The 129,458-nt window shown below is 38.6% G+C and overlaps 4 protein-coding genes across 12 annotated transcripts; 3 read left to right on the forward strand and 1 right to left on the reverse strand.

Moving 5' to 3' along the window:
* Positions 1-1,931: 1,931 nt before the first annotated feature.
* Positions 1,932-8,663, forward strand: cldn2 (claudin 2). Its single transcript, XM_042499531.2, has 3 exons — positions 1,932-2,085; positions 3,458-4,130; positions 6,174-8,663. Exon 3 carries the CDS (start codon positions 6,198-6,200, stop codon positions 7,017-7,019), a length of 822 nt encoding a protein of 273 aa, XP_042355465.1. The 5' UTR covers positions 1,932-2,085; positions 3,458-4,130; positions 6,174-6,197; the 3' UTR covers positions 7,020-8,663.
* A 3,694-nt stretch (positions 8,664-12,357) lies between these two features.
* On the forward strand, positions 12,358-59,297 carry clip2 (CAP-GLY domain containing linker protein 2). 5 transcript variants are annotated; one of them, XM_042498818.2, is made up of 18 exons: positions 12,358-13,503; positions 17,159-17,385; positions 26,900-27,405; positions 32,284-32,408; positions 34,159-34,372; positions 36,757-36,954; positions 37,105-37,208; positions 38,534-38,594; positions 39,970-40,074; positions 43,722-44,105; positions 44,858-45,433; positions 45,550-45,607; positions 47,438-47,521; positions 49,074-49,230; positions 53,301-53,460; positions 54,783-54,971; positions 55,927-55,990; positions 56,085-59,297. In XM_042498818.2, the coding sequence occupies exons 2-18, from the start codon at positions 17,271-17,273 to the stop codon at positions 56,099-56,101; spliced, it is 3,117 nt and encodes a 1,038-aa protein (XP_042354752.2). In that variant the 5' UTR covers positions 12,358-13,503; positions 17,159-17,270; the 3' UTR covers positions 56,102-59,297. The 5 variants fall into 5 exon arrangements, with proteins under 5 accessions (XP_042354752.2, XP_042354755.2, XP_042354753.2 ...); XM_042498821.2 differs by lacking the exon at positions 39,970-40,074 and adding an exon at positions 42,297-42,347; XM_042498819.2 differs by having other exon boundaries at positions 17,162-17,385.
* A 1,101-nt stretch (positions 59,298-60,398) lies between these two features.
* gtf2ird1 (GTF2I repeat domain containing 1) lies at positions 60,399-96,579 on the forward strand. 4 transcript variants are annotated; one of them, XM_042499028.2, is made up of 27 exons: positions 60,399-60,717; positions 67,189-67,318; positions 67,681-67,822; positions 69,644-69,820; positions 70,911-71,094; positions 72,966-73,285; positions 75,290-75,385; positions 76,724-76,807; positions 77,851-78,034; positions 80,606-80,631; positions 81,225-81,351; positions 81,542-81,585; positions 81,854-81,934; positions 83,216-83,368; positions 86,454-86,507; positions 87,609-87,689; positions 88,185-88,368; positions 88,837-88,898; positions 90,294-90,365; positions 90,535-90,802; positions 91,775-91,803; positions 91,924-91,971; positions 92,072-92,149; positions 93,447-93,639; positions 94,022-94,059; positions 94,148-94,254; positions 95,574-96,579. In XM_042499028.2, the coding sequence occupies exons 2-27, from the start codon at positions 67,193-67,195 to the stop codon at positions 95,640-95,642; spliced, it is 3,027 nt and encodes a 1,008-aa protein (XP_042354962.2). In that variant the 5' UTR covers positions 60,399-60,717; positions 67,189-67,192; the 3' UTR covers positions 95,643-96,579. The 4 variants fall into 4 exon arrangements, with proteins under 4 accessions (XP_042354962.2, XP_087944570.1, XP_087944567.1 ...); XM_088088444.1 differs by having other exon boundaries at positions 60,400-60,717; positions 87,612-87,689; positions 94,145-94,254; XM_088088441.1 differs by having other exon boundaries at positions 60,402-60,717; positions 94,145-94,254.
* A 3,913-nt stretch (positions 96,580-100,492) lies between these two features.
* dtx2 (deltex 2, E3 ubiquitin ligase) lies at positions 100,493-120,644 on the reverse strand. Of its 2 annotated transcripts, XM_042499116.2 has the most exons (9): positions 120,037-120,644; positions 117,530-118,118; positions 114,593-114,651; positions 110,380-110,610; positions 108,159-108,226; positions 107,785-107,952; positions 105,386-105,547; positions 103,684-103,773; positions 100,493-102,008 (listed from the first exon to the last, which is right to left on the reverse strand). In XM_042499116.2, exons 1-9 carry the CDS (start codon positions 120,344-120,346, stop codon positions 101,754-101,756), a joined length of 1,932 nt encoding a protein of 643 aa, XP_042355050.2. In that variant the 5' UTR covers positions 120,347-120,644; the 3' UTR covers positions 100,493-101,753. The 2 variants fall into 2 exon arrangements, with proteins under 2 accessions (XP_042355050.2, XP_042355051.2); XM_042499117.2 differs by lacking the exon at positions 110,380-110,610 and having other exon boundaries at positions 120,037-120,643.
* Positions 120,645-129,458: the final 8,814 nt, after the last annotated feature.

Here is a 129,458-nt window from a genome sequence, read left to right on the forward strand (position 1 = left end):
GACCAAACTTTGGGAAATTTGTCATTTTTTGGGAGTAATTTGACAGTTTAATTTCTCAGATTGTCAAAATGGTTCTGAATTCAGATTCAGATATAAAATATTAAGTTTGTTTTTAAAAGTCCAGCATGCGGTACTCAGTAGTATAACTGGAAAATAAATAAGAAAATATCTAAAACACAATACAGTAATTAAGTCCTGTTGATTTATTGTGTATATTTTTGGGGGGATTTTGTCCTTTTTTCCCCCCTCAGATAGCATTTCTCCACATAACTGTTTCACCTTAAGGCATTTAACATTTGACCTCTAACATAACACAGCCATGTAAAGTCCCCTAACCGTCCACCCAGCACTCTCAAACTGACTCTTCATCGCTCTCTAGTGGCATGAGCCACAAACTACATCCTCCTCCTCAGGAAGAATCAGAGCTGTTCAAACTTTTCAAGATCCCTCTTTTTTTTTCTGAGCCCACATTTATTGCATTCAATGAGAGGACGAAGTTAAAACAATATCGGAAACTTTGAACATCCTACTGAGCACCATAAAATCCTTTATTACAAAAAGAGAAAAAAATGCAACATCACAACAACAGACAAGGAGAGAAGGGAGAGAGACAACAAAGACACCAAAGATCCCCCTGAAGGAGTCTGACAGCTCCACAGTGGAGACTGGAGCGCCTGTGGCCAGAAAGTTAAATTTTAGTTCCATATGACCAGAGTGCCTTCTTCAATAAAGCTGGAAAGTCTCCTACAGGCTTTCCAGTGAAGTCCAAACATGTTCTTATTGTTTTCTTTAAGTTTTTTGGGGTTTTTTTTGGCCACTCGTCTACAAAGCCAAGCTCTGTGGAGTGTACAGTTTAAAGATGTTCTATGGACAGATAATCCAGTCTCAGTTGTGGAGTGGAGCATGTTTTTATTATTATTATTATTATTATTATTATTATTAATTGTATGGTTTACTTTTTGTAGTTAGAGAGTCTGGTGTGTAAAATTTGATACCAGAAAATGTTCAGTAAATTTCTATTAAACTTCCAAAACATTTTTTTCTCAGATCTTTTTATTGATTTTAAACAAGTATTGTGGACATCGAGCAAAGACATATCTGACATGGCAAAATAAGCTGGTCAAGGCATACAACAAGAACATGAGCTGAACCAATTCTATTGATTTGTACCTGAATTTTCACATACCCCACACTTACTCTAAATCCCTCTGGCTGTTTACAGACTTAAACAAATGAAATTGCAAAAACAAAACAAAACAAAAAAAAAAAAACAGAAATTAATTCAATTTTTAATAAAATGTAAAATAAATGAACAAAAAAATAAAAAAATGAATAAATAAAATAAATGAATATACTGCATCTACATCTATCACCTTTGGTGAGAACTGACACGCTGCTGCTGAGTCAGATCTGATCATTTAACATCAGTGCATGACTGCACTAATGTTCTTGCAGCTGAATGGAAGCAAATCCCTGCAGGTTTGGAAATCTTGTAGTAAGCTTTCCCGGAGGAGTAGATGTTATGTCAGCAAATCATTGCCCATGACTTTGGAATGACATGTTTAACAATTACATAGAGGATTCATGTGATGGTGTCAGCACATTTTTGGCCATACATTGCATGTTTTGGAGTACTTTACAAAGTTAGACCACCCAAAGTTTGCCGGATTTCGATGTGTTTTAGCTTGCTGTGATTGGCCCAGCAGCCAGTCACAACAGTGTGTAACAAAGAGTCACAGGCCAACCTGAGCTGCTCATTAGTATGCACTGTGTCCAGATAATGCCCCTCTGTGATTTATAATAATGGCTCAGTGTTTCTGAGTGTGTGGACGTTGCCCTCTCATTCTGCTTCTTAGGGGAAGTGACTGGATTACATGCTAATCCCATTATGATGCTGCTGCTGCAATGTGAGGGCCGGTTGGAAGGATTACAAGCCAAAGGCTCGAGCTTCAGGACAGGATCAGCAGCAAACTGGGCGACCGTAACCGCTGACACCGATAGAGACACTGATGGCACATGTAAACAGTTTAGATGGCACTGCCAATGAGCGACTGGGGAGGGCACATCAGGAGACACACTGACATGGTATGTATTATTTGTTGTTTTATAGCTCTCAGCATCAGCAGTGTTTCAAAAGGACAGCCCAGCAAACAGTTGATGGATGATGACGTGCAGCAGGCGGCCAAGTTTGGCGTCAGCTTAAATGAGCAGTAAATTCACAAGATGTTCTGGCAAGTTTTTGTATGGAGTCTGAAATGTGCCCAAAAAATAATATATATATATATATATATTCAATGACAATAAAATACTAATGATTAAAAAAAAAAAAGTCTAGTAAAAATTGATCAGAAATTAAATGTGCAAAAGCAAAGAATATTTTTTAAAAGTTTTAAAATGTTATTTATTTAATTTAGAAATTCTGCTGTCCTTCATATTCCATTTTGCACCTTATTTGTTGCTCACTTTAACATTCACACTTTACATTTTGTTATTGCTGAAATTAAAACAGCCCTTCTCTCCTTTCTAAACTGGTCACTTTGTATATCTGTTATTTTCATTTTTAAAATAATGCTAGTTTTCATTGATATTTTGTTAACATCCATATGATATTTTCTCATATTTACAATGATGCTCATTTTCTTTTAATATTTTGATAACATCAATAAAATGTACATTCTTTTTTAAAATAAAACTAATTTTCATTTAATGTTTTTGTTAACGTCAATAGATTATTTTCTCATTGAAAAAAATACCAATTGTTATTGTGGTAAGTTCAAGCGTTAACATGGGGGGGGGGGTCATCTCGTGTCAGTTGGATGAGTTGGTATAAAAACAACACTGATTATAAAAAGAAAATCTGTTTTTGAGTTCTGTATAATGCCAAAAACATACTGAGTCATCAGAACTGTACTAATTAACAACTTTACTCAATTATTTCAAATAAAACAACAATTAGTGAAAATGAACTGAATCTATGAACAAAGTAATAATTTCACTTAGTGGGTGAATAATAAGAGAGAATGAAGTAATAAAAGAAGGGAACAACAAATGAAAATTACAGTAACACATTGTTTACATTTCGCCAATTGTCTTTCTTCACCATTATGTGTCACACAGAGGTCTCTATCGAAAATCCCAAAATTAAAAAAAACAAAGTAAAATAAAACGCAAAACTAGATTAAATTAAATTATGATTCAAACAAATTATTTCAGAAGCATTATAATCACTCCCCATTTTCTTGCTTCGGGCTGGTTTATTCCTTTGCTGACTTTAATTAAAAGTAAAATGCTCACAAGCAATTTTTGGGGTTTCTGCAGACTGAACAGAGACATGAAAGGATAACAGTTTTTGAGCTCTTTTCATTGAAGTAATATGACACTTAAATCTTTTGCTGAATTAAACATTTTTCACTCAACTACAGAGAACTGATATTCTGAAATATTCATACTCTTACAGGCTGGACGGACCGAGCTGCTGCCGTCTGTGTACCACCTGTTTTGGAGAAATGACGGATGAGCGAATGATTAACCTGCCTGGCAGTGATGATGTATGTGTGTGTGTGTGTGTTTTTGTCAGTGTGTACATGACAGGAGGTGAAGGTCTGGATGAGGGACAGAGATCACACACTTCAACAGAGACCAGAGACGGTGACAGAGAGATAATGTGCAGGAGCTCACTCTAAAAGTGTCTGTTGTCCTGCATATTGGTATTTTAAGAGGAAAGATTTTTTGTGACGGGCATATGTTGAACTCAAAAGATTTTTTAAAAAGTGTAAAAGTGTTTTCTGGCTCTTTCGGTCCAATGCAGCCAGCAGAGTAAGTGCTCATTAAAAGTACAGCAGCGGCACAACAGCTGCGACGATGTCAAGGTCTGAGGAGGCAGTCAGAGTCTGATACAGCAAGCAAAAAAGAAAAAGACTTTTTTTTTTGGACTGGAGAAGCAGGGGCAGGTTCAACAGAATTAGCAGCAGTGGTGAACACAATCTGTAAAGGCTGCAGGCTCTGTTGTGTCTTCATCCTCTACCTCCTCATCCTCTGCTCCAGCTGCAACTTCAGCTCCTGCAGCAAACCAACATAATCAGATCCTCAAATTGTCCAGCGTCTGGCTCTCCCATCTGCAGCAGTATCAGGTATTGCATGAAAGTGTGTGTGTGTGTGTGTGTTGTGTGTGTGAGGTGTATATTATTGTATTTTCAGGTGTTAAGATGTTTTAAGCATACAAACAGTAGACGTAAGGACCTGAACTTTGAAATGATACATTTATACCATTAAAAAAAGAGGAATGTTTTTGGCTTAAATGCCAATTAGCATAATTTAAGGATGTCTGGCAATCAGCACTTGAGTTTTGAAATCAACATGAGACTTTTGGCAGTGATTTGAAGGAGCCAAATCATCAGCTGTATCTGTGTTTGTCCAAAACAAGGTATAATTCAGGGAACAAATCGTAAAATAATGTCATCTTGCACATCTTTGTGTGTGTTTGTGTGTGTGGTGTAAATTACTGTATTATGTAATTACATGTTAGGATGTTTTGACCGTACAAACAGTAGACGTTAAAATAATACATTTATACCATTAAAAAAGATGGATTTTTTTTTGTTTTTAAAAGCACTACTAGCAGAGTTTTTAAGAGGCTATACCATGGACTGCAGCTGCATTTGTCTAAAATGATGCATAATTTGGGGAACATATCATAAAATAATGTGATTTTACACATCTCTGTGTTTGTGTGTGTGGTTTATATTACTGTATTTTCAGGTGTCAGGATGTTTTGAGCATACAAAGTGTAGACATAAGGACTTTGAAATAATACAGTTTTACCATTAAAAAAAAAAAAAAGAAAAATCTGTGTTTTTCGATTGAATGCCAATTAGCAGCATTTAAATAATTTCTGGCATCAGCACTTGAGTTTTCAAATCAACTTTGGACTACCAGCACATTTTCCAAAAAGCCAAATCATCAGCTGCAGCTGCACTGGTCCATTACAAAGATAATTAGCGGAATCAATCAGAAAAAAATTACATAAACTTACATCAAACACAAACTGTCAAAAAGTTAAGCTCACTGATGTGATATTTCACAACACATAGTGTGTATGCTGTACAAACAGAAGTGTTTTTCAGTGTTGCAAAGTTGAATTTGTTAATCACAGTTAGTTTTTCATTAAGTATTTATGTGAATTTGTCTACCCAGTCTCATTTACAAGTAATAACTGGTTTGATTTGCAACGTATTGTTGTCCTATCACTGTTTGTTGGAGTTGTTTTTAGCTTATTGTTAACTAGGTCAGTGCCAGTATCTGGACTTTGCTACATAGAAGTTTTTCAGAGTTTCCCAGACACACAGGTAATGCCACCTTAACGTCATATCCCGCAGACTGTCATCACGGATAGCCATGCAAAGACCTTTCAAATTAACTTCTTCATTGTAAACAGTAATTTTGAGTCAGAGATAATAGGGATTTCTAACGGCTCACGCTATCTACCGCTTGGCTCTTTTATAAGTATCAACAAACCAGACGGGCAAAATGGCCACTTAGGTGTAACTGCCACCTTGGCCGGCAGTAACACCTAAAACTTCACATCAACACTAATACAGCTGATTCAGCTGATTTAAAAGGAGCTACAGGTTATACTGTTTGTATGTGATTTCACTTGTTAACAGTTATCAGTGGAATATGCCAACGTAATTTTACTACGTACTGATAACTGTAGTTAGTTATGGCTAAATTAAAGGGACACTCCATCTCTAAATCAAAAAATACATATTTTTATTCTTACCTGCAGTGCTGTTTGTCTTGTTTTGGTGTGAGCTGCCGAGTGTTGGAGATATCGGCCACAGAGATGTCGGCCTTCTGTCCATGGCACTCAGCTTTCGGTGCTCAAAGCACTAAAAATGAATTTGTTCTTAATATTTTATAACTATATTTTCTCTTTAGTTGTCTGTCACCGGACAATATGGCCCATTAAATTTGGGTTTAATTACCTTGAACAACTGACTTTGGCTAATGTGAGGCATCCATATTTGTTTTTCTTCTTGTGGTAATTTTGATGTGGATGTTGAAACTCTAGAAACTCAAAGAAACAAACATAGCCTCTGCTACAGACAAAGTATTATTTTCGGGTTGCTCTCACTGGATCAGTTTATTCACCTCTTCTTTGTCTTTGCTTTTAGGTCTCCTCCATCACAGTTGTTGGGATGGCGTCAGCAGCTCTGGAGCTGATGGGCTTCTTCCTGGGCCTGCTGGGGATGCTGGGCACCATGGTTGCCACAGTGCTACCATACTGGCAGATTTCTGCCCACATCGGCTCCAACATAGTCACAGCTGTGGCCAACATGAGGGGCCTGTGGATGGAGTGTGTCTACCAGAGCACAGGGGCCTTCCAGTGCGAGACCTACAACTCCATGCTGGCCCTGCCCTCCGACCTGCAGGCCTCTCGTGCTCTCATGGTCATCTCCATTGTACTGTCTATCCTCGCCATAGCCATGGCAGCCCTGGGAATGCAGTGCACTCTCTGCTTGGAGGGCTCGGGTACAGTTAAAAGTCGTGTGGCAGGTGCCAGTGGGGGTTTATTTCTCGCTGCAGGCTTCCTGTCACTCATACCGGTGTCATGGACCACACACGAGGTCGTGCAGACCTTCTACCAACCCAGTGTACCTACCAGCATGAAGTTTGAGCTCGGGGAGTGTCTGTATGTCGGTCTGGCCTCTGCGCTTATCACCATGATGGGTGGAGCGATGCTGTGTGTGTCATGCTGCGATGAGCAGAACGGCGGCCGCGGGAGACGGCACGGCGGAGGGTATCCATACCCAGTAGGAGGCGGCATGCCAGGAACAGGGGTACGGACAACCTCACAGACCTACCACAACCCCACAATGCAGGTGGGGGGCATCAACGCAGCCAGCAGGAGGCAGACGCTGGTCCGCAGTACCAGTCACAGCTCCCAGTCCAGTGCACATGGAGTCCAGGGGCCCAAAAAGCCCACTGCGGCAGGATATGACATCACAGGATATGTCTGAGGTGACTGTCACTCCATCACACCTTTATATGACAACTTACTTTCAGTTACATGTATTTATGTAGTATATTTAATCAAATGTTGTCACTGTGTGCTTGACGGAGCAACAGGACAAATTAAATACACAACATAAAAAATGAGTCAAGAACCCAGCTTTTCACAGTGTGATTGATGGCCTTTGTGTAGCCTGAGGTGGGTCATTTTTTTATGGAAAGGTTGTCGATTTAAGTGGAACTGTGGCGTTTCAGTGGAGGACAGTTTCAGTAAACTATGACAACCAAAAACACAATTAGACTGTTGCAGTTTTACAGTTTTACTTTTCTCCGTAAAAGTCTGATCTTCTTGTAGGATGTTGCACATTACCTTGATGCAACTCTTGTTATGCAGAAAAGTCACATTAAGTAAAAAGCTACACACATGCACACTGATGAAAAATTAAACTACCCTTTGATCATATTGTTTTATTGTTTTCATAAAGCATGGCTGGCTCTGTCTGTGATAACCGGGAGTTTTGTGTGCGTGCAGGACTGAAACTGTTGCAGCAAAGTGTGAAAAATGAAACTCATTTGAGGGTGCTCACAGCCTCACTGCTGCATATTCCAACTTTAAATGTTCATAATAGTTTAGTAGCACTTGGTCTCTATTTGCAAAGTAAACAATGTTTTAATGTAAAGAATACAGTTCTACATTACACAAATACATTTCCAAAGATTTATATAGCGCTGCAGAAATTTGCTGCAACATGAATCTCCGCCCGCTGTTTTTTCTATATGTCAAGCCAACAAATGTAGTTATTGTTTTTTGCTGCATGATGGCAATTAGTATTTTAAGAAAATACAAATAATTAGCAAAAATTTTGAAACTATTGTGTGTTTAAAATCAATCATAAGCATGTCAAAATTCTTTTCAATTTGGTCTCATGGATTTTTGGGTAGCCTAAACATGTTAGTATATCTAAGAACCATTTTGACTTTCAATTGATTTTTATTAAGTTTTCATTATTTGAACAGTTCAATGTTGATACTCAACTATTTGTTGCATTTGTGAATATTCGTCCTCGTTTTTCAGTGTAAAACCTGAACCGAACATTTCTCACCGTACTGTACCACCTAAAACGCAGACACTGGACAAAATTTAATTGTCCTCCTAATTACAATTCAGAAACAATAAGTTTTAATGCTGTTTTCATACCAAATTATATTGTGCCTTATTGTAGTGTGAAGATGTTGTGTGTGTTTGGGTTGATGTGCAGTTTAGCATTTGCAGGCTGAAATATGAATAATGTTTTCTGGGTGTTGGTGCTCAGCAGTGGGGGTTTTGCCTGAACTTGGCATGTTTTGGACGTATATTTATATATATATTGTCAGAAGTGTGAAAATCCATTTGAAATTTTTTTTTTTTTAACCAGTCTGAGGATCTGTGTGCACCTGCAAAGTTGCCTGCAAACACTTCATATGTTCACAGTGCAAAATGCATTTCACTATATTGAATACATTGCTAAAAAATCAAAATCATTGTGGTGTGTTTGATGTTTTCTGCTGATTATCAGGGATATATTCACAGAACATAAAGCATTTTTTTGTAAACAAAGCACCACAAAAATTAATTTTTAATTGGAAATAAATTGTAACTTTTGTTATTGTCATTTATTGTCATTTTTTACATTATGTCACACCTTGAAGGGTTATAAATATACTTGGAAATAGCTGCATTAAAAAGTGTGACCCATATATTAAAAGTAGAGCAGAGAATAATCAGTTTCTGCAGCATATACCTGATGTAGGATTTGCATGTACTGGAAACGTAACAAAATGATGATTTTTGAGTTTGATATATTGACAGAAACTATTGTCGCAACAGAGAAACTGCTCGCAGACTTTTAAACTGCAGATTTTGGCAAGATAGCTGCAGGAATATATAAAAACAGGACGTGCTTCAGTATAGACATTTTTGTTTTTGTATTTTATAAAATGATGACCTTATGAACCAAAAAAGCACTTTTATAGAGCAACTGTTAAATATAGAGTGTTGGTGTTAGAGTTGAGTCTCTGCTGGTGTTTATAATGGGGAAAAGATCACAGCCCTGAACTGAGGGCAAACAGAGGATCGACACAAACAAACCTAAACAAACAAAGCCACAAGTTTAGTCTAATCAATACACAGTTTCAGGAAGATCGTGAGACCAAAATGCACGTCTTCTGGGTTAGTTTACAGTCCGAAACTGTGATAACGCATTTGAGATTTGTGGCTTGAAAGGCCATTCTCATAAGATAATCATTCCTCTTTTAACTTACAATCTGTGGCACAGGCTCTATTTGAAACTGTGCAGTTCCTGAGTGAAATTTTTTATTGGGTCTTAAGAGGACTTGAGAACAGTGATCACATGAGCCGCAGATTATGTACTGTTTTAAGCTTCGTCATATCAGAGTATAGCATTGCAGAACTCCATATAGGCCTATATGAATATATCTGTGTAGTCTTTATGTGCATTACTGTCAGGAAAAAAAAACAATAAATGAGACTAAGTTTTGATTTATTTGATACAGAAATTGAAATTTTAAAGTACCTACCAGTTAATTTTAAACTTCTGATTTTCCCCAACTGCAAGTACAATGCAGTCCGCATGAGCTTTGATAAATTAGAGGCACTACAATATTTAATGGCTGTTAGATTTGTTAAAGTCGACTCAGTGAACGGGCCAATAGTGGAGGAATAGTTAAGGTGCAGTTTGACAGAGCCCAGAGGGCAACTGGAATCCTGTCAGGAGCTGAACCGGTTCAGCTAACACATATTGACCAAAAGAACACAAGCGATAAGTGGACTAAGGACACACACACACACACACACACACACACACACACACACACACACACACACACACACACACACTAAAGACTGTGGGAAAGACAAACACAATCTCAAAAACATACAGTCTGATCCAGAGCATCTTTTAGGACACATACAGTCTGTGCAACTTCGACAAATTAGGTTAGACAAATAAGTACATATACAGTGTGTACTTACTTGTACATACAGTATGCCTATACAGCAGGCCTATATTTAGCATCTTATTAATTTCTGTGAAGAAAACTTAATGAAATTGTTATTTTTAAAGTTGCTGTGTTTTTTTTTTATTATGTATTGAATAATAATTTAATGTCATGGGGCAGAGTGAAGACCTGAAGCATCGAGTCTTATAATAACCAAAGAGCAAATAGAACAATGGACCAAGCAAAAGGAAGAAGATACATTAACTTTCTCAAAATAAAATAAGCCTTTTAAGTATGTTTGATTGCTAAAAATTAAAAATGAATACATACCACAGAGATTCCTACAAATAGCAGGAAAACTCATCAGTGATGCAATATTTGTTCTGCTTATAATTATTATAAATTCATAATTGCTCATTTTACACAAACGTCCTGCAGTGGTTTGGATTAATTGCACAGTTTATCAGGTGTTCTGCTCTGTTATTGTTATGCACTGAATATAATATTAATAAAATATGTCACTAAGTCAGGGGTCCTCAGCCTATTCAATGAGAGAAAAAGGGTGCCTTAGTGATGTGAAATGTTTTGTCATTTGAAAAGCCAGGAAAAGGAATCACAGTTATTGATATTTTGTTGTATTAATGGCAAAATACAGAGATGATTTTATTTACCTTGTGTGTCTGTGACAGAAGTTGAGCATAAATAATATACTGTTATTAATTTATATTCAGAACTTGAGTGACCTCTAGTGGTCAACACAAAAGCTGCAACATTTCACAGCTGTTTGACAGTTATTGTGGACAGACTCAAATTTGGTTTACAAACCCATTCACTCTTTTTAATCTTTCAACAAACTGCTTAACATTTATTTTTAGATTGTGTCCAAAATATCATCTGTTGTCATTCCTGCCACATTTGAGAGTGAGAGTATGTTGCCACTACCTGTAAAGATATAGGCTGTGGGAACGATGTTAAAAGACTTCTTTGTTCCCTCCAAATTTATGCACATCAGTGTTAATTTTGGCAGCAATCTCAGATTTAGTCTTTGGATCGAAATAAAAATCCTTATTAGTTTTAGTCATATTTTAGTCATTTTTATTCTTTATAGTTTTAGTTGACGAAAATTCATGACATTTTCGTCAAGATGTTTTTTTCTGTTTTTAACTAATCCCATTAGGTTAATACAGGTCCCAGAAATTAGAATCAGTGTGACATTCAGAAGTAATGTGGCAAAAATGGGTCTGAAATTTAATATGAAAAGCTCAAAATCTCTCTATTTATGGTCCAAACACCACAAATAACAAATTTGATTGTGCCTATTCACTGTAAACTCTGACTTATTGATCTCACTGTGAAGAAGCAGAAAAAACAATTTAATTTCAGCCTGACTTCTTTCCGAAACTGCAACATGTTAATCTGGAAGTTGAAACTGAGGTCCTCTCACAGAGTTTGTGTTTCAATCTAAACTTTCGGCTGTCAGTGCATGACCACGAAGGCTCGGCTGATATGATAAAGGTCACAAACACATCTAGCACACAAACATTAGTTATCGTGTCTGTGGTTACCTGATCAATGAACAGCTAACTTTGTCTGTCTTCTTTATTGTACTGGATGGGTAGCATACAAAGGGATTATCAAAGCTTTTTCACTGAAAACAGCAACCTCATGTGGCTGGAAATGGAGCTGACGGGAGCAGTGAACAGTATGCTTACATGCTGGAAACTGCAGAGTTTATGACAATTCTCTGTGGTTGCCCACCTTTAATAATAGAATAGGGTAATAACATAATAGTATTGATTAGTGCAACTTTAAGATCCCCATGATCAAAACACGTTTACAGGAGCAGTTGCCAGACAACCATCAACCCCGACTCCAAGGAAAACTCCAGGAAGCTGCCAGGAAAAGTTGCATTGCAGTGTAAGACATTAATTAACTCTTAGCAAGAACAGAGTAACGGTATTTCCCAAAACTGTGGAACTGGTCCCTAAATTTCACACTAGTACATGAAGCCTATGAAACGTGTATAGGCTACAAAGCTACCAGAAAATGTGCAAAGCACATTGCAAGGTAAAGAATCAAAACAAATGGTGTTATTTTGGAACAAATAACATTTTTTAAAATCAATCAGTGAATCCAGTGCAGCTCTAGAGGTCTCTATTTCGCGGCACAGCTGTCAAACTGGGGCACTCCCAGTAGCAGACAATCTGACCAATCACAGTGTTCTCCAGTGTGGACTTTTTGGGGTGACCAATCCGAACGTTTCAAATCGATCCGGAAAAGGCGAGGTGATCCATATACACGGCTTTGACCCCACCCACAGTATCAGAGAAAACGAGAATGAATCGCCCACGCGTTTAAAAGGGTTCACGTGCTGGCAACTGAGTGTTAGCTGTTAAATTGGCCCTATCATTCTTCCATATACACCTTTTGTTTCTGTCTCAAATCTGTCTGTAACCAATCTACAATTTGCCTGTGTTCGGTATCAAAGAGAGTCTCAAACCAAACTCCAGTCAGAATTTTCGCTATTTAATGTTTCCTTACTTATTACTGTATATGCATGAGCAGTTTTGTAAAGTATAATGGTATTATGGGATATTAGAATTTATATTTAAATTCGGCATGCCTAGAATTTTTATATTGCGCTGCTTTTGTTTAAAAATGTGACTTTAATCATTAGGACGTCAGATGTTTTCCGATTAAGGACGCGCTGTCGAAGGCGGATAAAGAACAGAGGGAGCCTATCATAAGTGTGGCATGTTTTTGCAAAAACAATGTTGTTTTTTCGATTTTACTAAAGCCGAACTAAGATATAGCACCAATGATTTGACATGGCGTTGAGTCATGCTCTATGAGTCATGTATTTTGACCGATAATAACACGCGAGTTAAAAACCCCGTATTTCCAAACGGAGTACGTCACTGCGAGGAGCTAGACTGTAGTTGACTCTCATCTTTCCCCCAGGAGGCTCTGCTTCCCCAGCCCCTTTGTTCAGTCTAGCCGGTGGGTTGAGTCACAGGGAGGCTGTGCTAACCCAACAAACCCAAACCACCGTGGGAACACCAAGAGACAAGAGTGAGAAGAGGCCGAAAAAATAGTGAGCCGGGAGTCCAGACTGGAGCTGTTTAATCAGAGCCAGACAACAAAAAAGTTGTTTTTGAGTGTTGCTGATGCTGCGTGTCGTTTCGGGGGGAAACCGTCAAGACCCGTGTGCCAGTTTTCGGCTACTAAAACAGCGATATATGTCGACTATCTCCGCTCTTTGGCTTTAGCTGAAAAAATGAACCGGCAGGCTAACTGCTAAAGCCATCACCGGTCTGTTGCTGACACCGTGCAGTTGTTGCCATCATCCACGCTGACTCTCCCTTTCAGTTTCTGCTCAGCATCCATATTTGCATCCCAGGGAGTGGCAACCACTAATCCCCCTCTCCTGGCAAGAAAATTGAAAGTTGGCCGGTGGTCGGACACCCCTCGGACGCTCTAATTTCACACAGAAAGGTGAGTATTTTCCTGCATGAATGTGCTTTTGTGTCATTTTTGTTGCTGGGGGGGACTGTAAGTGAAGGGCAGTCTGGACCACGTTGCCGCAGTAGCTACAACAATGGATCAAACTGGCGTTGTGTTACATTTTGTGGAGGTGCGCATTATCATCCCATCGCTTTCATCTCGCTTTCACCAAAATCAGGTTAGAAAATGAATTCAAGCCTATATGAATAGCTTAGCCTTTATTAAAACCACAGCAGTCGATACTCCAGGGCCTTATTGTAGACTTCACTTATACCAAAAGCATCATTCTCGACACCTTTAATAGCACTGATTGCTCTAAAATGGAAATACCTCTCCTTTTTTATTATCTAAATGAGGCTAAATATTATAGAAAATGATTAAAAAAGCCTAAAATCTGCTTGCTGTCTTTCCTAATAAACAGTATTCAGCTAAAAGCCTCAACCAGATGTGTTGTTTATTGTAGGCTATAACAGCATTATATCTTCTCAATGGCCTTTGGGCCATGATTTGTAGGCCATGCTCCACTTGGGCACCGGCCTACATTAACTCTCAGTCTTATCATTAAATTTATTAGTTGATCATTAAAGAATATAAAGGAATGAGGTGTTATTAGCAGTGATCAATTTACTGTGACAAATGTAATCATAATCACAATAGTAATAGGCCTATCGTGATAAGATGTTATCATTGGATTTCCAGGTGTTAAATAGTTAACCTGGATATATAAAAACTGTCAAAAATAGATTTTAAAGGTGCAGTGTGAAGGATTTAGGTGAATATATTGGCAGAAATGGAATATGATGTAATACTTTTTTTTAGTGTATAATCACCTGAAAATAAGAGTAGTTTTGTTTTCGTAACTGTAGAATGAGCCGTTTATATTTAAACATGGAGCAGGTAACTCGTCTACGGTCTGCCATATTGCCATCTTTCTACAGTAGCCCAGAATGGACAAAACAAGCATTGGCTTTAGACAATCGACAGCCACCGTGCAGCCCCTTCACACAAGCCGACAATGTTGGAATAACACGGATTGTTACTGTAAAAGTACTGTAAAAGTAAAAGTTACTGTATTCGTTGTTTTTAATGGTTTTAGTCACCTGGTCTGTTTGTTCTGCGGGTAATTAAGCTCCAGGTAAAAACTTCCTGGACGTCTGGATCTTAAGTTATTCGAGAAAAACGGGGAGCAGACATTAGCAGGTGCTGGACCGGCGGTCCATCTGCAATGTACCAAACAACATTAGAGAAACACAGATTTGTAATGTGAAACTGATTTATTCGGTGCTCACCGTGTCTGCTTGTTTTGGAGAGGACGAGACCTCTGTGGATAATTCGGCTCCTGGTAAAAACCTCCTGAACACTGAAGAAAATCTAACCAGGAGACGTTTTGACTGGTTGCATTCTGCAGATCTCACTCCTAAATCCTCCTGAATCTGACACTCTGTTCCTTTAACGTAGGTAACATATAAATAGAAAAACTTAAAACACACCAGCTTTGATGTGTAGGAGTTTCTTTGTGCTACTACAGCGTTTGGTTGTTCATTAATGAGATGCTCCAGCTGAGGACTCCTTGCCTTGCTCAGGGGCATTACAGTGGTACTTAAATATTTTGGAATAGAGCCTACATCTCATTAATTTCAACTTTTAGCTTTGCTATAAGGATCAACAAGAGTGTGAATATATATGCAGCCAGAAATAATCTGCTTAGATATTATTCTGACTCAACAGTGACAGTGAAACCGAACACAACTTGTCAAATACTGATGTGTGTCCCATAGGTACTCCTCCTGTGTCAATTTTGGATGTTCAGGGACGGTGTGTCAATGTCCGATTGTTACGTGCATCATCTTTTTTTCAAAATAAGCTTTAAAAGCATAGTCTTTTTGACTGCCTTAGGTTTAGCCAAGAAAAGAAAATTGTTAGGCTTTTACTAAAGTAAGGTAACCTCATGTGACATACGTCACTTGCATAATATGCTAAAAATATTAGCACGCCACATTGTTATTAAAACAACTCATTTAGCTTTTGCTTTTACACAGGAAACTGCGGCCTCCTGAGTGAAAGTGCAGAGGTTTTGCAGAGATATTTGCCCTGAGCATAAACAAATGCCGCCTGGCTTATCTCACACTGATGTTAAAGGGTGCATCTGTGCGTCTGTGTCTGATGCCGACGGGCTGCTGACCAAGTGTCGGTATTTGACGAGTTCGCTTGAGACCAGATCATGAAGCCTTTTACATTATTGGTGCCAGCTGAGCATGGTCTGGAGGAGTATTTTTAGACTCCTAAATGGAAACAAATTTCATAATAATTCCTATTTTTTTGTCATTTATGTTTTAGAGTAAAGTAGAAATAAAAATATAAATGAAACTGTAAAAACCAAAGAGGACCATGGTTTCTTTAACTGGAGACCCCTTATCATGATTTATGGCCTATAGTGTGCAAAGTTTCCTTATCAAGCTGTGTCATTTGAAGGATTTCAGAAGCCTGAAAAGAAAAATGAGTGCACTTTTCTTTCCATCTTATCGATCATGAGCCCTCAGATTTATGTACTGACTCCTCAGTTGGCCCTGACCCCCATTTTGCTCCCCAAAAGTGATCCTCAAGGCAGTAAACCATGTGTCCCTGCACAGATCTGAGGTATGCACAAAATAGTCAAGTCATGATAAGAGTAGAAATTGTGCAATTTTTAAAAAACATTTTGAAAAAGACCCTTTCATTGTTCATTGTCACATTTTATGCACCTTGATATCTCACATGCTGTAGTTGACAACCAGCTTTAACCCTTTAAAACCTAGTTCAACATCAGTTTTCATGTGCTGTGTTTAGACGCCTCTCACAAGCTGTTAAACTTTTGAAACCTGAACTCATTGGTTGGACTTCTTTCAAAAACATGGGGAAAAACCGCAATGACCAACATGGCAAAAGATGTCCCACTTATTGCCATAAACTGGCAAAAGGCGATGAAGGAAATTACCTAAAAAAATGTTTTTAATAGGGGCCAATTTTTCGAATATTATCAAAAACTAGGGAAAATCTTAAAATTATCTTACAGAAAAAAGGAATATATTTTTTAAATTTTCTGCATTTCTTGCTATTTTTAACCATGTGTTGATAAGTTTCTCATTGCCTTTTCACCATGTTTTTGAAAGAAAACAAACCGATTTGCTTATGTTTGACCTAGAATTAGATTTCTTTTAAAGGGGGAAAATTATTAGAAAATTCCAGAAAAGTATATTTTAATCATTCTAATTCTGTTTTTTAAAATTATGTGACAGAAAAAACATGCATTTTTGGGGGATTTTCTGCATTTTTTGGGTCATTTTTTGCTTGTTTTTTATTACTTTTCTTTTGTGGCTTATTTCCAGGCAATTTTCTTGAAACCTTTTAAATAATCTCTTGCTATATTTTCTTGTTAAGTTTCTCATTGCCCTCTCACCTTTTTTTTAAAGAAAACAAACAAATAAGCTCAGGTTTGAAAGGGTTACGTTGTTCGACTTTAACAGTCTGGTCCGTTCCTACAGGTTTGGAGGTTAGAGGACACATGAGTTTACACTTAAAGCATGCATCTTCTAGATCACCCCTCAATCTGCCCATTTACCTGTTATATCATTTACCTGTTCCTATAATTATGGCTGTCTTATCCCAGCAGCTAACATGGAGAGCGACAGCCACCACTCCCACATCTAGTGCCTGAGCCACAAGCCTTCATCACCCAGGGAGGAGCTCTCAGGTCCCGGCCGTCTCCCTGCTTCTGTAGAATGAATATGCTCAAGTCCAGTGGACTGAAAATCCCTGGCCGGGGGCCCAAGCATTCCAGCCCAGTGGGAAGGACCTCAGCGGGTGGAACCTCCAGCCCTGTCGTCCCTAAAGACAGTAAGTTACTTCCTGCTTCTGACATGTGGAAAGTATAATAATTTCTTTCTCCCAGCTATTCCCTCCCATCACCGGAAATGGCTTAGATCATTTATTTGTGTTAATGACTCAGTAAAGTGCAGCTGCATTAGATTTCACACACACAGAAGCTGTTTTCTTAAACTTAATCATCCAGTGGATCCCAAGTGCAACTTTTTTTCTTGTTAGCTTTCAGCAGTTTGAGTAGGTGCCATATATATTCAGCCAGAGAGACTATACACTCAGTCTCAGTCCAACTTGGCCAAAAATGCGTCTCGCTGTTTTGTGTGGGGACTGTTCTTTTCATACTTTGTGGTTTTATGCAGCTTTTCTTTTATGTGGTGATTTTTTTCAAAGCTGCTCTAGATTTTGGTTTTTTTTTTTTTGGTTAAATAGATTTGAAATAAGTTGTTATTTCACTGTGATTAACCCCCACTGAATTGTCACATTACTCTGCCGTTGCCTTCACCTCTATGGAGCGCTAATGTGTCTTTCAGGGTGTTTTTTGTACTTCTGTACCTCATATATCCAGCACAATTCATTTCTGCGTTGGGTCGCACACATAACTCAGCATCAAAACATCACACCCGTCCAGCCCGTGTCACGTCCTGCTGGCTGCCCCTTTTACCCAGAAATAGTTTGGACATTGTTACTACCTCCACAGGTGAGACAACTCCCCATCCTGCAGTTATGTCGGTTATACATAGAGAGGCAAGACATGCGATATTCCCGCCTTGAGCAGGCAGTGTAAAAGGGACAATTGAAAACAACAGATTTGAAGGCGTAAAAAATGTGGCATGTGTATAAGCCACTTTGTGCTAATACGTTGGAATTAACTTATTTATGAGATCAATATCACTGTTTACTGCTTGTTTTTGCTTTAAACTCAATAAGAATTTCGCTTATTTATATTCAGACAGCATTTTTTTGTGTGGAAGGGAAAAGAATATAAAAAAATACCTTTTCAATTTTAAGTAATTTGTAATTTATTTATTTAAGAGGGGAGAATAAACATGAAGCCACATTTAAACAAACTGATATGTACCCGAGTAAGCTGGGGAGCTACTTTTCATTGGTTGTCCCTTGCCTGATGTTAATAGGCATCTTAAAATAATACAAAAAAACAAAACAATGTGAAGATAAAATATGCACACAAGTAAAGACAAACATTGCATTCAGATACAATTTGACAATATGAGTGGAAAATATCCAAAAAGCAGTATGAGGATTGTTAATAAGATGCCTTTTAGGGAAATATGTTTTATGACCCAAAGTACCAAAACAGAAGACTTGATTTTATGTGTTTCCAAAGCATACTGCAGCTTCTTCTTCTGTGCTACAGAGCTCAATTGTTGTCCAAAAAACTATTAAAAACACATAAACAAGGCACACAGTTGCACTGGGTGACATGTTCCTTCACTGAGAAAGTCATAAAGTATTGAAAGACAGACTCTCTTTGTTTCTTTTGGTCTCTTTATGGTGTTTGTTAACAATAATGAAAATATAAATCGTCACCTCTCAAGCCATATTCTTAATCAGAAATGAAAAGGTGAATTGTTGACACTTGACTTTTGCACAACTTTGACCTTACAGCCACGGAAAAACTGAGTACTAACAAAAAATTGTCCTTCTCCGAAAAACGCTCCAAATCTAAATGACAACCCCCCCGCCTCCCAAAAGTAATCACAGCTGTTCTCACTCTTAAATGCAGCCGCGCTGTTTATCCTCCCCGGTTTTTAGCTCACATGACAGCGCCATCCCACCAACCTCACACGCACACGTTAGTTCTGTTTCTGCTAAATTACAGCCTCGGTCCCAGCGAGCAGCAGAACAGCCAGCCTTCTTTGGCTGATAGTATTCTTGTGTCTCATTAGCATCAGTAGTAGGGGAGGCTTTCTTATCAGACGCAGCTACCAGTGTGTCACGGTTCGTGGTGACTGTGGAATTTCATGAGAGCGAGGGGAGGAAAAAAAACAGAGCTGCTGCTATTTAAGTCGTTCCAACACAGGAAGTGTTTAGTTTACTGAATTTTACACCGTTTATAATTATTTTAGTGCGCAGTCAGCAGAGTTATTTGATATTATGTTAATAGTTTCTTTAGTTTTAACTGTAACAGTGGCCAACCTAAGCTGGATAGATGCATATTAAGACTGCTTGCAAAGAGCTTCTTTCCTTCTATGTGCTGTGATGTAAGATTAACCCTTTGAAGCCTGAGCAACTTGGTTTGATCTCTTTCAAAAACATGGTGAGAAGGCAACAAGCAACTTAGCAAGACATGGCCCAAAAATGTGCAAAAAATTTGTAAAAAGTTAAAATTACCTACAAATGAGCGGGGGCAAAAAGACAAAAACAAACAACATATATATATATATATATTATTATATTTTTTATGTAGCACCAGTTAAGTCATTATTATGAAAAATATAATTTCCTGGACATTTTTCTATATTGCTTGGATGATTTTCTAATAATCCTCCCTTCTTTTTGTCAAGCTAATTTTAGGTAATTTTCTTGTCACCTTTTACTAATTTCTTGCAACTTGTGGGAGATATTTTGCCAAGCTGGTTATTGCCTTTTTCCCGCTTGTTTTTAAAACCAATTTGATCAGGTTTCAAAGATTCAAATAGCTCATGAGAGGCGTCTGAACGCAGCACAAGAAAACTGTTGTCAATCCAGGTTTCAGATGGTTAAAGAAACATTTTAAATATGAAGAAGAAAATACAAAAAAACTACATATTCCCAGCTTTAATATGACTTTGAAAATTGTTTAGATATTGTAAAATAATAATAAAATATGAATACGTGTCCAAAATTGCGCCTTACAACATCAGCAATCACTGTAAATCTGAAAGACTTGATGTAAAAAGCAATTTGAATATTCTAAAAAAACATCTCTAAGCATAATTGTTTTCCTTCTCTCTGTGTGGAAGACGCTTCAGCTCAAATTGTGTATGAAATCATCCTGAGCTCGGCCATTACCAGCTCAAAAAGATAATCCCTTAATGTTGCATCAGGGCTCGTCAGCTGTTAGGTGGATGTCCTAATGTGACCAGCAGTGCTCATCGAAATTCTTGCGTGCAGTTTAAACAGTTTGTCTCTACCACACATGTACTCATTACGTTGCTCACATCCTGTTTATCCAGAAAAGAAAATACACAGTCATGATGCATAAAGAGCTGCTTTCATTTCCCAGTACCGTCCTTTTTGCATGTTATTTCATCAGATTTTAAGATTATGTCACGATTTCATGGACATCATCGACACCATTAGTATTAGATTATTGAGAAATACACATTACAGATGTCCGCAATTAATTTATGACTAAATACAATTTATTTTGGGAATTAATGTTCTGACTTGCAAGAATGCAGTTGCAGATAATATCTAATATCTAATCTCCCTCATTTTAATTTTCACTGGTCATGTTGTAGGTATGAAAAGTCAGAATTTGTATTTATTTGTAGATATATGAACCATAAGTAAGGATAATCACCCATACTTTTTCTTTTGGATTCACTTACGTAAATAACTTTTTTTAGGATACCCAAAATGTCTTTGTAGATATCTTAAAGGAGCTGTATGCAACATTCAGAACTTTAATGCAGCAGCAAACCACTATTTGCTAGGTAAAGATATAGTGGTGTTACAGCGTCCTGCGCAGATAACTAAGTCTTGCTACCTCTGTATGTGTTGTAATCCAAGCTTCTCTAGCCGATGTTGTGATAGACTGTCTGGCTGTGCGTGCATGTCAGTGCATCTGAATCCTTTTGAGTGTCTCCCACTGGTTTTCTCTGCAGTGTGCTCTTACAGCGGTCACGGCTGATATTGGGACTCTTTTGTTGTGGAAGCATAACACCTATAGCACCATTAGCTGCTACCTGGTGGTGCAGGTGTAGAGTGGTGTAGGAATGAGTCCTAAAACCCAGAGATGAGTTAGCAGCTTTGCATTTTCAGTTCCCTTGTCTTGAAATCAATGGGTTTTTGGGATGGGTTTTTGGTTAGAAGCCAGTCAGCCCACCTCTGTGTAATAGGAGGATGACTTATACCCCTCATTATGATGATTAATTTATCATTTTTCAATGATATCCCTCTTGTCACCCCAAGCTGTCTATAATACACTATTTAGATAGCAGAGGGACGATACTGATGCCTCAGTGAGTAGATGAAGGATTAGTTTTCTGCCCCAGATAGTCTTAACACTGACCTGGCCTCGTACTCCAAATCTAAACCTCCTGTTTGTTGGTTTTAGCCGGAAACATTGTGAGAGGGGGCCACTGTGTCGGAAGTTGGCAGTGTTTACTCTGCTGAATCTAAAGAACTGTTTCAGCCTCCAGAAGAAGCTGCAGTCAATGAGCGAACACAAGAAAAGTATCAGTCTTTTTTTCTAGCTGTTTTTGATGTGAAAATAACAGAGCTGTGCCGGCGCTTGTGATGCCACGTCTCCTGTGACCTTGGAAGAGAGTTTTCTCAGCAGAAATATCTCTGTCACAGTCGTGGGCTGTTGCCTTTTTTTGAGAAATACAGCTTACTCCATTTGTTTGTGTAGCTCACCGTCTCCATACAGTATACACCTGCACCTTCTCCACCTCAAATCAATCTGTAATTCCACTAGTTTGTTTGGTTGCGTGTGACTTGTGCTTTGAAGCCGCAATAACAGCTCTGATGTTTACAGTCCTTTGGGTGCGTCCTATAATGTATAACAGGGCAGTACAGTCTCTCTAAATCAGTGGTTCCCAACTGGTCCAGTGACGTGGTCCAGATTAGTTCAAGGTCCACACATTAGATAAATTACCACATATTCTATTTAATTTCACAAAATATCAATAAAACTTTGGCTTAGAACACAAATAAATAAACATGTTACAAAAATAAACAGACACGGCACTTCGAAATTAAAGCTTTGTGCTGGAAATTCATTGCAATTCAAAATAAAGTTTGTTTTTACAAACTTTATATGGTTATAAGTCTATTGTGGTTCATTCAGAATGGACCCATGACCCACTTTTGGACCGCAACCCACCAGTTGGGAACCACTGCTCTAAATTATGCTACAAAAGACAAATTCACTAACTTGATAATGGTAGAGCCATTTACACAACAGCATCTATGAACCTTTGGCTCTGGTGAGCAGCAACATTTTCACTCCATCTCTGAAACACTTTGCCAGTAAACAAAACAGAACGTGTGCCAATATTGACACAGGTTTTATTTTGTTTATTGCCAGACTTTATTTTTAGACTCTTGTTTTGATAAGTCCGTCTTTCTCTTTTGGTTGTTTTGCGGTGTAGGCAGTTGTTGCCAGTGCTTGAATAGCAACTTTCTCTGAAGGATTCTCCAACATTGAACAGATATACACACATATCTGCATTTATAAAGTAGCCAATAGGAGCGCCCTCTTACTAAAATGACTTGTGACTGGCTACAGTTTACTGTCACAGCCTAGATTTTTAAAAAGCCCGACAACACAGTCAATAGGAGGGGCAGAAGTCTATTTTTCTCTTAGTCCACTTGAATTACAATATGTTCAAAAGGATTTTTTGCGCAGTGATGCTAAAATGAATCTTCCTAGCCCAGCTTTAACTGAATGTCAAAGAAGATAAATCAGGGTGCAGAACTCATACCTGTGACGTGACAGAGATTACAGTCAGTTTTGTTTTGATCCCTCTTGCTTGCTCTACCACTCATCTGCAACCACCGAAGCCAAATTCTCTTAAACTCTGTTGTTACAGGCTTGTAGGCGACCCATGTGAGTCCATGTGAAGCTCTCGCTCTCTCGTAACTTGGCAGCATGAGACAAAATTAACCAAAATACAAAGACTGGAAATACAGAAAAATAAAGCAAATACAGAAAAGTAGACCTAACAAATATGATTGTAAGAGATAATAACACTGTTAAAAATAAGAAATTGTGTTAAATGTAGGACATGAAAGTTTAGATCTGGATTTCCTGTGTATCTTTTGACCTTGACACAGTACATTTGAAAGCAACTAATGGATCAAAAGTCAAAAAGGAGCTCAGCCCCCTCCATCTGTTAGTGTCTGCGCTGCTCGGCTTACACAGCTGCCACAACCACTGCTGACGACAACAAGACAATATCAGCCTTGATAAGTCCCATTTAAGACAAAAAGAACAAGCTGCAGGGAGAAGATGATAGCCATTGTGGAACATGATCATAAAGAGGACAGAGAAAGAGGTGTGTGTGTGTGTGTGTGTGTGTGTGTGTGTGTGTGTGTGTGTGTACCAAAGTAGGGAGAGATCGGAGGGGGTGATTGGGAGGGAGGAGGAGGGACGGGAGGAAGCTGTGGAGGTTTCATTGTGCAGAGCTGATGAATAGTGGGATTCAGATGGTGGTGGGAGGTGGCCAAGCACAATAGTGAAAGTAAGGGCTGTGTTTCCAGTCTTCCTTCTGCTGAGGATCCTTTTGCCCTCGCTCTCCTGTTGCCCCAGCAACCCAAAATCATGGGTTAGCTCAGGTTTGAGACGCCGCTCTGGGCATGCTGGCTACGATCACATGTCGCGACGCTTGATCCGATGTTTCCACTCACAAAAACATAACTGTACGTCTTCTGCCCTCACTGTGTGTGAAGGTGCACAGGCATGCAGTGAGCTAAACACACTTCAAATAAATGATGATTCCTTTTAACTATATACTTGAGGCAACTGTGAAACTGTGAAAGACTTTAAAGACAACAACTACTGTAGTAGTGTAGTGTAAACATACAGTAGAAGTACAGTAGAAAGGAAAAAAACTTGATTCACAAATTTATAAGCTGAGTGTTAGTTGCGTTTTGCTTCATCCTTAGGTCCTGACAGGAAGTAAAGCACAGTAATTAATGTTGTAAACAATCAAAGTCCATTAAAGTAAAGACAAAAAAAACAGGAAATACAAAACAGCTATTTCAACCTTAATTCAAGAGTTACTCAGAATGTTGTATTAGCAACACAGATGAATTTAATAAAGAATAGCTACAGATAAGGCTTGAATATCCAAAATCACTCATTCCCCTATGCAATGGACACTCATTCCTTGCTAAAAAAGTAAGCAGTAAGTTTAGATTTTCTTACACTGACTTGTCATCATTTTGCATCATCACTGACAGATGTTGCAACTGTAATTTTCTTGTCAGGAGAAAGTATGCTGCATGCCACGAACGCTACTTTATTCGTTCCACTGGAATATATGGTGTTGGCACAATATAGTGGATTCCTGCTCACAATTAGTGTGCAGTACAGTACACTATACAATATCAACAGAACATCCAACTGAAAACCATCTGCTGGGTTGTGTCAGTATTAAACAGTAGTTAACGGACGGCGACAGTGAGACATAGATTTAAAAAAACAACAACCATTGCAATGTCAGCAAATTGGTCCCGAAAATTGTAAAAATGCACATGCAAGAGAGAATATCATTTCAAAATGATCAAAAAACTAAGGAAAAATATCAAGAAAACTATGTCAGCATTATAATTCTGAAAATCAGGTTTCAGAATATAATATATGCATTTATTATTATTATTATTATTATTATTATTATTACTATTATTATTACTATTATTATTTCTATGTATTTATTTATTTTAGGTTATTTTCTTGTGACTTACTCATTTTTTTGTAACATTTAATATCCTCATACTGTGTGCGTTGGAACACCTGTATTCACCTTCTGTGTGCAATTCTCTGTTTCAGTGTCTGTCTCTTTAAACCCCCATCCCCAAAAAGCTCACTGTGCTCTGACTGGTTAGCCTTTCCAGGTCTTCTGTATCTCTGCATCTCTGCACCATCATTGCCGCCTGGGAATTACTGTAATCGAATATACCGACACTTTCTACTGTGAAAAACTCACCAATAAATACTTCTAAACACAACCAAACATGTTCCAGCTGGATATGATCCGAAATTGTGGAGAAATGTACAACATTTGCATCCAAGATACTATGTTTCACTGATGTTTGCATGTAGCCACATGTAGCACACACCTGCAGTAGTGTGCCTGGAGCAGATGACGATATAAAGAAATTCGGCAAACTATGGTGTTATACTGCAGCCAGAGAAGAAAAAAAACTGTTTGAAACAGAGTGTTCAGAAGGGCCAGAATGCTGAGATTTTTGCTCACAGGGATATTTTTACTATGATTAAGCTCATAATTTAAAACTTTGGCAATATTTACGATGAATATCCATCATTATAAAACTATATTTAAGACACAAAATTCAGAAAGACATAATAGGTCGCCTTTAATAAAAGTGAAGTCAAACTGAATCTTGACCAAACATGTTTGACCAAGACCTTGTTAGCAGGATGCTCTCTCAGATACATTTCCAAACCAGCTCTGGTGCTTAGGATGGATTTTATAATCCAGCTGTGGTTCCAGCTGCAGATATGGGTCAAACACAGAGTGACCTCTGGCTGATGTTGATGCAGTATGTCAGTTTGCTCTGGGCAACATTCATTTTCACACATTACTGATCAATATAGGACCTGAGTACTCTCGTGCTCTGATCATCGATATCTTTGGGTCAGCTGATGCGTTTGTTGTTAACAGTGCCAACTGTTCCTCACCTTTTAAAATGTTTCAGACTGCCTCTCCGAAATACCAGGCAGCGTATTGCAGTTGTGCAGTTCATCTTTAAGATGTGCAAAATTTTCAGCAACAGTTTTTCCCCCCAAATAAACATCTACTGGAAGCAGCACATTCCTAAAAACTCCCAAACTGTATCATGAAGTTAAAACCCCTTTGAAGTTCCACCCATTTGCATTTCTGCCGAATGCGTCTCACATCACAACATATGGGAGCAATTGAGGCATAAAGCCCAACCGTTGGGGCCCACAAAGCCCCGGGCCCTCTCTCAGGGTGTCGGGGAGACAGCCCTGGCACCAACAATTCCTGCACGCACACACACACACACACACATACAGATAAACACAGACTTTTACTGGCAGTGCGGTGCAGCAGACCGCGTGCTAATGGTGCCCTGCTCAGTTTACAGGCTGCTGTGGAAAAACACCGAGAACCAGCTCATCTATGTGTCAAACAGGCAATATCACAGGGCTGCATGGCAGGGTTAATCACCGGCACATCACAGATACCGTCTCTCTGACCCACTTTTCAGGAGGAATTAGAGTAACGCCTAATCTTGCACAAACTGCACCGTTGTGCTGGATGCTGCCACACAAGCAGTTTTTTTCTGTCTTTTTTTTTTTTTGGCCGAAATGACATGGTCAAACGGGATGAATAGTGTGAAGACAATTCTGCCGGACTGTGAATGAGGATGATCTCACAATGTAGGCAGTGTTACAACTTGACCCTCCAATAAAGAGGGTTTTAGTTAAGAGAATGTGATTACAATAAGAAGTACTGATGTAATCTCAGCACACGTTTTACTACAGTAGTTTTTTTTACAGTAATGCTCATGTTTCTTGCATTTTTTTCCTGTTTTCATTTTTGTTCCTGCTCTGCAATATGCTAAATATTATGTTTTTCTTTTTCTCCAGATGCTCCACTCAAGCCCACCACGCCAACGAAAATCTCTGAGGAAGGCGACGATGTTTTGGGGGATTACACAGTGGGCGAGCAGGTCTGGGTCAACGGTGTCAAACTCGGAGTAATCGCCTACCTTGGGGAGACCCAGTTTGCCCCCGGACAGTGGGCAGGCGTGATTCTGAATGACCTAGTTGGCAAGAACGATGGGTCAGTGGGTGGCGTGCGCTACTTTGAGTGCCAGCCCCTCCAGGGCATCTTCACGCGACCCTCCAAGCTCACCCGACAGCCGGTTGGAGAGGGAAGTGACAGCCACTCCACTGACTCCATCTCTGCCCAGAATCAGACTCAGCAGGGCGGCAGCGGCGCCCCCCCTGGCCAGCGGGTGGTAGTGCCACTGAGGGAGGGCCTGCTCAACAGTGCAGTGAAAACGGGCAACGAGTCGGGGTCCAACATGTCTGACAGCGGTTCGGTTAAGAAAGCTGGGGATAAGGATCTCCGAGTTGGAGATCGAGTTTTGGTGAGTAATTCTCTGTTGTGTTTTTTTATTTTTTCTATAGACTAGGTTCCTTCTTGGGATTTAATTAAAAGATTTAATATCAGACGCAAATGTCTGTAAACCTGTACATATAGCAGAATATATTTTTCAGACTATTTATCATAGGAGCCACGGTGTTTACATGTCAGCAGTCCAGGATGAAAGAACACATTCACACTATGTGACTTTTCCTGAACTAATGCTTGTGGAAAAGTCGTGGAAAATACACATGTTCCATGACGGGAAGTTTGAGTACCATACATCCATCGCAAGCCGTGTTTCCATTCAGTTGTCAAGCAAATTTTCAAGGTCCAGTGTGTAGGATTTTGGGGGATATATTGGCAGGAATACAATATAATATTCATCGCTTTGTTTTCACACGTGTATTATCACCTGTAACTAAAAATCATTATGTTTTTGTAACCTTGAGCCGTCTGTATCTTCATACAGAGCGGGTCCTCCTCCACTGAGCTCGCCATGTTTCTACAGTAACTCAGAAAGGACAATCGAACATTGTCTCTAGATAGGACCTTTTCGTTTTTGCGTCGGCCGCTGTAGTTTTCTTTCACACTTTGGAGGAGTTTCAGTTGGTTAAAATGTTGTAACATCACTGCTAGATGCTGCTAAATCCTGAGAATTTGACCTTTAAGTGAACTTTTGAAATGTCCCAAAAATGAAAGAATGATTAAATATAAATAATTTTACTTTTATGTTTAACTTTATTTTCTGAAAACACTCAAAACCGCCATAATGATCTGTAGGAGTTTAAAGTAATTAGATGAGCGTCCCAGTGGATGGCTAATTACAGTTTTGTGAGGCCCTCAGTAAAGATGGATTTATGCGGTGTAATGTGATACATGTTTGATCCCCACAGGGAAGTTCTGCCTTTCCTTTTTTTGTCTGTTAGTTGAATTTGGCCTTCATCCGTCCTCTTTATTTGCTTTTATTTTTTAATCTACCATTGCCAATCAAATGATGGTCAAAGTGTCCACGTCAGGAAGAATATTTTTATCTTCCTTTCTGCTTTTGACCCCATATTGGTGTATACGATGTCCACTGCATGGAATTATTGGCCTTGGGTCACATTGCTTTCCATTTACTGATGGGCACAAGGGATCGTTACATCAGATCCTGTGCAGTTTGAAAACGGGGAGCAGGAGATGCCTTCCTCCTGGTCAATATTGTAAATCACTCCGGATTACTTTCAGCACTTACGAGAGAAGAGACCACTGCTGACACATTGATCAGTGAATCCATCTATTTCCTAAGCCTCTCCTGTGTAATCTATCTCACTGATGCTGCCGCGCAGTTGTGTCACACCCCTCCACTGCTGCTGCTGGAAATAAAACACCGCCTCAAAAAATCTGGTGAAACGAGCACAAAGTGTGAAACTCAGATTACGCTTTGTGGACATAAAACGAAGACTATTTTTCTCCGCTTGGTATTGAATTATGTGAGAGTGTGACACTGTTTTTACACACATTTAGCTGAACTGGAGGCATCTTTGGCACTTTTAACAGCAGCCAGGTCCTTTTGCAGAGGAGTAATCTTGAACTAAGGTCAAACTTTGCCAATGCTGCTGACTAAATAGCAGCCATCTAGAGATTGCGTAAAAGAGAATTTTATGCAGTTTATTTCAAAGAATGAATTGCAGAAATGTTTCCCAATAGAGAGACAGCCTCAGAGGCCAAACACATGATTTGCTTTGGCACCTTTTGAAGTCTGAGCAGCCACAGGAAGAACAGAACTGCCTCCCCTCTGCTGGCTTTAGTGTTTAACCAGAGGCCGTCTCTGCTACTGGAGCGTTTGGTGCAGGCTGAATGACTGTTCTCTTTCGGTGCATGTGTTTATTTGGATAGTCTGAAAGCCACTTACTTGCCTGCTAGTTGATGAAATTGTTCCTTAATGCAAACATAAGAGGACTGTAATAGTATCAACTGGGTGTACATGGAGTCTGAATGCTTTTATTAAAGAGGATAAGAGAGAAATTAAAATGTTATCGTGTCCCTTTCCAAATTTAATTTCATGCAGTACGAGATTAGAACAAGCAAACAAGATTACACTGGCTGATAATTTTTTATTATAACTTTATTCAAAACAAGTCTTTTTCAACACTAATCCTTATGACATGCTTTGTTATAAAGATCACGACCCCTATTTTAACAATCTATAGCGCATGGTCGAAAGAGCTTAGCGTAAGTGCATTTCAGCCACGTCCAGCTCCACTTTTGCAAGTTAAATGATGCATAATGTTGGCGCAAAGTAAGATGCAAGAAGCAATGGGGTTTAATTTAGCCCCTTAATTAGTCATAATTGTGTCGTTGGTGTAATGTAAATTAAATCATTTACAGTATTGTCTTCCATTCCTGTTAAAAGTCAAGTATTCGCATGGTACATTTGACAAATTGGACAAGCGAGCTGCAGCTGAGACTAGTGCAATAAGTCACTGCAGCAAATTTCATGGGACATTTAACCAGCCGAACTAAAAACTGTAGTTATTAACTTGACAGAGGAAACAGGACTAATCTTTTAGCTTCTGAAATAATCATTTAGTTACAGCATCTCTCTGTATGAGAGGACTGACTGACAACCCTGAAGCCATGACGCTAGCAAGGCTACAAAACACGCCATCAGAGCGTCAAATATCAAAGCAAAGTTTCCATTCAGAGTCACAAGAAATTCACAAAGGAGATGCTCCACATGTTAGGAGTTCATCTTCAGTGTAACATTTTTATAAAAGTATGGATATTTCGAGCCAAAGATAACCCTAAGACAAAGTGCTTTGTGCCACTTTTGGAGTCCAGCTTTAACATGAGATTGGCACCAACAGGAGCCAAGACGGGGCTTGTGCTGACTGGCTGTCTTAGCACTGCGAGCACTTTGACACTGAGTCAGTGAGACATCACGCAGTCATGCTGACAGCAGACCACCTCAGTTTAATGTCTCGTGACACCGCAGTGTTTCTTCACACATTTTCCTCAGTGATTCAGGAGAAGGACAGTCAGAGGAATATTACTTTGACAATAAAAAGATGAAGAGCGACTCACCACACCCCTTTATGGTTTATCTTTGTATCCAGTAGTGAGTCAGATTTATAGATGATGCGTTTTTGAAACGTCATGGTTCTTAAAAAAAAAAAAAAAGCAGATGTGGTGCTGAAACATCTGCACTGCTCTTTGCATTTTCCCACGGTCTGTACATTCTGCTCATATTAATTTGACAACTGCCTGTAAACAGGATTACGGTAGTGGAGTTAGAGTTGCAGGCGAAAAAAAATACATCTTAAATAATGAGGCGGCAAATATTTGAGTAATCGATTACAGTAATCACACGAGAAAAAATGTGTTTCCAGATTCTCCCATGTGATGTTTTTGCTACTTTTCTCATTCTAATATAATTAAAAATGAAATATTTTGCTGTTTCGGACTGTTGTTGAAACAAGACAGCAAAAAGGTTATTGGTTAATTGTTGAATTATGAATAAAGAAAGGGCACATTTTTCTTTGTCACAAAGACAATTTTTATAATTGATCAGTGAAGTCAAATGTACTCAAAGCAATACCTTATGTGTTCTGTTTGTATTAGTTGGCCTGCTTTGGTATTTCTTTTATGCTAAGCGTTTCCCTTCGTCATTTTAGGAAATAGTGACCAGTGAGACATTTCGATGAGTTTTTGTGTCTCATACATGTGGTCACCACGTGTGAATCCCATTCAGCAGCTGTACTTGTCAGTTTTGCATGTTGGCTGACCCCAGTGGCAGCGTGTGTGGATTTTAGACCGTCTTCCTGACAGGAAACCGGTGTTCCTGACTGCACAGAGCTGCAAGACGTGGCACCCTAAATATACCACAGCGGGCAGATGATTTTTTCCTTTTTGCTCGTTGTGCACACTTCTTGAAACCTGAAAAATTCAGGCATTACAAATTCAAGTTTTTAGTTGTCGTTGCTGCTCTATGCCTTCATAGGACCAAATGTTTTGGGAAATCTCTGTTTTTGCTTTTATATAGTAAACTGCTGGGTGTGTATTATACTGGAAGAAGTCATGGATGTATAAAGAGAGCTGGATACAATCTTACATGGCATTTTTTATCATGTGGCTCTTCTAGACTACAAAATGACTCATTTCACTATTGAGATACGATCCACTCAGTCAGATAAAATTTCGGAAATTTAGAAGAGCCACACAATTAAGTAATTTTATCCCCATTCAAGTTGGCAGAGATCTAAACCGGTTAGCTGCTCGGCTCATGAAAATCTGTTGTATGCTCGCTCCATGCGCCCAAAGATATGAAAGATTCAGGTCGCTTTATACCTGGGAAGTCAACATTTTTGGCTTCATGAGCTGAACAACTTTCACAGGAATGAACATGGTCCCACCTTTAACGCCTATGCGATTCTCTGTGTATATCCATGCCCTGCAGAAAGCGCAGCGTTATACCATTATAATGCTGCGCTTATTTCATTTTACTTTAACCTGTTTTATTTTATTTTAATTATGTTAAACACTTTGAGTCACACTTGCTGTATAAACTGTGCCACACAAGTAGAGTTGTTGTTGTTCCCATTATTACTATAATTATTGTTATTATTATTATTATTATTATTATTATAAGCAACCTCCTTTTTGCTACAGAGATAAAGGCGATCATGAGAACTGTGGTGCAGAATTTTGCAAAATGCTAGCCTATGCAATGTAAAAAAAATATGGCATTAAAGCTGCCAATCTCAATCACAACTGTTTATTCAATCATGTTTTCATTAACTAAACACATCCTACTTTGACGTCCCTTTTATGGAATATAAAAGTTTCTAAGAACTAATCGTTTCAGTAAGAGCTTTCAGTCAGACCTTCTCTGCTGCAGGTGGGAGGCTCTAAAATGGGAGTCATACGCTACATGGGAGAGACAGACTTCGCCAAGGGTGAATGGTGCGGGGTCGAGCTGGATGAGCCTCTGGGGAAGAATGATGGTGCAGTGGCTGGTACAAGGTACACACACACACACACACACACACACACACACACACACACATACATATTATGTATGCTTCAAGCTCTCCAAATTCCTTCGCTTTTACCCTTTAAAGGGAAATTGGGGGGAAGACTGTGGCTCCATCTGTTCAGCTGTTTGTTCTTTGTTCTTTCATCTGTTTGTCCATGAAATTACACTGACTGACCCACGAGCCCTGAGCTGGTCTGGGGTTTTATTTTATACTTTACATTTATTACATTTATCACATTTATGATTTGCATTTGCTCACCTCACAAAATCCAACAACATTTTTCATAGCACAGCACACATAGCACACTACCCTCCAACAAATGAAGACTGCTTAAAATAGAGAAAATGTGGCTGCAGACATTTTGGAGTACTGCTTAAACTTTAAAGCCATCGGGGGACAAAAAGTCTGTGAAGTAGCCTCGTCACTGATACATCTCTCATGAAGAAAGCCCAGACTCAGAAGCAGATGTTTATTTATTTATTTATCTAAAGATTTGCTCCAACATTTGGTCTCGTATGTGACTTTCCCTTCCAGTATATTTGTAGAAAAGTTTAGGATTCAAAGTTTATTTTTTCAACTTTGTATAAAAACAAAATTTGAACAACAGGCTACAGTGTTCAAAAAGGGAACAAAACCAGAGGGGCTTCATTACTTCTTAGTATGTTCACAATATGAAAAATCGATGTCGATAAGGAAGAGAAAGAAAACAGCAAAACAAAGAGAAACAGAAGTAAAACTTAACATGTTTTGTTTAAAAAAACTGTTAAGTTAAATAAAAAAAGAAAACATGGTCATAACGGTAACTTTTAAACTATTTATGTAATGACAATGTTATGCTGCATAAAAATACAACGGATCCATGAAATAACTGATAGATGATTCTTTAGACAGAATTAATCCAAGTTTTGTGTTGCTGCAGCTAAAGCTTACTCTCATTATTACTTAATCTGCTGGTTATGTTGTTGATTAGTGAACTTTAGTGAATTAGTAATGAATTGTTTCGTCTGTAAAATGTTGGCAAATTGGGAAAAATGCCTCTCACAATGTCCCTGGCCTGGAGGTGACTTACTCAGATGACTTGTTTTGTTTGTCCATCAGTCCCAAAACCAAAGATACTTTATTGTCACTCGTATATGACAACAACAAAAAGCAGCACATCCCTACATTTTAGAGGCTGGAAACAGCAAATTTCAGCCATTTTTTCTTGTAAAACTACTAAGAAGCTCAGTCATTTATCGGCGTATTTGACAATTAATTTTCTGTTGAGTGACTGATTATTCAACTAGTCATTTCAGCTCTGTGTATGAGCAACTAGTAATGCTGTAGCTAACAATTATCTTAAAATATTTATTGTTGTTATTCTTTTCTCCATGTACAATATTGGGCATTTAAAGTCACCATAATGGCTATTTTAAATTGGTTTCTTGATCTATAGTGCCACAGCTGACTTGGATTTTGTTTTAGTATTTTTTTGAGCAGTTTAAAGTTTTCTATTTAATTAGTTACGAAGCAGAGTGTTAAGATAAATTTGGACCTGTTTTGAAAAGAAAATACTTTTTTCCTTCAGACTGTGAGCATTTTTTTCATGCTTAGAAATGTCAGCGTTAGTACCTAGTAACAATCTTTTCTGAATCCCCAAACTAAACACAAAGAGGCACAATATGAAAAACACATATCGTATTGGTAATGTATTTGTAAAGCAGTTGCATCTTCTCTCTCTCCCTCTCATCCTTCAGATACTTTCAGTGTCTTCCCAAGTTCGGCCTGTTTGCTCCGATCCACAAGGTGATCCGCATCGGCTTCCCCTCCACCAGCCCAGCCAAGGCCAAGAAGAGCAAGCGCATGGCCATGGGGGTTTCCTCTCTGGCCCACAGCCCCAGCAGCTCCTCCATCAGTTCAGTCAGCTCGGTGGCCTCCTCTGTGGGTGGACGACCGAGCCGAACTGGACTGGTAAGATGACGGCAGTGTGAGCAGCTGGATGAGTAGATTGATATCACCGTTATATATCTGAGAGTCGTATCAATCCTCTCATCTGCAAGTTACTCCTAAAGCAAATAGCTGTTTTCCCCAAATTTTCCTTTAAAGAAATAAGTCAGTAAGTAAACTTTATATCTATAGTGCCTTTCAAAACCAGAGTTAGAAACTGCAATACCATAAAATAAAACAAGAATGGGGAATGGCCTGAGCATAAAAACATGAGTTAAAATAAAAAATGTCCCCAAAAAATGAAGAAAATAATAGACATGAAAGACTTTTAGTGCTTTTATCCTTGAAGATAAGTTTTTAAAAAGAAAAAAATCTTGAACATAATTAAAGTATCAAGTAAAAAAGTTAAGAAAAAATGTTTCCAATATTTTGATCACCAAGAATAGTTACTAATATATATATTGGGTTTTTTTTATTCATTTTTATTTATAAAAAGTCTATTACAGTGTCTGATTTTAGGTAACTTTCTTTGAATTCACATTGAGAAATTATTCTGTCTACAAATTCAAACAGCAGGATAATAAATTGGGTCATTGTATTGAGATGCTCCCTTATCTGCTGAGCAGTTAATAATTTGCATGTTGCTGCTGTGCAGCGTGAAGCTCTGATTCACTGACTTTGCATTTTGTTACAAAGAGCTTGAGTATCTCTTTCTAACACATGGTGTCTTTAAGTCTAATAACCGTAGGAACGGTTGGCAACAAACTTAAATGAATGGGACATCAGGATATCTCATTGATTTTAGCTCCTGGTTGCAGGCCAGATCTTGGACGGACAACCCTCCCCTTTACTTCCCTTAATTGTTGGCAGCAGTGTCAGACGGCGCTGAGAGCAGCCACTCTGAATTATCAAGCTAATCACGCTGCACAAAATATTCTGACTCACTGTCAGTCCTAAAGATCTTTGGTGCACCGCAGCTCATGTTGTTAAATAATAAGAAAGTAGGATCTTTAATACTAACAACAGCCATCGAAGTATAAAAGACTTGCCTGCAGTCCTGGCTGCAGTACACAATAGAGGTGTGTTCACAAAAACAAGAATTCATGATGTTTTCAACATGCAGCAGCCATGCATGTTGAAGCCTCTGAAGCTTCTGAGTTTTTCACCTGTTTTCTTCAAAATCTCTGTAACAGAAACGCTGCAGAGAAAAACTAATCAGGGTTATTTGTGACACATTATTGATTTTTTATGTACACAACATTATCACTAAGAACTACTTTGGCTTTTAACCAGCATGTTTGTGTTAAAGAAAACTCCATTTTTAATATGATTCTGTTATAAAATAAATGCTAAATAAACTGTATTGAATTGATTTCATACAGTAGGTCAGGCAGGAATCCTGTCAATGAGTGGCCTCTAGTGGTCAAAAGAAATGTTACATCTTTGAGGATTTGATTAACTTATTCCCAAGAACTCAAATATTCCCTGGGAGGATGAAAGGGGTAAAAAAAATCAAACCAGCAGTTTTTAAAGGTTAATAAACACTTGTGTAGCCCATATTATAGAAAATAAGTCTAAAAAGTTCACTTCAGTGTTTACCCAAGATCTTATGCTGCAAAATATGAATTAATAAAACGTTTATTACCATCAAACAAACATTTACTTTTGTCTGCCATGTTCCTACATATATGACATCAACTAGACAACTCACGTACCAAAATTTTGCCAACTTTCTAGTCGTTTTTTATGCAGTCACCACATGAATGCAGTGTTACTCTTGTGTGGACAGCAGAGCTACTCATACAGAAGAATGCGCATTTGCAATTTTATGTGCATAATGACAGTGAAATCACATGAATTTTAACGTAACACATTTTTCTCTTGGGGGTAGCAAGCTTTGCCTTTTCATGAACAACTTACATGAAAGCAGTTGTTATGTCAGGCTCAGTAAATAGGTGTTTTTGATGATGAAGCCTGTGTTTGACTTTACGTTTTCTCATAATCATGAAATATTACCTGCATATCAAAAGGAGGCAAAGCCTGTGACACTGAGATCAAAGCTGTTTGCCCTTCATCATTAAATAATGATATTATTATCTAAAAAAAAAAACAGTTTGTGTCAGAGAAATAAACATTTCAATCTCAACCAGATGTGATCTGAGGGGAAAATATGAAGCTGATTAATTTGTGTCCAATATTTCTAAATTATAAATATAATCTGATCTTATTCCTACTTCATCAATTTTTCTGCCAACATTTTGATCTCTCCACATTTCATACCTTTTTTAACCCTCTCTACCCTTTTCCTCCTGGTTCCCTCATATTCTTTTCTTTCCCTCACCCGCTTTGAGTTATTCTCCATTCTTCTGTTCACCTTTCCTACTGTTTTATGTCTTTTCTCTTTCCAGCTGACAGAGACATCATCACGCTACGCCCGCAAGATCTCTGGCACCACCGCGCTCCAGGAAGCCCTGAAGGAGAAGCAGCAGCACATCGAGCAGCTGCTGGCCGAGAGAGACCTGGAGCGAGCCGAGATGGCCAAGGCCACCAGTCACATCTGTGAGGTGGAGAAGGAGCTGAGCGTCCTCAAGGCGCAGCATGTGCAGGTAGGAGACGGACACAGTGACGATATATCACAATAAAAGCCCTAAACTGAGCCATATACCCTTCTGGTATTCTGTCGTTGTTGCTCAGTGACTTATGCAACACCAATCTGTTGCTTGTCACCTGAACGCCTTTCGTCTTCCGATCCACAGTATGTAACGGAGAATGAGGGCAACCTCCAGCAAGTCAGAGCCATGTTGGCCAGCACACAGAAAGACAAACAGGAACTGGCCAATCAGCTTGAAGAGGAGAAAAGGTAATATTATAGAGTTGTGTTACTTTAACCCTCAGAGATGCTACTTAAATCTAAATATGAATCATTGTTCTGTGTGTATTTAAAATTAAATAAACTCAAATTAGTTTTCATTAAATTGTAGGTTTTTGTTCTCCTTATCTTAGATGTCAAACTTAGTTTTCACATTTTCAGAATTTTACATAATTTGAAATATGGATCATGATCTCTTTCAGACGTTCTTCATTCCACTATAGAGTCTCTAGAATGTATTTTAAATAAACAATTCAACATTTCAGGGGGAAAAAAACTGGACCGAATTTCATTAGGTAAAGAATTAAGGTTTAGGACACGGTTAGCCTGGCTTCGTCCAAGTGAACAAAGCCCAGCAACACATGAGGGATGGATGTTGTAAAAAAATAAATGCCCATCAGTGAAATCTGGGCTCGATTTCCTTCACCCGTGTTACAAAAACAAACAGGGGACTTCCATTGCCATCTCTCACCATGGATGCAGATTCACACGATTTGGATGAAATGACTCTGAAGAACAAAGTGAAGAAAATCTAGTCCAAATATCAGTGATGGGTGTGGTGTATGATTGACAGATAGAGGCTACAAATCAAAGTTATATTGCATTAAAGTACAGTGCATTGATATTTTAAAGAAATGCACGATAACATCAGTTTGTCATCGGCATCGGCAGATATTGGTTTTAAAATGAAATATTGCAAGTGCTTAATATGCTGATTTCTGCTGATATGGCGAACCAATATATATTTATTTATTAATTTTTATCGACAAAGTGAACATGTACAAAACATCAACCCTAAGTTGAAGTATTTTTTCTTATTTTGCACAATGAATGAATATTACTGACACTAAAAAGCATTGTGTTTTATGTCTCCATCTGCTGGTGAGCCATGACAATAAGAGTATGCATGGTCTTTCTGTGAAATCAGAGCTTGTTTTACATTTCTGTTTGTGTACAGATTAAACTAATGAGACATATTGTGTAACTGAAACAGTTAGAGTCACGTTTAGTTACATTTGACAGAGCCAAAAACGGATCCAGTCTGTAAAGCAAGCTTACTTATTTGCTCCAGCTCTAGCAAATAAGCCTTTTTCCCAGAATATTGACTTATTCCTGTAAAGGAATGCAGACAGCTGCATTGCCTCTCATGACTGTTGGGGCAAAATTTCGGCAGTAGAAACCACAAACAAACCACAAGACAGTGTGAGGTTGAGAGATAAATGTTGTCAAGCTGTACTTTATTAGAGCCTGATGAAAACTGCACAGCTTTACGTTTCTGATGTTTTCATCCTCGATCTCACATAACTTTTTTACAGGAAAGTGGAGGACCTCCAGTTCAGAGTAGAGGAGGAATCCATCACCAAAGGAGACCTGGAGGTATTTTTTGCATTATTAATAGCCATAAACAGTTGTGTGGTGGTAGCTGATCAGATGGATGCACTTCTAGTTAGATGGATAGGTTACTAAGGAGGATTTGGGTATACTCTTATATATATTTCATTGGCTTTTGAGCTGATAGGTGGGTATACTGTAAACTACGAGACCTGCATACCCGCGTATATCCTCCACTCCACCACTATCTATAAACTCTATCAGTAATGGAATATATGTCCTTTCACATACTCAGATCCAGTGCATCCTTAAATGTCATGATCACTGTGAAGTTAGAAAGATGATTCGTAAGGGGTTTATGCATGCAGAGAAATATTATAATGTCATCATTTCTGAAGACCACACACACAAACATTTTAAAAGTTTTAATGAGAGGACGATCTGGTTTTGAACCCCTCTACATTGCTGATTGTCAGCTTCTCCTGCAGTGCAGATATTTCATGAAAAGAGAGCAGCAGCTCTCAGTTGCAGCATATTTCAGGATGCAAAAGTCCAGCAGAGGGAGAGGATTTAAAAACTATAAATAATTGTCTGACTTCAGTGAAGGTATCAATTGCAACTTATTTTTAAGCTATAGAAAAGTCTGAAATCCATTAAGTGAGGAACACCGTCTGTCCTTTGTCCTGAGTGTCTCTATAGAAAGAACCTGAGTCGAAGGTGAATGAAATTCGTTCACTTTGATGTGCTCTTGGCTGTCCACTCAAATGTCTGTTTGCTCAGTCTATAGTGACTGAAGTATTCTCAAGACATTTTTTAACAAGTCCTTTAGACAAGAGGCTTGAGACAAAACATGAAAACACAATTTTTTAAAAACTTTAATACTAGAACATTCATTGGCTTCTTTATTAAGGAGCATAATTTTCCAACATGAGTGGAGACCATCGTTACACAAGGAGACGATCTCACTTAAAAATAATGTTTTGTAATGAGAATAAATTAATTAATTAAATGTTAAGTATATCAATGCTGTGCCCATCCACAAATTGATGGTTAATTTTTACCATAAAACCTTGTATATGAGTGCACATTGTACTTCATTCATGCAGGGCTCACAAGGTTTGAACAGTACAGACTTACATGTTTTAAGCAGAGTTGTCCCTCCCTGACACTTCCTAACTGCAAAATGAACATCAGCTCAGAGTCTGAAGATTAACTGACCTAAATCTTCAGCGTCCTCTCGGCGAGGCTCCTCGTCATATGATCAGCTCATTTCAGAGTCTGCGCTCTGATCATATGTTGACTGTCGTTCTGATCTCTATCACTCCCACTTGGATCTGTATGAGTCTCTCTCCCTTTGAGTCTTCTCCTTTTCTATCAGTCTTTTGTTCCTTCCTGCCTCTTTCTTTGTCTCTCTCTGTAGACTCAGAGGAAATTGGAGCGCGCCCATATTCGTCAGCTCGAGCAGAGCCTGCTCCACGAAAAGTCGAGAGTAGAGTTGCTTCAGAAAGACTTAGAGAAGAGGAGGGTAAAGAGCACGAGCCCTCTGCCTGTAGCCTGTGTGGTTCTGCTCCCGTTTGCTTCTTTGTCGATATAACATAAGCAACTCATACTCCACCTGTCTTTGGTGTGCAAAGGCACATCTCATCAAACTATATTTTTATCTAGAATAACTTAGAATTAACACACATTCATTTGTCAGTCTGACCTGCTGTGTCAGTTTGCAGTTTCCAAAGAGCAGTACAGTTACAGTCACACCTGGCGGGGACAATCAGCCTCGGGGCTAATTCTGGCATCTTTACAGTAATGTTTATTATTATCCACTGCCAATGAGGAATAAACTGAATAAAAAACAAATTCAGATTTGATTTAAGGATGCCAACTGCAAGAATGTCCGCATTGTACCCCAGCTGGCCACCAATGTAACTAGATGTTGATACTTTGGTTTTAACATCAGGTGACCAAAATTCAATGTCAGGACAATGTCCAATGGCAACATCAATGTGACACAGAATACTGCAACAGATGATGTTGATATTTTGTTGGTTAAAAGTCTCATGCAAATATCATATGTAGGATCACGACATTTAACTGTAATGTTTAATCCACACAACCTGAAATTACATTGGATACATCATCAACCCAATTTTCATTCCAAACAAAATGTACGTGTCTGACGTAAGAGTCCGGCATCTTTCGGATGTCATATTGATGTCTGGTGCTAGCTGGGTTGTTTCTGCAAAACAGGGGTATGTTACATTTGCATGTAAATTTGTATTAGACATGTTGAAACTTAAAGTTTCTCAACAACGCTGCGGTGAAGGTGTGATAAGGTTTAGGCACAAAATCCACTTGGCGAGGAAGGGGTCATTTTTTGGCTGTAAGCACCCACATTTGGTGGCACAAATGCCACCAGGAAATGCCATGCTGTGCCAGTGAAAAAACACCCATATTTATGCAAACTTTGATGGAAACACAGCAAAAAAAGAAAGACAATGACCAGTGTTGTTTATTGGTCTCAAATGGTGGTCTGCAGCTTGGCAGCCATCTCAAATAGGTGACATACCATCCAGCGCCCTCTCATGATGACAAAATCAGCTTATATGCAGTTTTATGTCACTCTAGAGACATTGATGGGATAAATATGAAATGTGCAAGTATAACGTTTTTTTCTGGTGACTGGGTTGGGCTTTGGTTACACAGACCAGGATCAGTTTATTATTGGTTCTTGGCCTTTTCTTTCACTAGATTTGTTAAAATAAGAAAAACATAGAATATTATTAGTTTTATCCTTTAAAATATATATATGAAATCTGTTGGTTTGTAAAGTGTTGGGTGCCCCATGTTCTGCACTTTTGCAAAAATAATAACAGTCAGAAAAAGCCTAAATGTCAGTAGTGGCTCTAGATATCCAACATGTCACTTATAGACACATAATTTTTACCTTTTACACTATGAAATCTGACAAGTTGATATAAAATAAAATAATCTAGGAAACTGATTTCCTCAAAAAAATGTAAGTAAATATAACTATAAGTATTCATTTATTTAAGATCAACTTGTCAGATTGTACAGTGTATGAGGGCAGAAGAATAAAACAGAAAAATAATGCTAAATCACATGAACATGTATGCAGAATCACTTCATCTGTCCTCTCCTTCATTCTTTCACTATCATATCGTGAATCTCAGTGACAAGTCTCCTCACTGTTGACCATCAGCTGCTTCAGCTTTATACATGTCTTCTGTTGCAGTAGCTGCTGCTGATTTTCTTTAAAATGATGATTTATCCTGTTTATTCAGGTTGGCCTTCAGATCAGTTGCCAGCTGCATTTTGAAATTGCCAATACGTAACATTTATAGCATCCTTTCCTTTTAGTTCTGGTAAAAGTAGTGGGTGAATCCCCTCAAGCTCCATGCTAATGTTTTGAGCAGTTATGTAATTAATAACACATTAGAAAATGATAAATTGTTAATGGGATCCATCGCTGATTCTTAGATAGATGTTTTGAGATAAATCATGGTGGTCATGCCCATTTACCGTCAGCAGCTGAATGTGGCAGCGGATGTCCTTTACGCCACTTTGACATGCAGTGCTGCACTCCAGAGAGGAAGCTTCTTCAATAATAGACAATGGTATCACAAATCAAAGCGTACAAGCTTGTGCTGTCAATTTTCAGGCATCAAAACATAACAAAACACTTTGAAATGCTGGATTCCTGTATGCAGTAAGGTCTGCTTCTGCCAACAGGGAAGATGCTCTCATGATGCAGTATCCTTGAGGTTGGGTAAGAGAACCAAGGTGAAAAAACGATTTGATCTTGTTTTGGCTTTGATCCGCTGCTGAGCTATCTCAATTCTTGACTTCAAATCGACTTCAGATGCTGACATCGACTTCAGATGCTGTCAAGGACATTAACCTTGCATAGACTCTTTTTTTTACTCTCTTACTCCTGTGTGTTGTTGTGCCATAATCTGAATGTTATTCAGGCTTTGACATGAATCGACTAGCAACTACGATGTACGGTAGATTGTTTTCCCAGATGGTTGAAATTAACATCTTTGCACTGTGCAGCAGGTCTTCTCTCTTAATCTCCTTTTTTATGTTAATTGGATGCAAGTGTGGAGGATGTTTGCTGTAGTGTGTGTGTGTGTGTGCAGTGCAGCTGTGTGGAGGTTTGCTGTTGGCTTTATTATATTTGCTTGGCTGCTTCTAGATGATCAGAGAATGGCTGTGCTCTCTTCTCATCTTCCATGTCTTTGCATATACAGTGAGCTGCACAAATATTTGGACAGTGACAAGTTGACCCCTTGGCTCCTTAGCTTCATGTCTTTGGTTGAAAATGATACAATGACTGACTGACTGTCAACTTTAATTTGAGGACAGCGGGATCATAAAATGATTATAATGGCTTGTTTGGACTTTTTAATCAGTCTGTGAAATGCAAACCCTTCAAGGTGCCATTGCTTTGATGGTACTCCTCTTAAATAATAAGCAACTATATTTTTGGCTTGCTAGAGATAACGTGTGTGTGTTTGTGTGTGTGTGTGCTCTCAGCAGGACAGCGACTCTGTCACACTACAGTCCTGTCCAAAACAATCTGTTTTCTGGGCCATCTGCCGGCTCCCCTTAAGGTCACCAATTAGCATGTTTAATCTTTTTTTGTTTGTTTTTTTTTAAAATGTATTTAATACGTACAAAAAAGAATGGGGAAAAATGGAAGTTTGGGCTTTTAGGGGAAGCTAGTGTAACTAATTTATCTAACACAACAAATTCCCATTAATATTTAAACACATAGGAGCTGTTTAAAAACTGACATCTTAGTTGGATAAAATGTCAGTTTTTGTATCATCTTGTGTCTAAGGAGTCCAACAGGGAGCCAGAATGTAACACAGTTTGTCACTGTCCACATGCTTAATGTCATTTATTTGTACTGTATATTCACTGGAATGCACTTGACCGTCTCCGTCTCTTGCAAGGACTTTCAGGTTTTGGTTTTTTTTCTGATTTCATTTTTTCTTCTGTTAAATTCAGTCTCACCTTTTCTTTGAAATGACATCAGCAGTCGCAGGGTCTCCCACCTGCTACGTTTATGTCATTCTTTTAAAAGGCTGTTTTCTTTCTGTTATGGTCACCTGTCAGCAGCAGTGACGGATGTTGTTTCTTTTTCCTCAGCAAACCACTGTTGAGGAGCAGAGTCGTATCATGCAGCTGGAGGAGGAGCTCAGCCTCAGGAGAGCTGAGATCGACAACCTCCAGGCAAAAGTCCGAGGATCTGACACAAGCTCGCAGCAAGCCAACGACAGCGACGCTGCCCCGGGTGCAGACACCCAGTCGGAGACAGCTGTCCCGCACAAGCAGCCGGTGTCTGCGGGCCACGAGCACTACAAGGAGAGCAGCGAGCTTAAAGAGAAGTACGAGGCGGCCTTAGCAGCGAGCCAGCAGGAGATCGAGTCGCTGAAGGCGTTGGTGGATAATAAGAACCAGGAGGTCAGTGAGATGAAGCAGAAAGTTCAACAGGCCACCAAGGAAAACATGGAAATGATGGACACCTGGAAGGTATTTTGCTACTTTCTTTTTAACTTTAACACAAACTGTTCTAAGAGCTTTAGTGAGTGCAGCAGGGTTCACTGGAGCTCATGAAAGTCCTGAAAGTATGTATGCTCACACTCGCTACCCTTGAGACCTCAAATATAGGGGGGATTTCAAAAACCAAGTCTGGGGTCTTAGGGTCCTCCCCCAGCAAAATCTGAGTTTCAGAGACTTTGTTTTCTGCACTCAGATGACTTTTAAAGAATATAAATAACAATATAACAAGTATTCCAGCAGCTTTTTTTTCTTTAAAATACTTATAATTTAGTTTAGTTTTTGGTTTATTCCTCTGGTGCTCTGAAAGTGTAGCTAGGAGAGATGGAAACCAGGCTGTGGTCTCTGAAAAACAGCTGGGTACCCACCAAAGAAAATAAATGTTTAAAAAAAACAATAGAATGTTAAAAAAAAATAGATGGTGAAAATAATTAGATGTCGTTAAAAAATTAGATGGTGTTAAATAGATGGTAAAAAAAAAATAGATGGCGTTAAAATTAAATGGTGAGAGAAAATAAGATGGTGAAAAAAATACTGAGGTTTCAGTGCTTCCTTAGAGCAGAGTGGAAAAGCAAAAGCATAGAAAACTTACATTTTGACCACGGAAACAAAGGATAAAATGAATCAAGCATGTTGATTTTAATCATGTTTTCAAATTTCAATCATTTTGAATTATTGGCTGTCCAAACAATACAATAAACAATTCGTCTTACTTTTCTTTGCAGGGTAAATTTGACACTTTAGTGGTCGACCACCAGCGTTCTTTGGAGGAACTGAAAGCCTCATTGAGTAGCGGTCATACCACTCCAGCAGGCCAAGAGCAGGACGTCCAGGAGCTGCGAGCCGCTCTGGAGAGTCTGAAGATGGAGCACCAGCTGGAGGTGGAGAACCTCAAAGCCAAACATAAGATCGAAGCCGCCATTCTGACCAAGGAGCGTGAAGACTTCTACACTCGTCTTCACGAGGCCAAAGACCAGCTGGCCGAGGGCAACCAGACGTGGAGGACCGAGGCGGAGGCAAAAAGCAGTAAGCAGGCCCTGGAGGAGGCCACCGATAAGCTACAGAAGGCGGAGCAGAGGCTGGCGGAGGTGGAGAAGCTCCGGATGGAGCAGGACAGAAGCACAGAGGAGCTGAGAGAGAGACTGGAGCTGTCAGAGAAGAAGATGACGGACTATCAGGCTCTGCAGAAGGCCCAGGCCGAGAGCCAAGAGGAGATCCAGAAACTGGAGGAGAAGCTGAGGGTGACGGCAAACCAGCTTCAGGCCATCCAGGCAGACCGCTACACGTCCCATGATGCAAATGTGAGTGCCTGTGAAAGAGTGATAAGTGACAAATCCGAAATCCAGCACCAGTCATAGAAATGATGTCATTGCTATGATTTAAGATCAGCTGTCTCAACACTTTGTCTTTTTTTCAGGTGATAGAGGATAATGAAATTTCAGATGAGAAGATGAAGCTAAAACAGAATATCGAAGGTATCAGCATCCATTTGTTTAAATACTAACTACAGTTCCATAAAACAAACCATTTATATACTTTTCTTATATGATTATATATTAATCTTCATATGATTGCTCCCCTAATTTTAAAAAAAGCTAAGTGATATTTGTATTTTTTAGTTGAAGAATTATTAAAACCCCTTCAACGTTCAGTGTAGATTTTGTATGAGTTTATAATTGTTTGATCATAATGTTTATTTTTACATGTGAGGACTAAAGAAACATGACCTTTTCTGTCTCTGTGAGCCATTAAAAGGAATAGTCTGACAATTAGTTTTTACAATTAGTTGCTTATTTATTTATTTATTGATATCTAGTGATAAAGTTGCAGACTGCAACCAAGTGAAACTTCTCCCGTGCACCAAGCGTTTAGGAGAATTTGGGTGGCTGACACAAAAATGCAAATCACCCTATTTGGAGCCAGTGGCGCAAGGATTTATTAATTAATCGCTTAGTGGTCAACTATTAAATTAATCAACAACTAATATGATATCTGATCAAAAAGTATTTTTAAAAAAACCCTCAGAATTCTGATTTTAGCTTCTTAAATGTGAATATTTTCTTTACTCCTTTATGACAGTAAATAAATATCTTTGGGTTGTGGAAAAAACAAGACCTTAGAGGACGTCACCGCAGGCTTTGGGAAAAAATTATTAAAAAAATGTTCACTATCTTTTGATATTTTATATATCAAAACTGTTCATGTAGAAAATGATTAACTGACAATGAAAATAATTGTTAGATGCAGTCCTGTCTAGAACTAGTGTTTGTCTCTTCTGGGCTACTGTAGAAACATGTATGTAGATATAAACAGCTCATTCTAAGCTGATGAGAACACAACATTTCTCCGTTTCAGGTGATTATAAACTAATGAAAACATAGTTATGAATATTGTAATCCATTTCTGCCAGTAGTTGCCCCCAAAATCCTACACACAGGACTTTTGAAGGACAGATTGGGAAATGTAGTTGTCCTCTAAAGTGCTCTGATTAAGACATTGCATCTTTTTTGTTTTATTCATGAAAAAAATCAAAGTGTAAAAACAACAATCTGCTGTTTTAGAGTGGCCACGAGCTGCATTTTTTCTCAGCCAATAACAGTAACTTTAATTTCCCATAAAGAAGAAGTGGCGCTCTTTTTGAATATCAGCATCATGTCTGTCTGTTCAATAAAAGCTGTCAGTGAGCTTCGTTTAGACTAAAGACTGGAGGCAGGGTGAACAGCTGGCCTGGTTATGTACTGGCACCACGAAAGGATTATTTTTTGTCTTTAAACTTTTGCCAGGCAACTAGCAGCAGCTGACGAAAGTTAGTGTGCTCGGCCAGAAAATAACCTGATACATAACCCCTTAAAAACAGCAACTTGTCATTTTACTCTTTTGATTTTGTACCAAATAAACAAACAAGAGTCATGATGTCAATTAGAAACTAATCCTTTCAGGGAAACCAAAGAATTATGGTTACTAAAATTATGACACTAAAATGCACACAGAAGATTTTTAATCTACCAGTATTGAGCAGTTTGCTTTATATTCGTCTCTTAAGTTAGTAAAGTCGATTTTCAAGCAGTCTTAACAGCTGGAATAAAGATGTTAATGGTCTAAAGGCTACAAAAAACATATACTTTTACATATTTTATGTCATGTCAAGTGAAAGATCCCTGCAGTGACATTAGGTGAAAATATGTACCTTTAAACCTTACTTAAAAAGCCTTACATTTGTCCAAAAGCCTGTATCTGTGTGCACTTGTTGTGGTTTGTTTAATATTGTATTCTTCATGCACTTACTGCTGTTTTTTTTTCTTCAGAAACAATGGAGAAGCTGTTGAAAAGGGAAAAAGAGGTTTCGACTCTCACTTCGCAGGTTGAAGCCCTCAAATCCCAGATGGGAGGTAAATGTCATTGTCCGAAAGCGGTCAGCGACCTTTTGCAAGCTCTCATGTCTTTTTCTTGACAGCTTTTATCAAAATAATTAAATATTCAACAGACTGTGTACAAAGATCGTGTCTTTTCACACACAATAATAACAGCGCTAATAAAAACGGTGACAATGCACGTCACGTCTGCATTTCCTCATCAGCCGATTTGGGATTTGTTTTGGAAAAAATCTGACACGTCCTCAATCTATAAACTTGTTGTTTGCGTCATAATGACCTTCATTAGTGTCGTTCTATCATCTCTCTGTACTTCAGTGCAGTGCCCTGTATGTGTCGTGCTGTGTGATGTGCGGTGACTGCAGGCTTCACTTCATTTTCCAGTAGTCATGCTGAGTTCACTGCACAGCGGTTTGTGTTCATCGCCACCGTTACATTCTTTGATCATCGCCGAGAAATCTGTCAAGCGGCTGTCTTTTGAAAACCTAAAATTCCATCACATCAAAAGGATCCAAAACACACTTCATGTAGTTCAGATAATCAAAATGACACACGAGACACACAAGAATACATTGTGAATAATTGAAGAAAAAAAGAACAATATGAGACACAAAGTGAAGAAATTCTTTCATTGCTCTACTCTGTAAACCTCATCTGTGCGGTTTCAGCTGGGGATTCCTATGTTAGCGTTCGGAGTAAAAGTTAGTCCTCTTACTAAGAAGTTCCCTCTTTGTGTTTTTTTTGGATAGTGATGCTCAGCTGCAGTGGAGGAATAGTAACACAAAGAGTTATTTTCACACCAGGAAGACGCTAACATTATTTATTTAGCTAACTCAGACTGCTGAAGCCACATTAAATACTTTTTTTTTTACACAGAATGAGGAATGTGGATTTTATCCCTCATCACTTACATTGGAAGGTATATAGGAAGGTATTTCTTAACCCTTTGAAACCTGGATAAATTGTCTTGATTTATTTCAAAGGCATGGGAGAAAGGCAATAAACAACGTAAGAAGAAATGACCTAGAAATTAAGAAATGAGTAAAAAGCACAAGCAAATTACCTGAAAGTTAGCAGAATTAACATATATTGATTGAACGATTTTCAGCACCTTTTTGGGATATTTTGTAGTATTTTTCTTCTTATTTTTCTCATTTGTGTTGTCATGTCTGCATATACTGTTATTCAGATGTACTAATCATTACCAGATTGTTTATTAATATTTAAATGTAATATTTAAATTTCATGGGCGGTGAGTTAATTCTTAACTCACTGCCCACGTTTCCTCTGGAGCTCTCTGTCACATCTTGTGTGATACTTACTTTATATTTAAATATATATATATGATTACAGCTGTGATTGATCACCTGTTCTGCTTCGGAGGTGAAGTTACGGATGTGGACATACACATAAACACTAAGAAATCTGCTTAAATGTGCACACTACAGTATAGTTTGTTAGTTTACATTTTATTAAGTGTTATTATAGATAATATAATAAATTCTGAATAAAGTGTTACCAACAAGTCAAATTCACTGCAAAAACTTTCTTCTCATTCCTCTTCCACCAGCACTGGAGGGCAAAGTTCGCTCAGGGGAAAAGAAAGCAGAAACCCTGGCCAAGGAGAAGATGCGTGTGGAGGCAGAGCTGGAGTCCATGACCAAGAAGTCCCACGATGCCTCTGGGCAGCTGGTCAATATTAGCCAGGAGCTGCTGAAAAAAGAGAGGTATGGAGACTAGGCTGCATTGATTTTACAATCTGCCTCAGCACTTATTGGGAAACTGGAGTGAAAAATGATATCTCTGTACATGCAAACATGATGCACAAAAATACATTACATTATCAATTTTATAATGGACAGGTACGTGGAGCAAACCAGAAATGTATTGATTTTATTGCACGTATTGTCAACTTGAACATTATTATTTGAAGTGGGCTATTTCATTTTATGTTTCATCTGGATAATCGATATTGCTTATTAGCTCAGCAGGAGTTTCATTGCTTTCAGCATCTACAACAAGAGTTTTTATTTCCCACCCTGCACGATGCACTGTGGTGCAATCAGGACTAGCTTTGTTGTGATGTTGTTGTACAAGTACCAGCGTTTGTTGCATTCATTTGTGAGCAAAGTGAAATACAACGAACTGTCCAGCGCAGGTCGTAATGAGGACGCAGGGAGTTCAGACTCATTGCACTTTCATTTAAATCCTTAAAACACAAGGGAAATGTATTCTGCATTTAAAAAAAATCAACATAATAAAACATATGGTGGAGGAGTAATGCAAAGCAATAAACTTTATAAACATATTCAGCAAGATGAGATGAGCTCAATAGCTGCAGTCAGGAAGGCTAAAGAACCTCGTTATGAATATCCTGCGTACACGGTTCATGTGTCATTAAGTGTTAATGGCACCTATAGGGCCATTAACCTTAATTATTAAGGCCTTAATAATATGATAGATAAAAAGTGGGAAAAGAAATACTACTTCTGTTCCGACTATTACTATTACAAGTAGTGCTACTAATGCCAATAAATAAAAAATGTCCTAAATTACTTCAGAGGTCTTTAAATTTTCTATCAATGTTAAAAAAGACACACACAGTTGTGATAAAACAAATATATGTTTTACTTCTTGGGCAAGACGCGAAACCCCAAATTGCTCCTGGTGGTCATGGCAGCACCCTGCATGGTAGCTGTTAGCCCTTTTCTACCAACATGGAAAAGCTTAAGTTCAGGTTCCTGCATCTAATTTTAAATAATTTGGGGCAGTGGTAATTATAGCATATGTATTGTGGTATGTGTACTGCAATATGTGTATTGTAGTTTGTGCATTGTGGTACATGCATTTTATTGTGTTTTCCATGTTTATAGTGTACTTTATTATCTTAACACTGTCGGTGTATATGTAAAAGCCCAACTATGGACACGAATTGAAAATTAGCAATTGCTATAAACTGTCTGTGTGGTACATCAGTGTCATACTCTGTATTGGAACTATGCTAAATTGCATCCTGCCCATCAATAAATAAAATAAAAATAAATACATTCAAATTCATTTCCACCAAAAAAATTTAATTGAACCCGAGAAGTTGGTTCCCAGCTGGAACAAAAAAATGGTACTTTTTCTTGTGACAACATCGCTGGGCGTGTCATAATTTACAGGTAAAAAGTAGATGGGGAAGACAACAATAGATACATTAAGTGGGAAATCATGGGAAATGCAGTGGGTAATTTGTGGTGGATTTTTAACTTGACAAATTATGATCATTGCAAATTTGCATGAAATTAAAATCACAGACGACCCTCAAATTACTAGATGTCCCAGGTATTACTATTTGTCTAATACTAGAGTACATTTAGACATTTAGACTCAAAAGAGCTGAAAGGAACTGCAGACTTGGTTGGAATTTTGGGGGGGATTTGTCACTGCACGTGACCCCTTCCACATTTTGAAACCCAGGAAGATTGGCTTGATTTCTTTCAAAAGCATGAAGAAGGCAATGAGCAACTTCAGAAGAAATCACCCAAAAATCACCAAGAAAATAGTAAAGAAAGTTACCAGGAAATTAGCAAAACAAACACCAAAAAAGAAACTGCTTGGAAAAAAATGCTCAAAAATATAATAATAAAAATAGTTTTCTAAGCATTTTCCCTTGTTTTTTTTAAATTAATTATTTCAATGATAGTTTTTTGCAGTTTGCGGGACATTTCATGCCAAGTTGCTCAATGCTTTGTTTTTAAAAGAAATCAAACTAATTTGCTCAAGATTCCAAGGTTAACATGCTTGTGAAGGTGTCTGAATGAAACACAACCAGCAGGTGTGATATAGAAACATTGATTAGTGCAGCTTTCAAATGACGCCCTTTTCTCCTCAGATTTCTCTCAGCAGCTGCAGGTTATTATTTCTTGCCTGGCGGCTGATACATTACAGAGGTGAACTGAAATTCTGCAGCTTAAGTTCTGTTAAACTTAATGAGCTCCATTATATTAGCAGCTGAGATGGCAGGTTTGGGAACAACGCACAGAGCTTATTATTTTAAGCTAGCCCCACCTTTTCAGTCTCAACCCACTTTGCACAGAACGCAGCACCACACTGATGCGACACTAGAGGCCAGAGTCTCGAGGTCTCTTCCTCTTGAGTTTAGGGAGCAGCCAGCAGAGGGAAACAACAACTGAGACATCCACTTCTCACAGATTGCATTTAGTTGTTTTTGGCACACTTTTCACCAAACTCCCAAAACCATTATCATTGCTTAAACCCAATCTGCCAAATCTGGCAACATTTAGTAAAACTGTGATAATTGAGGTCATTATTGAACAACCCAAGCGTAAAAAGAAAGTTGTCACAGTATCTTTGCAGACGTGCAGGGCTTTATCAACCATAGTCTTGCTTTGTTTGAAGTCCAAACACGTTCACATTCAGTAGGAACTATACAAATCAGTCTAATTGTATTGCATTACTGGCTGTCTAATATGATGCAGTTCTTACATTATTGATTATTATGATGTTAGTAAATGCTACAAGGCACTAAAAATAAGTGCTCCTGGCTGTAGCGGAATATGTTCTTGTGCCTCATCACTGCAGCAATTATGGTGCATGCAATAAAAGTATGTACCATACATTGAAAGATTCTGTGGGTGGCTCCTTGAGTTAATGTTACTGGATGGTGGTATCATTAGCTTCCTTAATGTTCCTGCTGCTATTTCAGTCTGTGACATCCTTTTAGGAAAACAAACCAGTGCATTGCCTCAGGACAGTCAACTCTGAACATTGTTTCACATTTCTATCTGTAGAAGTTGACAAGAAAATTCTAGAAAACCACTCACTAGCATGTGTTAGAAGACATAATGATTTTTGTAAGCTAACAAAAATAAAGTTCAATATATCTGTACATGTCACTGATTAAAAAAAAATAGAAAAATCAATGTCGCTCAGCACAGCCCTGCTGTAGCCTGGTCTAAGTTTGGGAAAGGTTAGAATGGCAGCGTGCCTGAGGCAAGAAACAGTAAAGAAACAGGAAGAATACATTATTGTTAAGATGGAGGATGTTGCTCCAATAATGAAAAATCAAACCCACTTTCACTTTTATGAAATTTGCTTCTTTTTTGTTTATCCACTTGGGGGCAGCAGAAATTAGCTATGAACACAACATTTACATAATATCATCTTATAAACTTTCCTGTGCATTGTTAATATAAAAATATTAATTAGAGCAGCTTAAAAAGATGCTCTAATCATTTTAAGCATAAAAAGTCTGGCCATTGAGACTTCTTATATAAAAGAAAAAGATGCACGCATGTATGTACAAATGAACAGCGCCTTAAATAAGGGCAGAAGTTAATTTAGCTAACCCACTTGGGTAATATGTGGTACCCTGATAACTGAAGACTATCGCCCAGTGCATATGTGGTTCACTGATATTAGTATGCAGGAAAACAGCCAAATATGCACGGACAGTTTGACTATGGGAACGTGGCATCCATCCACCAGCCACTCTGACATGTATAGAGAAAAGGCCGCCTCCACAATCCCCAACGGCCAGACTGACTAATATATTATTCACATCGTGAGTTGGTAAGCTTTTAAATGATAATGACCTTTGTGCAAGGTCTGAGCAGATGTACAAGCCATATAATCCTTGACAGAGAAATTGCACTGCTTCTCCATCATTATTGCTCTGCAGAGCGGTCCAGTTTGTAGTAACACTTGTGGAAAATTAGTTCTGTCTTCTCAGGATTACTCTCAAGGTTTCGTTGTTTATAATGTTATTAATATGTTATTCTGATTATTCCAGGAGTCTGAATGAACTGAGGGTTTTACTCCTGGAATCACATCGCCATTCACGTGACATGGAGAAAGATCTGAACCGAGAAGTGCACAAAGCCGAGTGGAAGCTCAAAGAGCAGAAACTTCAGGAAGACATAAAAACCCTGCGTGAAAAGTTGCTTCTGCTGGTGAGAAGGAGGGACTTTGTAGTGATAAGTTGACATTGCTTATGGGGTGAATCAACCCCAACAGTTAAATCAATATCAGCTTTTGACCCTTTTACTCTTTTCACATTCTAGAAATTCCCAATTTGCCTGCAAGTGTAATGTAACATGCAGACAAGTGTTTGCCCTAGAAAATCACTTGGTGACCAAAGTGAGATTTCATATTATAAAATAAATTGTTTGGGAAGCAAGAAAGTAGACAAATATATGCTGGAAACAGATAACATTGAGCTGCCATCATTTCAGTGCTGACAAATTATTGACTCTCTCTGGCAGCCTCCATCAGTATAATATTAGTAGACATTTGGTGACTTTTTTATGATGTTGTCCATTATGCAGATACACAGTCAAAGGAATAGTTCAACATTTTGGGAAATGGCCAATGTTAAGATAAGCTTAGGGCTTCCTGGCTTCAGCTTCATATTGAAATGACAAAAAGCTTATGTCAAACTGTTCCTTTAACCAGCTGATGATTTACAAATGCCATCACCAGAAAAAAATGATGACATTGTATGTTTCTACAAATCAGGGTTTTGTTGCATTTGCACGTTATTATGTTGTGGATGTATTTGCGCAAAAATTTATTTATGGTTTGGAGAAAAAAATGTTTTGGCTTAAGATACCTGGTTAGGGAGTCAAAAACAGCAATGTCCCAATAAAAAAAAAACTCTTTTCATGCCACTATCCATGCAGGAAAAGCAGTGGTGTCTTGCTAAAAAAGACAAAAGCTTTTCTTGCCTAAAATTTGCAGGAAACAAGGCAACAGATTGCTACAAAACACAGAGATTTGGTGCCTAAAAGTTGCTGGAAAAGTTGCAATGACTTACTAAATCACAAATGATTTTGTTGTTTGTTGGTCTTCAGTGGCCTGCAGCTGGGTGTCACACCATCCACCACCCCCTGCATCTCCCAATAACAAAGTCAGCTTATATACTACATCACTTTAGAAACGCTGATATGATACTCATGAAACATTCAAGTGTATATGTGGTTTGCAGAAATTTAAATGCAAGCATTAACTTATGGCGACTGGGCTGGAAACACTATTGTGAATGATGCATGAGGTCTGTACAGACTGCGGTGAAGGCAGCTGTTAGTTTATGTATTCACTGCATAATCTGTGTCATGATCCCTGGGAGGAAATTTAATATGTTTGAATATGAAAATGTGCTCTTTATATATACTGTGTAATGATCTTTTAATCTCAGGTGTTAATCACACATAATGTAGCATGATGAGAATGATTTAACATCAGGCATTATCTTATTGCTGTTTGTGCATTTCAGGGTCGGGAACGGTCCTCGCCTGACCACCGGCGGTACTCCATGCTGGACCCCTCTGTTCTGGACTCAGAGGTGAACCGCCTTCGCCAGCGGCTGCTCAGCACTGAGGACGCCCTGAGGAACGCCATGGAGCACAACCAGCAGGTCGACCAGCTGGTTCAGGCCATGCGCAGGCATCCAGATAAAAGCCCGGTAAAACCTCACTCTCACAGATTCAGCTAGGAAAAGCATGAAAATGATTTTGACAACTTGGGAAGAAATGTGATGACAGGATGTGAGTTGACATGGAAAAGCTAACGGATTTATTACCATTTTTAAATGATGTAAATATTACAAAGAAAGTTGTGCAGTTATGTGTGTTTTTGTACAGAGAAAATTGATTTAAATGTAAATTGTTTATCAATAAGAATGGTTCAACAATTATGGAAAGTTGCTCATTTGGCTGTGTTTGACTAACTAACATAATCATACATCACCCACGGTTCCTCTTGAGCTGGAAGTAGGGCTGTACCCGACTCAGAAATTTGCAAGTCGATCAGATTTGGCAGTTCAATACGAATATTAGATGATTCAAGGTTTCTCCATATAAAGTTTGAAAGTTTGCACAGGCTCAGCGGGCTGTTCATTGTGACAGCAGCATTCACTTAATATAGTAAACAAGCTAATGGCACTAATGACTGGTTGCACATGTTCAACAACATTTTTGTTTTACAACACTACATATCTTTCAAAAGCCAGAGACTGTATCTTATTAAGTTGCTGTGCCAGTAAATTTCTAAGCAGAAGACAGAAGATAATGTTATCTCAGAGCCTCACAGCGCAGAGTCTCTCTTCCTGTCAGTGCAGCTGCATCACGTCAGCTGCAGCTTTTATCAAAGAGTATCACAAAAGTCAAGAGCGTTCACTCTGCAGCAAAATCTAGGAGCCAAAATGTCCCCAGAAGTACACTGCACAGCACACTGACTAGAAGCTATCTCAGTGGACTGAGAGTCCAGTCTGAGAATACTATCAACCTTCTCATCTAATTCTCAGCAAGAAAGCAAAGAGAATATCCAGAAATTGTTGAAATGTTTCATTTCACTTATAAAAAAGCTAAATCATTCCCAGAGTAGAACTACGTTGACAATTGGTGACTGTTGTTTTTCAGGTGCATGGTGCAAATTCAGCCAATGGAATTCATCATCAGGAGTCAGGCAGTACTGGAGATGTTGGTATTATTTCATTACAGTACTTTAAACCATTATGTATGTGGTGATTTCGTTAAAGCGATTCGGTGCTAAAACATCTTGTTATTTGGCTTTTCAGGAACAACACTGATATGAGCAGAAGAGATAAGACTGAACTGGGACACGCAGAGGCACATCTTAAAGAAAAGCTCGACCTCCTGATCCTGCGACGGACGCCCGAAGAACATTTCAGTTTACAGTTAATACCAAAACAGCGAATCTCTATCTCAAGTGAATTTATGTGTTGTTGCAGAAAGCACCTATTAGCCAATCATGAAGACCGCTTAAAGTACTATAAAATATAAACAGGAAATGGGACATGGACATGAAGAGATATTATCGGTACAACTGCTGAGAACATACAGTATGGCAACTTTTGATGCTTTACAGTAGTTAGAAAATTTCAATCTGCGAGTTGCCGGGGACTCTGTGACAATTATTCATTTCGAACCGGATGGCGAAACGGCTGATGGACGAAGATGCGAAGAACTAAAGAACTGGGTCTCAGTCGATTTGTTTGTTTTATTTATTACTTTGCTCCTCAGCTTTGTTATAATCCTTCATGGGTGAGCTGTCTTGGCCAGTGATACTCAGAACAACTCTTCAAGGAAGACTTACTTATTTTTAGGAAGTTTGGCTCAGTTGTTACTTTACTTCATACCCGATGAGAGATTTGGAAGGAAACTCATAACAGCCAGCTCTGTCCAGTGTTCATGCTCCCCCTTTAGTGTATAATATGAGTAAATGTGGGTGATTGCCGTTAATGGAAGTATTAAAAAAGACCTTTAATACTTCCCAAAAATCTGTCTTTTGATTGTAAAACACAAACACAGCAGGCTTGCAGTAACTTTAAAAAGGTTGTTGTTTCATACCTCTTGGTTGTGATTCGGTTAAATCAATTTTTGTTATGATGGTTTCCAATGGTTTTTTTGGTTGGAAATTATTTTTAAACTGTCCACAAAACCACCTCCCACAACATAATCCACCTCTCTAGCCTCCAAGTGCTGTGTCTGTTCCAAACACTATTTTTTTCCACCAGTCCACAGCAAAATACTTGGCTTCAGTCTGAATCCTCTAGTACCTTTTAATACTGAAAAAGACTCATTTTAAGCAGTCCAATATTGTTTTTTGTGTGTGTTTTTTGATTTGTAAACAACATTCCACGCTTCAAAGGTACAGTGTGTAGAATTTAGGGGGATTAATTGGCAAAAATGGAATACAACCAGCATGTTAAATTTAGTGTATAGAATAACAATCATGTTTTCGTTACCTTAGAATGAGACTTTTATATCTATGTGGAGCAGATCATCGTCCAAGGAGATTGCCATGTAGCACCGCCATGTTTCTACAGTAGCCCAGAACTGAAAACAAACTCTGGCTTTAGATAGGGCCATTCATGTTTCTGTCAGCTGCTGTGGTTAGCAGCCTCTCTGTGACGAGCAGCATCAGAAAGACACTGATTTGTAACATATAGCTGCTTTATTCAATGTTTTTACCAGTTTAAATCCTCAGGCCTGTTTGTTTGGAGAGGAAGAGACCTCTGAAGGTACTCTGGCTCCCTGTAAAAACCTCCTGAACGTCTTGATGTCTCGCACCGTCTGCAATGTGCCGAACAACATCAGAGAAATACTGATTTTAACGTTAAACTGATGTAGTCTGTCTTTTAAACGGTTTTAATCACCTTTTCCTTTTTCTCTGAGAGCAGGAGATCTCTGTGGACAATTCGACAACTCCTCCTCAACTATGAACACTGGACAATTTTCAGCTGGTTGAAATTTGCAATTCTCGCCACTAGATGCCACTAAATCCCCCTAAATGTTACACATTATATGAATCACATGAAGTCAGTTACACAAAAAAAACTGCTGTGCAAAACATCAAGAGAAAATTACAGTCCTCTTGAAATTTCCTAAATGAGTATTTTATAATCTCTGAAAACTGTTTCAAAATTTAGATTTGGGTTTTTAAGTGAGAAAACTCAGCATGGTGCCTATATATCAGCAAAAAGATGGAGAAGGAGGCACGACAAAAAGCAGGGTGTTATTCCCTCTGTTGCCCTTTAAGCTCATTGTCATGCTTATATAAAAGCCACATTGAAGAAAACATTACAAGAAAATCTACTTTTTAACATTTATGTAGAATAATTGATTTAACTCTTTGTTTATAACATCCACCACAGCATCAGTCCTGTTGCCTTTGCTATTGGCAGTTGAATAGGAGCTAAATAATCACTAGAACCACTGTAGAAAAGTGGTTAAACCGTTGACTTGAACTATGTTTAAGGTGTTTCAGGAACGCGACAAATCACACAGTTATTTCAGTGCTACCGACGTCACATTAATCAACCATTCAGCCTTAAAGCTGCCAAAAGTTTCTATATATCACCAACAACTGTTTATTATAATGTTTTCTAAATAATCAGTGTGTACATTGACAAGAGAGTTCTCTGTTGCAGGACTGATAGAGGTGATTTCAACCACCAATCCTGTCTTTGCATTTTGGGCAAGGTTGCTATTATTGGGCCAATCTTCCTAAAAAGAAATAGTCCGTTTTAGCTGTTGCACATCAGTGGACTCCCTGCTAGGACTAACCTGGGAGGCCTCATGAATTAAGCTCTGATTTACATTACGGTATGTTGATAGGATGAATATAGTGAATTATTCTAGACTTTTGCGTTCTATTAAGCTCTGTCTGACCCCAATACACCTCTTTTCAGTCAATATTAGCTATTTTATTTACTGTGGACTACATATCAGACTCCATCCATACTCTAGTATTAATTAACTCTACATGGTACAACATAGCAGCCCTATTTGATGCCCTCATTGAGCCTGCTTTGATGCTGTATCTAAATGTTCCTGGATTACTTTATTGACCTTTTGTTAATTGGGGCTACTGAAGGGCTGTCACAGAAGCTAAAACCCAAAACAGATGTAAAATGTTACTCATAAATCCCCGGGTTGATGCCATTTGCAGAAATGTTATCAACACATATAGAATTCATACTGTAAGTCTTCCAAATATTGTTTTATCCATAACTAAGATAGGGGATCCTGTTTTGTAGTCGGTCATAGGTCGCTATTGCTGTACAGGAGACAATACACAGAGGTTTGGAAAGTTTTGGGGGAAGTGTCTCCTGAGCAGAGCATGTAGGGCAGGCACTGGTCAGCTGAGGTAAAACCTAAATTTTCCATTGGATATTGTACATGGCCTTTTCAGCTGGAGGGTTCATACCCTTTGGATTATTGCTGCAATGGTTTTGGAGATTGAGTCATTAAATATTAACAATGTGGGCAAGGGCTGGTGGTGTTTTATTTCACACTCTTTCATACTTGTGTCACTTCTGTATGTTTGTTTTTGAGGGCAAAGCACAGATAATAAGTATATTTTTTTACAGAGCTGATTCAAAGTGGTGTCAGATTTCATACCGCTAAGAAGTCGGTGGTTTGGGAAATTATGCCAGCAGCCATAACCATTTATCCATTGCTCAGCCACACACACATACACAGAGAGAGAGAGGAATTCTGTTTTAAATATCTCATCTCGGGCAAATATTTGGTATTAAAATGACTTGATGAGAGGAGGAGGCAATAATTCATTTATGTGGGAAAGGGGCCAAGCTCCTGACATCCAGACATTGCATGTTTATTTACAATCTTTGGATTTCTAACCTCCACACAGATCACTTCTACTTGTTGGCCTTGGCAAATGTCAGGTCTTATCCACACGTTCCAGTTTTTTTGCTAGAGGGCAGATTGGTTATTCCGGTGACATTTGAATAAATAAGTGATTACTTATTTACAGAAGCAAGCAAAAAAAAGTACAGCGTATGTGAAGCAGAGGCACAAATCAGATTTTCGCTCTTGGTGAAACATAGTTTAACTTAATATTTCATAGTGATTTGGGAACAAATTAATGCAAAAGTAACTGAAACTAACTAGATTAAAGTGATGTAGAGGATTATATATGATTATGTTTATTATAAATGGTTTCAGGCGACATTTATTATAAGATAACTATTTGTTCCTGTCCCCTAGGATATGAACTTTCCCCTATATTAAACTGACAAGCTATTTTAGGCAATCACTAGAGCTATGGCATAACTATCATGACAAGAATATGCATGTAGCTTCTGTATACACTTTGAATAAATCATTAAAAAAAATAATTTGGAGCTATCACATAACCACCTTCATGCAGTTTATGAGGGATTTCTAGCAAAATTGACAGTGTGAAGTTGCAGCCAAGTGGCAGACAGTGATTTGGACTGTCACAGTCCTAATAAAATAAGAAATCGCACTTGGAATATTTCCTTTCATATAAATGTTGTCGCCTGAGGGTATTTCCAGAGGTTCCTCCGTTAATCCTGTATGTAAATTGCAGCCAATAGATGCTGTTGTTGAGTTGGGCTGGGATTAGCAGGAGGCGAATGAGTTTCAATTTTACTGGATTACAGAACAAAGAAAGGGGAAAGGGACACCCTGCTCTGTTAAGGGAAAAAAGAGAAATAAACTAAGAAAAAATACACAAATAATAGAGTGCAAAGCGTGCGATCGGAGTCAACATTGTGATGTTTCGGATTACGATGTTTTAGCAGGCGGCACAGCTACATTGTGGATGGGAATTGTGAGCGTTTCTGATGGATTAAAACGGGGGAATAAACCTATTCCGGGATTGACAGCAGCAACAAGGCTATTTAATCGCTAATTAAGGTGAGATTTCGCTGTCCCTTTTAATATTCATGAGCTGTTATGTAGTTTGTTGTCGTAGATCGTGTTGCTTTTTGCGACTGTACATGTAGAAATTACAGATTATAACCTAATTTCTGGACTGGGGGAGGAGATGAAAGGAAAGTGCTAGCGCTAGCTAGCAAGACGGCTAACGCTGTGAAGCTAACGAGTGTAAGCTAGCTAGTTAGCAACGTTATTATGATACCGTTAGCTAATTAGCCGGCGTTGATTAGTTAGACACACGGTAAGTAGCGAGAAAGGTTGCTGTTAGTTAACAGTTAAGTCAGCCTACAGGGACTTCTCCCTGTAACCTTGCGAGTGGAGTGCTAGCCTTTATTTACGATTGGGATACAGCGTCTGTCTGCTTGCTAAATTACCCCCCACATATTGCTATCACTGATAAGGTTACCGAGCTAATACAACAAAGCCAGCTAGCTAACGTAGCGAATGTAAACGAGAAGGCAAACAAGACATTTGAACTTCAGCAAAACAAATTAAATATAGACCAACAGTCCTGCTGAGTTAATATCCAACCGTGTTTTACAGTATAAAGCTGCAGCAAACTTAAACAATGGGTTACTGATTGCTTTATCGTTAATTATGATCTTGTACTGAAAGTAGCAAGGTTGGATGAGTGTTTTTAAGACTAAAAAGCTGTATATAATGGGGAAAAACAGACACGACTCTAGATAACGCAACCTTGAAGTGTTTGGTGTTTGTTACTGTGAATCCAGACAGCTCAGTTTTCTCATTTTTGCTCTCAGTTGTTTGCTTGTAGTTGGTACAAGAAGCGTCAAAGTTTATAAAAAGCTGGCTGTGATAAAACTTTGTCAGCTGCAACCGTCTGCCGGATTGAATTCACCAAAGGGCACGAACGAAATAAGACGGATTTGTACACACGCTCATTTCCTTTGGAGGAACAGACTTTTATTTATTGCACCCAGGTCTCATATCCTGTGGTTTCAAGCTTTTTCTCCTGGGTCCAGCTTTTCAAAGTAATTCCTATCCCCTCTCATGTGATGTGAACTTAATAGTAGTTCTCCTGCCAGCATTTCCAGAAGCTTTCACCACAACTCCTGGCTCTCTATGTGCCTTAAAATATCTTGTATGACTGCAACATCATGCCAGCTCAATTCAAAATATGGCAGTATAGAGTTACTCTGTTTGTAAATATGACTTTGACCAAATATATTAGTTGTTCATATATCATGTGATCCCTAGTGAAAATGTATTATGGCTACATTAACCCTTTGAAACATGGATTGACATCAGTTTTCTTGTGCTGCGTTCAGATGCCTTTTGCGAGATAAATGACGCTTTGAAAGCAAATTGGTCTGACTTCTTTTACAACCATCGGGAAAAAAGGCAATGACCAACTTGGCAAGAAATGTTTCACTAATTGCAAAAAAATGTACCTAAAAAATTGTTTTAGAAAAGAGGGGTGGATTGTTAGAAATTAGTCAGAAAATTAGGGAAAATGTCCTGAAAACTATATTTGAGTGATAATGTTATATTTAAAATTATGTTACAAAATAGTACCTTATATTATATTATGCACTTTTTCAATGTCATTTTCTTGTTTCTTTTTACTGATTTTTATTTGATTTTCTTGTAACTTTTTTGCTATGTCTTGGGCCATGTGTTGTTATGTTTTTGATAGAAATCAACAATTTGCTCAGGTTTCAAAGGGTTAACCTATGGTACACCCAGTGGATTGGTAGTATGATATATCACAATTATCCCCATACACACTCATTTAAAAAAAAAAAAAAAAAGCAATGTCTGGTGAAGAAAGGGGAAATGTTTAAAACGCCATCCTTCTTGTATGTTTATTTATGTTACTGTGTTTCAGTCTTAGAACAGTAACCATGCAGGGCTCAAAAGATAACTGGTCTCACATGACTTAATGACTACAAATGTTGTATACCATTTTGCCAAACAATATATAGCTTTGATTTAGTCAATTTTGAGCTTGTGTTGAATGATCGAACATTGTATTCCTCACATGTGGAGCTGATCTCTGTTGTCCTGTGTGTACCATTTAATCCTGCCTAGCATTGTAGCAGTTAAAAATCATAACGTCAGTGATGACATTCCCAAAAGGCCATGGCCTCAGGCACAGGGTGTAAACAAAAGGATTATGTTGTCGTTGGCTTTAATGATAAGTTGGATAGTAGATGTCAAACCGCACCCTGACTTACTGCAAATTGTTGTTAGGACAAAATTGCAGTCGTCCTTTTTTCTTCCTTCAAGAAATGAACCGTCATCCATCATTGAGTTAGTGGAGTGACAGATGTATTATCAAGACTGATGCTCATTTTGCTTTTAAAGTCATACAGTTATTCACTTACTTTAGCCATCAAACTAGCAACAGAGGAGCCACAGATCTTTAAAATACACGCAAGGTTTATGCACAGAACATTTGTCTTCAGGACCCTTTATACCTGTGAAATTCCCTCACATAATCCCACCTAATTACACCTCCTTTGAGGACTGTCGGCATGTACAGACTACACTTAACTGACATCGCTCTGACCCTCCTATTAGTTACATTTTTATTTTTATCAAGCTTGCTACAGAGTGCTAGTTTAAGCCAGTTGGGCCAGTTGGGCATAGTTTCCTCTCCATCTCAAAACAGCATGCTGACCTGAATCTATGGCACCGTGCGGCACGCAATCAAAATATCACGTGTGCCAACAGCAATATAAATGACAGGGACAAATAAACACATACGTCACATGTCTTTCCTTGGATGAATCCAGCTAAAAATGTGCTATACTGCCAACACGTAAAAAAAAAGATGAGATGAAAGGTACCCTGTGGAGTTATCTTGTCAACAAACACAGTTTCTGTTTATATTCAGTGCTCTTCACCAAAGGGGATTTTGTGTATCCTTGAGACTTAACAAAATGTGTCGAATGCACGTCCTCCCTCATGAAACATCACTAATGCTGTTTCTAGGTGTCTTACTGCCACCTGTAGATCAAAGGGGGGGTGTGAAACCATTTGCATGAATGTTCATTTCATTATTTGCATGATCATGCGTGTGCATGTGTGTCCTGATTCACATGCACAAGATACAAAGATACAAACAAAACCAGCATCCACTAATAAAATCCTAAAAGTTGTTAAAAATAAAAACCCAAACTCCTCAAGGTACCTTCAAAGCTTACCATAGTATTTCCACTACCTGCTGCTGTTTGACCAGCTGATAGAGTTAACATCACATGCCACAAATTGAATTGTAGCCATTTATTTTGTGTTGTGGAGTTTGCGTTCTCACCTAATTTTAGCTTTGCCCTGCCCATTGTCAACTGAAGCAGGAGTCTATAATTATCAAGAATAACTGAAACACTCGTGTAGGTGTGCAGGGCGTTTAAAGTCCCAATAAACTTCTTGGAATACTTTTAACATTGTGTGAAACCATACGCAGGCAATGATGACCTTGTGTGTTAACATGTTATCATGTTTTTTGAGTAGGGCTGGTCATTACACAGATATATTGATATCATGATATGACTAGATGTCGTCCTAGATTTTGGAAATCGTAACACAGTAAATGTTGTCTTTTCGTGGTTTTAACGATGCCACATTACAGGAAACTGATGTAAATTTCAGAGCTTACCAGACTGTTCTAGGGTTGCAGCGGTATACCAGTTTCAAGGTATACTGTTGTATAAAAATTGCTAACTACAATATTATACCATGAAAATTTTAAACTGTTGCCTTCCTAGACTGCTCTAGCTTTTATATTATTTGCCTTTACCTACTTAATCATTATATCCACATTACTGATAATTAATTCTCAAGAAGCTAGATGTATAGCCTAAATATTTTGTGAAAGCACTAATTATAAACCCTGCAATATTGATATCAAGATAATTGATTTTCTCCATATTGTCCAGCACTGTTATAAATGATATATAATTACATTTATATTGCCAACACATCTTTTCTGCAGCTGAGGTGAGACAGAACTTGAGAGTGTGACAGGTCCCATATCAGGCCAGCAGACTTCATTTTCAGTCATTTGACTTTAGACGCTAAATTTACTACTATTTAGAGAAGAGTAAACATATGTAAAGTTGGTGTAATTGCTTCAAAAACAGTGGTTTTAAATCTTGGTTAATTGCTAGTGTATATATAGACTTTTTGACTCCATGTGGTCATAGTTTGCTGTTTTTCAGAACTCCAAAGACCCGGTCCCTAACTGTGTGACATAGAGCTGTCATAGCATCCTTTTTATATGAATATAAAAACTTCCTCGGTCACCTTGACTGACTTGTGTCGATATTGATATTATTTAGATTTATAGCCAAAGTGCCCCTCTGTCAGTAAACAGCTCCATCCCATTACAGACCTTTTGGGGTCTTCTTAAACAGGTTTTATGCAGTTTCTGAGCAAATGTAAATTCACTTAGTGGTTAGCTCCAAATGGCCCTCCGGCATTTTGCCCAGGATTTTAAGATGTAGGGAAAAACCTGCAAGATGCATACATCGTAATAAGACATCAGTAGAAATGTTTTTAAAAAGAGTGAAAGCGGTTTCTAGTTCATCTGTTTCTGCTTATTGTCTTTTTATCAAACATTTTCCAAAACACACCTTAGTGTGTTTTACATGCTCATGAAGTCCATCAGAAATACCTGTTATTTTACCAGTCTGACTGTCTGTTTAAATTACCCTAAACAGTATATGAAGCGCTTTGTCCTAAAGACAGAAACTACAAGTTCCAAAACCTGTAGCTCCCACCAAAAAGGATTGCTGGCAGATTTTTGCAGCCTCGGAGAATAAGTGAGCTTTTGTCAAAGTGATGGTTTGGATGAAATCACAGTGAATAGCGTTGGCATGTCCACAAAGTTTGCGTCATTCACTATCAACAAAGCCACTGTGGGATTTGCATCTAAGAATCTTTTTTTTATGTTTGTTCTTTAGCCTCTTGATTCATTGTTTGTTGCTTTATTTATTAATGTCGTCGCACACCGAGCTGTTCAATATTCAGAGCGCCATAACAGGACCGTGACATTGTGCTTGTGCTTTCTCTTGCAGAGTAATTGACATGGCATTATCCTGAGCCCGTGCTTATCCCCACCTTTCTCCTCCTTGCTACTTTCCTTTTGCCTTTTAAATATGTGAGGGAAAGAGGCCATCTATTTCGAGGCCGTAATAATTTAGGAGGGGGCTAATGTTTGCTGTGGCCTCAGGGGAGGCAGATTTAGATGGCCAATAGACTTGGCACGTTCAGACTGGTGCAGCTGAACCCCACCACACCCACCCTCCTCTTTCTCTCCCTGCCTCTGTCTGTCTCTCTACCTCTCTGTCCTCTCTCTATTGAGTCAGTGGTTTGGGCTTGCCAGAGGCTCGTATAATGGTTCCCAGTGTCTGGAGAGATTAAAGGCCAGAGCTGCATTGTTCAAATGCCCCGAGATTAGTTTCCAAGGAGACGGGTTTCAGTTGCCATGAGAACATAGTGCCTGGCTGTAGCCGAGCGGTTTTTCTTTAACAATTCCTATCTGTTTGCCTCTTTACTTTAATTTACATTGTCTGTCTTGTTATTTGGAGTTTAGCTGTTTTGGTTAGGAAGTGTCTGTTCAAATGTGTTACGCAATTAGACCATGCTACTCTACTTGCAGTGCTGGTGAAATCTTTAGCAGTAATCTTCATCATCAGTATAAGTTTTTTTCCTATGCCATCTCTCAAAGAGAGAAAGTACATTATAAAGGGACTCATTTGACATCATGCAAGTGCTCTGATTAGCCTCAAATGACAAAAGCAAAACATAAGTTGCTGAATTCAAATGGATTTGGCTTTTAGCCACGCTAGCGGCGTGGCTTTGGGGATGGCAGTGTTGGTCGGTCGACCACTTTGGCCCAGACTTGAATATTTTAATAGCTATTGGATAGATGATTTATGTTAATCCCCTGACTTTTTCTCAAGCACTACCAGCAGCACAAAGTTTTTACACATCCTTTTAAATATCAACATCAGGACATATGCGTGAGTTTCTCTATTTATAGATATTTTTTTTGTACCCAAAAAAAAGTATGTACCAACTTAAAACTGCCATGTAAACATTGTAATTGTGAGCATGTTAACATGATGTTGTTCAAAGCACAGCTGTGTATGAGAAACGTTTCACATAGCCATCAGCGTGGCTGTAGAATCGGTCTCAACATAATACGCAAAGTGTACAAGCACATCTACGTGAAATGTGCATCCTAGGTGATAAAAAGTGTCTATTCTGTCTTATTTCATTCATCTCCCAGCCTCCAGCATGAGATTGATGGCCTGAATGCACGCTTATATTTGCTTAAAGTCAAACCAAATGATGTCAGCAGAAACTGCTTTGAATGCAGGTCACTGCTGCATGTGTACATAAATGCATGCTCACGTACGGATTTTGTCTGTGTCGCACCGTGGCTTCCTGCCTAAACTGTGTTCATCTGGTTCCCCGCAGAGGCATGGCTCAGATGAGGAAGCTGGCATGTGATGGCATCAGGACAAACTCCCGGGGCGACCCACAGGCCCCGCTGGTGTCAGCCAGACAGGAGATACTCACCAGCCTGGTGTCTGCCCTCGACTCAGTGGTACGTCCCAGATCAAGCCTCACGCAATGTCATTTCATTTTTATTCAATCTGTCATGTCAAGATTATAAACTGCTCTTAGCAAATTACTGAAAATACACACAGACATTTTAATAAACAGCTACACTGCATTTCTGAACCAGTTTTGTGGTGAATATTTCTTACTTTGTGAATATGGAGTATACCCCAGAAATTGATTATACACACAGAAGTGTGAGAGTGTATGAGGGTTGAATTAAGTATCTTGTTGCCATAACAGAATCAAAAAAGCTCCTCTAGTTCCTAGATTGTTTTAATGAACTAATGTCTTCTTCAGAGTTTATGGTAATGGCTTATGAGTAAATGATGCCTCCTTATGTTGCAGTGCATGGCGATGTCTAAGCTCAATGCAGAGGTGGCGTGTGTCACCGTACATGAGGACAGTGTGATTGCTGTGGGCACAGATAAGGGCAGAGTGTTTCTCAACTCCAGGAGGGAAATCCAAACAGACTTCTACAAGTTTTGCCGTAAGTTCTACTCTCCTGTGTACCTAATTGTGAATGTTGTTTTCCATTATTCATTCACGATAGAGCATTGACCAGTCTCATTATAGCTACAGCTGCGAGGCACTTCGATAAAATGCACTCGTGTCAGACTTCTCCCTATAGGATTTTACAGTTTTGTGAGCGCACAAATGCAGATTCAGCCAAAAGCTTCAATAACTGCAGCAGCTTGCCAGTTTTCTCAATGTCAGATTACTTCAACGGAAAACAAAGTAGTTGCAGTTTCACACATTTTTATCACACTTCATTGGATAAAACGATATATTAGCCACTAGTCTTCTCACATCTCATTTGGCAAAACCACGCAACATGTTAAGTTTGCAAATAACTCACTAAATTGCTATAACTCTTTGAACAGTGATAGTGTCAGAGGCTGAGCAGAAATAGGTTTAAGTTAATGTTGCAATGCTTGTAACTAATAGAGGTAGGTTTACTGCATTTAAATGTAATGCGTTATATAGCACTTTTCTACCTTAATGGACAAAGCACTTAACAATATCCCTCTCATTTACTTATTCACACTCACACACTGACAGTGACAGAGCTACCTTGTGAGAAAAGATTTCATTACATCTCCTATCCGAATTGTACCACTTCATTTCCTACAAACAAACTCACATGGAAGTTTGTATGCTGAGCCGTATTTCAGAAATCTGCATTGGGACATTAAGTCCCACCTGTTAACCTTGACTGCCAAAGTAAAAAAGCAAATCATTTTCTCAGACTCAACAATGTTTCCCAGCTAATAAACCCAATTTGAGGGGTGTTGACCTCCCGTTACACAGTTAGATTTTATCAGGCTGGTTATTCAAGGTGAAATGAGTTTTTCCCAAAAGTTAGAGGGAACAGTAGCTGCAGTTTGCTTTTTTAAGTGAAGAAATAGAATAGAAATAATGGCCTTCAACTACAACAAATTAGAAGTATTTGATCCGAGTGGATACACCAATTGTTGGAGATGCTTTACATGTATCCGCACATTAAAGGACTTACAAGTCATTTATATTATATGGCAATTTCAAAAGGTGACCTAAGTTTGGTTTCCATCCAAATGTACTGCAAATTTTAACCAAACTTGCAGAAATTAAGCAAAAGAAAGTGCACATTTATGTGCTCTTCCATCCACTACGGTTATGTGAATATTTGAGGTAAGACTGTAAAGATAAGCAGTTGCTGGAGCTTAACCTCCAACTTGGTGCAACAACATGGTGTACTTAAAAGAGCACCAGTCAAACCTCAAATAAATGAAAACAGTGGATGTGTAATAAAGCAGACCACTCTGTACATGGGAAACAGACCGTTTTTAATAACTAACATAACAACTATGTGCTCTTAGAAGAGTTTTGGTAACAGCCTTGTGTGCGATAGTGTCTTAAAAGCCATTTGTAGACGACATTTATTTTCTTAATCTGTTTCCATTGCACATAGCTGCATTTTGCTTTTATTAACACACCAACTTTTCCAGCTCCCCAAAGTGCAAAAATGTTTTTGCGATATTATGAGATTTTGTTGAACTTTTGGCTTTTCAACCCAAATTGAAAATATGCATAAACAGAGGTGGATGGAAATACATCTCTATAGTTATAATTTTTCAGGAACCAGACTGTCTTTCTCTTGAACCCTTAAAGTCATTGATTCCTTTACAGTAAAAAAACAACAGTAATGGAAGTTAAATATATGTAATATATGTCTTCAAACCTATAACATTTGAAATGTTCTTGTGCACTTTTTTATTATTTTCAATGTTTCCACAATTTTCAAGATGTGACTTTTGTCATTTTGCTTTAGGGGGGCCATGTCTGCAGAATCTGACCATAGCAAATGCCCATACCAAAGACCAGGAAGGCGATCTCAGCAAACTGAGCAAGGATGGCGAGCATGGGAAACCACGAGCTCCATCAGATGCCCAGTCCAACATCTTTGTTCTGAGAAAGATGGTGGAGGAAGTCTTCACTGTACTTTACAGTAAGGATTAACCAAGTGCAACGTGTTTTCTCTTTTACCTAATCATAATTATTGGCTATTCAAGAGCAGAGCAGGAGCTCTTTTATGTAAGCTTTTATTCTGCCTTTCATAAATTTTACTCATACTCAGTACGTTTACATGCACAGATAAGTGGCGCTATGGTTATAGCTTGATTGGGCCATTTAATTGGACTACTGTTCTTGTCCCAGTGTACAAGCACTGAGGTAGAATCGATTTATTGACAGAAGTGTGTCCAACTCCGCCACAGATAGTGGCAGTGTGCCACCTAGTTGCTATGGACCCATTTTATTTATACAGTCTATTTTATAGACCGAATTACAATCAAAACTGTTTATTTCCACTAACTTCGGAGTAGAAAACTGCCACTTCACGTGCATACAATCAGATGGTGTTAAGCAAACTCTGTCTTAATTGATAAGTTTTAAGCCACCTAAAAAGTTAGTTTAAGTTTATGCTATATTTAGGATATTGTCACCACTTTACCTTACCAAAAGACAGCCCTTACTGAAAATACAGTCATTTTATTTTTTAACAGAACGGCAGAGTTGCTGCTTTACTGCTGCCTGGATCACTTAGTGGTGAAGTGGAGTAAACATTCAAATATAACAAATAACAAATAACTAATATAACAAATAACTTTATTTAGCATAGGAAGGGGATTGGCTGGGGGGGTGCCTTTTTTTATTTATTAAAAATAGATACAAAAGTTGTATGTCCCTCTCCTAAGCCAAAATTGAACACACAAATCCCCCCTCAGTTCTTAATTATTTTTTTAAATGCCTGAAAAATGTAGCACCCCTTCCCCCCTCACAAGTAATGAACAGTCCCTATCCCTAACTAAAGAGGGAGGCCAGCCTGGAGCATTTGGAGAAGCCTGAGTCCAGTTAAACTTTGACTGAGGTGCATACATCACGGAGTAAATCCATTTCCAATGAAATTCTCTGGGTGCAACTTTGTGAAATTTGATTAAGTACGATTTCAGTTGGACCAACATGTTTACATGTATGTTAAAAGTCCAGTTTTAGTCGCGCTAACACAATAATTGGCTTCTGCCTCGTGCAATGTGCAGGTGAGGCAGTGGGAAAGAGCAGCCTGGTCCCTGTGCCTTATGAGTGGATCCAGAAGGACCCTAGCTGTGTGGTGGCCCATGGTTTGCCTGAAGGAGTCACCCTGAAGAAGCCCTCTGAGTATGACACCAAGACACTGATGAAGATCTTGGAGCAGAGCCACCGCATCCAGTTCACCGTAAAAAGGTCTGTGAAGACCAAATCTGTTGTCTGTTAGTGTGTAATGCACTGCTGTTTGGGATAACAGATTGCTGTTTGAACGCTTGCATCAGATTATGAAACCAGCTGTTTCACATCTGATCACTCCAGAACGGAAAAAAAGAGGTTTGGCATTTGGGCTAAGTCTCTAATGCTTTCCAGATATAGATACTTGTGTATGGCTGAAAGCACATAGCTATCCTGGCATGTTTTGTAGCTGGTTATTGGTAGCAGACAGGCTGTAGTGCATTAGTGAGGGATAGACAGGGTTTTAATTCAGCTGTGGAAAAACACTCTCTCAGGTTTCATATTAGTGTCTCCAGAACATGTTTGGAGTAAGATTTGTATTATCATAGTGGTGCCAAAGCAGAGTAATCCAGCAGATAAAGCTGAATCTGGCTCTACTTTCAAGTGAAACAGCATTTTTTCACACAGTGCTGATGTCTCTCTGAACAAAGCCTAAGCCTGGCGAGTGGTACTTGTCGAAGGACTTCAGGTTAAGTCAACTTTAATTTGGGAAGTCGGCTCAGTCACTCAGCTCATAAACAGAACATAATGAACAGGTGACAGCAAGGACAGAAGCTGGAACATCATGTGAGGACAGACTAATGTGGACTTTGAACCTGTTGACGGCGTGCTCTGATTATGGTATGTAGGTATGGTGTGATTGAATACACATTTATGTCAGGCTGATTAAGGTCAATCAGCCACAAGACTCAGTACATATTTCGATCCATACAAAGTGATCAGATAACTTTGGTATTTTCCATCCTGGACCCAATTTTCCCATGTTTTAGGGTCTGAGTGACTGTTTGGAACAACAATTTTTTTAATTGGTCCAGTATGGAGCGAAAGCGTTGCAGCCGGCAGCTCACATTATTAAGTATGCGAGAATTTATGAAAAGGATTCCTACAGAGATAGACTTTGTTAGAGATTATTTGTGTTTAATCAAAAACAAACCACCAAAATTGCTCTCTAACAACAAGGTCTATCTCTGTAGGAATCCTTTAAATAATGTTGTCAGACATTTAAAATAATAAACTGAGCCTGTCAGTGGCAAAAACAAGTACTTTTAGTGGATGTAAAGTATAGTTGACGGTGCTCAAACTTCATTACTGTGCCGCCTTTTTTGATGCAGCTGGCTGTCGCGCTTTTGCTCAACACAACTATTTTTAACAATAGCTGTCTCCATTAATCACTTAGACATAAAAACACGGAAAAACATGGTCCATGTTGAAACATGCCAAAGTGTCCCTTTAATGTGAATGCTTCTTTCAAAAGACGAAATATTCTACAGTTACCATGTCATTAAATTAGTAAGTTTTTTTTTCAGTTTTAAGTTTGCCGACTTTGTCGGAGCATAGTTAAAAGTGTGTCTTCTCTGCGTTTGCTCCTCTAATAACTGTCACATGCCTTTGCCCACAAAAAGTTGGGGATTCCTGTGTCTTCATCTGATTATCGAAAACTGATTATGAACAGCCTAAAAATACATGCAACACAGTGTTACTGTTGTTCAGACAGAGACTTTAATTTGTGTTTGGTCTGTTTGCCACTTTTTCTTGAAACAGCACATGCCTAGAGGTAGAGAGAACAACAACAGAAAAAAAGGCAAAGGTGAAGAGCTTAAACTCATCTCATTTCATTTATCTTTCAGTTTCCTTTCCTAAATGTTATCAAGGGGATGTCCTAATCGAAGAGATACATTTTCCCTACTCAAAAAGAGCTGTTGCTGCAGCAAATGTTGGTTTAATCCAAGAGGCACTTGGCAAGCACTCCAGTTTACAAAACGCTTGATGTCAAGCTGTGATGCATGAAACCCTCCAAATGACTTTCTTCTTGATTTTGTGTCCGTGTACAGGCCAGCAGAAGATTTATCTCGTGAAGCCAAGGCCAGCACTGATGTCAATCACAACTCTTCCACCGCCGTCATGACACCGAGCAGCCATGGCGCAGGAAAGACCACTGCCCAGGTAGCCCCGTCATCCAGTCCCGCCACTTCCAGCAACTCTGTTCTGTCGAACTTCCTGTACGGCATGCCCATGTCCTCCAAACCTCACCCGGATGGCAAGCTGGATTTCAAACCCATGTCCCTCCTCAACCTGGGCAAGGACAGACAGGCCAACTGGACAGCGGGGACAGACAAGATAAGCACGGCTGTTAAGGACAGTGCGAATAACGGTAAGATGTTCTTGTGTGGAGGGCTGCACGGTTATAGCAAAAATGAAAAAAATGTATAGCATTTTCACATTTAAAAAAAACAGAGCACTGCTTTCACTTCTATTGAATATAATAATAATAATAATAATAACAATAATAATAACCTTATTTATATAGCACCTTTAAAAACAGAGTTTAAAAAAACAGAGTGTTTTGACAAACAAAGCAAAAGCAGAAATGGGACACATAGAAAGCAACACAACAACAGAAAGGTAGACAGCCCCACTGAACACAAGCGAGAAGAAACCAGGAAAGCGTTAGGATGAAATTAAAATGAGAGGACAAATAATGCAAGATGCAAAATTTCAATATTAAATACAAACTAAAAGACAATAAAATAAAATAAATAAAGCATAAAAACAGCAGGTAAAATGAATAATAAGAATAAGAAATAAGTAATGTACTAATGTATGGTTGTGGTACTGTGATGCACTGTGCAGCATCGTTTTGGATGTCTTAGTTGGATTTAATTAGCTAACTATAGCAGTGGTATTCTTTTTGGTCTCATGCATTTAATGCACTGCAGATTGTGGTGTTTTTTTAAGGTGGTTTAAAAAGTTGATTGTGTTGCATTGCAGCGCAGACACAAGTTTCATGAACTCTAAATCCAAATTACTTCCAAACAATGGATGCTGATGAATTGATGATTTTTGTTAAGCTCGTTTGCTGTTTCAATATTCAGGAAAGGTTTTCACTCGCTGCACCTGCAGGGTGCACGGTAGCGGCATGACAGCTCTACAAAGTTGAGGCTGGCCATTAGTTTAGTATGCCCTTACTTTGATGTGCACTGGAGTTTTCTGTGAGACAGGCAGGCATTTCAACCATCAATATTGCAGTCGATCACGTTCATTTAGCTGGGGGAATTTAAATTCGTAATCATGATTAATATTCGATTAATTGTGCAGCCCTAGTGAAGGGTGGGTTTCAACTATGGATGTATAAAGAGAACTGCATTCAGGATGGGGCCCTGATCATTCCTTTGAAAGTTGCACAGTGGTGCATGAAGCCAAACAGGTTCAACTTCTCAGTATAAAATTACCCAGATCTTTGAGACCCATTGGGATTTCCTTTCCTCTTAGCCTCATGGTCTTGGACTCATTTACATGGATGACATTAGAAAAATAACTGAATGCGGCTACTTTCACAATCTAAGTGTAAGATAAGAAGTTATCAATCCCAAACTCAGGGAATCCACTAGTCTATGGGGGAAAAAGTCTTTTTGGGCCCCATGCCATAACAATTCAGACCTAGAGCTAACATTGACACGGTTGGGCCGCTATGGCAAATTAGCTTCAAAACCCGGCACTGTTCCCATAACCAGTTCTCTTTTTACCGCCATGGTTTCAACGGTGGAATATGATTTTCGGGTGGCTTTTCCACAATCACAGCATTAACAGAGAATACTTGCTATTATAAAACAGCCAGAGATTGACTGCAAGCTGCCAAACATCGGCTCTTTCTCAGACAATATTGTGCGAATTTCAAAAGATTCCTTTTGTGAATAGAAGTAAAATTCAAGATTGACATAACATTCACAATAATTATCATAACGATAATGAAAAGTTAAATCTCTGTATGAAAAAATGTATTTCAGACTAAGTGCTTCATCCTACGCCTCCGGTGAGCCCAGAAAACTGGTAAATTTGCAGTGTGCTTTAAAGTCTGATTATTATACCGCTCATTATTTCATCCAAAGCAGCACTTAAGTTTTATAGCACATTTCCTTGTTATCCTCAGGTCTCTAAATGAGTCATTTAACTCGCAGCCACCAGTCGTCAGGTGGACTTGTTTACCAACTGTTCATTTGAAATGCTAGAGAAGAAGTCATACCTCCAAAATGTAGAGAGCGTGTTGTCAAGTTGTAATGAATGCTGGGGAAGCTAATTACTGAATATCTACTGAACATCTCTGACTGAAACGAAAGTGAATTGAACTGAACATATTTAATTTGTCTTACATTTTCAGATGAGACAACACGGCTACCTGCTGAGCAAGGTCAGAGCCCTCCTGGCATCCACATCTCCAAGAGGCTACTATTCTCCATAGTGCATGAAAAATCAGGTAAGATTGAACATATTACTACGATGATATATAACTCTATATGTTACACGTGAATGTAGGCAGTTTACATTATTTAAATTCATTGCACAGGTTGTTCCAACCATTAAAGACAAAGTTAAACAGACTGAGCATGTGTACCCCTCATCACGTTTTGTCTCAGCTAACAGTTATATATTTAGATGTATAATTTAATTTTTCACACTATGTTTAAAAAATGACTAATAAATCTACCTTGTGCCTTGTATAAATGAGCAATTAACTTCTGAGTTAGATATATCAACTGTGAGAACGTTTTGCACTTGCTTTGACAGTTATTACAGAAGAGCAGCATTTCATTTATTTTTAAAGATGTGGGCGATTTTAACTGCACATTTCCAATATTGCCCTCAGATTGCCTCTTTAATTAGCTTCAAAGTGAAATGTCAGTGCTTCACTGACATTGTTTCACACCTGCACTGAGTAAAATGCTCAGCTTCAGGGCTCTACTTTTTATGGCTGCAGCATTATGCAAAATTCTAGATATATTGTATATTGTTATTTTCATGTTTTTTGGTGATTGGCATTATACAGTATACAGGTTGGCTTTTGAAACCCTTGCTCATCTCACACATTTTGCAAAGTCAGAATTCTTAATAACCAAATTAACTGGATCCTCAAAAAAAAAAAGATTGAGGGTCTTCAAACTCTTACACATATTATATATAAATACAATGTGAGTCCCATCCCATTCCATCCCATTGTTCTTCATAAACACCTTGGTCAAGTCGAATAAAAATTAAACATTCAAGACAAAACAACACCAAAAAAGATCAATCTGAATCAAGTACACACACACACACACACCAAAAAACAACAACAACAAACAAAAGCAAAAAATACCAGGTTCAGCCTCAAAACTACCGCATCAGTCGTCCGTGTCGTCACAAATGAATATTCTAAACCATGATAGCAGTCCAAATCTGCTGTCCCAGCGGGGGATTTTGTTCATTCTGTGTAACCTCTTCACTTGTGTTTTCCTGTGCACTGCTTGGATTTGCATGTTCATACAGTAGCCAAGCATTGTTTGCTGAACAAAGGCTAAACTAAACTAAACCGCAACCATTAAGGGCTAAGCTACTAAGACGTCAAGAGTAAGCCTATAAGTAGATTGCACTTATTTCCCAAGTTGACATTGAGTAGATGGAGAAGATTAATTTCAGATCTTTGGCGCTCCAAAGAAATAAAGCTCATTTGAATGTTAAAGCTCTAAAAGACTTTAATCAAAGAAGGCGGTTTCTGTTTCAGTGTGCGTAAAGCATTGACAGAAATAGTTTCTTATGCTTTTTTTTTTTCATGCAGAAAAATGGGATTCTTTCATTCGGGAAACTGAGGACATCAACACGCTGAGGGAATGTGTTCAGATCTTGTTCAACAGCAGATATGGTAAGGAAAGCTTCTCTTTTTTTTAATCTTTAATTTTATTTGGGCCTCAGTTTCATATTTAGGCGGCAATTTACCAAGGTATCCCTGCCTCCTCACGCAATTTTTCATGCACAGTGATTATTCTGTGCATATCTATGGATGTTGATGGATTGGGGTCAGTGCTTTGGTTTGATCATCTTTTCCTACATAAGACATGTATTTGTAGCCACAGCACACTGTTCATTCCTTCAAAAACATGTCAGAAGAAGAGCTCAGCCAGAGGAAATATACAGCTGATTACAAGTTCACTTCTGAAATTATTTGCATTGTGTTGCCACTTGTTTGAAAATATTCAAAAGATGCTTTACAAGCAATTCAACTGCAGTGCACTTATTCAGTGTGTACTTTGTGTCTACAAGCAGTCTTTCCACAAATTAAGGGGAAAAAGCATTTGCACATTATGGCTCATGGGATCTGTTTCAAGATTTTTTTTTTTATCCAAGTCCACAGCACCGATTATCATTCCCTTAAAGTTTAATTTCTCATTTAGCTGGAATTATCTTCACTTCTATAAACCTTTACATGGGTTGTGCATTTCACCAGAGGCTGCTTCTCCTTATGTAAATTCATGTTTGGAGAGTAACAAATGCACGAGGAGGAATAAAGCACTACTTATAGTTGAAGTTAATATTTAAAGCTCGGGTAGGCAGAAATCTGGAAAAGGCACCTCTGTGATTGGCCAAAGTCTCCTGTCACAGACTATATTTTCTAAAGCCTGGAAACAGAGCCAAGAGGTGCAAATTTATTGTTCTCTCTCTCTCTCACACACACAAACACCAAAAATAACAACAAACAAAAGCAAGAAATACCAGTACCAATCAGTTGTCCGTGTCGTCTACTTGATTTACAATATACCCAAAGTTTATTATGGAATTTTTGCCCAATGAAACCAAAATAAAACTGCCTACCCCAGCTTTGAGTGATAATATTTCAAGAGCATCACATTGTTTTTTTTGTTTTGTTTTTATTTTAAAAACTGGTTGTGTCTGGTGTCCTCCCTCCAGCTGAGGCCCTGGGTCTAGATCACATGGTGCCTGTCCCCTACCGCAAAATAGCCTGCGACCCAGGGGCTGTGGAGATCATTGGCATTCCTGACCAGATCCCCTTCAAGAGACCCTGCACCTACGGAGTCCCAAAGCTCAAACGCATCCTGGACGAGCGCCATGGAATCCGCTTCATTGTCAAACGGTAACCAACGCTTTAAGTCCTATTTTTAACGTTTTCAGCATGATGTACCTTTTAAGGCAGATATAATTCTTTAGGATAAATTCAAAGTATGAGGCTGATGTAATTCACAGACTAGATTTTCGAGGAAACGTTGGCTTCCATGTCTAATTAAGTCTAATTTAGTCAGAGTGCCGATCATAGTTTACCCACTTGGCACTTCATTATCGTCCACAAAACAAAAGTATGGAATTGCCTCAGAAAGTTTTATTTAGAAAAGATTTTTTAATAAGCGGCCACCAAGCGAGCCAGCCTATACCATCTGTCTGTTAAACGTCTGTTTCTTCAGCACACTACATCCCGCTGACTGGTAAACCATTTCCATTCATGTCCCAAATGACTTTCCCTTTCCAGCATATTGTGCTAACGGCTGCTCTTCCATCCATTTGTTTAAGCTAATTTAAATGAGCCACCATGCCTTGTTTGAGATAACACATCTTTTAACGAATCCTGCAGGCAGCTCATTAGTGCTAATAGAATTAGGAAAGATTGAAAATGTGATTAATTCAGAATTACATCACATTCCCATTGTCATTGAGAGATGTTCCAGATGCAGGCCCTGATGTTCTTTTTTGGCATGTTCTTTGTTGACAGAGTGCGTTCATTTTTAAACCAACCGATCGTTCATCCTAATGGTTGGCTGCTTTAGCTGGTGCCAAAATTTGGTTGTCATTTAAAAGCTGCAGCCTTGCTATTAATTATGCTCCGATGATATCACATGTAATAAAAACCTAATTTTAGATCCATATTGTGAGCTATTTAATTCCAAAATTACAGGCAAATAGATCAGCGCTTGTGGTAATAACAAAAATCTCATAACCATAAAGGAACGCAATGTGGTCGCCAAGTTTGTCTGGTCCAGAGTGAAATATCAAAAAAGCAAATTGAAGGATTAAATTTTGCACAGATATTTATGGTCACCAGATGACGGATTTTGATGACTTTGGTGATTCTGTCACTTTTTATCAAGTGACAGCAACTTCAGAATTCCCACTTTTCCAATTCTGCTTCATGTTATCAAAACATACCTGAATTGTTTTGACTATATTCCTAATACCCTTAGTTGTACTGCGAGGTAAAGGGGAACAATGGCTAATATTTAAAATGAGATATTATTCTGGAGGCTGTATAACATGCAAAAATACTGCAACCAGCTTATGTATGTGTGTATGGCAAAGGTTTCCCAGGAAACCAGTAGGCTGTGACAGTGTCATCACAGTAAACAGGAAGTGCCTGCCAGTGACATTATGAATGGAGTATGGAATTACAACTTTTACCACATAAATAAGCATGCTGTCAATGTCTGAATCTATTTTATGTTAACTATAACACTCATAACAGAAAAACAGTGTTATATCTGGAAGAATCATGACAGGATTTGAGCACATGTTGTGTCAAGCACCAGGCATTGCATATTATGTTTTTGGTAGCTTGTTAGATAGTAAAATAACTTTAGCTATAGCTAGAACTTTGTTAAAGAAATAGATCATGGATGAGAATAGTTCAAGATGCCTTCTGGAGTGCTTTTTTCAATGTGGAAACTACAAGCGAGCTGCTTCGTTTCAGTTGATTTCTCCTCTCCAGTGGACAGCTTTTGCATAAACTTTTAAGTACTGGAAGATGAAGCAGGTCAGAAAGGTATGAGTCTGTTTTCCTGTCTTTTAAGTGTTTATTGTTAACATAAAATACATTTAAAAAAGTGACCGAATGTTTATTTAAACTGCAAATGTCAGCCGTTTTCCCCCTTAAAATCATAAAATCCTCGAGAGAACAATAACATGCCAAAGTAAACATGCTAACAAGGTAGTAATCCTTAAGGATAACGGTGGCATTACTGTATATTTTTATTGTCAATATTCAGACATCCCAGCCCTGTCTGACTCACCCAGCCCCCAAGTTCATTCATTCCTACTTAAAATGTAAATCTATAAGAACAGGTCACAAATATAAAACTTTAAAAAGGCTCACTCCTTCAATACAGGAGCAATTTAAAAAATAGTCAATCCCATTACTCACTTAGACACAAAATATAGGGTAAACATGGGAAATGAAGTCCAAGTTGAAAAATACTGAAGCTTTCCTTAAATAAATCAGGTTGTTAATTAACTATAGAAGAAAATACCCATAAAGAGTACCCATTTTGACCAATTCAAAGTTTCAGGAGTTCCATCTTATGATCAAAAAGTTCACCAGAGTGATGTAAATAAACACAACTTAAATGAATAGTTGTGTGTACAGATTAATTATGATCACAGCAGGAGAGGAATGTCTCGGTGCCAGAGGGAGGGGAAGTATAGTTCACATCCACACAGTTATTTTTAATCTGAGGGATTCAGTGATAACAAAGGGATGACTCATTTACTTGACTGTCTGACTGCGACTGATTGTGTAAAGAGCAGTTAATGTGCTTAAAAAAGCTGCTAATGATGTGTTCCTCCACATGCGCAGTGTTTGCATCATGACTTCTGCCCTGAGAGCTGAAACACTCTTTGAACTTGGTGACTAATGGCCTGTTTTGTTTTTTTTATGTTCCAGAATGTTTGATGAAAGGATTTTCACTGGTAAGAGCGTGATTAATTTTGTTTTTGTTTTAATACAATTTTCTCATGCATATGAGCTGTGATTTTGCCTCATTAATAAAACACTGCAGATCTGTCTCTCTATGACTTCTCGCGCCACTGTCTTTAATTAAACATGAAAATGTGCCAATCCGTCTATCCTTTGTATCTTCACAGGCTAAATTCATTATAAAAATAGCATATACATGTATTGCAGGCAATATCCCCCAGTTGCCAGTTTATTGTGCGCGCCCAGCTGAAAGTAATGTGGTCTTATGAGACAAAATCAGAGCTAATTTGGCTCAATGCCAAAGTGTAGCCTGCATTTTCATTAAAATGAAAAATGATCTCCATCTTTTCAAAGGGGAACTTTGGGTAAAATGTAATTATTTTGGTAGGATTCCATGTGTGCTCTGTGCGCGGCTCGAGTCGGGCATTAGCAGTACAATATTTGTCAGGATCTTTACAATTAATTACAGTAACTGGCTAACAGAAAAGTCCTCTGTCAAGTCTTTATTTATATATTTACACCCCACAGATGTTCCTCGCTAATGGGATGCAGTGTTTGTTTATCGTCTGTGTCTTGTTTGTTGAAGCTGCTGGCAAAATTGCAAGGGAGGAGGGCAAGCATGACCTGGGCTCCATGCCTGAAGATGGCTTCCTTGACAATCTGAGCATCCCGCCCACCACGGCCGAGTTGGTCAGCAATCCTCACAGCAGCAGGTCAGAGCACGGCCCACACAGATATTTAGCATCACCCTGCAGGATTTTTTTGTAATGCGGAAATATGAGATAGTGGCATGCAGCCAAATGTAATGGCATTTATAAGAAAAACAAAAGTGGGTATGTATTTTTAATGAGTCCGTTTTGAAATTTCGGTAATCACCTGAGTGTGTTTTATTCAATCGTGCAGATCAGCAAGTGCATGCGTGAGTCCCTTGGCTGACTGTGAAGCAGGTATGTGCAAATAAAAAGCATTTCTGCATTGTTAAAAAAAATGTTGTTAAGATTTTTAACAAAACATTCAAGCCCTGAGTATCAAATTAAACTTTTGAAGCATTGTTAACAGTCCCTGGAAGTCCCTCAAGAAGATTTCCCATCATGTTTTGCAGTCCAGTCAGTTCACACATTCTATCACCCACTTAAATCTGTTTAACGCAGCCATAAAACACAGTGCCGCACACTGATGGGAACTCAGGCAGAATGAACTGTTCAATCCCCGCAGGTCCTTCAGGAGATTGCATTCCTTTGAAAAGGATTAAAACAGAGCCTCCAGATGGGGAAATCATTCAAGTTACAGTGCCAGGTAAGTGAGCGCACGCTCTCCAGCTATTGGCTGCTAAATTTGCTCATTTAGATTATAAACACAGTATCCAGAGACATTTTCAGAGAATGTCGCTTGTATATAGCAGGTGTGTGATGCAGTGTCACTTATCCAAATTCTAAAACTATGATGTCCTCAGCAATACTTAAATACAGCGTATTTAACTTTTCGCAAGAACTGAGAGCCACAGTTGCAGTGGATAGCCCTTAGGAGGTGGCTTGGTGTATAAGACGAAAAAAAAGAAAAAAGACCTCCTGGAAAATATACTTGGGACCACCCACACAAATAGTTATTTTACACTACAGGAACTTAATGGCTTCCTTTAGGGGTGAGTTTGTGAACCAGCTCTGCTCAGGAGGTAGTTCAAGGTCCAGCGACTCTCAGCAGCACTGTCAGTGTAATCGAGCCATGCCATCGCTGCATGGGCAACACTACAAAAAAAACACAAAATGCAACATTTAAGTCCAGAAAAAGCAAAAAATAAATGTTTTCTGAGTTTGTCACACCACAGAAAAATGTTATTAACTGCCCAGCCAAAGTACTGAAAAGAGTTTCCTACTGGTGGCGGGCTTTTTGGACTCTCTCTTTCCTCCCCTCACCTTCTTGAAAAGGTCGCTGTTTTGATATTTGCAAATATCAAAAACGGGTTTGATGTGCAAGTCTTTCATGATCTTCGAAAGCAGGTGTGTTTCCCCTTCCAACCAAAAATGTTCTTTTGCACCCATCTCTGTTTTTGTACAAGTTATCCAAGACAGCGCATAGACCTGCCCGTAAACAGAAAAGTGGCAGTGTGTTACAAACTGCTGTAACAACCCCTGTTGAGACTCAGATCAGACTTCCGAATTGGCTGCATACATGCCCAAATAATCCTCCTAACACCCGAGTAATACTGGCATATTCCACGGCTTAATCGGAAAATGCAAAATTTGGAAAACAGCCTAATTCGGAATTTTTATATGGAATATGCTTTTTATGTGACCTGCAGCAAATTCAGAATATTGTCAAGTTACGAATATTAGGGAACTATTGGTGCTTATGTAACCATAGCCACAGTAGATGAGACAGTCCAGTACATGGCTGCTTTGGTTTTGTCTAAAACTTAAATCTTAATAAACTAAAACCAGTGACAGGAAATATTAACAAGTCACAGGAAATATCAGCAACCTCATACTTCCTGTTTATCTTGAGTCTCAATCTTGAGTTTCAAGTTCAGTGAAACGTGTAAACAGCTTGTGAAAATTATGATCATGTTTGTTTCTCCAGATGCTGGTACAAGTGCGGAGGAGGCCAGTGAGTCTGTGGCCGAGCCGGTCGCAGCTCCAGCGTGTCCACCCACAGCCTCGCCCTCTGCTTCCTCAGCCCCTCCTGCTCCGTCTGCTCCCTCTGCTCCCCATCACCAACTGGAAAACCACGCAGGTAACCTCAGCCACATCAGCCCCCACCTCCATTTCATCTCCTTTTCACCGCAGCCTCTGGAATGCCAGCTCCACCCACAGCCCTTACAGCCACCATGGTGCCACCCAGCGCCCACCACTGCCACCCCACACTCTGGCTGTTTTTTAGGGAGCTAAATAAGCTGCCACACGTATGAAAACACTTTTCTCAGATACTTTTTCTCCCACTCTCCCATCTCCCAAACCTCCCCAGCCCCTTGTAGCTACAACCTCAACCTTAAGAAATCCCACTCCCCAACTCTGGCCCACTGTAGCTCTGCTCTTCTCCCTGTCGTACAAATACCCACTCTCATCTGTGAAAGGCACCATGCATCAGCTGTTTGACTGACTGTCGTTTCGAGTCACCATGTCAGTTTGAAACTTTAACCTTTGGTCATTTTTTAAGGAATTAAGACTGATGCATTGTGCATATTTGCAGATTTGGAGTCATATTGTCCATTAGTCCTGCTGCCCTAAAATGATTAGCTAATGTATTAGAGAGACAAAACTGCTCCTCAAAGACCTTTTCAACTCTCCCAAATCTTACCTCCATCTAACACAGAACTCTTCACCTTTAAAGTAACAGTTACTTAAGTAAGGTTATCAAGACATTTGAGTAGACTATTCTTTCTTTCTAAACCGCAAGAGCCTCATTAACAAACGTTAAAAACATGCAGCGTTTTATTTATAAATTTTTCACATTAAAGGGTTGGTTCACGCAAAGTACTTGAGCCCAGAACACACTGCATGCCTGAGCAGCTCGTGAGCATCAAGGGACCTGTTTATTTATGTTTTTTATCAGCCCCCACGTTACCAGATCAGAGCAGCCGCCTCTCAGCCGCAGTGCCTCTAGAGAAACGGCTCGCCGATTTTCAGCAAGAACGGACAGTAAAATGGTGTTTTGATAATTAAATTGACTCTTTTCCACCTTTTGCTGCAGTTTCCATGTCTTTATCTGTCACAGAAATGAGGAAATACAAATATGTCTGTTTTACTCAACCTTTCATGTTTCCATTTCAAAATAAAAGCCCTCTAACAACATTTCTGTGGACAGAAGTTTTTGCAGGACTGTGTCGTTGAAATTGCAGGAGAATGCAGGGCTTCATAAAAATACAATACTCATGGCAGCAGGCAGCCCTGCAGAAGCGTCGCAGCAACAACGCTGCCAGTGTAAGCACCACAAGCGTTTGGCGAGGTTGCCATCATGCATGTAGTGTGTTCTAGGCATTATGTATTTTCTATCCCACAAACGGATACTTTTGATTTTATTTGTCCAAGTTTTAAAATACTTTTTCAGAGATTCCTGTCAATGCCGTAAATGAATTCATCTTCATTATTTTGGGCTGGCACTAGAATGCTGTGCTTTGATTTTGGTGAACTAACCCTTTGACTGTCCTGTCTAAAAGAGACAATAAATAAAGGTTATAAAATATGCCGTTAATGTCAATAGTTTGTTGGGATATTTTAGAAGCATGTGTATCAAATTAAATGCTAAAATCTTAGCATGTACCTTTGGACACAGATCCTAAAAAATCTGCACTGTCCATCAACATGTGCAGATATCATAATTGGGTTTTATGTTTTTCTTAAATGAAATTAAATTGACATATATATTGTAAGTGAGGCATTTGTTTTCACATTTGGATATAGTGCCACAATGCTACAATGAATGAAGAGTCTACTCAACGTGATCTTGGGTTAGTGTACGATGCTTTCAGGAGGCGTTTTGTTTTATTTTGTTGATTTGATTGTGCTTTCTTTAAGTTTTCTTTTCTTTCACAAATGACCACTAAAGGAAATAAAATGAAGGTAAGTGCAGCAAATGTCACATTTAGAATTATGGCTATTTTGCATTATCGGCCTGTAGAAGCATTTCATAGAAAAGGAAAATAGATAAGGGATTTTGAGTAGATCGGCACTGAGTACGAGAGATTTCCCACAGAAGAAGTCATGCTTCTGCAGTGTTGAAACTCCCAACAATATAAATGATGCAGAGTTAAGTAGTTCTATACATGAAGCTGATATGAGTATCTCCTACTCAAGTAGACATCATTTCCTACAAGAGAACAAATGGGTTCTTGTTAGTCAGTAACAAGTGCTTCTTGCATAACTTAACAAAATGATGCCAAAATAAAAACACTGATTCCTTTTTTTTTAATTCAGTAGCTGACGAGTGGACATTTTTTAGATGAAAATTGTTACAGTTATCAGAGGCAATAAACTGGAGACTGGAATAAATGATGTATCAGAGATACTTTTAAGGAAGTTGTTGATCAAATGTATAAGCCAGAAAATGTAACGAGCTTTTTGACAGCACTACACTGAGTTAAAATCATAGTGGGACATGTAACAATCAAAAGTCGCACAATATTTAGTTCCTAGCCTGTTTTGATTTTATCTGAAGTCAACAGGACAGACTTTGATGTCTGTGGGATGTTTGTGCTGTTGAAGGTTCACATCAGGACCTGCGGTGATTCTGTAGAGATTACATTTCTCCAGGTCTAAATACAGCTGCTAAATTAATGATTGTCATAAAATGTGCGTGTCCTGAGTTGTAAATGTCTCTGAATATGAACAAAAAGGGCAAAAATTAGCATTTTAATGAAGTCCAAAGACAGCTCCAAGCAATATAAACCCAATTGCATTACATTGTAATAGGATTATGCAATATGGTTGCAGTGAATATCACAGTAATAATACAGATATTGTCCTTAGCACTGTATATCACACCTAGAGGAGTTATGGAGAATTACAATGTTTGGAATGTAACACAATATGATAATGCTGAATAATTGCAGCTTTATATTGTGACTTGGGCTTGTTACTTTGCACATTCCCTGTATATACACCAGTTGAATTTCTAAAAATATAATAATCACTGCAACAACAAAAACAGACAGGAATGCTTTAGTCACATAAGCTTCGTTAACAGTATACCATGAACACTATAAGAACCTTAGTTTAGTCTTTTACCTGTATAATATATCACATATTTGAAGTCTTTGTTCTGTCGCTGTTTGAAAGCAGCTGTGTTTTGCTCTCCTCATGTTTTTTCTTTCATCTCGCAGCTGAAGCTCTGTCACCCAGTGCGGCCTCCCAGAGCATCAGAAGATCCTCTGAAGGTACCGACTCATTTGGCATGTTTTGTGCATTTTCCGTGATCTTTCACTGTGTGCAAAATGTCCTGTTGGAAAGACGGACTGGAATACAAAAACTGTTCAAATCTCAACAAAGAGGTTCTTTCAGCTATCGTAAATCTTTCCTGAATGCAGTTTTGAACCTGCAGTTACGAAAAACTTTACTAGTTGTTTTTACCTCAGGTGCAGCACAGTTTGTTTTTGGCTTTCCGTTATATCCACCTCAAAAATATTTTCTACTTTGTTTTTCACCCCATTTTTGCACCTTTTTGTGATTCTTCTTTCCTCTGTCCATTTGTTATGGTCTCTGGTGATTAATTCACCACACAGTCCGTTTGTCATTACCAGGTCAGTGTAGGGCAGGTGGAATTTATCAAGATAAAGTTGGAGAGCGAAGAAGTAGTACTGGTCACAGGTGAGAAGACTTCCTCAAACTGAGCTGTCCTCGCGCCATAATTCTCCTTTAATGTTCTTGGTGTACTGTGATGGAGGAAATATTCACATCCTTTACTTAAGTGAAAGTACTAATATCAGACTGTGAAAATACTCTGTTACAAGTAAAAGTCCTGCATTGAAAATGGCATTTAAAGCAAGTAAATAATATCAGGAAAATGTGCTTGAAGTATTAAAAGTACCCAATGCAGAAAAATATTTCAAAAGAAACAACCCACACCAAAAAAAAACCAACTCAGAATTATAAAAAATGAAAAACACAACAAAATGTTTTTTTTAATTAAAAAAATTAAAAATTTTAAAATTTTAAAAAAGAACAAAAAAAAACACTTAAACTCAAAATTATTAAAAGAAGATAAAAAAACACCCCCAAACAAAAATAAAAGAAAAAATAGAAAAACACCTCAAAAACTCAAAACTACTTTAAAAAAGCAGGAAAAAAATCTCAATTTGTAATGTAACTAAAGCTGTCAGATAAATGTAATGAAGTAAAAGGAAGTGACATGAAGAAAATACTCAAGTAAAGGACAAGTACCTCAAATTCATACTTAACGACAGTACTTGAGTAAACCTACTTAGTTACATTCCACCAGCGTTGGGTGTAAATGTTTTTCATGTGTTTGACTCGTTCAGCAGGGAGTTTGGTGGAGGACATTGGTGAAATGATTCTTCAGCTTCGGAGACAAGTGGAGAGCCTCTTCAGCATTAAGTACGGTAAGCCACCTGTAGCCGCGCAGTTTCACCCTCGTTCATACGAGGGCACCAAGTTATGTCAGGCCCGTTAATTTTGCAGTAAGACTTTAATCTCCTCCGTCATGTACACACCCTTTACCAGTGTACAGCAAGTGCAAAGTTAAGCTTTTTTAGTCTCTTGAAATATTAATATAGTAACATTTAAGTTTCTTAAATATTTTAACGTGTCAGAATTAGTCTGATAAATGTGGGGCAAATCGGACGGGATGAAAAAGATGATCCTTATTTCATGTAAGAGGAGTTTAAGTAAAGCCGTACAAGGCTTTAGTATTTTGGACGTGGGGTTACTGTTATTTTGAATTACTGTATGAAGGAAACAGCTGGTGGAAACCATCATATGACTCTAAAGGTGAGCACGGTGGTGCCTGTGAACAAGATTAAAGCAGAATAGTGTTTGCTTTTACTTTTATTAACAAACTAGCAACCAGTGATCTTTTTCCGTCTCCTCGTCCTCAGCTGAGGCTCTGGGCCTGCCTGAACCAGCCAAGGTGCCCTACTCCAAGTTCCAGATGTACCCGGAGGATCTGAGCGTCACCGGGCTGCCCGAGGGAATCTCCCTCCGAAGGCCCAACTGTTTTGGAGCGGCCAAACTGCGCAAGATCTTAGCTGCTAGCAGCCAGATTCAGTTTGTCATCAAAAGGTGAGAGCACATTTTATTTAGGTAACAAATTATTTATTATTATTATTATTATTATTATTATTATTATTATTATTATTATTATTATTATTATTATTATTATTATTATTATTATTATTGATTTTTGGTTTAAATGTGTTATGTATTCGAACAGTGTATAAGTAGATGGGTTTTCCTTTAAGTATAATTATAATAATTATAATAATGACTATTATTATTATCATTATCATTATCATTATCATTATTATTATTATTATTATTATTATTTAATTTAGAAATTAAGATGAGAATTTTTTTTTATCTATAATTGGTACATGTTTGTCGAAGTCTCCATTTCTTCCTCTTTTTCTCCATATTTCTCTGTTGGCTACTACAGACAGTGAAGTGTAGTTTTCATATGACCTGTTTGACTAGCTAGTCGCCCAAAGTCTCATATGTTTGGTAAATATTGTGATGATTGTTTGTCTCTAGGCCCGAGCTGTTAACTGAGCAAGTAAAACAAGAGATGCCTTCCATGCCCATCTGTGATGCAGGTATGTCGGCCGGACACTTGTGCTATATTTGGCTTGCATGTTTAAATGTAAATAACTGAAAAATGACATCACATTATTTTTTGCCCTTTTTAGCAAGATTAAATGCTTTGTTAAGTAGGGTTGAGCCATATACTATTGACAATAATAGGTCTAATTTTTAACATGATAAGAAAAAATCATATCGTGATAATGGCAATATTTCGGCTGTGTAGATGAGTAACTGATTTTATTTTTTTAACTGTTAAAATTTCACAGAATCTGAATCTCACTCTGAATTACTATTGTTGTTTATAAACTGATGAAACAAGATCGAATTTTTTAGTTTTTACTAAACATTAAATATTTGAAAGCTGTTGACTTACTTAAAAACATATTTTGTTACAAATACATGTTGTTGATGTAAATAATAAAATATCTTTTAGTATTTTGTCATATCATCAAACTATCATCATCACAAAGAATCCCCTGATATTTCATGGTATCATTTTGGAGCTGTGTCGCCTACCTCTACTGTTAAGTATTTTGTGGAAATTCGGGGATAGTTATTTTTCTGTGGAGAGTGCATCAAAATACCACCAGAACAAAATCAGGAAGCCATGTCATTTACTAAACTTCAGCAGTAAAATGAGAAGTTTGTCGTAAAAAATCATAGCCACTCTGTGCATTTCATGATCATGAATATGTAATTATTTGTTTATGTTTATTATTTTAGAGTTATTTAACATTTAGATACTGCAGATTGTTGCAGGAGCAGCCCTCCTAAAAGGACGTCTCCATGCAAGATTATACAGTTTGTTTTCAATAGCTTTTAAATTCAGCAATCCAGAACACTACATTTACCATGATGCTTTTGGGTTCGAGGCTGTGATACTCGGTGGATGAATGCTGGCAGTCGCTCTGTACTTTTGAGGGTTTGTTTGCAGCAATATTTTGTGGACAAGAAAACTCCTTTTCAGAGGTCAAAAATTTGGACCCGCAAGCAAAGTCGCTTTTTATTTTATTATGAATGCCGAATACATTTCAAAATGATGTCGCCATTCCACATATTGCATTATTGAAAGCGCTGAAGATAAAGTATTATCTTAGCAGAGAGAAGGGAGGCTGTGTGCAGACTATTCCGCCATCTGGAAAGCTCATAATGCAGGTTTAAGATGCTATTTGCTCTGTCCTCTGCGCGCTTGAAATTATGAGGTTAAATCCAGTTCATGCGCTATTTTTAAAACAGCTCTTCTAAGGGAAAAAGAAAGTCCTTGCAGGGATTTCCTGCAGCTGTCTCAACCTTTTTATTTGTGACAAAGCTCAGCTGCTGGAACAAGGAGCAGCTCTTAACGTTTGTTGTTGTCAGTAAATCGACAAAAACAAAAGTTTAACCTTTTAAATGTTTTTTTCCCACAGAGTTGGATGCCAAGGATGCAGCGCCAGTAACAGAGGACACTGCAGCTATATCTAAGAGACCTGGTTTCTCAGGTGTGCTCAGGGTCCAAGTTTCACCTTCAGTCATATCTTTGAAGCTTAGATTCAATGCTGTGTTTGGATGTTAATCTTCTTCACCTCTAAACTGTGTAAAATGGTGTTTAACAACAGCAGACTCTAAAGAAACAGCGTGCTGGAAATGATATTTGTCTCCTGTCTCCAGAGTGCCTGGAGTCCAAGCTGTCCAGGATCGACCTGGCCAACACGCTGCGAGAGCAGGTCCAAGATCTGTTCAACAGGAAGTATGGGGAGGCATTGGGTATTAAATACCCTGTCCAAGTGCCTTACAAGAGGATCAAGAACAACCCGGACTCGGTCATCATCGAGGGCCTTCCCCCCGGCATCCCCTTCAGGAAGCCCTGCACGTTCGGCTCCCAGAACCTCGAGAGGATCCTGGCGGTCGCTGACAAAATCAGTTTTACCATCACCAGGTGGGAGTTCCCGGTCACATGATCACAGTTATTCTGTGTCCCTCCCAGTGAACTCATGTTTAAAGGAACCAATAACCCCCAAACGACCTTTTATACATCAGTTACTTGCCCTGTCGAATTTGTGAAAAAAAGTCTTTTCTTGCATGCCGCTCGTGAATAAAGGTCATAGGTGGCTGCATTTAACAACAGCAAAGATTTCCCAAACAGGAAAATCAACTAAAAGTGAAACTTGTTTATGCTCTTTTCAATGCAAGAATCCATCGACAGAAACAGTCATTTACTTCACTGAACATGTGAGCTTAGTTAGTCAGTAGTTTGTTTGAGTTAGGGGTCGATCACTCCGAACAAAACCGCTCCAAAAACAGCCTGGAAGCGCATCGGGAAAACCAGCTGGGAGGGTCTGTGCAGCGGGGCTGCGTGTGCGCGGCCAAAAGTGGCACTGACAAGCGTTATTCCACGCCTTGAGTGGAAAAGTTAAAAATATTTTATTATTTATGCGCACCCAAAAGCCACCAGAAAAACGCGTAGCACAGCAGCAAAGTAATAGCGCTCGACATGCACGCTGTGCTGTAGGGAAACAATGGTTTTCAGGCGACGGAGGCCCTTTATTGTGTGACAATGCTGAATGTGAACTAACCATTTAAACACAAACTAACTGATGGAGGCAGACCAGCAGCTCCTGTGTTTAATGAAGTGAAATTACAGTTTTTGTCAAAGGATTCTGGGTTTGAAGAGATGACAGATGAGTTTCACTTAAGTTCAGTTCCCTGTCGGAAAGGGCTGTTGGTTCAAATAATACGCCTCACGTGATACTGTGGCGTGTCATGATATTATCCTTGCTTGAATAACACATAATTAAATAACATATTACAGTTCAACTTTCAAGTTTAAATTATATGTGCTCAGGTATTTTTAAATGTTTGTTATATCACAACTCTACAATGACCTGCTCATATCACTTTCTCCTTGCAGACCTTTTCAAGGACTCATTCCAAAACCAGGTAAGAACAAAAAAATCATCATAAATTCAGATCACATAACCATCATGAAGCATGCAAAACTAATAAGAATGTCTTGTAACATTAATTATATATATATATATAATTCTTAATTTGTACCAGCACCTCGACGCGTCACTTTACTAAAGAAGGCCTACGCCTCGATAAGTGGTAAGTCGGAAATGTTTAATGACACTTACTGTTGTTGCTTCAGTTTATAAGGAACTTTATTTTGAAAGCTGTTGTTGACTTGATTCTCTTCGCCTGACAGATGACGACGACATTAACCGCATGGGGGAGAAAGTAGTCCTTCGAGAGCAAGTCAAGGAACTGTTTAACAAGAAATACGGTAAATAGATTTAGATTCTTGTGACACCTCAGCTTGAGTTTTTGTTATATTGAATTTAAGCAGCTTCCGCTGAGTATTTAATGATCAGGAATAATGGGCCTTTTGGCAAGAACCACTAGTACAAACTGATTTTTTGTGGCTGCATGTTTGGAGAAGCTCAAATGTAATTCACAATCAAAATTGAAGGTTGTATTTTTGCACTAAACTGTAACATCATTAACCCTCTATATGCTTATTTGCATGTGATTAATAGCTACTGTTAGGTTGTTTGGTATTTTTTATGTATGGTAGTTTCAAGTTGTTGTGTCTAAGTGACCATGGACAGGCTCAGAATTATTGTAAGTGTCTGACAACATTATGGAAAGGATCCAAACAGCAATAGATCTTTTTGTTTTATAGTAAAAACATTTTTATTTAACCAGAAACAGACCTGGAATCGCTATTGTTAAGCCCACCAGACTCCATTTAAATAAACAGTAATTTTGTCTCTGTAAAACACACTTTATTCAAAGTTAACAAAAAAAAGAAAACTCAAAAATCATCTTGTTTGTCTTTCCACTGTTAGAACAATAACCAACTCAGGTTTGGTTGAAATAAAATCTTAATTCACACAGGTAGGTGTGAAAATATGCTGGCTCTATACACACTAAAATTACTGATTTTTTAAATGGAATCTGGTGGGTTTGGCGATATCGATTTTGGGGCCGTTTCTGGTAAAACAAAAATGGTCTTAAAAAAAGGTGTATCTCTGTATAGATCATTTTTAGGATAATTTCAGACATTTAAAATAATAAACTCAGCCTGTCAGTGGCAAAAACAAATGCCTTTAGTGGAAGTAAATGCCCCAAATGCTCGTACCCATTAGTCAAAACATGAGAAAATAGTGTCCAGGTTGAAAAATATCAAAATAACCCTTTAGATGAACGTTAATGTAAATATGTGAGCAGTATCACACTACAAAAACAGTAAAAATGCCTCATATATTACACACAAATGCAAAGTGTTTTTCAGCACAGCAGCACACATTGTCACACAGTTAATTAGTATCATATGTTCACCTCGTTTTTTTCCCCTCAAGCAGTTCTGCTTTATCTTTCCCACAGTAAAAAGAGTTTAAAGGTGCTTTCACTTACACACATTTCAAATCTATCATTTCAGATAAAGTCGTGAGTTAACACTTTAATTACAGGAACATTTGCATCTATTTTAAATGTATTTCTTTACCCTTTTGTGGTCAAAAAGCTTCATTTCTGCCGTGCTGTGTGTTCTTGATCATATTGTCGTGTTGTGTGTTCAGGTGAGGCTCTGGGTTTAGACCGCTCCGTCGTGGTCCCGTACAAGCTAATCCGTGGCAGTCCGGAGTCTGTAGAAGTCAGTGGCCTTCCAGACGACATCCCTTTCCGAAACCCCAACACCTACGACATCGTGTGCCTGGAGAAAATCCTTCAAGCCGCAGATAAAATAACATTCAACATCAAGAGCCAGCTACAGTGAGTGTGGAGGCACCTGAATATTCAGCAGCCTGTTCGCTGTCACCACACTGTATATTTCAGTGGGAGTTTCGGGTTCGCCTCTCGGTAGTTAAGCTCATTATGGTTTATTTATGCGTTGGATTTAAATCCAGCCTCTGAGATGTCAAAGAATAAATCTCCCTCAGCAGCAAATGTAAATAATTTGAAATAGTGAACAATATTTTGACACTGAAGCAGTTAAGCTATGATGAAAGCATGGAGGCAGAGACTTACATCGTGCAGAATTTCAGGTATAAAATGAGCGCAGTCTGAGCAGTGATGCAAATTACCTGATTGTTTTTTATTGTGAAAAAATATTTTTATTTGGCCGTTATAAAATATGCTTTCCTCTCTCTCGCAGACCTTTTGCAGAAATCTGTAGCCAAGCTTGTAACACAGGTGGGTGTCTGCACTTCCTGGTGTTAGTCAAAGCAGAGCTCTCTGCTCTGAAACCGCATGGACGTAAAAACCTCTGTGTCTCCAGCAGGAACAGACGCCTCCACCAACCGACGAAAGCGCAAGAGAGTTCAGGAGAGCAACCGCGTACCCGCCTCCTCTGACCTCGGTTTATCAACCAATCAGATTCCAGTGATGGTGAGTTGGAAAAACACATAACTGCTGATTGTAACATGATGTGCGATAGGTGTAGTTTTTCAAATGTGTAGCTGATTTGATCGGGACAATGCAAATTAACATCGTACAACTTTAGCTCGTTACAAACCAGCTGTATTAACTCACATATGAGATTATAGCTGTTGCTAGTTTCTAGTTTCTGGCTTTTAGTATAGAGAAAGAAAAACAAAAAAACAAAGATGTCAAGGTTATATATAATAATGTGCACACAATAATAGTTATGGTAAAACTAAGAGAAAAAGGTTTACATTTTCATCAAGATTACACAGAATCACAACACAAACAGACATTATAAAATGGTTAAAAATGAAAAGTAAAAAAAAAAAAATGTCAAAAATGCTTACATCTCTGATTTTGCTTCAGCCAATTCTTTTGTTAAAACTCTTAATATCTTCTGTTAATTTATATCAGTAGGTAGTGTGTTCCACATTTTAGAGCCGTTTATGAAAAAAGTCGACTGCCCCGAGGAGCTCGTTACGTGTGCGATTTTACGTTTGCTGCTCGCTGTGCCTCTGGTGGTCCTACCACTATTTTGCCTGCTGATAAATTTGCATAAAATATCCAGTGCTTAGTTTTGAAGGCATTTAAAAAACAGTTTGAGGGATGAGAATTTTAGAAAATTATCAAAACTGAGGAAATTATATATCAGAGAGAAGGCAGAAAACTCTACGGCCGATATCTCCAACACTCGACTCACAGCAAAACAATCTCGACTGATAAACAGCGCTCCAGGTAAGAGGAATAATATGGACCTTTGATTTGCAAAATATCGTAATGTGGAGTCTAATCTAGCTTGAAGCTGTTATACAATTTCACTTCTTCATGAAAAACACTTGGTATGAGATGTACCGCAAACTGAAAAAAAAAGGTGACGGGAAAATGATGTGAAACTTGAAAAAAGAAATAATTAACAAAATAACTAGGGGGAAAATCAATTAAAACTACACTAATAATACATTTAAAATGAGGTTACAGAAAAAAATATACTTATTATTACTATGATTTACATTTATTATTTTATTTTTTGTTGTTCGGGTCACGTTTTTGAAAGAAATCAAGTCAATCTGCTCAGGCTCCAAAGGGTTAACTGTAATTCCTGAAATCCAATATTAAAGCTGCGTTTTGAGGCAAGGTCAACAACCTCTTTGTACTAATGAAAGCATTATCTCCACCGTTAGGACTGACTTTTCCTCTGCCATTGTCTGTGTGTGTGTGTGTGTGTGTGTGTGTGTGTGCGTGCGTGTGCGTGTGTGTGTGCGTGTGTGTGTGTCCGCCTGCAGCAGTGGCCCATGTACATGGTGGACTACAGCGGAGTGAATGTGCAGGTTCCCGGGAAAGTCAACTACTGAAGGACGGACCTGGACTGCAGCAAAGGGATAAAAGGCGGAGGGCGTCAGTGATATTGGACTCCTGACTCCACGTGCGACACTAACACTTTGTCAGTGCTCAGACTGAAAACGGTCTCTGCAGGCTGGATACAGAGAGCTGGAGTTGTGACTCTGTGAATGACGTCCTGAGTGTTGAGAAACAACAGAATGTATGTGGATCAGAAATGTTGCAGGGCAAAAGCTTTCTGCCTCCCGCCGCCACACGGTGTCGGCACGACAGAAACCACTTTTTGTTTCCCCTCTGAAGCTGATCATGACGGTAATATTGTTTTTAAAAGTCATGTTTCTGCCCTTGCATTTACGACTTGTCCATCCACCGAGTCATGTTGTTGTATCCAGCATTTGGTTGCAATGTATTACTGACAAAAAAAAATGTCTTTGATAACGATCTGGTTCCATAATATTCAGATATTTGTACTTTTTATTTATTATATTTATTGAAATATAACATTATGTGCAGGGATGTAAAATACATTATTCTGTTATACAGCTCCTCGAGGAACTACCACAACGCTAACACACGCTACTAGTCACTCTTACAGGTAACCGCTGAGATCAGATTAAACAGCAGCAACAAAGTGTCTTAATTGGGCGTTGTGGCGACCACAAGCCGTCAGAAATTAAAGGAGACAAAACGGACCCGCCCGACAGGTAGAACCTGTGCTCGCACGGCGGCAGGAAGCACCTGCAGTAAACACAAGACCTTCAGCAAACAGCCTTTTCATGTTAGCACCACATTAACAACATGTAAAATATCTCATTTAAAGTCAGCCTGAATGTATCATGTAAAGGAAAGAATGGTATGTTATTCTGCGATGACTGTCTCTGGACTAACGATATTTAATATGCTGTACCTTAACGCCAATTAGGCCTTTGAAATAAAATGTGTTGCCTTGCACTTTTATTTTGTTGTTCATTTTTGATTGTGCAGTAACGCGCTGTGGGACGTCTCATCTGCAGGACCACAGTTTGTCTCTGTCACAGTCCCAGTGAGAGGGACTAACCTGTCACAGAGATTCAGGCTGTTAGCTGTACAAAGGCGGAGGTAGCCAATTACAGTTTTGCAGCTGCAATCAGGCCAGAACTAACAGCTGGTAAAATGTACAACTATGCAATATAATGAAAAGGATGTCAGTATGGTGTAAGGTTTGTGTACCTTGACATAAGTTGCAGATACCTTTTTAACCCTTTGAAAAAATGCTTTGGAAAACACGGGAAGAAGGCAATGAAATAAAAGAAAAAAGAAGAAATTACACAAAAAAATTGCAAGAAATCAGTAAATAAATAAATTAAATTACCTTATATTATTATTTTTTTATCCAAGAAAAAACAAGACTTGGAAAAATGCTTAAAATATGTAATAAATCTGTAACAGTTTTAAATATGTAATTTTGATAATTAGAAATATAGTTTTTCCCTAACTTAAAAAGTACAATAAAATTCGAATTTCTTGCAGTTTGTTGCACATTTCTTACCAAGTGGCTCATTACTTTTTCCCAATGTTGTTCAGAGAAATTGCACCAATTCACTCAGGTTTCAAAGATTTAAATACTTGTGAAAGCAGCATGAAAAAAGTTATGTTATTCCAGGTTTCAAAGGGTTAAGACTTTTTTTTAATGCCACTCAGATTGAAATTTAACACGCAATTTTACACAAAACAAAGTTGAAGGGAGAAAAAAATGTTTATTATAATATAAAACATGACTTTATTAGGGAGAAAGGCAATGAGCATCTCGGTATGAAATGTGCCACAAATTGCAAGAAATTAGCAGAGCTTGAAAAATTTGTTCTTTTAAAAAAGCTAGGGAAAAACTATATTTATAATGATCAAAATTACATATTTAAAATTATGTTACAGGTTTACTGTACATTATTATCTAAGTCTTGTTTGCCTTGTTTGTTTTTTGTTTTTTGTTTTTTTGTATTTTACTAATTTAAGATAATTTTATTATTCTTTTTTAATAATTTCTTGCTCATTTTTGTGTCATTTATTAATTCTTTCTTTACTTGCCTTCTTCCCATGTTATTAAAAGAAAACAAGCCAATTTGCTCATTTTTCAAAGGCTTAAAAAGTATTAAAGTATTCACTTTGCCTTGAGCTGCAGGAAAAGCGCAGGTGTTCCTGCACTCAGCTGAGCTGGTTTTTTAGGACTCTGCTGTTGTGAGTGTTGATGAGTTTCACCTGTGCTGTTCCTGCCATGACAACTCTGCAGACATGTTGTCTGCAGTGGAAAAAGGTCTACTCTTCACTTTTTTGATTCAAATCAACTAGCAAGTGACCCAAATCAACAACAACAGATGCATGCTGGGTGTGACAGACGTGGTGACTTTTACCTTGTGTGTGAGCGCGGCGACTTTCTGCTGTGTGTGACAGTTCATTTCTGTCACAGTTGTGACTGCAGAGCATCGTTCAAAGTGTTTGTGAGGAACGCAGTGGGACACAGACTGAGTGGACAGGTGATACTGGGAATAAACCAGCAGAGACGTTAAAGCTGGAGCAGATTGTGCTCTGAAGATATTCATCCTCTGCAGACCGGTGAGTACAACAACACTCTGTTTTGTCTAAAAAAATGTTGAATTTTTGTCCTGCTTTGGTTTGGAAATACTGTTTGACTTTATATTTTTATATTGCCTTTGATTTTTCTTTGCTTTGTTTGACAAAGCGCTCTGTCAGCTTTGTTTTTAAAGGTGCTTTATAAATTATTATAGATTCCAGAGGGGAGCAGCAATTTATATATGTTTATTCATGTTTATGTGTTCTGCTTTGTTGATGTTTTATTCTGCTGTTGATGCAAGAAAAAGTAGCAGATTATTTTTTGATCCTGAGCACAAAGTTCTTTCATAAACATGGCAGGGCAACAAGCAACAACTCCACAAGAAATGGCCCAAAAATTAACAAGAAATTAGTAAAACATTAGATAGAAGAATACCTGAAAATAATCAACAAAAAAAGTAAAACACAAAAAAAATGAGAAAATGACATTGAGAAAGTGCAATAAGTATTTTTATTTTTTCCTGTAACTTATTTTAAGTAAATAATTAATAAAAGTAGAAAAATAGTTTTCTTAATTTTTTTATTTTTTTTTAATCCTATCTACTAACCATAACCAGATAATTTTCAGATAATTTTCTTTCCCTTTCATTCATTTGTTTGTATTTTAAGGGACATTTCTTACTGAGGTGCTCATGTTTTTTTGTGCATGTTTTCTCAAAGGACTCAAATTTTCTCAGATTTCAGAGGTTAAAATCTGAATGGTGTCTGAATGCAGCACAAAAAACTGATGTCAGTTCAGCTGTTAAATGATTATCTCCTGTGGTTAAATAATTCTTGCTGCACCCGCCGCGGTGTCCAGATGTCTTTTATTGACAGACAGTTTTGCTGAATTGTCTCTTTACTGGTTCATGCTGGTGAAGTTAGTCAGGTCGGTTGATCAGTTGTGTGTCTGCAGAGCGTCATCTAGAAAGAGTCGGCTCTGGTGCTGGTTTGGACTTATTTTGTGTTGACTACAACAACTCTAACATATTATATCATTATATTTTGTTTTGCACTTTATGTGTTTGCATTCTTTCCCACTCTGCAGTGCAGCTGCTGCACAACAGTGCCCCTCAGGATTAAAAAAGTGTCACTGACGCCCGTCCTCTTCCTCTTATAAATGTAACACAGTAACGTTTACTCAGGGTACATTATAATTGATCTCTTTTATTTTTATCCGAGCACATTTTTTACCAAAGCAATCTTACTTTTTGCTTAAGTAAAAATGATTTAACCCTTTTGAAACCTAAGCATCTGACTTGATTACTTACAAAAATATGGGAAGAAAGCAAAAAGTACAAGAAAAAAAATTAAAAGAAAGAATGTTTAAAAACAAACCTGCATGGAGATGACCTGGGAAACTTGTTCAAGAAATTCTAATAATTTTGTAACATAATTTCAAATACATGTGTGTGTATATAAATTCCTAAATCTTATTTCTTGCAATTTTTAAGAATTACTTACTTACTCATCTCAAAATCCTTTTTATCTTCAAAAATTGTAGTAATTTCATCTCTGTTAAACGTCTTTGAGCATTGTGAAAAACGCTCTATAAATAAAATTTATTATTATAATAATTATTTATCAATTAGTGTCTCAAAACAATGAGAAAATCCTTATTTTCTCATTGTCTTTTCTTGAGGGTTTATTATTTTGAGACACTAACTCATTTTTTCAAGTTCTTCCCAACAAGTTAATTGTTGATCTGTAATCTGTAATGCTACTGGCATTAATTGAAACATTTTTCATGATCTGGATACTAATACTAATAATATCGTTAAAAATAAACTACTAAAAAATTTAATAATAATAATAATAAGAAGAAGAAGAAGAAGAGTAATAATAAAGTAATAGTAGTAAAATAAAAACTTAAAAAAAAAAAAATTCTAGTAGGAAAATAAAAACAAAAAATTATGAACAATAAAATATAATTATTAAAAACTAAATGAAATATTAGTAATATGTTTAAAAAATTATTAAAACTATCAATGACAATAAAATAAAACAATTTTAATCAAAGATAAAGATAAAAATAAAAGAATATTAATAGCAAAACAAAAACAACTAATGGAAAAGAAATAAGTAATTGAACTAATAATACAATAATAATAGTACACCAAACAAATAAGAATATCAATATTAGTAAAAAAGTAAAATAATAATGGTAAAATAAAAACTACTAATAAAAATATATGATATTAAAAAATAGTATTAATAGTAGTAGTTAAATAAAAATAAAAAAAATAAACAGCATCAGTCAGAAAAAACTGAGACAGGCTTCATTTTGCCTTATTTCTTTATTGCAGAGACTTTTTTCAGTTTTGCTTGTATACATGTCAAGACTCAGTTCAGCGACTGTACTGCAGTACTGTGAGCAGAATAATGCATGTGAATACAGGAGGTGAGTTTGCAGCCGGCGGGAACATTATCATGCCCTTCGCGGCTTCAAGTGTCTTGTTTAATCAAGACGAGTTCGATGACCTTTGATTGTCACACTGTAAAATTTTCTTAACCGGAGTGTCTTTTTTTTTTTTTTCCTTAATATCTCCGCGGCCCTTCCCGTCCATTCGGACAAAAGGATTGAGGTCTTCAAGCTATATACGATGTTAACCTTTGTCCCTTCACACAAACTTTAACGTACTAAGTGAGGAAAACAATGTCTGCAGAATGCCGGCGGGCACAGTTACTGCAAATCCAAAACATGAAAAATCACCATGTGAGTGCATCAGACATCGGCTTATCAAATTAGGTTAGGGAGTAAAACATAACAACAGATGGTCAAATCAGAATTAGTGTTAAAATGTTAAAAAATACACGACTTTATTCTCCTCGACTGGCATTTGTGGACACGTTTGTTGTTTTTTGTACAATATTTTTTTTGTTTCATTCACGTTTTTTTCTTTTTTTTTAATTATTATTTACATCAGTTAAGTATTGCCTCTTCTCATCAAATAGGCTAATATAGTATATTCACTTTGCTACTAGAGGTTTCAGTGTGACTTTGTGTCAAACACAAAGGTTTTCAGCAGAAACACGTTAATTGCATAACTTCCCAATTTGAAAACAAGTTCACTGCCCTTTACCGGGAAATCACACATTGTCGGCTAAATGCACTGTCAGAACTAAAGTGCTTAATGAGAGAGATTTTTATCCCCAATGCGAGCTGCCATTGTCATGGCAGCCGGACACGGGGATTCAGATGAGGCTCTTGATGGAAAAAAAGAAAGCAAAAAAACACAATCTCCGGTTTGTGGAGGTTTGATAAAAGAGGCTCAGAGTTCGAGGAGCTCCACTTTTCTCTGAGTTCAGTCTCGTGGAATATGTGATGAGCAGGAACGTAGTGGAGCAGAAACCGTTTCCAAAGAGGCCTCGAGACCTTTTTTTTTCAGCTCACTTCTCCCCCTTTGCTCACTCCATGAGGTTTGGGTAGATGCTGAATGAACTGAAGAACAGACAGAGGGTGCGGGAGCTCCGCGCGGCCACAGAGGTGGGTTTGAACTCAGCAGTGAGTGGAAGTGTGCGAGGCTCGGAGCCGTGACCTAGCTGCTGCCGCCGCCGCCGCTGCCGCTTGGAGGTTTGAAGCAGTCCTCTGTCACGCCCTGAGAGGCCAGCTCAGACAGAACATTGTCCAAATAGTTGGGGTCGGGGTAGCCGTGGCCCGACAGGTTGGACATCATCTCGGTTTTGTGGTGGATGCCGTTCCACACCACCGTGTCGGGCTCTCCCGTGGTGCTGGACGTTCCCACGGTGAAGATGAGGCGTCGCATCCACGCCACCTTCAGCAGCTCCAGCACCTTTTCAAGAAAGAGACATGGAGCCAATATTAAGGAGCTTTACTCAGAAACCCACAAAGCGTTAACGGATTTGATTTATTTCCAACATTTAAAAAAGGAAATACAGAAATTATTATTCAAAAGCAAACAGACCAAAAAAGTAAAATTATGGATAATAAAAACATAAAAGAAATGGTCAAACACACGATGGCTTAGTTTACGTAATTAAACCAATCTAAATTAGTCTACACAATAATTTTTAGCTGCAGCCCTGATTAGAGATGTCCAGATTTAGTTATTTTGCTCCTAATCTGAGTTATTTGATTTTCCCGGGTCCTGATCCGATGTTTTGATCTTCTTAGATAATAATACTGCTGCAAAATGCAAACTTTAAGTACATTAAAATTATTAAGATTCATTCAATATATAGCTCTGCAACACAATCGGCAAAAAAATGGCCCACCCCTGCCCATGAATAAGAATATAATAGGAAATACTAATGTGCTTACATTCACTGAACTCTGATGATTAAAGGCAGGTAGATAATCACAGTTCAAAGTTGTGTATATTTTTCTATTTTTGAAAAAACTAATACAAAGATTATTACCAATCTGTGAGAGAAAGAGGAAAAATACATTTAATATTTGTAGACATTTCGTATGACAGAGTTTAGGACCATACTGAGGGGGAAACTGGAGAATAAGGCATGATTAAAACCATAATTTTGACGGGGGAAAAATCATTTTATGAGGATAATGTCATAATTTAATGACAATAAAATCTGACTCCGTAAAGAAAAAAAAGTCTTGTTACCAGAATTAAAGTCATAATTTTATGGAAAAACAGTTGTAATATCATGCCATTTAATTCTTAAATTTCTAATAAAAAGATGTAAGCCTAACAAAGACAAGACATCGTGGATGAATGGAGGCCAGAAAAACGCATTAATGGCAATAAAACACAGGAAAAATAGTTAGAGTAATAATTTAAAAATAACAGATTATTTAAAAACGTTAAAACATTACTGAAAACCTCGACTCAGTGAGTTCTCGTCAGTCGCTTTGTTTATACAGAAGGTTACAGCGGTTGCAACAGGAATAAAGAGCCGCCCAATTTGACCATCCTGCTATGCTGATTTGAATGGGAACATCCGTTCCTCGCTCCTAAAACTACGATCCTAATTTATGGAAGAGAACAGTGTTTTCCAACTGTTTAGTACACTGAAGGACAAGCTGTGTGTCCGCTCTTAAATCCACGTTCTGCGGGGAACATCCTCACACCAGCAGGGACTCTGATGATGGGAGCGAGTCTGCGGCACAGATACACTACAACTGGAATAATTTAATCCAATTTTCCATTACTGCATTACATCGGAGATTATTTATAGACGCTGAAGTGTGCAGCCGCAGTTGCCAGCCAGCAGGAAATGAGCTTCCTAATTCACCATGGAAACAACACAACTTTATAATGAGCACAAAATGTTCCTAATTTAATCGCGGTGAAACACTACAATCCTGATGGAGCGTTAAGCGGCGTTTTGTGTTGGCGGTATCGAGCCGTGTGCACCTGATGTGTCACGTTGGCTCCACTCTGCTTGTCTGGTAATGATGTGACTGAACGTATTGATTGTGTGTTCCTGTGGTCGGGTTGAAATGAGTGTTTGTTTACGATGCTGCGAGGTGTGCTTTCTTTTTACCTTCCGGCCCTTGTCGTTGTCTGGTAGAAAACAGAAGCGAGGGAAGCCTCTACAGGTGTACGGCTGTCCCGGGTTCGGGTGTTCGGGACCCTGGGGAGAGGAGGACGAAAACGGACTGATTAATGGAAAGACATTACATTTAATACCAGTTGGAACAATACAATAATCTAATAACTGTGTTTTGGAGATAACGGCGGACAAACAGCTCAATACAAATCCGATTTGAGTTCTTGTAACTTTTGATACATGCGCTGCAATTTATCCGCACGCATGGTTACAGCAAAGAAAGAAATGAAGCTTTTCCAAAAAGAAACAAACAGACCCCTGTAACAGAGGAGGGTGTCACTGCGCACACAGGACAGTCGAGCCCGAGCATCAGTCTGTTAAAAACACTTCTTTGAGAGTGAATTAGCTTCAGTGCAGACTGCAGTTTCTCCTCCAGGAATTTTATATTGAGATACTATTGTCCAAAGAGAAGAGTCCTCGTCCTCGAAGCCTCTTCTCTCATTAAAGTAAAACATGAAACTTTTCCATGATGCACATCACACATTTAAGATGTCTTCAGTGATAAGACATTTACTTCCGGCTCCTCGCTCACAGCAAAGTAGTGCACACGTTTGCAGATGCAAAACGTGCACAGGTATATGTTGGATTCCCCCTCTGGGATTAATAAAGTATATAAAATATACTTTACAAATGAGTAAAATGAGTAAAGAAGCTATTTTTAGCTTGGGATCTTGCTAAGTTCGTTAACTGATCGCCTGTAGTCACATCTGACTGCAGACATTTTGCCAAGCTTTACTTTTCCTCACCAGATAATGTTGTGTTACAGAGTTTGGGAAACTCTGAAACTGAGGATTGCTCTACTTCCCTTGCTTACACATGTTGCTTTTGTCACGTACAGCCGAAATAGTTTAAATAATTTGAACTTTTCTCGCTCACTCCTACAGCTCTCTGCCTCTCACAGGCAGAAACAAAACAGAAAATCCTCCTAAAAGCCGTCTTGCTTCATCTTTCTACTGTTCCCCAATCAGCAACGCTGGTTTGGTTAAAATGAAACCTCAAGTCATCCAGTTAGATGGGAAAATATGCTGACTTTGTACACGCTGAAATTGCTGTTTATCTAAATGGAGTCTGGTGGGTTTGGCTGTAGCAATTTTGGGGCTTTTTTCCTGGTTGAACAAACAGGAATCTACTCTGTTAACTTAGAATAATGATCTGAGCCTGTCAGAGGCAAAATAAGCACTTTGAGTGGTCATAAACTGACGGTGCCAAATGCTCTGAGTGGTTTCATCGCAGCCTGTTTCGCCTCTGCCGTCTGCAGCCATTCGGCTCAATACTGGGCCAATTTAAAAAATTGTTGTTCCCATTAGTCCCTTAAACACACAAACATGGGTGAAAAACACCCAAGTTACCCTTTAAGGCTACAAACAACCCATAATGCAACACTCTCTGTAAAAGCCAGAACTGTCAGTACCGACTACTTAACTATAATATGACCCCCAATTTTTTCAAATAATAATTTTGTTTCAGTAGACAAATTGTGGTTTCTAGTGTCCTAAAAACACTGTTTTCATGTTGTGATTTTGCAGCCCAGATAGGAAAAAAACTGCAACATAAAAGAGTGGTAACAAATGAAAATGCAGGGCTGGATTTCTACTCCTCGTTGTTGGCAGAGCGGGAGCTCAGTGTGCAGACGTACCTGTATGCCAGGTGGTATGCTGTAGATGATCTGGATGGTGCCACAGTCTGGGTGGCCTGGCAGCGACTGGGCGATGCTGTAAATTTCCATCTTGCCTTTGGGCTGCGTGCCGGTCTTCTCTCCGTAGATTGTCTTACACGAGGGGCACTGCAGACTGCCGTCCTGACAAGAAAACACGAGCAGAGAGCCTTTTAAACGATCAATATAAACTGGGTTACATGCTGATCAAATATTCATCGATCTGCTGATGAGACTTTTGTTTTGTGTTCTCTTCCCTCAACAAGTCACCGTGCCTCTAACTTCCATCAACCAGCACTTGATTGTCATTTGTTTATATGATGTTGATATTTGGTATAAATACTACACCTTAAGTAAATGCTTGTTTAATAAAAAGCAATAAACACTAAAAAAAACATATTGTGGGCAGGAAAGGAGCTCATTTCCTCACATTTTATGGGACCATTCATCAGTTTCTCTATTCATTTTATACATTAAAGCAACTATTTCTAAAAACACATTGTTGTATTTTAGTTGCCAGACTGTGATTTTAGAAAGAAATACAAAAAGAAAGGTGCTTTGTACCTGAAGTTAGTTTGGCCAAGATAAGCACAGACATGTGGAATATCTGTGGTTAAGTGGTTATTGGATTGTGTACTGTCGATACAAAATTTAAACAAGAGAAGAGGTAGTTTGAAAACTGGAACTTTACAGATGAAGATCAGAAGGTGATTATTTTCTTCTTGTCAGTGAGATGAGACGACGGCATCTGTGATGTATGTGGCCAGAGCCAGGAGGCGATCAGCTTCGCATTTACACTTTACACTGATTTCTTTCAGAAACATGGGAAGAAGGCAATGAGCAACATAAGAAAAATAATCACCCAAAAATTACCAAGACACCTGTAAAAAGTTACAAAAACAAATACCTGAACATCACCAGAAAAAAAAGAAAGAAGAGTAAAAAAAAAAAGCCCAGAAACAGAGACAAACAAGGAACTGACCTGAAAAATGAATAATTCTGTAAAATAATTTTAATTATGTAATTATGATAATAATGAATACAGTTTTCTGAACATTTTTCCTAGCTTTGGAAAAAAATCTAGATCTTGCAGGACATTTCTTTGCTCATTGCCTTTTATACCATGTTTTTAGGAAGGATCAAATCAACTTTAAGTTTGAACGTCTGAATGTAGCACAAGAAAAGTGATGTTGATCCAGGTTTCAAAGGGTTAAGATTGAAAGCAGGGTAAATGGCATGCGTGGGCTCTGTTAAAGTTTACAAAATGCCTACTGGCACTTTTTAAGTTCATTAATTAAAGAATTGGGTTGTACCAAAGTAAGGTACAAGAGGCAAACGGGAATGTATTTACTCCCTAAATTAATCATAGGTGTTTTAGGCGAAACATGAATTAAACCAATCAGTGTCATGTCTCATTCCCCTTAAAAGCCAGGTGCACCTGCACCTGGTGCACTGCTTATTCAGATGACGGATTTGACAAATTGGAGAAGTAAACGGTTTTCTTCTGAGTTGTGCACTGTAGTCGTTACAAACTTGAGAGAGGAAACACAACTAAACTTTTATGTTCTAAAATGATCAATTAGGTTACGCTGCTCCTCGTGAATAAATGTACACAGCGTCCCTCTTAGGCCACGTGTAGACGAGAACAGCCCTACTAAAAACGGAAAAGTCTTTCCTTTGCGTTTAAAAATAAAACGCCGTTGTGTGAATGAAAAGCCAAACCACAACAAAAGTTTAACATTTCACGCGAGAACCCTTGTCATGTAAACGGCCCCCTAATGGGTAATAATAATAATAATAATAATAACAATAAACTCTACTTGTATAGCACCTTTCATACCAGAAATGCAGCCCAACGTGCTTCACAAGAAGGAAATTAAAAGCACCAAACACTTCACATCAAAACACATAAAAGACCAAAAAGGCATAATAAAGCCTACATGTAAAAATAAAATAAAATCAGAACAGAATACACAACAATGCATCTTCAAATGGATAAAATCCATTTGATAATACTACTAAAAGATAAAATAAGGATAAAAATTTAGTGCACAGAATGCATAACAAAATAGAAAATAAAATAATAATCGAATAGCAGCTCTATTCTGCTCTCTGTGTTCAAATTCTAGAGAATGTCATCGAAATTTTCCTTATTAATCTAATGATGTATAATTTCACCTTTACGCAACACCGCCAGTCCCTGTGTGTCTTTAACTTCAGTCCAACTGTTGCGTTCATGTTGTACTTCAAGGCAGATTAATTTGTACATATAAAGTATATAATAGTACAAGTATTTGGTTTTAATCACAATCTAACTTTGTCAACATTTTGTCCACGTCATAAATGAACGAGTTTCCATGCTGCCAGTAACAGTTGTGTACCTTCGTTCCGTTGTTGTACATGGCCAGCATGCAGAGCATATGCAGGGTGTGTCCACATTTGATGAATTTCCCCACAGTGTCTGGCAGGATGCTCTGGCCTCCCTCCTCTGTGGACGGTGTCTCGTAGCCGGACGGATTGGACAGTTGATCCATGCAGATAATGCAGTCCTGAGGGAAACCCGGGAAATGCGTGTTTAGTGTCAGAGTTGCAAAATGAAAATTGATTCCTCGCTTAAGGCCAGAAACAGCATACGGCCATATGAACAATCTTGCAAAATGCTTTGTCAAAATTTCTCTATTTATTTTGAAAACTGAAACTTTGTAGTTATGCGACATCTGGGAGGAAAATAAAAACCTGACCATGAAACATTTACCTCATCTGGTGCTCCGGCAACTACCTCCATGTAGCGCTGAATCACCTCCTCGGGTCTCTGAGCTGAGGCTAAAAGAGGGATAAAAGAGAGAGCACAGAGAGATGAATGAGCTGCAACGGGCCACACACTAAAACGGTGATTTCCAACAAACTGCCACACAAAAAGATGAGACTCTGGTGAGATGAAAGGAAATGATTTTCTTCACAACATCAAATAATTCACAACCTCATTTTAGATTTTCAGTCAAACATTAGCCGCATAAGCTCTGAATTTCGGCTCTTTCTGCATCTGCTACATAGAAATAAATCTGCACAAGATACAAAACATGCAAACACATGAAGGCACAGAGACAACTTGAACGCATGATGACAGAAAGAAGCACACAGTGTTCACATGATGGGCAGCATGAGGGATGGATACAGATACTTAATGCATGTACCATATTTTCTCACACACACACACACACGTGAGCGTCAAGTCTGTTTAGGAAGCAGATTTCTGGAGGCTAATTAAATGTTAAAATGTCTTAGAGTTTATCGCAAAGGACAGCTCCATTTAAATCCAGATTGTGAAAGGTTAGGAGGCTGTTTTCTCCCAGCTGAGAAATAAGAAAGAATATATTCGCTGATAAGTTTGTGGGCATCAACACTTTGTGTAAAGCTTTTTGTGTCTGACATGTCCCCTGTTGATTGCAAGAGCTGGAATGTCAAGTTAAAAGTAGCAGACAATAAGTGTGGAGGAGGTGTAATTTATGGTCATGACAATAGAGAGATGAGAGACGAAAATCAGGCAGAAATAAAGAGGCGGCAATGAAGCGAAGCTTAATATTTCTATTGGAATTTAATCAGTTGAGCTGTGCAACACATACTGTGTTGTTTTTCAATGGCCAACAGTATCATGTATGTGCAAACCCCCTTTAATAAAACACCACATCTGACAGTAAATATCAAGATGTCTTCAGTTTGATTTACTGCTGCAACTTCTGCAATCCTTTTTATTATTTTTTCCTTTTAAGATGTAAGCTGGAACCATCAAAGTCATGTTTTTTTTGCTTGAAAAATTACTTAAACGACAAATCTTTAAGCAAAATAACACCCTATTTTTATTTATTTTACCGCTATATAACCAGACAAGTCAATTGAGAACTGACGACCCGGCGACCAATTCATTTGATCGACAAATCATTCTAGCTCTATACTGCAGAAGTGGCTCCTGGGATTTCTTTGTTACCTCTTTTTTTAGCGAAATAAAGCCAATTTCTTTTCAGTTCTTGCACCTAATTTTGAACCATTAAGAGCATTTAGACCAAAAATAAATAATTAAATTGGTCCAGAACCAAAAAACGTCAGGTTTTCCTTGACCTGAAGTACAAACATGATGACATCAGCGCGCGTGTCATTGTTCAGGCTGGAAAAAGAGGATGGAGAAATCACTGAGCAAAAACAGATTGTGCAGTGGTCTCATTAACAGTTGGTTCATGCATGTTTTTTGGGTAAAAACAGATCTCTCTCATAAAAGATCAAAAGTTTGCAGGTTATAAATCTGCAATTTTGCTACTAATGTTTAATTTTCTTGTGCATTGTGCAGCGCCCTCCGTTAATGGCACATACTTGTTTACAATGGTTCCGCGTTAAACTGGTTGAAATGTGGGCTGGTTTCACTAATAGCACCGTTCCAAGAATTCTGATTGGAAACAGTTCAAGGACCAATGATCTGGTGGGAAACAGGTGTTTAGGATGTGGAGGCTGTGAAGGCCACAGCATCTGACTGAAGTTTTGTTAATTCTGTTTGCACAGCTTATGGCAGGGTTTGCACTCCGTATTTCTAAAAATCCTGTAACATTTATCGATTTAGATGGTCAAGGAGAAGCTTGTGCAAAAAAAGTGCTGCATGTTACATCTTTGAGAGCTTAAAACTAACTAAAGAGAAGCATTTCATGGCATGTAAGCAGCTGATATTGAGAGCAGAGAGGCTGAATCTGACAGGCCGAGGTTAGAGCACATTGGTCTGTGAAATCTCCTTATTTGTACAAAAAAAGCAGCAGCACTTTTTTCCAACTAACACACAAGTGGAGTAGTGTGAACAACACTGTATGGAGACAAATGAAAGTGAGTTGATGCTGGATGAAATGTTTCTCAAGCCTGTGGTGATGATAAGTGGACCAAAAGTGAAAAATGGAGAAAAAAAGAGGTGGAGGAAGGGCCGGTGGCGTGGTAGCTACCTCTCCTGTGCTGCCTCTTTGCTCTCCTAACTGTACTGCTGCTGCTGCTGCTGCTGCTGCTGCTGCTGTGGGGCTTGCTGGGCCTGCTGGCTGGGGGGAGGAGAGGAGGAGGAAGAGAGAAAGGAGCAGGTTGCTGCTGCGGCTGCTGTTGTTGCTGCTGCTGCTGAGGGAGGGGGGCAGTGGTGAAGTGCACGCCGAGTCCCACTGCTGACATCAAAATGGAGGCCATGCCTGGAGCAGGGGGGGGTAGGGTGGGGTCGGGTTGAGGCGGGATGGGGCGGGGCAGAGTGGGGCAGGTGAGGGTTGAGAGCAAGTGGAGATATGCAGGAGTAGAAAGGAACAAATCAAAGGTATGAGAAATGTAGCAGCGACTGATGTTCCCACTGTGTCGCTTATTCAAACACAAACACTGGAGTCTCACACAGCAGCAAGTACTTTCAGTTTAAACCCAAACTGATCATGTTTAACACAAGGCCTCCGCTTATTTGCCTCTTCTTTTTTGATTAATTAGTGAAGCTGTTTTTGCAATCAGTTGTAAAGCTAGCATTAATCTCACGAGCTAAGTGAAAAGCACAAGTTATCTTGGGAGTCTGGAAAAGATCCACTGAGAATTGATGGCGCTCAGAAGTTGGAAGTCAGACCAATCAATCAGCAGACTATGAGGAATGGTTTACATGATGACAAGCACAATCTTGTGAACAGCTTGGCAGTGCAGACACAGCGTTGCAGATCTAAGATTTATTAGCATGATCATCTAAAGCAACACGATGTACTTTCTAAAGAAAGGAAAGAGAACATTCACTGTTGAAAAGTTGAACATGAAGTTACTTTGACAGCGTGGGCTGTTTCTCTCCCCAAACTGACGACGTGAGATTAGAAGTAGCTTGCTTGTGTGTAGAGCTGCAATGATTTGTCAGCTTATCAATTAGCTGATCAACAGAAAAATAACCAACTACTATTTTGGTAATCATTCAATCATTAACATAATTTTTCCATGCAAATATTGCAGGAAATACTGTTTTCAGCCTCTCAGATATGAAGATTTTCTGGATTTTTTTCTGTGTTATATCATACTAAACAGAATATATTTAAACTTTGAATTACAAAACAAGACATTTAAAGACATCACCCTGGACTTCAGAAACTGGGATGGACATTTCTAACAAATTTTTGACATGTTATAGACCAAACGTCGAATTGAGAAAATAATCTGCGGATTAATCCATAATAAAAATAATAATTAGCTGCAGCCCACCTTTTGGGCAGCCAAAACCTGACAATGTTACCAGAATAGTTGCAATACTTTTTAGTTTGAAAAATTAGAGGCAACACTCACTGACTGTGAATGAACATGCATAAAATGTTTACAGTGAAAAAGACAATATTAATTTGAATCTGTTCTACAGCTATTAAAATGAATATTCCATTAATATTTAATTTGACTTACCATGCATACTCAGATAACGTGCCCTAACATAATGTCTTTCATGTCAAAATGTATCATTATTTATTTATTTATCAGGGACGATGCGAGACAGGTTAGAAATGTATTCTAACCAATTTATAACCATTTGTTACCCCTGTCCCTGTAAGGCTCTTCTGCTTAAAAAAATGCAAAAGCTACATCATTATTACAATTGTGTTAAAAATTGATCACATGATAAATACCTCTAACTAATATTTACATTACAAGCCTTTTGGAATAAGGCCGAATTCAGAATATCCAGATGGAATATGCTTATTATGTGACTCATCAAATTCAGAATAAAAGTGAAATATTAGTGTGCATGTAAACATAGTCAATGACATTAACGTAAGACTGATTCAGTCACCAAATGTTATTCAATACCTGCTTATGAAAAACTTAACTAAAGCACACACTTAAGAAAAAAGTTAACTAAAGCAAATACCTAATGAACCTTCCTGAACATGTAAATTCGACCTCTAACAGTAACAGAAGCCAAAGTATTTATTGTATGCGTCTAATACTGAAAATGCAAACTAAACAAAGTGCAAAGAAAGAGCTGATGCACTGCTAATTTTCATTACCGACTCATGATCATTAAAACTGTACATTTGGAGAAGACACCGCATGACTGGCCTTCCATTTGAAATGATTCACCAAAGTCATGGTACGGTGCTTTGCACTAATGAGGTTCCGGTCCAGCAGTTTCCTCCGGGCTGATTGTATTGATTCAGTCGGCTTATCACAGCCAAGAAAGGCAGTCATAATTTGAGAAGTGTGCAGCAGAAAAAATAAATAAAAAGACAGAGGGAGCGCTCACTTTGCATGTCAATGTAACAACTTGCCTACCTGCTATATGATGTATAGTATTTTTTTTTTTAAAAACTGCAGGGAAAATCAAAGCATTATATATATATGTGACCATGTGTCATCGAAAAAGGAAACCAGATTACATGTGTGAAATTTTTAAGATAATCATTAGTGGCCTTGTATGCAATAATTTCAAACTGGTTCGTCATGATTAAAAAGCGAATGTGAGTGCACCAGCTACATCGGACAGGTCACAGGTTACACAGAGAACAAGCTTCAGAAGTGTTAATGAGCCCCAGACAGTAACAAGGTGACCACAGTGTTAGAGCTCAGCGCACCGAGAATACAAAATCCAAATTAAGTCAGTGGTATTATCATGATTTACTCAAAAGGAATAAATCACCATAAATTATTTCACTGTTGAGTACCTCTATTGAGATTTGCTTTATTTTATTTTTTTATTACCTCAGTTGCCCATCATCTTGAGCTAATATAATATTCTGCTTCACCAAAAAAAACTAAGTGAAAACAAACTGTAAATGTATCTGATAAATATACACACTTGGAATAACTGAGCTCTTTAAATAGCTCTGCCTTATTGTCACTCAGTGGGAACGTGAATCCTCCTGAATTAAACTGACGTTCATTGTCAGATCTGAGTGATATTTAAACATGATGAAATGATGGGGAAAAAAAAGTTTTGCATCATGATGAAACTAGTGATTTGGACGTGATGAACAGGCGACGCATTAGGAATAGTTTCTATGGAAGTTCAGGCACACTGTTTTAATTTGAAGACTTGAGATTTGATTTTGTGTTCAGCCTAATGTTTCCTTTTATGGAGAAGAATGCAGACGTGTTTGAGGGAAAGCTCGGAAAACAGGAATCTAAAAACAAGCATGTTTGAGGATAGAAGGAGGCTAAAAGAAAACCTTATAAAAAAAATGAAAACCTTGAATTAATCTATAAGGCACAAGAAGCATGCAGACAATGTGATGAGAGGAAAAAGCCAAAATACGCATTGATGCCTATGTCAGGTATCTTTGGATTTAAAAATGTAAAACATTCAACAATAATTGCTGAAATGCAATTAAGGATTTAATTGATTTGTGTCACATTTTTAAAATAACATATTTTGAAATATGTGGGCTTGTGCAAAGGTATCAGGTATTTTGGGGTCCAATGCTCAAAAGGAAATTACAAGTCACTGGTGTTAAAGTCAAAGTCGAGCTGCGAGTGTTTTTTGATTTTGTTGAGTCTAAAGTAATCAAATTTGGGATTTGAGTCTGACCGCAGACCAAGTAATGTGACTGGAGTCCAAACCTCTGGTGATCAGGATCACAGCTATATTTTATCATCATAATTTAAGTTATTTGAAATGCAGATCTGCTGAGTTAATGTATTCCACTTACGTAGGTGTACTGCATCTGTCAGTCGTAGTCCCTTCTATTATGTGTTTTAGCTTTGAGTCAGGTGGACCTGTGGGACAGCAGTTGTCTTACAGGATAAAGACTGAAAACTACAGTCAATCACTTTTTTGAATCCAGGGCCAAATGCTTTGTACAGCATGAAGAAACTTGTGTAGGCTCATAAAAACAAGCCTGTGTGGAGGCTGCTTTTTAATGTCCTGTGTTGTAACAGGATAAAATCACTTTTGTTTCTCGCTGAATAGAAGCCTCTCTCTGATGGTTTAAACAATAAAAGCGACATCGTTTTCCCCTTTTTTTAAGTTAGGGAGTGTACTATTTTTATTTATTTAACCCCCTCCTTCCAGCTTTTTGCTGTTCCTTAACAGACTGACACTCACATGGCAAACGCAGAGAAAAAAGCACATGAGCCTCAAACACTGTACTGAATGAAACCTGCAGCCAAGTCACAAGTGTGGTGCAGAACAGAGCAGAAGTAACAGTCAGGATGGATGGTTAGTGACCCGTTTACCTGCCAGGGCAGAGCTTACACTGGTCGATCCATTCAGCTGCACAGAGATGGAAGGAACACTGCAGGACAGGAAACAAGGACAGGGACAGTCAGTCAGTAAAAACAGCAACAATGAGCCAGGCAGGAAGAGCAAAACAAAGACTAAAAACGATTTCAGTTTCCAATCCACTTCACAGGATTAGAACATTTAACCACAGTGGCATTAGGAATAGCTTTGGCCCCAGATCAAGACGAGAAAATAAAAAAACCCGCCTGTGAATTAACTGCTAGGTTTATTTACCTTTTACTTAAGGAGCTAAAAAATGCAACCACATCCAGACTGGCCAGTAAATAACTGGGAGGTTCTGAGATTGATTAACAACAACTTAACATTGACTGCATGAGTGTGATGCAACTAGCGAGCGTGACTCAACACCCCATTTATTGATGAATATGCGCCCAACGAATCTGCTTACTTTGCAAAACAGCCTTCACGGAAAATAAATTTGCAGTCGTTAGTACTGACATATAATGGAGCTTAAAACCAAATAGAGTTTTAGGGCTGGAACTAGGAAAGAGGGAAAAAATCATGCAGCATAGTATTGCAATATGTTGCTCGGCAATATTATGGATTATTGACGCACGAACAGCAAGTATCTTTTTCTTAATTAGCCTATATAAATGCAAATACGGTTTAAATAATTTCTTTAATTGAGTTTAAGTAAAATCTCTAATTCCAGCTTCTTAATGTGAATATTTTCATCGAGTTTCTTTACTCTTTGACAGTGAACTAGATATCTTCAGGTTGTGGACAGGCTTTTCAGGATGTCATCTTGGGTTTTGGGATACAGTGATTAACATTTTACAGTATTTTCTAACACTGTGTAGACTAAAATACTCATCAATTAATCAAGAAAATAATCAACAGATTGTTTGAATAAACAGTTAAGTCTACAAAATGCTGAACAACAGTGAAAAGTGGCCAGCAGAATCTTCCAGCATTTAAAGTGACGTCTTTAAACTGCTTTTTTCATTTGACAAAGAGTCAAAAACAAATTTACAATCCTGTAAAATGGGGAAAAGCAGCAATCATTAGAACTGAGAAAACAGAGACTTAAATAATCAGGCCATTACCAAAATAACTGTCTGCATTTTTATCAATCGACTAATCAGTTCATCCTCCAAGTGTTTCAACACTATTCCTGTTTATATCTATTTTTGTGATCAGGGAAGCCAAAACACCACACAAGCGTAAAAAACATGGCAAAATGTTATCGGCTTGAAAAAACGCAGACATATGAAACAACATTCAAATTACTTTAAAAAAAATCTCTGTGCAGATGTTTAACTCGTTAGATCGCTTACAAGCCAAATAAGAAGACACAGTAACACAATAGGAGGAAATGTGTCATTGATAATGACGCTTCTTGACATCAGCTAAGCTACTGTCAAAAGGAACCTGCAACATGATTAAAAATCCCTGTATGGAGTATTAAAAGTAACCAACATTTTTAGAAAACATCTTTTCTGAGCTTAGTAGCACATTACAGACAGCCTCGATTAGACAGCTTAATACATGTGGTTATTTGTTGTTTATAGTTGCACCTTCAGTAATCACTGAGAAGTGTGAGCAATCACTGCACAAATGAACAGCTTCATAACACAGACCACAGTGTGCGCATCCAGCATTTTACTATCCTATTATTAATTTCCGGTGGCGGTGAAACACTAAATGAAACTTAACACAGCCCAGAGAAACTGAAAGTGAACTGCAGATCCATTATACCACTTAAGTAAGCAATTCTTTACAAAGCACTTTTATGCCATCAGGGACAAAAAAGAAGGAAAGCTGAAGATGACACCGACAAGAGTCACAGGAACTGAGCCAAAGCAAACATACCACTGCAGGGCTTGGAGCTACAGATCATGTTTCTGGCGTTCCTGTTTTACAAGACAGGTCAAAGTGGAGACAGACAGGAAGACAAAGAAGAAGGGGAGGAAAGGGTGGAAAGGGGCCCATCACATGCATCCCCTCTCGGCCGACTGAGCCACAGGGACGTCATTGTGATGCTGTTTTACCAACCCGACTGTTGGGGTGTGCCATATCATGTCGTTCATGATTTAATCCGTAACGTTAACATCACTGATGCCGATATGCTTATTTCACACGTGTAATTGCAGCAGTAGTAACATTTAGTAGTGCAATTTGCTTGTGTACATTTTTATATGGTTTATTGTTGTGTTTCATGTATAAAAGAGATGATTTTATTTATTTTTGTGTTTCTTCAGCTCTTACAGTGGTTCTGAAGGTGGTTTGGACGGCGTGTTTTGAAAGGCGTGTTTTGGGCACGGTTGTAAGAAAAACAGTGATGATGAAAGAAAATAAAAACTTTTTAACACCATCAGTACACTCAGCCATTGTCTGGCTGGGGTTTGCTACAACCCATATAATTTCATAACATGATAAGAAAATTCATATCAAAATAATGGAAATATTTCAACTTGTTGACATAATGACTGTTACTCACGGCAACAACAAGCATTGCTAAAGACGAAATTGCTACTTCAAAGGTAAATTTTAGGTATATTTTAAGGTATTTGGCAAATGTTTAGATGTGCAATTTGCACATGATTTGATTTTGTTGTAATATTTCTATTAATACAGAATGAGTTTCTGCTGTTGTTTACATACTTAAGAAATCAGAGATAATTTGTTCTGTTTTTAGTGCATATTTTTAGGCAGGCTTTCATTTCTAGCAACTATAGCAATAGTGTTGTTATTGTTGTTTTTGAAATTAAAACTAAAATATTTTTTAGTATTTTGTCATATCCTCAAGAATATCGTCATTGCAGAAATACCCCAAAATACTGTGATATTATTTTAGAGCCACATCAACTAGCCTTACGGGATTGTATAACACTGAAAACCAAATCACAATCCAAATATCAGATACCAACCTTAACCCATTTGTACTGGTTGAGCTGGTCAGTAGTGGTGTGGACAGTTGACTACCAGAGGGTGGTGGAGGCCAGGGGCTGCCCCAGGACATCCCCCCCACAGAGAGGGGTCTCCTGGGGTACGGCGAGTACACAGATGTGGGATGAGCAGCTGCAGCCCTTCCTGTCCCCTGCAGACTGGGTCGGTTCAGACTGCCCGACGAAAAGGAATGTCGTGAACGGCTGGGCATGGGTCCTGTGCTGCTGTGGCTCAAACACTGCTGGCAGGAGCAGGCAGGGCCCGAGGGGATGGCCGGGGGGCCGGCGGAGGCCAGTGGGTAGGGTAGGTTACACTGCCGTCTGACCTGCCGTCTGAAGCCCGTCGCTTTGTTAACTTGGGCCAAGGAGGTGAGATCCACTATGTAATTGTATCCATGGGGGCCCAAGTCTGCCGTTCCCTGGCGGGCCTGATAGCTGTGCTCCAAAAGGATAGAGGTTCGGGTCTCATATGGGGTCCATCCTCCTTCATCGTTGAGCCATTCCCAATAAACACCACTGCCGAGGCCCGAGGACTGGGCAAACAGGGACCGTCGAACTGACCGTGTCTTTCCTGAAAATACAGAGATGATTTTTATTGAATATACTAATCATCCAAGCCTTTCTCCGATCAGCTAAAACATTTAAACCACCGGCAGCAAAAGTGATTAGCAATGATCATCTTGTTACAGTTTAATGTCCTGATTGGAAACCTTGAGTCCTGGCTTTTGTGTGGATGCCACTTGACACGCTCAAACCATCGTTGTGTACCAAGTACCTCCCATAAGGGCAACGGCACTCTCCGATGGCCCTCCAGCAGGACAATGCACCATGCAACACCACATCACAGTTCAGAAATGGCCCAAAGATCTTTACAAAGAGCTTAAGGTGTTAACCTGGCCTTCAGATTCCTCAGATCTCAATCCAGCTTTGACAAGTCAGAGCCAAATCCAATCCAACAAGGCCCCAATGTGGATCAGGGGTACCTCTGGGGTACTGGCACATCCATGAATGTTCAATCAGATCAGGATCTGGGAAATTTGGAGAGCAGATCAATACCTTGAGCTCTTTGTCATGCTCCTCAGGCCTTTTCTGTGCAGTTTTTGCGGTGTGACACGGTGCACTGTCCTGCTGGGGGACCACTGTGATCAGGGAATGCCGTTGCCATGAGCTGTTCCTTGGTCTGAAACGGCATCTGGGTGGGCACAGCATGTCAGGTGGCGCCCACATGAATGCGAAGATCCAACACAGAACATTGCATTGTAAGAAGATTATCAATGTTACTCACTTCACCTGGTTGTAATGTTTTGAATGATCAGTTCATTTGTAAGACCAAAAGCATGTGTTGAGCCAAAATCCCAATGTGGGGCCATAACACATACAAGTGCCAAGTTCAGAAACCTTATTTTTAAATCGTAAATGCATTAATCGTGATATGATTAAGGTCCGTGCATACCATGCTTTTTTTTTTTTTTTTAATTCCTGTCTTTGAGAGGCTGTACCAGGCTGAATTTTGAAGACAGAGTAATGATATTGGTATCATATTAAACTAGACAGCCATGTCAAGCTAGCTTCTCAGGAAGTGGACTTAATAACACCCCAAAATTAGGCTAAATTATGGCAATGGAAAAACAGCATGGTCATTTCACAAGGGTCCCTTGACCTTTAACCTCAAAATATCTGAATGCAAATGGGTTCTATGGATATCCACAAGTCTCTCTTTTACAGAAATGCCCACTTAATGCTGGCCCCATGCAGTTGTTTGTTGTTATTTGATTCCTAATCAAGAACCGGTAAGAACTGCTTTCTTGTCAGTTAGAACATTAAAACTGATTTGTTTTGATACGTTAAATGATGGAATCGAAAACATGTGCTAAAGATGCAACTACTTCCGATTAACTATATAAATGCTGGGGTTAATCGCGAATGAAAAAAGTGTATCGTTTGACGGCCCTAGTCAATACTGTAAACATCATAATCCTTGCCTTAGTGCAAGCTTATCTCTAAGGGCAGCCAGTTCAGATGTCAAGCTAATGTTTCTACTTTATTGTACTTCTTGCATTATCTAGAAGAGCACTGACACTGCTACAAGTGTGTCATAACAATTATTTTTCTTTAACTTGCAAGCTCTGTTGCTCTTCATTCAAACTAGTTAGCACGAATCAAGTGAGCACAGAGGCAAAACAACAATGTTACAAGCGTCAACAATGTAGAAATGGAAACGTTAGCTAACGTTAGAGGGTAAAAAAGCATTTATGAAAGTCGGCTGTATTTCATAACTCAATCCTGGATAGCCTACTTTGCTAATCTTAGCTTGTAGCTATGTAAACACTCATCAAAACAACAGCGCCTCAGTGAGCTAAAGCTAAGCAGCTAGCTATCTGTTAGCCTGGCCTGATAACTGTAACGGCTCGAGGCATAACGTCAAAAAAATCATTCATAATGTGACGTTAAGTTTATGCGGGAGTATAAAATGTCATATCGTGTTTTACCTGTGTCCTGTCGAAACTGTTTTAAGCTCGGTATGTCGATGAGATAAGGCGACAGGCTGGGGTCTGATTGTCCGAGGCAGATGCTCGTTGAGCCGGGTCCTCCTCCTCTCTGGCCCCGCGGTGTCAGACACCGCTCGATGTAGGCGCTCACTTGGCCGCTGTAAGGCCGCCAGTAACCCAAGTCGTCCTGCCATTCCCACACCGCTATCATGGGCTGAGCTTGTCCAACGGATCCGGAGGGAGTAGCTGATACAGACGGCCCATTTCTAGACCCGTTTACCCTGGCACAGGAGCCAGACACAATCGCCATATTCACCGAGCTAACAACAACTCGTTCTGGTTAGCTGGTCAACTGATTGTGGCTACGACGGAGAAAAAGGTCTGCTAGCTCGGCTCGTTGAAAAACTCCATTGTGAATTTGTTAACACGCTTCAGGGGAAGTAGAGATCAAACGGTAGAAAGCCTTGGTGGACATTTAAGTGCATGTTGACAAAGCTGAAGCATCCAGGGGGGCTTAGCAGGAACACGGTTACCGTTAGCTTTGTGACAGCGTTGCCAGGGTTCCTTCCTCCTCTGCGGCTGCCTTCAGGGACCGTCGGGAAAATCGCAATTCAAGGCACGTTTATGAGAACCAACCATAGATAGGAACTTTTAAACGCTGTTAAGTGTGTAAATGCAAGATACGGACGCATTTATGGAAATTTTGGTGATGGTGATTTAGAATTTCGCTGTCTGTTTACACAGTATTAATGCCTTAACATTTTAAAGCTTTATTTCACATATAAACATGGGTAGGCTTACAGTCAAGCTTTTTTAGGGACTGCTCTTTATTTATCAAAAGAGTGGGGTGGCTGGGGTGTCACTTTGTCTTTATTTTTAACCCTCCTGAAGCTATATTTTTCTTTGAGCCTCCCTTCATCACAAATACATTATTAGATTTTAAAATGTGCCCTTTGATGTTTGAAAGTTAAAAGTTTAAGATGAAATCTGGAGCTTAAAGAAAATGCTCAAGTCATGCATACTGGATAGTTCATGCAAACAGTTAATTTCTGGCAACATTTTAAACGATTCAAAGTCATAGTTGATGAAATATCACAATTTTAAGCTGAGTTGTTTTTTTTAACTATATGAAAGAATTGACTGTGTATTTTTTTCTTTCTTTTTATGTATATATATCTCCCTATGTAAAGCATCTTTCGGGACTCTGAAAAGCAATATATGAGTCTGATGTATAATTAGTTTACTATTATTTAAATAATAATAATAAAATAATAATAATAATAATGCTAACAAAATAATAATAATAATATCATCATTAGCATTAGAATTAGTATTAGTATTTTATTTATTTATTTATTTCTGACAGAAGCACTCAACTCATAATGTGCCTGAGATTGTCCAAAATATCAAAATCCAACAATAATTTCTGTTTTCTCAGTTTGTGGTCATAATAAATAACGAACAGTCCCTTAGTGAGTGAACACTCATATAATACATTGTATTTTTTTAATTGTATTTCTTTTTTTGCCTGAGGAAATACTGACGCACTCAAAAAATTGGGAATATTATCTCTGTCAGTACTAAGGCATCAATATTCTTCATTCCCAGTTTTTCACTCATCAGTTCAACAAAAATATATTTAACGAGTCAGCAGTCAAAAGAAAATACTGGCAAAAGGTTTGAGCACGCGACCGTCTTCACCTCTATGTTAGTAGCTTACAAGGTGCACCTGAAGGTTGCATTCTTCTTCTTTCCAGCAAACGTCTTCATTGTCCGTCCTCCGCTTCTTTCTCTGCATCTTTATTTGAAGGAGATTATTTCCCTTTCAATAGTATTGCTGCCCTCAACTGGAGATGGATGTGTATAACACAAATAACAGTCCATCAAAAATCTAAATTTATCTGCCTAAAACGTCAGGCTGTGATAAATAATCTTTAAAACCCCCCTGTTTTAATTATTAAAGTAAAAAATATATAGGCCTATACTTCAACATAGGAAGTTGAATATGTAGTTGTCTTGGCAACAACTAATCTGATTTAAGATACAATATGTCTCAAATTTTACTCGTCAAAACCAAAGTCTGTGACCCAAATACTGAATAGATAAAGCAGGCTCAGCTAAATAGCATTATGTCCACAATACCCAGCGCAACTAATGCAACACGGATTATAAAATACTAAAGATTAAAATAAACTACTTTCTAATCTTTGTACCAAGGCCTGGGAGAATACTGAGCTTTGTTTAGTGTCTGGAGGGTGTTCATTAAGTTCTCATAAAATGTAATAGAAGTTGACAGCTCTGACACCAGTTTGAACATGGTTTAAATTGTAGCCCAAGTGGGATTTGCGCATTACCCCATAAACCGACACATAATCAATGTCCACGGCCATGCCAAGTTGTCTCCAAATGACAAATGTAATTATGTGAGCCCGCACAGAAGTAGTATATGAAACTGTTATATAAAACCATCATTGTTCGGTTCTTCTTTTGCAATATAAGGACAGGACACAATATTTTCACACATAATAAACAATAAAAATGAGGAACAGCCGCATGCCGCTAATAGTGGTTTCCAAGCCAGTGAGTCAAATAATTTAACTTTGAGAGCATGGCCTTGATTTATCATTCTGCAAGGTCTTCATCTGCAAGGTAGAACATTGGAAAGTCCTCCTGTGAAAATGGTGTCTGACAAACTGGCTCCTGTAAACAGGAGAGAATATGTTAAGTTTTAATCTTCTTTCTCTCTCGTCTTTTTTTTACCAAACTGAACTGATTCAATGCAGGATGATGTAAGCAACTAAAACATTTTGTGTAAGAATATAGCGTGTTTGAAGATTCAGTTCCCCCAAATTACAACAAAAATACATTAATTAGTTTACCCATACTGGTATCTATAGCCATTCCAGTTGCCAGATCAAAATGTTTGCATTGCGCGTTTCTACAAACTTAAAATATGTTACATTTGCACATTTCATATGTTTCATATCAAAGTTTCTATGACCTGTATGTATGACCTGACTTTGTCATCAGGAGGTGACAGGGATGGTGCGTGTCTCCTTGGTGAGACATCTGACAAGCTGCAGACCAACAAACAACAAAACAGGTTGAGATTTAGTGTCATTGCTGTGTTTCTGGCAGCTTTTTAGGCGCAACATTCTTGCTGCTTTTCCACCTGGAATAGTCTCATGTTGTTATTATAAGTTATTTTTTTCACTGAGAAAATTTTGCATTATCTCCTGGCTTTTTTTTGTTGATCAGGACATAGTTGCATGTCCTTCTGGCATAGTGGCATGAAAAGTGTTGTTGTTGTTTTTTTTTTTACATGAAAAGCAGTTATTTTTTACAGATTAGTCCAATGATTGGTCTCGCAGAGTTTTAAGCTGTGAGAAACTACAGATAACTAACACACTAGCATACTTTACCTCAAGGTCAAATGGCACTTTGCACACATTGGAGTGTTTGAACAACACCTGGATAAATGTGGGCATCTCGTCTTTCAGAAGGTCAGATGATGCAGATTCCCGCCACAATGGAAAAGTCAAGTCATATGTACTTGAGTAGCTACCTGGAATGATAAAGCAGCCCTCGTCCTTGGTACAAGCGATCGATAGACGAGCTGCAGAGGACGATAAACAGCATGTGCAGGTGTAGCTGGTGAAGGTATGTGCATCTCAGTGTGTGTAACACCACATGTGAGAGCTGCATTTGAAGATGCTGATTGGAGGCGAATCGACATTTTCCAGAGCTTGATCTTTGTTTTAGGCTCGCTTCGTCCCCCGATCTCTTTCCTGCAGGCATGCCATCTCCGCTGCTGTCAACACAAGTGTGATGTTGAGCGGTTCAGCATGTGAACACGGTGATGGAAGGAGGAATGTGAAGAATGCGGAGAAAAGAAGTTGAGGAGTGCTTGGAGCTCTGCCCATTTTTTATGTGCGCACCTGGCAGCTGTTGAAGTGTCAAAATGGAAAGTACGAAACATTTTGACGATACAGACCTCCTGCCTGTCTGATAGGAGCTGTTCAGCTTGCACAACCAGCAAGTCTGAAAGTGCATGTGCTTGGCCTAAAGGTCTGCCTGTCTTGTGTAGAGCGGTGCTGTGATGGGGGTGGGGGATGGAGACGGAGAGCAGAGGAATGCCTGACGTGATGCCTGACACACTTTGATCACATGAGAACTTATAGTTATTAAACTGTGAACGCTCTCTCAGCGTTATCTCCAGAAGCCTCCTTGTCATTTTCTCCAGCCATGATGTCATCACTCATGATGTCAGAGCCACTCGCTTTTCCTCGTTAAAGAGATTGATACAACTTCACCCACTATACGAGTGCCGGAAAAACACTCGTTGTTTTTAACTTGAACCTGCTTTGTTCCCCCGTATTTTTACCAGTTTAAATTAGTGGGTCTGTTGTGGGAGGAAGAAACTGTCTGTGATGTGCCAAAAAGCGCAGGAAATTTGCAGGGGTGTTTCTAGGATTTAAACACATTGGGGGCTTCTTTCTTTCTTACTTGTGTATATATTGTGTCGTACATTGTTCTGTCATACACATATGTTGTATTTCTAACTTCACATACTAGTTTCATACATTATATTGTAGCATAAGGGACATGGTTTTATATTTTTACACACTTAGCACATTATACATATTTGTAATTTTATATATTTACATACAATTGTATATATATATATATAGATAGATAGATAGATAGATAGATAGATAGATAGATAGATAGATAGATAGATAGATAGATAGATAGATAGATAGATAGATAGATAGATAGATAGATAGAGAGAGAGAGAGAGAGAGAGAGTTGTTTTTTATTATTACTGTATTTCTATTTTATATTTTTACCACTTTTTTCTACCGTCTATAATTCTCTAAACGGAGCATCAAAGCAACTGTAACAAACCACAATCTCATCCCCCGATTCTGCAATCCTTACAGCTTAGTGCCTCAAAATTCCCCTTAATCTTACACATGAGACCTTTACGTTTCTCTGTGTCCCACTATGGATATATACTGACCCAAAAGTATGGCTCACCACACATTTACAACAATCCACATGACAGCAGAGGATATGTTTGCCATATGGGGGACATGCATACAGCATAGATCTATTGATGCATCATACAAAGCTGCTGTCCCATGCTAATCTCTGGCTGTCATCATTAGTACAGACTCTGCAGTGTAACTTCTTACACATCACTTATAAACCATAGAATTGCACAGGGACTGCATGACACAATAATGTAATAAAGTGATGTCCTTTTCTTCCTCTCCTACTCGGCCACACATGCACTCTTACGGTTCTCTCTTTTGGAACTTGGTTAATCGACTCTTACATGTCAAGGTCATTTAATCACGTTGTCATCCCGAGTAGAGATGCCTCATCATCACAAGTGCCAACTTGGGTTTGATCTGTGTGTCCGGGCCTGAAAGGTGGAAAAAGACTGGTCCTTATCCAACATTTCCTGAAGAAAATGAGAATTGCTGTCACAGAGCAGTGAAATAACCTCTAATTTTCCACACCACAGTTCAAAAACCTGCATGTGGTCATGGCCTTGCACTTTGAATAGTGTCAATGACATGAATGAGCCCCATCGCATTCAAATTAATCCTTTCATGGGCCAGGCTTATAAGGCGAGGCGTTTCAGCTGAGGATGAAATAATGAAATATCTCCTCTCAGGGAGCCAGGTCCCGGTGCAGCAGAAAGGGCCACGACTGGCTCCAGAGGAGCAGAACAATCTCCATTAACCAATGGCTCCCTGCCCACACTGGGGCCATCAGTATCAATGAGAAGTCCTCTCCCTCACTCTTGGTGGTGTAAAACAGTCAAGGCCAGTGGGGTAACTGCTCAGAACAGAACCTGTGGCCTCTCATGTGCCAGCACATCTATTCCCAACTGAACATCTTGGTCCCTCACAGCGGCATATCCAGATTTCTTTAACTGGGGTGGCTGTAGTGGGGCATTGACTTATTCAGAGGTGGCATGAAGTACAAGCGTTGTGGCAGGCACACATGTCAGAATAGCTTTAATGTACCATTTGTGTCTCCACTATCTATACCTGCCTTAATTTCTCACATGTCAGTGTCTTACATTCCTTTATGTAGTTCAATTTGAAAAACAATAGACTTCACAACACAGCAGAGTGACACCATACAAATATAAAAATAAAGCTTCCATAAAGTGCCAACAAAATTAAAGTGCAAAGTGTGAACATTTTTTTTAACAGTTTTACCAATATATTTGTAAAATTAGTCAGGTTAGACACTACTCTGGCACATTACTGCCCCTGTCTACTTATGATGTTTTAGGTATCCTTTACACTCCAGGATGCCGTCGAGGTGATGTCAACAAATTCACATTGTGGGATGAAGGAGCATGGTCCTTATGTTTACACAACAACATGGACTATCACAATGTTTGAGGTTTGGATTAGGCAACAAAGTCATGAATGGTTAGGTTTAGGCAAAAGGGTTACACATGGTGACATGTAGAAAAAAACACACATACTCATCCACACGGGAGGCAAACTCAAAACTCCTGTACGAAAGTCAGTTGTTTATGTTATATATTTAATGGCAGCTTTGTTACCTGACGCTGTGCTTCAGCATTTTATACGCACTCGACAGGTTCCGTCTGTCGGCGTTCTCAAGTGACGCTGCTTGTGCATTCTGCATGTAGACATGCTGCATGTGGACATCACCGGTGCCATCTGGCCGGCCACCAGTGTATGATAACAACGCCACTGGTTCTGTCCAAGTGCATTCTCATCTGACACGTTCCTGTTGGATGCTGAGAGTGGCTTTTGGCATCACACTTGTACGCCAAAAGCACTGACAGAGTAATGCTATTTGATGAGTTAGTCATGAGAATGGACTGACTGGTCAAACAGTTAAAACTGACTGGGCAGATAGCTGATCATAATGGAGTAGCATCTGCAAGGCCAATCGGGTGGCCCGTGCCACCCTAGGCCACTCCCAAGTCACACCCCTGGTAAAAAAAAAAGGGAAAAAATATATAAAATATGTTAGAGATGGAGTATTCACCTTTGAGACAAACAAGTTGACCTACACCTGGCTTAAACCTACAAACCTACATTTTGCCATAAAAGGAAAACCTTACTGTTTTCAATACGGATGTAAATTGTAGTGTGAAAATATGTCCTTCTGGTCTGCTGGTGCGACAAGTTGTCAGGGCATTGTCTGCTTAAACCAACACCAGGAGATCTGATGCCCCTGTTAGGAAAATTCTTAGTACCTGAGCATCTGATTCTTAGCCTCTGAGCTGACAGAGCATCTGACAGGTCAACTTGCCAACAGCTGTTGTCAGCATCATCAGTCAAGAAAAGATTGAGTCCATTTCATCTCAGCTTATGCTGAATGTTGCCAACTTGACGTCATACCTGAACAACTCGATGGGAGCCATGCTCAGATCCTCGTTTGACAGATTGCTACACTGTGACGGAGGCTCTTAAATGTGTAACAGCAGTGGTGTTCATACGAGCCTTAAATATCCATGCCTCAAAAATAATCCGCCAAAAATCTTTTGAGTGTCACCATTATAGAATACGCTTTAAAAACTGCCTGACAGATGGCTCTGCAATGTTTGTTGTTTGTTCATTGCCGAGACCAGCATCTGCAGTCTGCATAGACTCATAGCAGTTACAGTGGATTCCAATGGCGACCCAGATTCACAGCGGAAAAATTGTGATAAAATGTGTCAGAGCACGTCAAAATGTCCAATATCATCATAATGACTGCGGCTGCAAGGCTTGTAGCTTTTATTCTCGATTACATAAGACTACTGTACATCTTATGTGAAAGCTGTTTCTCCATGAAAGTACACATAAGGAACCATGCAACAGTGTAAGTATGATGTCGTTTTTTTGCAGTCTTTATTCTAGATTTCCACACAAAGGTTATCTATGGGATACTGCTGTAATCATTTCAATACGCACAAAAAAATGTTTTCCAAAACTTTCAGGGATTTTACAAACTCCATGAGGAGATTGTTGAATTTAATTATCTTTTCAGATTTTCCTGTGGGAACCATGTCAATTTATTAGTCCAGCAGCAAGGATAATCCATGAAGGGGCTTCCTGTACATAATGTACTGTGCATTATGACAAAGCTGACTATGTTAATTTCAGTCAGCAGAAGGCACAATGCAAAACACAAGTTGAACACAACTAATTCAGGGTCACAGACTCATTCTCTTCCTGTTTTATTTTGGCACTGAATCCATTACAGCGAGGACATTTTCTGTGCTGGCTGGCTGTTCACTTTGTGGCTTGCTTAAGTTTTTAGTCAGACACTTGTGCCTGTGTGCATTCAACAGGAGGCAGCCGTGCGCACAAAAATCACACATGCCAGTAATCTGCGCCAGTGAGCATCGTCCCGACTAAGCGCAGGCTGGCAAAATGACTTGAGGCTTCTGAGGATAACTCTAAGAGAGTGTACCTTTTAGCGAGACACCAGAACAAATTTTGGAAAGAGAACAGTTGGCTTTGAAGAAAATGCTCAGATGTAAAGTCTCATCAGCCAGGCACAAGCATGGAAAGGCTGACAGCTTAATGGGATTGTTAAATTCAGCTATGAGATGCAGAGTGTATTATTGGCCAAGTGATGAAAGAGTTGCTTTGCAAACAAACACAATGACACAACAATACGGCTAACACCTTGTTTACAGTTCAGACTGTCGTAGTTCGATCTGTCACACAGAGACAACATGTTTGCATGAACTCCACATGCAATATGTAGAAAAGTTTAGTTTTAGTTGTGCAACTTCTCAGTGACTCATTGATTCAGTTCTTTATTGTTCGTAATTCAATGAACTGCCAGTAATATTTATTTAAAGCAAATTAACACTGGTATCCATATCATATGATGGGCAGACTTTCACCCAGGAGACAGATGTTTGCTTCTCTCTAAACCTAACTACATGCTTTTGTTGCTCAGACCTAACCACTGCAGACCAGTGAGTTAGTGAATTATTGCTGTTTTTTCCAGATGTTTTTTAGCCTCCAGATGTGGTTGTTTTTAAGAAACCCATCTCTGTTTCTCGAATGAGGAATGTGCCATGAAATGCAATTGTTTTTACAAAGGCATCGCTGCTTGTTCAGCAGAGATTATGCCCCAGAAACATGTATTATAAGCCAGAACATAACCTAACCACAGCCAAGTAGGCACTGGGCCTAAATCCTAAACATATGTTAACCAGAATATTGTTGAAACATAAAGTTTAAACATATCCGTTTTATAGTAAAATGCACATGTAAAATATCTGTGGTTTGCAAAAACATACAATGCCAACATTTTTTCGGGCGATTCAGTTTGTACAAAGAAGTTCCACTGCGAAAAAAAGGAGAACAACTAGTAACGTTGTTAATGATACAAACCTTGGAATGATTTGATGGAGC

This window comes from Plectropomus leopardus, chromosome 15 (assembly GCF_026936395.1).
Source record: "Plectropomus leopardus strain MGB_pleo_1.0 chromosome 15, ASM2693639v1, whole genome shotgun sequence".
NCBI classification, from domain to species: domain Eukaryota; kingdom Metazoa; phylum Chordata; class Actinopteri; order Perciformes; family Serranidae; genus Plectropomus; species Plectropomus leopardus.

Bases quoted from the DNA above. Each gene is read 5' to 3' on its own strand.
- dtx2 (XM_042499116.2), bottom strand. From the start codon at position 120,346: ATGGCGATTGTGTCTGGCTCCTGTGCCAGGGTAAACGGGTCTAGAAAT. The intron at 118,119-120,036 runs GTAAAACACGAT...CTGTATTTTCAG, and splicing joins ACAGTTTCGACAGGACACAG to GAAAGACACGGTCAGTTCGA. The intron at 102,009-103,683 runs GTAAAAAGAAAG...TTTCTTGAAAAG, and splicing joins ACAACGACAAGGGCCGGAAG to GTGCTGGAGCTGCTGAAGGT.
- cldn2 (XM_042499531.2), top strand. From the start codon at position 6,198: ATGGCGTCAGCAGCTCTGGAGCTGATGGGCTTCTTCCTGGGCCTGCTG.
- clip2 (XM_042498818.2), top strand. From the start codon at position 17,271: ATGAATATGCTCAAGTCCAGTGGACTGAAAATCCCTGGCCGGGGGCCC. The intron at 34,373-36,756 runs GTAAGATGACGG...TTCTCTTTCCAG, and splicing joins GACCGAGCCGAACTGGACTG to CTGACAGAGACATCATCACG. The intron at 37,209-38,533 runs GTAATATTATAG...ACTTTTTTACAG, and splicing joins CAGCTTGAAGAGGAGAAAAG to GAAAGTGGAGGACCTCCAGT.
- gtf2ird1 (XM_088088441.1), top strand. From the start codon at position 67,193: ATGGCTCAGATGAGGAAGCTGGCATGTGATGGCATCAGGACAAACTCC. The intron at 67,319-67,680 runs GTACGTCCCAGA...CTTATGTTGCAG, and splicing joins TGTCTGCCCTCGACTCAGTG to TGCATGGCGATGTCTAAGCT. The intron at 73,286-75,289 runs GTAAGATGTTCT...TTACATTTTCAG, and splicing joins TAAGGACAGTGCGAATAACG to ATGAGACAACACGGCTACCT.